The sequence below is a fragment of the Canis lupus genome, chromosome 14 (genome assembly GCF_048164855.1).
Source record: "Canis lupus baileyi chromosome 14, mCanLup2.hap1, whole genome shotgun sequence".
Taxonomy (NCBI): domain Eukaryota; kingdom Metazoa; phylum Chordata; class Mammalia; order Carnivora; family Canidae; genus Canis; species Canis lupus.
The window spans coordinates 48,670,033-48,814,211 of record NC_132851.1 but is presented as its reverse complement, the minus strand read 5'-3'; the positions used below and the strand labels follow the sequence as shown (position 1 = coordinate 48,814,211).

Genomic DNA, 144,179 nt, shown 5'->3' with positions numbered 1-144,179 from the left:
AGTAGTATCCCCTTGTATATATACACCCCATCTGCTTTAACCATTCCTCTGTTGATGGACATCTGGGCTGTTTCCATAGTTTGGCTATTGTGGACATTACTGTTATAAACACTGGGGTGTGGGTGCCCCTTTAAGTCACTACGTCTGTATCTGGGTAAATACCCAGTAGTGCAGTTGCTGGGTCATAGAGTAGCTTTATTTTCAACTTTTTGAGGAATTTCCATACTGTTCTCCAGAGTGGCTGTACCACTCAGAGTTTGCATTTCTACCAACAGTATATGAAGGTTCCCCTTTCTTCACATCCTCACAAACATCTGTTGTTTCCTGACTTGTTGATTTTCACCATTCTGACTGGTGTGAGGTGTATCTCATTATGGTTTTGACTTATATTTCCCTGATGGCAAGTGATAAGGAGCATTTTTTCATGTGCTTGTTGGCCATGTGTATGTCTTCTTTGGTGAAATTTCTGTTCGTGTTTTCTGTCCATTTCTTGACTGGATTATTTGTTCTTTTGATGTTGAATTTGATAAGCTCTTGATTGATTTTGGATACTAGCCCTTTGTCTGATAAGACATTTGCAAATATCTTCTCCTATTCTGTTGGTTAAGATCTAAGACAATATTAAAAAATGACTCTGAATTAATGGGAATTTGGTTGGATAGGATCAAAAAGGGAAGTAACTGATCAGGAGAGCTATGGCATTCAAGTGTTCCGGAGTTCTTCCAGAAACTGCACTGAAGTCTTACTAGGTCTTACTGCTCTACTGTTGCCCTCTCTAATTCTTCTTCTTGTGGGCAATCACATCACATTTAAAATGTCGATCAGACCATGTCACCTCAGTGAGTTCCCACTTGGGGAAAAAGTCCAAACTAAGTAACATGGCATATGAGGTCCTGAACAAAAGGCTGCAAACTGGTGACTCCCAAGCCATAATGAGTTCATAGACGGGCTTAACTTTTTCAGTTCTTTAAAAATCCTTTTGAAGTTAGTGCCCAAATTTTGAAAATTGGGAAATTTTATTAAAAAAATTTTGAGTTTATGTCTTCTCTTGAAACTCTGCAACATAGTTATTATTTTTAATTCCCGTGTTATAGATAAGGAAATGGAGACATGGAACTTGCTTGAGGACATGCCTAGTAAGAGGAAGAATTGATACTTAAACCTGGCTATCTGGTAGCCCCGTCTGTATTCTGAATACCACATCAAAGCATTCCCTTTAGTTGGGATTTGTGCTCTCCAGTTCCCCTCTCTCTCTACCTGTGCCCCGGGGCCCAGGATCCTTGCACACTGCTCTGTCTCCTCTGAAACACTCTGCCCTCAACTATAATGGTGATCGACTCCTTCTCAGCCTTCTAAGCAAGCTCAGAGGATCCTTTTTCATGTTTCTCTATGGCCAACACCTGCACTTCCTTCATAGAAACTTATCACAGTTTCTAAGTTATTCTTATTGGTGACTAATTTACCTGGTCCTCCACTAGATTAGCAACTCTCTTAAGGTTAAACACCATTTGTGTGACTTATTCTGAGCCCCTCAAATAAAGACTCCACAAGTGATTACTGAATGAAGGAAAGAACGAATGAATTAAATGAATAAATGAATGGCCTCACATTTAATTGAACTTACAAGTGAGGAATATCAGTAGATACAGCATTAATAACTGGGATGACATCCCAGTAGGGGTAGATTTTCCCAGAGAGGTGGGGAAAGATTTTTTCTTCTTTTATCCATAAAATCAACTATATTGAACAGGCTTTTAGGTATGAGCCGAAGAGAAGAGAAGAGAAGAGAAGAGAAGAGAAGAGAAGAGAAGAGAAGAGGAGAGGAGAGGAGAGGAGAGGAGAGGAGAGGAGAGGAGAGGAGAGGAGAGGAGAGGAGAGGAGAGGAGAGGAGAGGAGAGAAGATAGCTCTTTATCAGTTTCCCAACCCCATTAAAATGACATCATCTCGAATTGTTATCATGCCCTCTTTTGTGAACTGCCACCTGAGTGCAAACACCTGCTCTCCAAACCACCTCTCCCCCATCAATCATCCAAGCTTCTGGGATGTAATCCATGTACACTGACACTTCCCTGCCCCCTGGAGCACTGGAGCACTAGGAGGGGGTGATGACACATATCCATCATAAAGTGGAATTGTAGGTGATGATCATCATTCCAACTCCTTTGGCTCAGACTACTTTTCTTAACAATTAGTAGTTTAAAATATACACATGGATACTGCAGGCAAATGTATGAAAAGGCTTCTCTAGGGAGAGAGAAAACTCAGTGGTGAAAATCATGAGATACCACCCACAAGGAACATCTGTCCTTTTCAGTGGGTCATGTGTCAATGCAGAAATGTCAAGAAGCATACAACCTCTTCAGTTCCCTTTGGTAAAGTTAGCCTTGCCCATGGTTCTTCTAAAGACATTCTCATGGGGCACCTGGGTGGGTCAGTTGGTTAAGCATCTGCCTTTGGCTCAGGTCATGATCTGGAGGTCCTGGGATCGTGCCCCACGTTGGGTTCCCTGCTCAATGAGGAGTTTGCTACTCCCCCTCCCGTTGCTGGTTTGCTCTCTCTCAAATGAATGAAATCTTAAAAAAAAAAAAAAAAAAGACACTTTCATGTTGAATTATAATGATCTACTCTTATGCTATACCTCCATTAAAAAAAGTGAGCATCTTAAAAGCAAGGAGCTGGTCACAAGCCAGTTTGAGACCCTAGAACCCGGCCAAAAATGTAGATACTCAGTCACTATAGAATGGATAAGTAAATGATGCAGTCTTTGCTTTCCAACAGGCACAATCTAATTGGGGAACTATGGCATCAGAAAGTGAACCAAAAAATCCCAAGACGTGTATTTGGTATGAAAAGTGAGATTTATAATAATTGCTGAAGAAATCCCAGAAGGAGAGATGTTAGTGTGTACTGGAATGGACAGGAAGGTATCAAGAAGAAGATGGCAACGTGCAGAGGGAAAGAAGGGCTCTCCTGGAATAGAGAATGGCATAGCTACAACGCTGGGGCAGGAAAACACAACATGCCTAATGGAGTTAATTGATTAATTAAGGATATGGAGAGGTAGAAATATTAAGGGCCTAAGTTCAGGCAGTGGCACTAAAAATGGATGAAAGTAAAAATATCTTGTATTTCCAAAGCCTGCATCACTGGGGGAATGGGGGATTCGTTCAGAAGGAGGGATGAGTCGTAGCACAGCTGAGTGAACATGTCTGCAACAGTTGGAAATACGATGCTCAGTACAGAGGTAGCTATGAGAGATGTTAGAATAGGTATTTGTACATCCATGTTCACAGCGGCAATATTCACAATCGCCAAAATGTGGAAACAAACCAAATTTCTGTCAGCAGATAAACAGAAGGTAGTCTACACATACAATGTGTATTTGGCCTTCTAAAAGAATGAAATTCTGATCCATGCTCCAATATGGATGAACCTTGAAGACATCATGCAAAGTGAAATAAACCAGGCACAAAGGGACAAATACTGGATGATTCCACTTATATGTGGTGCCTACGCTAGTCAAATCTGTAGAGACTAGAAGTAGAATGGTGGTTTCCAGGAGCCACAAGAGGGGTGTGGTGGAGAATTATTGTTTAATGAATAAAAAGTTTCAGTTTGGGGAGATGAAAAAGTTCTGGAGACGATTGATGGTGGTGGCTGCACAACAATGTGAATGTACTTAGTGCCTCTGAACTACATGCTTAAGAATGGTTAACATGGCAAATTCTATGTCGTGTGGATTTTGCCAAACACAAAGAAAGCAATGCTAAATCTACAAATCTTATAACAGGAGATCATTGATCCTATATAAGATCATTAATCATTGATCTAATAAAAGAAATCATTGACCCCATGGGAGATGCAAAAGCTTTGAGGAAGAGACTGAAGAACAAGAAAAAGACAGAATCTTGGGAAATGCCTGCATTGAGGGGCAGGAGAGGAAGAGGAGTTTAGTCAAATCTTCCAAGACCTGACATCCCTATCATTCAAACTTCTAGCCTTCAAGTTGAAAGAGAAAAATCTGAGTCTTGTTGATTATTCCTGAAATATTCAGGGAGGCATTGAAATGCAAAGCTACTGGGGGGTGGAAAAGGATGGTGTGATTTTAATCTACTTTCCAAGTTGTTACACTGGCAACTCTATGAATGTTTTGAACAAATAATAGTAGCTGCTTGCCAAGAAATGAGTTCTTAATGCTTATTGGCTTCTAGCCAGTTTTTCTTTCAGAGCTTGGAGAGAGAAATAAATACATCATAAAATACATTCATCTCAGTTAGTTGCAGAATTGTGGTTCTGGGCTTGTGGGATGTAGGAAAGGATGTGTATTTGTCTGTATGTGAAGAGGAATATAAGACAAGGAGTGATTTTTAGGTTTTAATTACAAAATATAGCACCCCAGCATGCATAATCGTTTTTATTTAGGGTCACTCTGTCTGGAGAAACAGAAATATTAAAATGATTTGCAGGAAGAGATATTGACTGTCCTTTCTTTGTCATTCCAACCAGGTAAGCAGCTGAAACAAATAGGTCTCTATAAATAGCAAAAAGACTTTGGCATGAAAAGATTAAAAAGAATTCAGTTTGAAATGTGACAAATTTCCCAGGAATATATATACCCATAGTCTTATTCTCTGGCAGATCTCATGCCCACAGAAGTCAGTGGTATGGTTTCTCAGGAAACACAGGACAAAATTGGTATATGGTTATGGGATAAAAAAACTGGTATATTTGAGGTGTTTTAAATTTGCCTATCTCCTTACTTACCTGGAATTACTGCTAATGTACCTGTCTGCATAGTAGAAAATCAACATTTGAATGTAACTGCCCCCTTCCCAAAGCTAATCCTCTGTACCACATGCAACTGAATGGGGAGTTTCTCCTCATTGATGACAAGGCCTTATAATAAATGAGCAACCAAATTTAAACATTTTTAAACCCCCAAGCATTAAAACAATTTCTTTTCATTTCACAAAGTCCTCTTTGCTGAAGAAAGGTTAAATATTTTGGGGTCTTCTCTTTCTTGCCTATTATGAAGAAGTTGGATTACACTGGACACTGAGAAGTGGTGGTCCATGGACTGAATTAAACAAATATGTATTTTTTTTGGGGGGGGGGGCTAAAGTATATTTTTAAAAAATGTTGAATTATTTGCCAACTTGAAATATTGGGAAATTTTACAGAAAGTTCTCAATTTTAGGGTCCTTTTAGGAAATAATGAAAAAGAAGAAGGTCCTTGTCACATTAGGATAGAGTTGACCTGTGGCTCCCCCTGCCTTCCAGATCACAATGGGTGGGTGATTTCATGTGTTTAAATTACCTGCTTGACCCCTGGCACAAGAAACTGATGAGTCTACTGGAAAGCTTAGAGATATCATTGTTTCATGGTGCTTAGGTTTCAAAGCTCTGCTGGAGGGAAGAACCTGATCATGCCCAAGACATATGATAGCAGAAGTGAACTGAACTGAAACTAACTAACATGCAACCCCAAATTCTGAGTCGACTGAAGAGAGCTGCCCCTCAACCTGGCTTGCTGCAAGAGGAAAGGGCATAGCCTTATCTGGGGGTGAATACTACTTATAAATGAACACATACAAATTGTCTAAAGCAAAAACGACAAGCTGGTGAAAAAGTGGGCAAGTATGACTTATAATCCAGAGGAAAAAAAATAAGGAAAGTAGACACAGATAACGCAAATGTTTGAATTAGCAGACAAGAATTTTTAAATAACTATTAAAAATATGCTAAAGAATTAGATAAAAGATGAACAAAATGAACAAAGAGATGGAGAATTCCAGCAGAGAAATGGAAATTCTAATTAGAGGACTCTAAAAAACTATATCTAAAATGAACTGTGCATCAGATGAGATAAGAGCAGACATATATCATAGGAAAAAGAACTAGTGAACTCCAAGACAGGTCAATAGAAATTATCCAAACTGAAGAATGAATTAAACTGTGAGACAGAAAAATAGAGCAAAGAGAGACCAGACACCTATAGGAGAATATTAAGTAATCTAGCAGATAGGTAGCTGGAATCTAGGAATTGGGGAGAGGTAGGGACAAAAAGAAATATTTGAAGAGGTAATGATGAAGAATTTTCCAAAGTTCTTGAAAGAAACCAACCCATATATACAAGAATCGTAGTAAACACTGAGCCAGATAAATAAAAAGAGAACTGTACCTAGAGACATCTTAAAAGCAGCCAGATTAGGGGAAAAGGGACAATGATACTCAGGAGAACAAAAATAAAAATGTTGGTTGACTTACCATCAGAAAAAAAGAGGAAGCCAGAAAACAAGAGAATGTCATCTGAAAAAAAAAGAGCAGTCAAGCTCAAATTCTATACCCTGTGAAAATATCCTTTAAAAAACAAATGCAAAATCAAAACAGAAACAGAAAGAAGCTTTCCCTTAAACACTGCACTATGAAGACATACTAAAAGTTTTTCGAGCTGAAAGATGACTCCAGAAGGAGTCCACAAAGGTCATTGGAAAGAACACAGATGTGAACAAATATAAAATACTCATCTTAAAATTTTTTCTTTGGAAGACTATTGACTGTGGAAAGTAAATATAATGGCAATGTACTATAGTAGGTAAGAAAAAATATATGACAACAACAGCACAAGGTCAGAAGGGTAATAAATGGAACAACTACACTATAGTAAGTTCTTAGATTGCTTATGAAATGGTACAATAAGGATTAGTTAAGAATGCATGTTGCAAACTTAAGACCAGTAACCGCTAAAAATAATGCCAAGAGATGTTACTAGAAAGCCAGTAGGGGAAATAAAATGGAATACTAAGTTATACTTCTATAATCAAGCAAACAAACAATAAAGGCAGGGAAGGAAGAACAAAGAAACAAAGAACAAATGAAATTTTTAAAAATTGACATCCTTTGAATCAACCATATCAGTTGTTAATTTAATGCAAATGACCTAATACTCTAATAGAAATTGTCAGATGAGATTTTAACAAAAACAAGAAAACAAGACTCAACGATATGCTGTATGTAAGAAGCACACTTCAACTTTAAGGACACAGACTGAAAGTAAAAGAGAATGAAAAAATTTACTATGAAAACACTAATAATAAGTCATAATTAAATGTAAAAATGATAGTATATACCAGGTAATGCAGAAATATGAGTAGACATGTATAAAGATGCAGAGGGTCAATTATAGAAACCTTCTTAGAGGTGAGGAGATGAGTCTAGTTTTAAGAGATGAGATATGTGTGTATCGATTGGGTTAATTTTGGTTGGAACAACAGAAAAATCTAAATCAAACCAGTTTAAATGATAAATAGATTTTCTCAGCTCATTTAACTGAAAATGCCCTGGGAACATTTCAGGCTAATTTTGATCAGGGTTCCAATCTCATCTTTCCCAGATTTTCACAACCCTGGTCTCTTCCACATTAGCTTCATTCTCTGATTGATGTCCCTCATAGAAGCAAAGTGATTGCAATAAGAGGTCTTCTCTCCCAATTCTAGTATCAAACCATCTTGCCTCACAGATTGGTGCAATTCTCGCCAATCCCTGAGGCTAGGGATTTTTTTTTCTTTTTTTTTTAAGATTTTATTTATTTACTCATGAGAAATAGAGAGAGAGAGAGAGAGAGAGAGGCAGAGACACAGGCAGAGGGAGAAGCAGGCTCCATGCAGGGAGCCCAATGTGGGACTCAATCCCGGGTCTCCAGGATCAGGCCCTGGGCTGAAGGTGGCACCAAACCACTGAGCCACCTGAGATTTTTTTTCTTAATTGAAGTATAATTGACATGACGTTATATTAGCTTCAGGTGTACAATATAAGGATTTGATATGTGTATATATTGTAAAATGATCACTGCAATGAGTCTAGTTCACACCTATCACCATACACAGTTACCAAATTTATTTTTCTTGTGATGAGAACTTTTAACATCTACTCTCTCAGCAACTTTCAAATATGCAAGAGTATTATCAACTATAGTCATCGTGCTGTACATTACATCCTCAAGTTTGTATTTATCTTATCATTGGAAGTTTGTGCCCTTTGATCTTCTTCACCCATTTTGTTCACCCCCTACCGCTTGCCTCTGGCAATCACCAGTCTTTTTTTTATCTTTGAGTTTGTGGTTTTTTTTAGTGTTTCTGTTTTTGTATGTTTATTTTAGATTCTACATATAAATGAGATCACTTGGTATTTGCCTTTCTCTGCCTGACTTATTTCATTTAGCATAATGACCTCAAAGTCTATCCCTGTTGTCTCAAATGGCTGAGTGTCCTTCTTTTTTTCTGGCTGAATAATATTCCGTGGTCTATACATATACCACATTTTTTCCTCGTTCATCCATCAATGGACCCTTAGGTTTCTTCTGTATCTTGGCTATTGTAAATAATGCTGCAATGAACACAGGGGTGCAGATATCTCTTCTGTTTACTGTTTTCACTTTCTTCAGGTAAATACCCAGGAGTGGAATTGCTGGGTCATAGGGTGGTTCTATTTTTAATTTTTTGAGGATCCTCCAAACTGTTTTCCATGGTGGTTACACCAATATGCATTCCCACTATTAGGGCACAAGTGTTCACTTTTCTCCACATCCTCGCCAACACTTGTTATTTCCTGTCTTTTGGTGATAGCCATTCTAACTGTTGTTAAGTGACATCTCACTATGGTTTTGAATTTCATTTCCCTTATGATTAGTGAGGTTGAGCATCTTTTCTTTTTTTTTTTAAGATTTTTATTTATCTGTTTATTCATTCAAGACACAGAGAGGGAGAGAGAGAGAGAGAGAGAGGCAGAGACACAGGCAGAGGGAGAAGCAGGCTCCATGCAGGAGCCTGATGTGGGACTCGATCCCGGGTCTCCAGGATCAGGCCCTGGGCTGAAGGTGGCGCTAAACTGCTGAGCCACCCAGGCTGCCCTGAGCATCTTTTCAATGTATCTGTTGGTACAATTCATTCTTGTTAATCATCTATGTGTCTTCTTTGAAAAAAATGTCTGACTCAGAACCTCTGTCCATTTATTAATTGGGTTGTTTGGGGTTTTTTAGTATTGAATTGTAGGAGTTCTACATAAATTTGGATTTTAACACTTTATCAGGTATATGATTTGCAATTATTTTCTCCTATTCAGTAGGTTGGCTTTTCATTCTATTAATGATTTCCTTTGCTGTACAGAAGCTTTTTACTTTGATGTAGTCCTACTTGTTTATTTTTGCTTGTGTTGCCTCTGTTTTTGATGTCAAATCCAAAACATCATTGCCCCAGTATCAGGGAACTTATCACCTGTTCTCTTCCAGGAGTTTCAGGTCTTACATTCAAGTCTTTAATCCATTTTGGGATAGGGTTTTTTTTTTTTTATGTTGTTATTGTGTTTTTTAAAAGTATGTATGTATGTGGGATGCCTGGGTGGCTCAGTGGTTGGGCATTTGCCTTTGGCTCAGGGCATGATCCTGGAGTCCCGGGATCGAGTCCCGCATCAGGCTGTCTGCATGGAGCCTGCTTCTCTCTCTGCCTGTGTCTCTCATGAATAAATAAATAAAGTCATTTAAAAAAAAAGCATGTATGTATGTATTTATTTATTTTGGAAAGAAGGTGAGAGTGAGCCAGAGAGAGAGGGAGAGAATCTCAAGCAGACTCTCCACTGACCATGATCTTGATGTGGGGCTCAATCTCCCAACCCTGAGATCATAACCTGAGCCAAAATTAAAAGTGGAATGCTTAATGAACTGAGCCCCTCAGATGCCTGAATCCATTTTGAGTTGGTGGTATAAGATAGTGATCCAGTTACATTCTTTTCCATGTGGCTCTCCAGGTTTCCCAACACCATTTAATTGAAAAGAATGTCCTTTCCCCAGTGTATATTCTTGGCTCCCTTGTCATAAATTCATTGACCACATATGTGTGCATTTATTTCTGGGCTCTTCATCCTGTTCTGTTGGTTGGTTTTTCTGCCAATTATATATATACATATACACAATTATATATATAACTAAGCTATATTGGTTACTGTAGCTTTGTGAAATAATTTAAAATCAAGGAGTGTGGTGCCTCTAGCTTCGTTCTTCTTTCTCAATATGCTTTGGCTATTCAGAATCTTTTGTGATTCCATACAAATTTTAGGCCTGTTTATCCTATTTCAGGAATGCCATTGGTACATAGGAAATTTCAACAGACTGATTGGCTTAGGCCTTGGTTACTATCCATCCTGAGCCAATCACTGGGACAAGAGGAATAAAATGACATTTATAAAGGAGAATTAGTTTTCCCACTCCTGATATTGCTTTGATTGATTCCAGCCTCTCCAGCATCTCTTGGCTCCTGGGAAGATGGGACCAACTCATCTGATTGGAATTTTGTAAAGCCTAGATGAGACTGCTCTATGCAGCTCTGCCCTTTCTTTTGGGAATAGACTTCCTCTCAGACAACAGAAGTTCCCTTCTATTTACTCTATGTAGCAGGACCTGCCTAAGTCCATAGTGATCTGTGACTAAGTGTCCAATCTGTATAATTTGGAGTTGATTATTAGTAAGTCCACTTGGTTGACAGACTTGAGTCATGTGCTGCACTACCCTGACCTCTGTGACAGTAAAAGTGCTCTTTGGGATCTTCATATTTACTCTTTGTTTTATTTTTCCAGTTGTTTAGCACCTAGGCAGGGAAAAAGATTACATTTACTAGAAGTCTCCTTGAAGTCTCCAAAGAAATATTGATTAACTTATGCCAATTGAAGACTTCCCTTAGAGCAAGAGGTAGGGTCCATACTAATCAAAGCCCCTGACTACTCCAAGGAGGAAGAGTAGATTCCCTGAAGAAAAATCTAGGTGCTGTCAGAATGAGAGAAGAGCCGAAACAGATACTGAGAAGGCATTCATGGGATGCTTATTATTATGGTCTGATTTATAATTGCTCTGTTTGCTTACATCAGTTGCTCAGGAAACATGCTCATAGACTTAACATCTTCTATGGTCAGAATGTTTCTGCTCCCTATACCCCTAAATTCATATGTTGAAATCTTAACTCCCAAGATGATGGTGTTAGGAGGTGGGGCCTTTGGGAGATGATTAGCTCATGAGAGCAGAGCTCTCATAAATGGGGTTAGTGCTTATAAAAGAGCCCTCAGAGGATCCCTTGGCCCTTCTGCCAGCTGAGGATACAAGAAGTCTGCAACGCAGAAGGGCCCCTGCCTGAGTATGCTGGTACTCTAATCTTAGACTTCCAACCTCCAGTGTGAGAAAAAAATTCTATTGTCCATAGCTGTTCTCCACACAGCCAGACTGATCCTTCAAACACTTCAGTAGTTCCCCCATTTTATTCAGAGTAAACAGTAGCCTCCAAAGCCCCACACTGCTATGATCTTGCCTTTTCTACCCTTCCCAGCACTTGCTCTCCTGGAGCTGGCCTGGTGTCTTTGCTGCGGTTCAAACATTCCAGGCAAAATCCTGCCTCAGGGGCCTTTGCACAGACTCTACCTTCTACCTGGAATGCTATCCTCTCAGATAACCATCTAATGACTCTTCACTTCCTTTAGTCTAACTCAAATGACAACATCCCAGTGATTTGTTGCCGGACTACCTCAGCCTTGGGAACAGCAGGGAAGGTCTCTATGGCTGAGTTAGTTGTCAGTGGAGAAGTCTACCTGCCATATGGATTTTTTTGAGCTTTCCCAAAGCATCGGAGTCAGACAGGGAGAACGGTGCTGGGCAACAGAGTCATGTAGCGAAAAAGAGCTACAGCAGTAAAGCTGCTCAGTGCTTCCAACTGAAGCCTGGGCCTTTCCTTATTTGCTAGATAGGGCAAAAATCCTCACGCAATCTGGATTTTTAGAAGACCTTAACAAGAGGGTGAAAATATAACTAATATTAGATTTAGAATACACAGAATTGCTTTATAACACACACCTGGGTGTTATAAAGCAATTCATATCCACCCCACTATATTTGAAGGAAAGCTTCTCCCCAATACACTCGTGAGTATAAATAGACAAAAGAAGGAGCAAATTATCATGTTGTACACTTTAAATATACACAATTTTATTTGTCAATTATACCTCAATAAAGCTGAAAAAAATAATTTTTTTAATTTTAAAAGAGCATTCAGAATAGCACACTTGTAATTATGTAAAGTAAATGTAATATTTTCAATTTACTGAAGCCATATCCATGGAGACAGCAATGTTATTATAATCATACATATATCTGTTGATTAACACAATGAAATAGCTCAGCTCCCTCAAAAGCTTTGCTTCACTCTTTATTATGAAAAAAATCACAACTCAAATTAAATCTTCATGTCACTGATAAAAACCTCAACTATTTTGGAAATTTCTTTTTTTTTTTAAGATGCCCTTTTAGCCAAGAAAATGGGCAAAAATCCTATATTCACAAATGGTTTCATATTAACAACCATTTGTTTACACTATAAATAGGTAGCAAGCTGAACATTTTTGACAACTTAATTGCAGCTTGACAGCTACGAAGGCAAGGCAACAGGCTACCGTGCTAGATCAGTAAAACTGACTCACGTACATTGTATGAGCTGTTTGGTCTCGGAGTGATCACAAAAGACAAATCTGCGAAGAGAGGAATTCATAAAAGAGAATAAAGCTTTGCAAAAAGGAACTGTCTTTGGATCTTCAGAAGTGACTAAAATATTTTAATAGAGTTCTTTTAGTGCCTCTTTCTACTTGCCTATGAAATATTGACAGGTCTTCCTGACTGGGAAAAATCAAAACTCATTAAACTCACTGTGTCTTACATGATTGAATAAAGAGAGGTAGAAAGACAGACTCATTATTACGAAAGAGAAACAATAGAAAGTGTGGAAATTGGAGTTCCAAACATCAATCTTAATTTGTGCATTCCTGAGCAATTTTCTAACTTAGGCATCAGCTCCCCAATTCTCTTGTCATGAGCATCCTCTTCTGAAAATTCCCAAGGGCATCCAGACTTACCACTCAATACCTTCCAGTGCATATGTGCCTCAAAGGTTGAACAATTGTCTGTTGTCCTCCTCTGCCATTTCCATATATTTCAGATTCCTCCCCATCCCCCAAGATAACACGTGCTGACTTTGGTTCTGAGACCACAACCAAATGCCACCAAACCGACTTTGGAAAGATTGTACAAGTAGAGAAGTCATCCAAGGGCCCATCTGAAGACAGCCTTCCCTCTTTATGGTTTTTCAGTTAAGGAAATGTTATGATGAGAGAAAAATGTATGAGGGGAGATTGACAACTTGTGTGTCTAAAACAGAAATATTTTTAAAGATCTGACACTATTTAGGGGCACCTGGGTGGATTAGTTGGCTAAGCATCTGACTTGGGCTTGGGTCATGATCTTGGGGTCCTGGGATCCAGCCCCGATTCCAGCCCCAGGTTGAGCCTGCATTGGGCTCCATGGTCAGCAAGGAGTCTGCTTGCCCATCTCTCCCTCCCTCCTTTTGTGCTACCTCTCTCTCTCAAATAAATAAATAATACTAAAAAACAACAAAACAAAACAAAAAACCCTGACACTGTTGAAAGCCAAATAATACAGTAGGACTTCCACGAGGCAGAAGGTAAATCCTGATGTCCCTCCCCTGCACCCTAAGCATGTGATTCTTTGGCTTAACAGCCTTAACTCCTTCAACCACATCTCTGATGACAAAGTCTCAACATCTGTCACCATTCTGGCCATAATCTTGTTTGTTGCATAAAACAGATAATGTATTTTTAAAAATATTTTTATTTATTTATTTATTCATGAGACACAGAGAGAGAGAGAGAGAGAGAGAGGCAGAGACACAGGCAGAAGGAGAAGCAGGCCCCATGCAGGGAGCCCGACGTGGGACTAGATCCCGGGTCTCCAGGATCATGCCCTGGGCTGAAGGCGGCGCTAAACCGCTGAGCCACTGGGGCTGCCCTAAAGCAGATAATGTAAAAATTTTATCTTTTATTTTCAATCCTCCACAGCTGTTGGGATTTGGTTAAACTTGCCTCAAAGTGCGGTATTTGCACAGCATTTTGTAGCCTGCAAAGCACTATGCATAAGTTATCTCATTTAATCTTTACAACCCTCAACTTTACGGATAAAAGAAACAGCTGATCAGAGAGGTTAAACAATTGTCCAAGGATATGCGGCTCCTAGGAAAAAAAGCGAGAGCTAAAACCCAGGTGAAGCTTTATCTTCTAGTTCAGTACTCTTTTCATTCCACCAATTCCACTTAAAAGAGTGGAAAACTTCTGAAGTTCTTGATAAAATTGAAAGGAAGGCTTATTGTTTAAATATACCCTCTGAAATTGTGCAGCTTTATGAGAGGTCTGAAAAAAAATGATTTCTTTTGCCTTGCTTAAAAAGAATACAAAGAAAAAATATTATATTTCTTCATTTAAAGTTCAAGATCTATTAGAGAACAAGATGGCCTGTAAATTTAGAACCTGTTGATTTTACATAGATATGTAAAGTTGCATAGATCACAATTTACATAGATCACTGTATTCTGAATTTCAGAATGATTTATGTTTTGTTTGTACAATTTCTTACAGGTTTGTAAATCTCTCAGTAGACTGAAAGTACATACTCTCTGCCCATCAAATAGGTTTTTTGAGAAATGTTATTGAACTGTTGGACTTCATGAGTTCAAAAGCTTGGAAATTCTTTGGAAACTTTTTCTATGTGTCTGAGTAACAGGTTTTTGCACAAACATATATACATATATATGTATATGATTTATATATACATATATATTTATTTATATAATTAAATTTATATAACTATATAAATTAACTATATAATTACATCTCTTCCTTTTTAATATTGAAACTTCTTGGTTAACTTTCCTTTCTTATGGATTGCTAGAACGTACAGAATTTTCATTAATTAAAATAATTACAATGCGCAGGTTTTTTATTCCTAGCTTTAATGGGGATATTGTGAATGTTTCACAACTCAGGAAGATATTTACCATTAGCATTCAACAAATACCCCTTATCATGTTTAAAATAATTTCTTTCTGGGGGCGCCAAGGTGGCTCAGTCAGTTAAATGTCCAACTCTTGATCTCAGTTCAGGTCTTAATCTCAGGGTCAGGAGTTCAGAATCCATGCTGGGTTCCATGCTGGGCATGGAGCCTACTTAAAATAATAATAATAACAATAAAAACAACAATTTCTCTCGAAGCATTTGGGTGGCTCCAGTTGGTTAAGTGGCTGCCTTTGGCCCAAGTCCTGATCCCAGGGTCCTGGGATTGAGCCCCACATTGAGCCCTGAATCGGGCTCCCTGCTCCCTGGGTCCCTCCCCTCTGCTCATGTGTACTCTGTCTCAAATAAATAAATGAAATCTTTTAAAATAATAATAATTTCTTTCTGTTTCTAGCATACTAAGAATTTTTATCAGAAATGGAAGTTTGGAATGGAATTTTTGCTAAGGCATGGCTACCTTTAAGACCACACCTGATTCTGTGTGCTTTGAGCTTTTGAGGAAAAGATTTACCAACTACAACTTCATAAGGAAAGTCTAGGAAATAAAAGCAGCTGTAAAGAAATTATTTGGTGTTACAAAGCTTTCAACATGAAAGGAAGTGTTTTTTAAAAACACAAACATTGAGGTGCCTGGGTGGCTTAGTCGGTTAAATGTCTGCCTTTGGCTTGGGTCATGATCCCAGGGTTCTGGATGAGGTCCACATCCCACACTGGGCTCCCTGACCAGTGGGGAGTCTGTTTCTCCCTCTCCCTCTGCCTTTATACTAGCTTGTATGCTGTCTCTTTCTCAAATAAGAAAATAAAATCTTCAGGTATCCCTGGGTGGCTCAGCAGTTTGGCACCTGCCTTCAGCCCAGGGCACGATCCTGGAGTCCCAGGATCAAGTCCCACATCGGGCTCCTTGCATGGAGCCTGCTTCTCCCTCTGCCTGTGTCCCTACCTGTCTCTCTCTCTGTGTCTCTGTCTCTCATGAATAAATGAATAAAATCTTTAAAAAAGAAAAGAAAAGAAAAGAAAAGAAGAAAAGAAAAGAAAAGAAAAGAAAAGAAAAGAAAAGAAAAGAAAAGAAAAGAAAAGAAAATCTTCAAAAAATAAAAAACTGCAAACATTTTGTATATATTTGTGTCTTGGATGTTTCTATATATTACTATAGGGGAAATAATAAATTCAAAAATAATTATAAAAATAATTCAGAAACTGATCAAGATTCTTTCTAAATGCACTCTAGTTCTTACTCTATTTGAGAACTAATCCAAGAACAACTTTTCTTTTGGTTGTTCCCAACAAGTAATAAGATTTTTAAAATTTTGTGATTATTTTTATTCTTTCTGATTATGTTCTTAGTTCTGTACAGTTTGGGGAGCAATTTTACATTTATGAATTAGCATTTCTAAAACTCCATCTCAGTAAACTTAATTTCAATATTTGGGTGACTATTTCTCCATATTTTTGAAAATAATGTTTTATGTAAAGCTATGTTTTTAGACTCTTCACTTTTTACATTTACTAATACAGTCCTCATCTCTTCAGAAAGCCTGCCCACATTGGCTCTGGGCATAATAAATCCATGAGTAGTTTTTTGAGGCTTACTCCTAGTTAATTCCATGGATATAGGTTGGCATTATTAGTAAGTAGGCCTGTATAAGTTTATTTCAAACATGACTCAAATCATTCTAACATAGTGATACCAGCTAATGATCACAAACTAATCATGTGGAAAAAATTGCTTCCTAGACTAAAAACTGCCTTATGCCAGGCAGTTATCCCTCAGCAATATAAGCTGCTGGTGATTAGGGTTACATAAAGAGAGGATGGATCCATTACTGTTTTTGGAAGGAGAAGGAGAAACAAACACCAAGACTGCATGTCCTGGTTGTCTTCCCCAGAAGAAATTCCAGTTTGTCCTTCTCATAATATACTCAGAATATAAAACAACACTTCAAATTCAGTCCATTTCTTTCTTCAATCATTATTCTTTCATTAATGAACTTTTTAGTTCCCACAGTCCTTGATATTTCACTGGCATTACTTTTCCTTTTTTAAAAAAACTTTTAGAAGGAGAGAGAGAGGTAGGGTGAGGGGCAAAGGGGGAGAGAGAGAGAGAGAGAATCTTAAGCCAACTCCATGCCCAGAAGGGAGCCTGACAAGGGACTCCATCTCACAACCCTGAGATCATGACCGGAGCCAAAACCAAGAGTTGGATGGCTAAGTGACTGAGCCATCCAGGCACCCCAAGCATTACTTTTTATTATTCCATTTTATATTGTCTTATTTAGCTTATTAATTGTATCTCCTTTTGTTTCTTTTGTTTTGGCTTGGTTTGGTTAGTGCATTTGGGTTTATACTATGCATACTTATTAGCATAGTCTCCCTTCAAGAAATATTATACCACCCGCAATATAAGTATAGTATTATACCACCTATAGCATAAGGACTTCATCTACTGTATAAGAACCTCACAACCGTATTGTTTGTTCAGTGGAAGCTTTCCTTCCAACTTCTCTGCTATTGTTGCATGTACTTTACTTTTATATATGGTTGATCATTAGTTGCAGATTCCATAATTGTGGATTCAACTAGCTACTAACATGTATTTGTAACCCACACAATCAATACTTATGGCATTTTCCCGTACTTTACTTTTATATATGGTTGATCATTAGTTGCAGATTCCATAATTGTGGATTCAACTAGCTACTAACATGTATTTGTAACCCACACAATCAATACTTATGGCATTTTCCCACTCATTTGTAGACATACATAGAGGAAGGAAAAATTAGAGTCATCCAAGGTCCCCTCAAGGGAGAATAAGGCAATACTCAGCCTTATTTGTTTCATCTATTATATTGTAAATAAGTGTCTCATTTGAACTATTAGTGCCACTTTGTCATATTTTGTACTTGGTGGTGATTTTGCTGTTTAACATGGCCCCCAACAAGACTTGTATGCTGAAAACTATAAAGCCACTGAAAGAAATTAAAGACACAAATCAATGGAGAGACATACCATGTTCATGGATTGGAAGACTTAATATTGTTAAGATGTCAATAGTGCCCAAAACAATCTGCATGTTCAATGTAATCCCTATCAAAATCCCAATGGCATTTTTTGCAAAAATAGAAAATCCATCCTAAAATTCATGTGAAATCTCAAGGGATCCCAAATAGCCAAAAAAATATTGAAAAAGAAGAAAGTTGGTAGTCTCATACTTCCTCATTTCAAAACTTAACTACAAAGCTATGGTAATCAAAATAGTGGTACTAGCAGAACGGCAGACATACAGACTAATAGAATAGAACAGATAGCCCAGAGATAAATGTCAAATGATTTTCTTTTTTTTTTTTTAAGTTCTTTTATTTTTTTGAGTACTCTCCACACCCAACTTGGGGCTCAAACCCATAACCCAGAGATCAAGAGTCACATGTTCTACTGACTGAGCCACCAGGAGCTCCTCAAATGATTTTCAACAAGAGTGCCAAGAGCATTCAGTGGGGAAAGGACAATATCTTCAACTGAAAAATGGATATCCACATACCAAAGAATAGAATCACTCACTTTACATCATAAACAAACATTAACTCTAAATGAATTAAAGAGCTAAATATAGGGGCACCTGAGTGGCTTAGTCAGTTAAACATCTGCCTTCAGCTCAGGTCATGATCCCAGGGTTCTGGGACTGAGCCCCACGTCAGGCTCCTTGCTCTACAGGGAGTCTGCTTCTTCCTCTTCCTCTGCCTGCCACTCCCCCTGCTTGTACTTTTTCTGTCAAATAAATAAATAAAATATTTTAAAAATAATTAAAAAGATGTAAATATAAGACTTAAAAATATGTAACTCCTAGAAGAAATCATAGGGAAAATCTTTATGACATTGGATTCAATAACAATTTCTTGGATATGACACAAAAAGCATAAGCAATGAAAGACAAAAATTGACAAATGGGAACAGAATAAATTTAAATTTTTTTGTGCATCAAAGGACAGAACTGACAGAGTAAAAGGCAACCTACAAAATAGGAGAAAATACTTGCAAATCATATATCTCATAAGAGACACAATTCAGAATATATTCAGAATTCCTACAGCTAAACAATGAAAAAGTCAAATAATCCAATTTAAAAATGAGCAAAGGGCTTGAATAGATATTTCTCCCAAGAAGATATACAAACAGCCAACATGCATGTATAAAGATGTTCAACATCCCTAATAATCTGAGAAATGCAAATCAAAATCACGATGAAACATTACTTTGTACCATTAGGATAGCTACTACAAAAAAAAAAACAAACAAATCACAGAAAATAACAATATTGGCAGGAATATGGAAAGTTGGAATCCTTCTGTGCTGTTGGTGGGATTGTAAAAAAAATGGTACAGGCATCATGGAAAACAATATGGTGATTCCTCAAAAAAAAATAAAAAATAGAACTACCATATGACCCAGCAATCCTACTTCTAGATATATATCCAAAAGAAATTAAAGCAGGATCTCAAAGAGACATTTGCACATCCATATGCATAGCAGCACTATTCACAATAGCCAAGAGGTAGAAGCTACCCAAATGTCCATCGATGGATGAATTGATAACAAAATGTGGTATATAAACACAATGGAATACCATGCAACCTTTCACATGTTACAGCATGGATGAATCTTGAAAACATCATGCTAGGGTAAATCAGGCAGTGGTCTAAACAAAAGATTCACAGCAGCTTTACTCTCAGTTTTGAAGGGACGGAAAAACCATTTTATTGATATTATAAAAATCTAACGGAAACAGAAAAGAAGCAAAGAGAAATCTGTGCATAGATGAGGACAATAATAAGCTGTAAAGGAGAATAAGACAAAGTGACATCAAATCAGGTACTCACAATAAGCAATCTCATAAGCTGGGGAAGCCGGGTGGAGACAGCCAGGCTGGAGTCCCGACTGAGAGACCTGGTCAGAGCGTCCTCCCCTCAGGTGACTTGCAACTCACCAATCCCATAAGGGCCATATTTATGGGGCAAATGACAGGGTCTGAAGTTAAACATTTGTTTGCCTACGTGCATTTTGGAGCGAGCTGCATTCCTATGTTATCATATCTTTACATCTTCAAGGAGCCTGGGATAGGTGTGCTTGTCTCCCCTCCCAGATTCCATTCTGGGGGACCAGCCCAGCCTGGAGCCGGAGGGGATGCAAGGCAAGATTTACAGCTCTGGTGTCTAGACTAGATGGACCAATTCTGACCTGCAGGCCAGCTAATGTCAACTGATCATGTTTCTGAGGTCACCTATGCAGCACAAGTCTCACAAACAGCATTCTTTGGCCTGCCTGTGTACATCCAGGTTGAGGTGGTCCATTAATGCAGGACAAATCACAGAAAACCCCATTCATACAACACAGGCAGACACAAAAGAACAAACACTATATTGATTCTACTTATATGAAGTATCTAAAGTAGTCAAATTCATTGATATGGAAAATAGAACAATGGTTATCAGGGGCTGGGAAAGGAAGAAAAAGAGACTTGTTTAATGGGTGTAGAGTTTTGGTTGTGCAAGGTGAAAAGTTCTGGAGCTCTGTTTCACAATGATGCAAACATTCTATATACTGAATTGTACACCAAAAAATGGTCATGATGGTAAATTCTATGATACATATTTTTACCATAATTTTTAAAGAAGCCGCTTTAAATATTTTATTTATTTATTTATTTATTTATTTATTTATTTATTTATTTGGGAGCGAGAAAGTAGGCAGAAGGGCAGAAGGAGAGGGACAAGCAGACTCCCAGTTGAATGTGGAACCCAACTCAGGGCTGGATCTCATGACCCTGAGATCATGACCTAAGCTGAAATTAAGAATCAGATGCTTAACTGACTGAGCTCCTCAGGTACCTCGAAAGTAAAGCTTGAAGAGTCACCAAACTAGGAATTTCTGTATGTTTTAGTTACACATATACTCTAAAGTGACTTCTTTAGGGGTGTCTGGGTGCCTCAGTCAGTTAAGCATCTGCCTTTGGTTCTGGTCGTGATCTCGGTGTCCTAAGATCAAGCCCTGAGTCTGGGCTCCCTGCTTAGGAGAGAGTCTGTTTCCCTCTCCTCCTGGGCTTGTGTTTTCTGTCCCTATCTCTATTTCTGTCTCAGATAAATAAATAAAATCTTTTTAAAAAAAGAGAGAGAAGACACTTTAGAACATATGTGTAACTAAAACATACAGAAATTCCTAGTTTGGGGATCCCTGGGTGGCGCAGCGGTTTGGCGCCTGCCTTTGGCCCAGGGCGCGATCCTGGAGACCGGGGATCGAATCCCACATCGGGCTCCCGGATGGAGCCTGCTTCTCCCTCTGCCTGTGTCTCTGCCTCTCTGTCTCTCTGTGACTATCGTGAATAAATAAATAAAATCTTAAAAAAAAAAAAAAAGAAATTCCTAGTTTGGTGACTCTTCAAGCTGCTGTTCCTTTAAGGAAAAGCCAAGTAGAATGGTAGGGGTTTAGGGGATGAGGTGGGGGATTAATCACTACAGTGACACAGACAATAAAGCATACCATGAAAGGAAAGAAGACAGTATTTGTTTGTTTGGTTGGTTTTGGCTCAATTTGTTTAAGAGATTTATGCAGATAAATCAGATAACTAAAGAATCTGTTTAAAGATCACTTTGGTTTACAGATGTCAATGCAGCGTTAAGAGTGGATATCCTGCCATTATGGATTGAATTGTGTACTCCTCAAATTCGTACGTTGAAGATGTAACTCCTCATATCTTACAATAGTAAATTTTATGTTATGTGTTTTTTCAAAATTATAAAAATTATTTTAAAAATAAATAAATTCAAAATAGACCAAAGACCAAAATATAAGAGCTAAAACCCTTAAAGGAAAATACACGGGAAAAGTTTGATGACTTTGAATTTGTTCTTTTGTTTTTGTTTTTGTTTTTGTTTTTTAAAGATTTTATTTATTTATTCATGAGAGACCCAGAGAGAGAGAGGCAGAGACATAGGCAGAGGGAGAAGCAGGCTCTATGCAGGGACACTGATGCGGGACTCAATCCCAGGACTCCAGGATCATGTCCTGGGCCAAAGGCAGGTGCTAAACTGCTGAGCCACCCAGGGATCCCGATGACTTTGAATTTGGCATTAATTTTTTGCAAATGACACCAAAAGCACAGCAAACAAAAAAAAATTTTTTTGACTTCATCAAAATTAAAACTTTTGTGCATTGAAGGACAATATCAACAAAGTGAAAATGCAACCCAAGGAATGGGAGAAAGTATATGCAAATCAAATATCTGATAAGAGAATGATATCCAAAATATATACAGAACTCTTAAAACTCAACATTAAAGAACATCCGACCTGATTAAAAAATAGGCAAGGATTTGAATAGACATGGCTCCAAAAAAATATGCAAATGATCAACAAGCACATGAAAAGATGCTCAAAAATCAGTAATTATTAGGGAAATGTAATTCAAAACCACAGTGAGGTACAACTTCACATCCATTAGGATGGCTAGTATCAAAAAACAACAAACAACAAACAACTCAAATTGTTTGTAGTATCAAACAACAAAGAAATAAGCATTGGTAAGGATATGGAGAAATTGGAACCCTTGTATATCACTGGGGAGAATACAAAATGGTGTAGCTGCTGTGGAAAAAGTATGGCAATTCCTAAAAAAAAAAAAATTATACATAGAATTACCACATAATCCAGCAATCCCACTTTTCGTTGTATACCAAAAGAAGTAAAAGCAGAGATTCAAACTAGTATTTATACACCCAAGTTCATAGTAGCACTATTCACAATAGCCAAAAAGTAGAAGCAACTCAAATATTTATTGAAGGATGAACGGATAAACAAAAGACAATATATATATGCAATGGAATATTATTTAGCCTTAAAAAGAAAAGACATTCTGACATAAGCTACAATATGGATGAACCTCAAAAACCTTATGTTAAGTGAAAAATGTCACATAATTATATAACATATGTCACAAAGGACATATGCTATATAATTCTTCTCACATGAGGTACCTAGAATGGTCAAACTGATGAGCCAAAAAAAAGTAGAATCATGGCTCCAGGGCTGAGGTGAGGAAGAATGGGGAGGTACTACTGTTTAATGGCTATGGAGTTTCAGTCTAGGAAGATGAAAATGTCCTGGAAGTATATGTATGATAGTGGTGATGGTTGAACAACAATACGAAAGTATTTAATGTCATTGAACTATACAGTTAAAAATAGCAGAAATGGGGGGCGGGGGGCAGCGACTTGGTGGCTCTCAGTTCAGCATCTGACTTCTACTCAGGTCATGATCACAGGGTCCTGGGATCAAGCCCCACATCAGGCTCCCTGCTGAACAGGGAGCCTGCTTTTTTCCATTCCTCTGTCCCTTCCCCTGCTCGTGCTCTCTCTCTCTCTCTCTCTCTCTCTCAAATAAATAAATAAATAATCTATTTTTAAAAATAGTTAAAATTGTAAATAAATTTTATGTCATGCATATTTTTGGCAATAAAAAATGCCAATTACTGCGTGGTGTTCCTAAATGCAAGAAGATTATAAATTCATATGTTGAAATCTCACCTCTCAATGAGATAGTATTCAGAGGTGAAGTCTTTCGGGGAGGAGTTAAGATGGTGGAGGAGCAGGGGACCCTAAATTCATCTGGTTCCTGGAATTCAGCTAAATCATTATCAAATCATTCTGAACACCTGCAAAATCAATCAGAGATCTGACAAGAGAAATGTTGCAATTCTACAAATGGAAAAGTGACCACTTTTGGAAGGTAGGAAGTGCAGAGACTTGAATCAAGGCAGAAATTAAGAATTCTATTACGAAGATGCAGTCACAAATGGAGGCTCTAACAATGAGGATAAACAAGGTAGGAGAGTCAGTGGTGTAAAAGACAAAATGATGGAAAATAAGGAAACCGAAAAGAAGAGAGAAAGATAGCTACTGGATCACAAAGCTAGATTTCTAAGACTCAGCAATCCCATAAAGTGAAATAATATCTGGATAATAGGGGTCCCAGAAAATGAAAGGAGGGGCAGAAGGTGTATTTGAACGAATGATAGCTGAGAATTTTCCTAATCTGGGGAAGGAAACAGGCATTCGAGGCCAGGAGGCACAGAGAGCCTCTTCAAAACCAATAAAAATAAGGATGCCTGGGTGGTTCAGCGGTTGAGTGTCTGTCTTTGGTTCAGGGCATGGTCCTGGAGTCCTAGGATCGAGTCCCACTTCGGGCTCCCTGCATGGAGCCTGCTTCTCCCTCTACTTGTTTCTCTGCCTCTCTCTCTGTGTGTCTCTCATGAATAAATAAATAAAATCTTTTTTAAAACCGGTAAAAATAGATCAACACCTCAACATATAATAGTGAAGCTTGCAAATTTCAGAAATAAAGAGAAAATCCTGAAAGCAACTGGGGATGAGAAGTCCTTAACCTACAATGGTAGAAACATAAGGCTGGCAACAGACCTATCCACAGAGACCTGGTAGGCCAAGAAAGGACTCACATGATATATTCAAGATGCTAAATGGGAAAAATATGCAGCCAAGGATACATTATCCAGCAAGATTGTCATTCAGAATAGGAAAGATAAAGAGTTCCAGGACAAACAAAAACTAAAGGATTTTATGAACACTAAATCAGTCCTGCAAGAAATATTAAAGGATGAAGAGAGAGCACAAAAGTAATAAAGACCTGAAAGGAACAAAGACAATGTACAGAAACAGTACTTTACAGGTAATACAATGGCACTAAATTCATCTTTCCATAATTACTCTGACTGCAAATGGATGAAATGCTCCAATTAAAAAACATAGGGTAGCAGATTGGATTAAAAATAATGCGGGCATCCCAGGCGGCTCAGCGGTTTAGCGCCGCCTTCAGCCCAGGGTATGATCCTGAAGAACCGGGATGGAGTCCCATGTCCGGCTCCCTGCATGGAGCCTGCATCTCCCTCTGCCTGTGTCTCTAGCTCTCTCTCTCTCTCTCTCTCTCTCACGAATAAATAAAAATCTTTTAAAAAATGCACAAGACCCGTTGATATATTGTCTACAAGAGACTCGTTTTATTTTTTAAAAGATTTTATTTATTTATTTGAGAGAGAAAGAGAGCATGAGAGAGTGTGGGATAAGAGCAGAGGGAGAGGGAGAAGCAGGCTTCCTGCTAAGCAGAGAGCCTGATGCAGGGCTCAATCCCAGGACCCCAGGATCATGAGTTGACCTGAAGGCAAATGTACTGACTGAGCCACCCAAGCACCCCAAGAAATCATTTCAGACCCAAGGCACCTCCAGATTGAAAGTGAGGGGATGGAGAACCATTTATCATGCTAATGAACCTTAAAAGAAAGCTGGAGTAGCAATCCTTATATCAGACAAACTTGATTTTAAATCAAAGACTGTAGTAAGAGATGAAGAAGGATACTATATCATAATAAAATGGTCTATCCAACAAGAAGATCTAACAATTGTAAATATTTATGTCCCTAATGAGAGGAGCCAAATATATAAACCAATTAGTAACAAAATTAAAGAAATACAATGATAATAATACAATAATAGTAGGAAACTTTAACACCCCATTCACAGCAATAGACAGATCATCTAAGCAGAAGGTCAATGAGGAAACGAAGGCTTTGAATGACACACTGGAGCAGATGGACTTCACAGATATAGTCAGAACACTCTATCCTAAACCAACAGGATACACATTCTTCTCACATGCACATGGAGTCATTCTCCAGAATAGATCACATACTGAGTCACAAATCAGGTCTCAGCTAGTACAAAAAGATTGAGATTATGTCATGCATATTTTCAGACTACAATGATTTAAAGCTTAAACTCAATCACAAGAAAAAATTTGGAAGGAACATAAAAAAGGAGGTTAAAGAGCATCTTACTAAAGAAGGAATGGGTCAACCGGGAAATTAAAGAAGAATCTTAAAAAATACACAGAAGCAAATGAAAATGAAAACATGACGGTTCAGAACCTTTGGGATACAGCAAAGGCTGTCCTAAGAGGAAAGTATATAGCAATACAAGCCTTTCTCAAGAAAGAAGAAAAGTCTCAAATGCACAACCTAACCTTACACCCTAAGCAGCTGAAAGAAGAACTGCAAATAAAACCTAAATCCAGCAGGAGAAGAAAAATAATAAAGATGAGAGCAGAAATCAATGGTATAGAAACAAACAAAAAAACCCCCACACAAACCAGTAGAACAGATCAAGGATCTGTTGTATGTCTGGGAGCTGGTTCTTTAAAAGAATTAACAAAATTGATAAACCCTGGCCAGACTTACCAAAAAGAAAAGAGAAAGGACCCAAATTAATACAATCATGATGAAAGAAGAGAGATCACAAACAGCCCTGAAGAAATACAAACAATTATAAGAGAATATTATGAGCAATTCTATGCCAACAGATTATGCAATCTGGAAGAAATGGATGTATTCCTAGAGACATATAAGTTACAAAAACTGAAACAGGAAGAAATAGAAAACTTGACCAGACCCATAACCAGTAAAGAAATTGAATCAGTAATCAAAAATCTCCCAACCAACAACAGTCCAGGGCCAGATGGCTTTCCAGTGGAATCCTACCCAACATTTAAAGAATTAATACTTATTATTCTGAAACTGTTTCAAAAAATAGAAATGGGGAGTGGGGGCACCTGAGTGGCTCAGTGGTTGAGCGGCTGCCTTTGGCTCAGGGCATGATCCTGGGGTCTAGAATCAGGTCCTACATTGGGCTCCCTGCAGGGGCCTGCTTCTCCTTCTGCCTGTATCTCTACCTCTCTCTGTGTCCATCATGAATGACTAAATAAAAATTTTTTTAAATGGAAGGAAAACTTCCAAACTTATTATATGAGTCCAACGTTACGTGGATCCCAAAACCAGATAAGAACCCCACCAAAAAGAAGAATTACAGACCAGGGACGCCTGAGTGGCTCAGTAATTGAGCATCTGCCTTTGGCTCAGGGCATGATCCTGGGGTCCTGAGATCGAGTCCTACATCAGGTTCCCTGTGGGGAGCCTGCTTCTCCCTCTACCTATATCTCTGCCTCTTTCTGTGTCTCTCATGGATAAATAAATAAAATCTTAAAAAAAAAAAAAAAGAATTCTAGACCAATACCCCTGATGAACATGGAGATTCTTACCAAGATACTAGCTAATAGGATCCAACAGTACATTAAAAGGATTGTTTATCACAACTAAGTATGATTTATTCCTGGGCTACAAAGGTGGTTCAACATCTGCAAATCAATTCATGTGATACACTACATTAATAAAAGAAAGGACAAGAACCATATGATCCTTTCAATGGATGCGGGAAAAGCATTTGACAGAACACAGTATCCTTTCTTGATAAAAACTCTCCACAGTGTAGGGATAAAAGGAACACACCACAATATCTCTAAAAGCCATATACAAAAAACAGACGGCAAATATCATCCTCAATAGGAAATGCTGGGAACTTTTCCTCTAAGGTCAGGAACACGACAGGGATGTCCATTGTCACTACTGTTGTTTAACATAGTACTAGGAGTCCCAGCCTCAGCAATCAGACAACAAAAAGAAATAAAAGGCATCCAAATTGGCAAAGAAGTCAAACTTTCACTCTTTGCAGACAACATGATACTCTATGTAGAAAACCCAAAAGACTCCACCCAAAAAATCACTAGAACTAATACAGGAATTCAACAAAGTGGCAGGATATAAAGTCAACGCACAAAAGTTAGTAGCATTTTTATACACTAACAATGAGCCAGAAGAAAGAGAAATCAAGAAATTGATCCCATTTACAATTGCATAAAAAACCATAAGATACCTAGTAATAAACCTAACCAAAGAGGGGATAGGATCTGTGCTCTGAAAACAATAGAACACTTATGAAAGAAATTGAGGAATACACAAAGAAATGGAAAAACATTTCATGTTCCTAGGTTGAAAGAACAAATATTGTGAAAATGTCTTTGTTACCTAGAGCAATCTATACATCCAATGTAATCCCTATCAAAATATCATTCAGGGGGTGCCTGGGTGGTTCAGTTGGTTGAGTGTCTGCCTTTGGCTCAGGTCATCATCCCGTCCTGAGATCGAGCCCCATATCAGGCTTTCCACTCAGTAGGAAGCCTGCTTCTCCTTCTCCCTCTACCTGCTTGGGCTCTCTCTGTATGTCAAATAAACACATAAATAAAATCTTTAAATACAATACCATTCAGTATTTCTCATAGAGCTGGAAAAACAATCCTAAAATTTGTATTGAACCAAAAAAGGCCCCGGATAGCCAAAGGAATGTTGAAAAAGAAAACCAAAGCTGGAGGCATCCCAATTCCAGACATCAAGCTCCTCAAACCTATAATCATCAAGACAGTATGGTACTGGCACAAAAACAGACACATAAATTCATGGAACAGAATAGAGAAGCCAGAAATGGATTCTCAATGGTCAACTAAACTTTGACAAAGTGGGAAAGAATATCCAATGGAAAAAAAGACAATGTCTTCAACAAATGGTTTTGGGAAAGTTGAACAGCCACATGCAGAAGAATAAAACTGGACCACTTTTTGACACCATATGCAAAAATAAACTCAGAATGGATGAAAGACCCAAATGTGAGAGAGGAATCCATCACAATCCTAAGGAGAACACAAGCAGCAGATCTGTGGTCTCAGCTACAGCAATTTCTTGCTAGACACATCTTTCAAGGCAAGAGAGACAAAGGCAAAAATGAACTATTGGGACCTTATCAAGATAAAAAGCTTCTGCATGGCAAAGGGAAAAGCTGACAAAACCAAAAGGCAACCTACAGAATGGGAGAAGATACTTGCAAATGACATACCAGATAAAAGGCTAGTATCCAAAATTTATCAAGAACTTATCAAACTCAACACCCAAAAACAAATAATCTAGTTAACAAATGGGCAGAAGACACGAACAAGCATTTCTCCAAAGAATACATGCATGTGGCCAACAGACTCATGAAAAAATGCTCCATATCACTTGACATCAGGGAAATACAAATCAGAACCACAATGAGATACTATCTCACGCTGGTCAGAATGGCTAAAATGAACAACTCAGGAAACAACAGATGTTGATGAGGATGTGGAGAAAGAAGAACCCTCTTGCACTATTAGTGGGAATGCAGACTGGTGCAGCCACTCTGGAAAACAGTGTGGAGTTTCCTCAAGAAGTTAAAAATAGAGCTTCCCTATGATCCAGCAATTGCACTACTAGGTACTTATTCAAAGGACACAAGCATAGTGATTTGAAGGAGCACCTGCACCCTGATGTTTATAGCAGCAATGTCCACAGGAGCCAAACTATGGAGAGAGCCCAGGTATCCATCTACAAATGAATGGAGAAAGAAGGTGTGATGCATATATATATACACAATGGACTATTACTCAGCCATCAAAAGAACAAAATCTTGCCATTTGCAACAAGGTGGCTGGAACTAGAGGATAGTATGCTAAGTGAAATAAATCAGTCAGAGAAAGATGGATACCATATGGTTTCACTCACATGTAGAATTTAAAAAACAAAGCAAGCGAAAAAAAAAACAAGCAGATGAACATAGGGGAAGGGAAGGGAACTTAAGATCAGATGAAAGCAGAGAGGGAGACAACCCATAAGAAATGCTGAACTTAGGAAACAAACTGAGGGTTGCTGGAGGGGAAGTGGGGGAAGTGGGGGTCATTGGGTAAAGGGCATTAAGGAGGGCAGTTGATGGAATGAACACTGGGTGTTATATACAACTGATAAATCACTAAATTCCATCTCTGAAACTAATAAAAAAGAGGTGAAGTCTTTGGGAGGTGACTGGGTTCTGGGGGCTCTGCTCCCATGGGCAATATAATGATACTCCAGAGAGCTCCCTTGTCCCCTCCCACCATTGTGAGGACACCACAAGAACACAGGCATCTATGAACCAAGACGCAGGTTTTTGCCAAACGTAGGACCTGCCCTAGATGCTTGATCTTGGACTTGGCAGCGTCCAGAACTGGAAGAGAGAGAGTCCGCCGTTATGAAGATATCCAGTCTATGGTTTCTGTTACAGCAGCAAAAGGACTAAGACAAATGAGCCACAGGCTGTGAGCTAAATGTTCATAAGCTACGTATCAACGACACATATTACATACACTGTCTTTAAACAGAAACACACTTAAGATGAGGTTATACGTTGACCAGTTGGTGAAAAAGCAGCCAGAGGCTCACAGGAACCTAACCCATACCTCTCCTGTGAGCAATGTTTAATGTTTACAAGTTCACTGTTTGTGACAACTCTATTGAACGTAACTACATGAATACTGAGCATCAACTCTATGGTTTAAACTCTGTCATACATCATTTTGCTTTTTTTTAAGATTTTATTTATTCATGAGAGACACAGAGAGAGAGAGAGTCAGAGACACAGGCAGAGGGAGAAGCAGGCTCCATGCAGAGAGCCTGACGTGGGACTCGATCCCTAGTCTCCAGGATCACACCCTGGGCTGAAGGCGGCGCTAAACCACTGAGCCACCGGGGCTGCCCATCAATTCTCCTTTAAAGACAAAATTTCAAAGCATATTCTATATTTACCTTGCAGATTTACTATTTCCAGTGTTCTTTGCTCATTTGGATAGATGCAGATTTTCCTCTGATATAATTTTCCGTCTTCCTGAAAGACTTCTTTTTTTCTTTTTTAAGATTTTATTTATTTATTCAGGAGTCTGAAAAAAAGAGAGGCAGAGACAGAGACAGAAGGAGGCCCCTCAAAAGGAGTCTGATGCGGGACTCGATCCCAGGACCCCAGGATTATGACCTGAGCCAAAGGCAGACGCTCGACAGCTGAGCCATCCAGGTGTCCCCTGAAAGGCTTTCTTTAACATTTCTTGTAGGGATGGTGTGCTGCTGATGCAGTCTTTCTGCGTTGTATGTCTGAATTCTTTATTCAACATTTGCTTTTGAAAGGTATTTTTGCTGAGTTTAGAATCCTGGTTGACTGTTTTATTCTTTCAGTAGTTTAAAGACAGAAGCCCCTGCTGTCTTTGGCTTGCATCCTTCCTGATAGCACGTCGACTGTCATCCTTATCTTCGTTCCTTTGTATATAATGTCTTCTTTTCTCTAGCTTTTTTGTTTCCTTTTTTTTTAAGATTTTTCTGTAGGGACAACCGGGTGGCTCAGCAGTTAAGCGTCTGCCTTCGGCCCAGCATGTAACCCTGGAGTCCCCAGATCGAGTCCCACATCAGGCTTCCTGCATGGGGCCTGCTTCTCCCTCTGCCTGTGTGTCTGCCTCTGTGTGTGTGTGTCATTCATGAATAAATAAATAAAATCTTTTTAAAAAAGATTTTCTGTTTATCATTATGATTATGATGTGCCTTGGGGTACTTTTCTTCATGTTTCTCCTGCTTAGAGTTTGTTGAACTTCTTGGATCTGTGGATTTATAGTTTTCATCAAATTTGGAAAAGTTTTGGCCATGTTTTTTTTTTTTTTTTTCCTAAGTGTTTTTTCTTCCCCTTCCTCTTTCTCTTTCAATTCCTTCTGGAACCCCAATAACATCTCTAGCCATTTGATAGTGTGCCACAGCTCACTGATGCCCTGGTCTTTTCAGTTTTTTGTCTCACCATATTCTGTTGTGGATAGTCTCGATGGCTATGTTGCTAAGGTCACTAGTCTTTTACTTACAGTGTCTTGTGGTCGTTAATCACATCTGCTGTGGTTTTCACCTCTGGGATTGTATTTGCCAGTTCCATAATTTTGAGCCAGTTCTTTTTTAGTTTTTTAAAGATTTGTCCCAATTGCCTTCATGATATCCTAACTTCACTTTGATGTCTAATTGTCATCTCAAACTTAACATATCCTAAAATTTTTTCCTCCTCTGTTCTTTTTAATGGCAACTTTTTCTCTCTAAATGCATAAGGTTAACACCTTGGTGTCCTCCTTGACCCTTTTCTTTCTCTTCCTCAGATTCAGTCTGTCAGAAAATCCTGGCCACTCTACTAGATCAAACCTTAAGAATTCAGTGCTTCTCTCCTACTCCCATTACCTACACCCTGGTCCCTGCCACCATCATCCCTTACCTGGCTTAATTCAACAGAGTTAACTTCCCTGCTTCTTTCAATACTAAAGCCAAATTCATCCTGATGAGTCACAAGTGATAGCATATCACTCCTCTGCTCAAAATCCCCCCAAAGCTTCCCAGTTAACTAAAAATAAAAGCCCGTATCCTTACTATGACCTAGAGGATCCATCATCACTCTGACTGCCCTTTTGACACCCACAGACACATGCTCTCTCCACCTACTCTACCTTTTCACTGTTTCTCAGCAATTTCAGCCCTGTTGCCACCCAGACCTTTGCACTTGTTGCTACCTCTGTTGGGAATTGTCTTGTTCCAGCCACATGGTCGTTTTCTCCATACTTCTTTCAGGTCTTTATTCCAAAGTTACTTTTTCAGTCAGACTTTCTCTAATTTATATAAGTATCTACATAGCTGCATGTATATACCCTTATTCAATCCTCAACACTCTTATAAGGAAGGTACTGTTAATTATCCTCATTTTACAAATGAGGAAAATGGAAATCAGAGAGGTTAAATGAATCGCCCAAAGTCACACTGCTGGTAAATGGGAGGGCATGCAAACTGATTCCAGAACCTTCTCTCTCTTTCCATATATGTGTGTGTGTATATATATCTCCTATAGATGTATGTGTGTATATATTTATTTATTTATTTATTCATTTATTCTATACCTATAATACCTATAATATATATTTATATATTAACATATCACATATATTTATCACATATGAAATATAGGTGTTTCCCTTTTTTTAAAGATTTTATTTATTCATGAGAGACCCAAAGAGAGAGGCAGAGACACAGGCAGAGGGAGAAGCAGGCTCCTCACAGGGAGCCTGATGCTGGACTTGATCCCAGGACCCCAGGATCATGCCCTGAGCCAAAGGCAGATGCTCAACCACTGGAAATACAGCTGTTTCTAACCTTCATGTTCGAGGCAACTGGTGGAGACTTGGAAGCAGTCTGGGTGCATTGATCCAGCTACTGTTTATTAGGCATCTACTATGTGTTGGGTGTTGTGATCAATGCTAAGGATATAGCTGCTGTCCTCAAGGCCCTCACAGTTGGGAAAAGGGAAGAAGACACCCAGAAGCCCCATGGGCGGAAAGAACTAGGTAGGACCCAGGGCTAGAAATCATAAGGGAAGATTCTGATTCTCTCACAGGAGTTGTGCCCGCAAAAATGAGGAGACAATTGACCTGGCTAGTCCAGAAGGATTGACTCAAGCATTACACAGCTGGTAAGCCACTAGGCAACTGCTTTGAGCTGGGATTTTTAAAGAAATATTTCAACAGAATGACTATCTGCAGAGATGTGTGTAGGGCTGAGGGAACCCACGAGAATGTTGATGCACCTAGGGACCAGTAGAGGCCAGAAAGCATTTCCAACCCTTTTCCATGAAGGTGCAGGGAAGCCTGATGATAGCTGGAGCCTTGGAAAAAGAGGCTCCCGGAGAGGAAATTTCTAGAGAATAGCAGCGCTGTCAGACCAGAAACAGTGCAGCGGACACATCCCCAGAAACAACCAGTACACCTCTGCTTCTCTCTCCTTAGGCTGCTCTGCCTTTCGCAGGGCCACTCACTCACCAAACCCGAATGCAAGCCGCATCCAAGGGGGCTGCAGGAGATGCAGCTCAGGGAGCAAGTAATACAATCCACAAAGGGCGCTGTCTGCGGGCACCCTGCAGGTCAGAGGAGGGGGGGACATGGGTGGAGAAGGGCAAGCAGAAAACCAGCACAGGTGGCTAAGGCGGTAGCCCTTCTCGCTAAAGAAGCGCAATCCTTCTCCCTGGGGGTTGTAAAAATGAGCGATGGGGAGATGAAAGTCGACCCCGGGGGAGGAGGGATTGGAACCGAAGGGAAGACCTGGCCCTGCTCTCGGCGCTGCGCACCACCTGCCGCGAGGTCCCCGCGGAGCCCCGGGGCTCGGGGCCTTCCCTCCTGCGCGCCCTCGGGGACCATCGCGGCCCCGGGGCTCCGCGCAGCCGGGAGGGCCGCGGAGGCCAGGCTGGGGCACGCGTCCTGCCCAGCCCAGGTCTGCGCTGGGGGGGTGGCCGCGACCCTTCAGGAGGCCCCGGCTGCCAGGCGAGCGGAGCCCTCCACGTGGGCCCGGGCGACGGCGTTCAGGTGGCAAGGATCCAAGGCGGAGCCTTCTTCCCCTCCGGGTCCACCCTCCGCCCCTCCCCACCCCCGACCCAGAAAAGGACACGCACACAAAAACTTTTGCCACACTATTAATATATTCGCGTTTCCTCCCACTTTCCCAATGGGCTACCAGCTGCAGAACTCCTGAATAGAAAGCTTAATTGTGCTTTGTCATGCAGAGTACCTCGATTTTCTATAGAAGGTTACAAAGGGCCATTTGAAGTATTTCTTTCTCCCCTAATAGTGAACCATTTGCATAGGGCACCTCTGCGCCTGCCAGACCCAGGTAGCCGCGCCTGAGCTCCGAGGCCCCGGGGTAACAAAACCGTGTGGTTTCCAAGGGGCGCCCTTCTCCGCCTCCAGCCTCGCATCCCGACTTTTCTCTCCGTTTCCTCGGATCGCAGCCAGCCCGGAGCAGCTGATTTAGGGGGTGCGGAGCCCGAGGCCTGCAGGCCAGGGCGGCCCGGCCCCTCTCGCTGACCTCTCCGAGCCCTCGGGCCATCTCGGCCCTTCTGCCCTCAGCTGGCTCCTGGTCCAGGCGGGGCCTCGGGACCCCAAGTGGCGTTTTTTGGCTACCACCAGAGGGGCCAGAGCACCGGCAGTTACCCTGCGAGGCCCACCGCCCACTTGCCTCCTGCCCAAGGCCCGAGGGACATGCCAAGGGAATTGGAAGCCGGTTATGATTTGGCTAGGATGCTGTTCCATCTCTCCTGCTTGATTGGCAGGGCTGCCTTCAAAATATCTTTTCTTGTTGCTTGTTTTGACAGTTCAAATCCAGGTCTATGTGACATATAAAGCTAATAAAATTCTAATTTCATTGTTAATCTTATTTCATTGCAGTATAGGTTTTTACTCTCACACCTGCGTGGCAGGGTGTAATTCCATTAATAAAAAAAATCAACATATTCATTGCATGTCTTTTCCCCGATGATATATTGTGAGCAGTGTGAGTTGAAAAAGAACCATTTATTCCCACCGTGAATGAGCCTGCATGGGGCGGGAGCTTCACCTGCCCCTCAGTCAATTAGGAATGTATCGAAAAGTCTAGCAGAAAACGAGTTAAATTAACCGTTCGCTAATTTCCTTGTGTCCCTCCTACATAATCCCCCCTTTTCAGCTTCCAGAAATTACCACATGTTGCAAGGTTCAAATAGTGCCTAATGAAACAGTGACTAAACGCTTCTCCCTCCAGTGCCACCGTCGGGGGAGCCCTTTCGCCGGCCTTTTAAAGGGTTAGCGCGATCTCCCAGTCCCAGTTCCCGTGTGCATGACTAAAAGAAAGGAAATAAAGAAAGAAGAAAAAGAGAGAAAGAAAGAGAGAGAGAAAGACAGCAAGAAAGAAAGAGAAAAAGGAAAGAAAAATGTTTCTTTGGAAGAAAGAAAGAAAAATCTAAGCTGTCAAAAACTCTTGATCCAACCGGTAAAATTAAGTTGCCTCCCACTCACTTGTCACCACGGACCACGCGGGGAGCGGGGGACGCCCCGGGTGGAGGCCAGAGCCTGGGTATTCTCCTCTCTCATCAGAAGAAGGCTGGGGGCCTGGAGTTGGGAGGGTTGAGCCAGGACCAGGGCAGTTTGGAGGTGGATAGGGACGTCGGCCTGGAGAACAAAGGAAGAGAAAAAGAGAAAGAAAAAGAGAGAGAAGGGAGAGAGAGAGACCCCAAGGCAGAAAGAGAAGGAGCTCAGTAGCCAGGACCGAGAGACAAATCCTACCAACTCTCCACTCCCTGCTCCCAAGTTAAAACCACGTGTCAGGCTCTAGCAAACTCCAGCCCCTCCGGGCAAAGGCGTTTTGAAGTCTTGAAATTCGACCCTAATAATTAATCGTAGTCATTAATTAATTAAGGAGGAAAGGGGGGAGGTGGCTTGCTGCTGCTTGACCCCAAACAATTTAAATTAGGCTTTGTGGAGGTAGACTCCCAAGGCCTGCCCTCCCCCCCCTTCCTATTCTTTCTCTTTCACGCTCTCAAAAATTTCCATTATAATCCTCAGCGGTCTGGGGCCGCCGAGGCGCGGCCCTCTCGAGCCCTTCCCCGCACACCCAGGCCAAGCTGCCCCCAGCCCCTGGAGCCGCGGCCGCCCACGGGCAGGGAACTCCAGCCCAGCGGGAGCAGCTCCACCTGCCTTTCTTCTCTGCACCTGCTGTGGGCTGTTTCCCCCTGAACTTCAGAGATCTAGTAGGACCTAAGAATTAGTGGGGCTGCGGTGCTGACACCGGCTAATACTGCTACGATCTCCGGGTCTCTGCCGGCCTCTCTCTTCCCTTCCCTTCCTTTGCTCCCTCCCTCTCCCTCTCTCCTTTTCCTCCCTCTGGCTGGGGACTTGAGTTCCTTATTTGAAATGGTGCAGCTAATACAAAGTCATCAAAGCACTATGGTTCTTGTCTTAAAGTGACAGCCCTCTTTATGGGGCTGTTTAAAATACGCCCCCTGCTTTTCAATGTCTCTCTATCCATCTTTGTCTGCTCTTCAGAAAAGCGGACAATATAAAGCCCAGCCTGGCGAGCTCCCCACGCTCAGGCCTGGGCAGTGCCAACCTCCGCCTTTAAGCAGATTGAAATTGTCACTGCTTCATTAATCTGAAACTAGTTACTTTCCTAAGCACACAGCACACACTTCCGATCTGTCGGGATTCACTCAGAGGGGAGCCCCTGGGGCCTTCCTGGGTTTGGGATTTGGAAGGCTCAACAAAGGTGGGACCGAGGGTTCAGGAAAACACAGGGCTCAGCTTGAAGAAAGGCAATGCCCAGTGCAGAAGGGCAGGCACGGACATCAACATCGGGGCACACCAAACGCTATTTTCAGAGACAATGGGATGCCCAGAATTTTGGACGGTGTGCTTGGGAACGAGGAGCCCCGCCCCGGGAACGGACCACAATATCCATCGTGGAGTAGCTTTCGGGACCCTGAGGTCTCATGGGCTTTCCACTCCTCAAATCGAAGAAACTTACTTCCAAATAGGAGTCGGGGCTGGCTTCTGGTTTTGTTTTGTTTTTTCCATCTGAGGTCTGGTCGGAACTGTTCCTGAGAGTTCTCTTTCAGTTCCCATTCTGGTCGGCTCCTCCTCCAGGTTCCACTCCATGTCACTCCAAGTGCCAGGGCCTGGGGTGTAGGAAACCTGTATCCCTGTAGAATTTCTTATCTTCTGTGAAAGAGACTGCCTTTTTTTTTTTTCCCTTCACACTTTCACCATTAACAAAAGACAATACAAAAGATCCTTCTACTTTTAATATTTCCAGCTGGCTTAGAATAGCAAGTTTTTGGATTCTATTACATCTAATTTAGGGGAGAGACGTGGGCATTTTTTTTTTTCAGAGCAGCTCAATTTTCAGTAATGTGAGCCTAAAGATTTATAAAATAGATTTATATTAAATTATGTTAATAGAAGCCTAGTAAATGCACCATTTAATTGCATGGAAAAATGTTCCCTTTTAAGAGGTCTGTCACCTTAACAGGTACATTCAAAGATTCCCTGTGAATAATGAAAATAGGAACAATTGCTTTGAGGCACTGAGCCGTATTCATCGTCTAGGACAGCTTTAGGCTGTGTTTGGAGAGGGTGGGAGGAGCTCCTTTTAAAGCACTGATTGCTCCTTTAAACCCAATTTCCTCTAGCAAATAGGTTCTATTGGGAGTGTCACTCTCCTCTCCCTCATACCCTTAAGGCTGGGCTTCAGATCCTACCCAGACCTCTCTCTCCCAGTTCTCTCGCTTTTTCTCCTCTCCACAAACCGGCTCTAAACACCTTTCCACCTCCCTCAAAAGAGATCTCCCAAGGAGTGCCATGAAAAGTGAGTAGAACTTGCAGGAAAGGTAGAGGTGGGAAGCAAAACAAAACAAAACAAAACAAAATCTGATGCAAACAACTCTTCTCTTTCCATATATATGACCAACACAGGTGGAATTCTCTCTCTCTCTCTCTCTCTCTCTCTCTCTCTCTCACACACACACACACACACAGACCATCTTGCTTTCTGTGACCACTTGCAGTTAGAACAATTACCTTTCTGACAATTCTCTGACCAGCCCGAGTAAACCAAGTAAACTGAATTTCCAATCCTGATCCGAACTGGTAGTGTAAGGGTGAGAAAAAGGAGGAGGGAGCCAAAAATCAGTTTTTCTTTCTCTTAAAATACCTTTGGATATCCTTGGGGGAGGGGAGTAAAGGAGATATGGGTAAGGGAGAAAGGAACCACAATAAGATGACTATTTCAGAAAACTTCAGATTAAGGAGGGGATGAGATCTACCACCACCAGCATCTCTATCACCTGGGTCAGTGGATACCCCAAGAATAGGCTGCTGGGTCCCTTCTGACCTGGGCGTGGTTTACAGTCAGGAAGCCTTGCCAAGTGCTACTATCAATGCTAGGCCCTTGGCCTTGGGCTTGCATTGGTCACTGAGTGGGAGGGTGAAGGGGAAAGGTCTCCGTTCCTCCTTTTCTCTCAGAATGACTGGACTGGGTTTAGGGCACGAGAGCAGGAGGTCATCCTTTGAGCTTTGCACTCCCACCCAGAACCTCTTCCTGTTTGAAGCCACCGCAGGACTTGCTCTCAAAAGAGGTAGATTTAACCATATTAATGGCTCCTGCTGTGTCTTTTCTCTTAGTGGAGCAAGATCCTAATTTCTAATTCTCATTTTCATTCTCTCTCTCTCTCTCCATTATGTGTGTATAGGCCCCTAAGAGGCCATATTTTGGGGGAAACAATTATAATGAAAAGGTAGCATCTGGTGCTTCCCAGGTAGAGAAATTGTCAAGGGTGACCCCACACATCTCTTTAATAAAGCTGAGGACATTGCACTTAAAGTGCTTGACTGATATCCAGGTTGTTTCGCAGAGCATGTCCGAATGTTGGCCTAGGAGTTCTTAACCTAAGGTGAAAACTGCAGGACTTTAAAATCTTAAAAAAAAAAAAAAAAAAAAAAAAAAGTCAGAGATTCCCAAAGCCTTGTTAGGATCTGCAAACTTCAGAAACATCAACTGATTACTTTGGGCAGGAGTGAGGGAGAGGGTCTTGGGGAGATGTAACATCTACCCTAGTAGAGCGGGGACCTCATGGTTCACTCCGAACGTGAGAAGGTCCACCGAATGTCCTAGAAGCTCCCTGAAACCCCTGGAGAGGGTTTCTTCCGGGAATGTCCAACGTCTAGATAGGCATCTATGCCTGAAACTTTTTGCCTTTGGTAAGGGACGCATTGTTTGTTCTCTCTTCCCTAAGGAAAATCCCCCGAAGGCAGGGAGGAGAGGGGCTGAGGCCGTGGCAGCAGCCCAAGGCCTGGCGAGAGGGGCGGGCGCCGCGTGTCCCCGCAGGGCGGCCGAGGGGGGTGTGCGGCAGGTGGGGGGCTGGGCGCTCTGGGCGCGGGGCCGGGCAGGTGCAGAGGCTGGGACCAAGGGCTAGGACCCGGGCAGGGCAGGACCGAGCGCGGGGTGACTGGGGGGTGCGGAGCCGGGTGTGGATGGGAGAGCGGCGGACGATCGCTTTGGGCAGGGGCGCGGGGAGCTGCCCCAGGGGCTGTCGTCCCTCCCGTTATTTCCGAGCAGGAATTCTCCGCGGACGCTCCTTCTTTGCGCCTCGGGGCTCCTCTCCTCCCACTCGGATGCTGGCGCGCAGAGAGGCCTGTTTATTGGGAAGGAGGGCGATGGGATCTTCAGGAAAAGCAGCGGGCCTGTGCCTCCTCCCTTCGCGGGGGCAGCGCGACGCGCCCCAGGCTCCGCGTGTGACCGAGAGACCCGGAGGCTGAGCCTCCCAGGCCCGGGCAGGAGCGCGCTGGACGCCTGTGACCGCTGCGCAGCACCAGGCCCAGGTCGTTGCACAAAGCGGCGACAGCTCCCTATTCAGTCCCTCTCGCCTGCCCTGGCCGGTACCCGAATGGGAGCTGATGGTGAAACTCCTTCTCCTTAGTCTCCTGTGTGTGTGTGTGTGTGTGTGTGTGTAAGAGAGATAGACAGACAGACAGGCAGACACAGAGAGACAGGGAGAGAAAAGAAAGAATAGAATAGAATAGAATAGAGAGGAAAAGAAGAACTAATGAACCCTGGGCAGGGAAAAACCATGATCACATCCTCCCCTCTTTCCCTCTTTTCCCAAACGAGCTTCCTGACCTCAGCTTCAGAGCCCCATCTCACCTGGTGAGGTTTCAGTTCCTACATCCCTAAAGTAAACCATACCTAAAGAAATGTGTGTGTGTGTGTGTGTGTGTGTGTGTGTGTCTGTTGTAATGGGCTCCTACCGCTTGAACCTCTAGGGCGACGTCTCTACAGAAAATAATCAGAAATAATACTAATGGGTGTCAGTGGGCTCAGTTTGCAGGGAAAGAGGTCTAGTTTCCATAAATCCAGCGTCACTTCTCTTCCTTAGATGACAGGCCCTGGCTGCCCTGAGCAAGGAGCCAGGTTGCGGCGCTGAGGGCAGAGCCAGAGTAAATCTCCAGGCGCAGGTTTGCAGGAATTAACTCTGCAAGATGATGGGGAGAAAGGGATTAGAAGGGAACAGATTTAGGTTAAAGTTAGGGAGACCAAGAAACACTGCGAGAGTGCAAAGGCTCCGGTGAGCTATTTTAGAAAAGTGAGGATATAAATCTTTGGGCAGAATAATTCCCTATCCCTGCCCTTTTGTTTTCTCAGCACTGATGGGATCAGCTAATTTCTTCGCTAGTGGCTCATGTTTTCAGCCACTTGGAGCATCATTTATGAGTTTCCTTGTGCATGCTTCCCACCTGTTTGATGGATCGTTGCTCCTCCTAAAACTATTCTGACTCTTCAAATTCCTTCACATAATTCAGGTTTTAGTACCGAGAGAGATGTAGGGGAAAGGGGGGCGAGAGGGGGAACTGCCACAGAAAATAAATACTAGGTAAGGGATTTGTACCTTTCCTGCCCAATCAAAAAGTGTCTGTCATTAATTGTCAGTGTCACTTTAAATGGAGGGACTGTGAGCAGCTTAGCTATTTTGAGGATGGGGTGTTTCAACCTAGTGGGCAACATGATGACTGAGGGTGTGCCACAAGCTCCCTCAAGCAAAGCCCCACATTACCAGCTTTTTATTCAACACTTTCCTCTAAATTCTCAGACACCTTCCCCCGCCCCCACCTCTGGCTTTCTCTAGATTTGGGCCAGGGGGAGATGGAGAGAGCCGGTGAGAGCAAACACCACAATTTTAAAACCTTGATTTTGTTTCATTTATTTAAATAAATATAAATATAAATTTTATATAAAACTATTCACATACAAAGGGACTCCAGCAACTTGAATTCCAATCTCTCCCCAGGCAAAATTTTCAGAAAGCGAGACCTACAGGGTTTAATTTTCTAAATTATTTGCAACTCAATACTCCCATTAAAAGAAACAACAGCAACAACAACAACAGAAAATAACCAAGAAACCCCGTATTCTTAGGTTCTGAAAGACAGCAGGGAAGGGGAAAGGACATGTGCTTTCAAAAACCCCCATACAGTGCTAAACTTCAACCAACCTTGTGTTTTTCTCCCCCCTCTCTGTTATAGGACAGGGCTGAGTTGAATCTAGATTATTTACATTAAAAAAAGAAAGAAAGAAAGAAAGAAAAAGACCTATCGCTTGGAGCGGAGTATCAAACAAACAGGTCAAAGAGGAGACTTGAAGGGTCAGGCTGGGCATGGACGCCCCAAGAAGGCTTTCTCCAGATGGGACCACGGCAGGGCGAGGGTTTGGGCCCCGGGCACCCGCTGCGTTGGTGAGTGGGGGGTGCCAGGGGCGTGCGGTGAGAGGGAGGCAGGTGGCCCCCTCATAGGGGGGAAATCTCCTTGTCATCGTTGGCCGAGGCCGGCGACAAGGAGTCCTCATCCTCGGAGCGCGCGTAGTGCGCCTGGCTGCCGACACACTTGCAGCCCGCGTGACTGTTCCTCTGGGTGCCCTTCCCTTCTTTCTTATGCTTCACCCGGCGGTTCTGAAACCAGATTTTCACCTGCTTCTCCGACAGGTTCAGGTAGGTCGCGATTTCGATCCTCCGGAGTCGAGACAGGTACATGTTGGAAGAGAATTCCCGCTCCAGCTCCAGGAGCTGCGTGCTGGTGAACGCCGTCCTCATCCTCTTGCCGTTGGGCACCTGGCTGGCGTCCGAGCCCCCTGCAGACCGGCCAAGACAGGGCAGAGAGAGAGTTCTCGGGTGAGGTGGTCCCACCGCCACGTGCCAGCCCTGGGGAAGGACCCACCCTCGACGCCCAGTCGGACACCTGTATCCATCCCTCACCCTGTCCCATTCCGAGGCTCTCCGTGCCCCTGCGAGGGGCGGCGGGGGGGGGGACAAGATAGAGACGCCCCCCCCGGTGAGTGAAGGCCTTTGATGTGTGAGACGTAAAGTCAGAGGCTTAAAGGCGGGGTGGGGACTTGCGCTGTCCCGTCGTCTCCCTCCAAGCCCGGCGGGGACGCAGGCTGGCTTAGCCAAAAGCATCGTCACGCTCCAGCCAGCCCCGACGACGGATCGCCGCGCTGAAGTTCAAGGAGACCCACCCCGAGCCTCCGCCCGATTAGCCTTGGGGTTCTCAACCCTCCAGGTCGGGGTCCCAGAGCCCCCCCCTCCCCCATAGCCAGCAAGGCTCGGACACCGGGTCCCGCGAGGGCGCGCACTCCAGCTGCTTGGAGAGGTTCGAAAGCCAACTTCCCCCTTAGTGGAACTTCAGGGGACGACTCCACACTTACACATAAAGCCCCTCCTCCCCCCTCCACCCCACCTCCCCCCCCCCCCGCCCCCCGGGCTGCCACTTCCTCCGCTGGAGGCGGAAAGTTTGCTCCTGGGGGCCCAGAAGGCGCGGCGCGCAGGTGCCCGGAGCCCCCGCCCTACCCATGGTGAGGCAGTGGAATCTCCGCGGGTCCCCCACGTTGTAGGTGGTGGCGGCACAGACAGGTGCGTGGTGCTGAGGATGCCCCAAGGCCGCCGCGGCCGCCGCCGCCGCCGCCGCCGCGGCCGCAGCGGCGGCGGCGGAGCCCGGCTGCTGGGGCTGGTGGTGGTGATGGTGGTGCTGCGGCGGGTGGTGGTGATGGTGCGCGTGGCTCACGCGTGGGCAGAACTGCGCGTCCCCGGGACCCGAAGAGAACTGACCCTTGAGCAGCGGCAGGGCCCCGGCGCCCCCCGGCGCCCCGCCACCCCCGGCGCCCGCGCTCCCGGCCCCCGCGCCCCCGCCGCCGCCCGAGCCCGCGGGCCCGCGCGAGGAGTGCAGGTGCGAAGTGACGCAGAGCGGGCAAACGCAGAACGCGCCGCTCTTGCGGGACGGGCAGCCGGGCCCAGACACCGACATCACCAGCGGGGACGGCATGCCCAGCGGGATGAAGAAATCTGGCCCGGGGTGCGGCTCGGGCAGCGAGGGCGCGGGCCGCGACGAGTCCTTGATGATGAGCGAGTCGACATAGAAGGAGCGCGACATGCCGAGGGGGTGGGTGGCTGGGGGGACCCGGCGGCGGCGGCGCCCCCTCCCCTCTGCGGCCGGAGCTCTGCCCGGGGCGCGGCGCGGACGCGGGCGGTCCGGCCCTCGGGGACGCGGAGGTGCTCGGCGTCTGGGCGGCGAACAAAGGGGTCCCTGGAGAGGGCTGGTCCTCACGTCCCCCGCCCGGCGCCCCGGCTCCGGGATTTTATAGCCCCCACCCCGGCACGTGATGCTGCGGAGCACCGCTCGGCTCGGGCTCCGCGGCAGCTCCCCACCCTCGGGATAGGCTGCCCGAGTCACAACAGAAGCGGCGAGGAGGGGCGGGCGCGCGGCAGGGAAGAACTCGAAGGAGGGGGATGGGGGAGACTTTGCAAAGTGTAGGTTTTGTTAATTTCGCAGGGAGGCCGGCCTCCTCCCCCCTCTTTCTCCACGCTTTCTCGGGAAATCGGAGCCGCATCCTCCCTCCGGCCCCTTTCCCTAGCCTGGGCCCCAACCCAACTCTTCCCCACGCCCCCCGGCCAAAAAGCGCACCAGGTGGGGACCTTGAGGTCTTTCGGTGGGGATGCCCGACGCTCCCTCTCCTCCGAGTCAGCCTCTGCTGAGGCGCAGGAGAGTGTGGGGCCTGCGGTTTAGAGCACGATTGTGTGGACAGCGGCCCAGTCCCGCACCCCGGCGTGCACCACGGATGCGCGCGCGCGCACACACACACGCGGTCCCCCAGCATTTGGCCTTAGCCAAAGCCGTTCAGGTGGTCAGTTCGTGGTGGAGCCGGGGTGCACCAGCGAAGCCTCCCAGCTAAGAAGCTGCGGGGGCTTTTCATCCTAATGCTTGAGAAGCTCTAAAATGCCTTTGCACTTGGGGCTTTCCTGGGGCCACTCAGATCAAAGACACTTCCTTGTGCTCCTTTGTAGTGGGCCGGGCACCCTTCGGCGGACAGACCCGTCGAAGAGCCACTCTCCTTTCTCCAAGCCCATGCATTTCCAGGACAACCCTGCACACTCCATCCCAATGATTTTGGAGAGAGGACCCACACCCCCAGCCCTCCTGGAGACCACGCGGGGGAGGGGGGGAGGGGGGGAGCCTACCTTTGCTCTGGGGTCCTGTGCTTTTCTGCCCCTTTATATTTTACAGATCTTGAGCAGCTGGCAGGCTAACCAAGCAACACTCTCCCGCCCCAACCCCGTCGGCACCCCTTTAAAAGCTGAAAGAGGTTGAAGGAATTTGAGCCACTCAAGGAATCCTGCCTCAGGATGGGAGAAGTGGCTTGGTAAAGGAAATCTGTGGGGCACAGGCTCCAGCAGGAGACTTGTGCTTTAGCGGCTCTGTGAGAGAAGGTAGCAGCCAAGATAGGGACCGTTGAACTTTGGGGAAGGTAAGGTGGCAGAGGTGACAGCGTTCTCTTTCTTCCTCCCTGTAGAAAATCTTGTTGGAGCAGGGAGGGTGAGCAACAGCTACAAGTCTGCTCCTTTTCCCAAAACAGCCGACTGCAGGCCTGAGTTCACAATGGTGTTAAGAAACTTGGGGACAGGACTCCCTCCAGTTCTGAGAACCAAGTGGCCAAGTCCTAGAGGAGCACCAGCTTCTCAGCTGGAGCATGGCTATCTCTCTGTCCTCTGTCCATCTCTCCTTGTCCCTTTTTCATCTCTGGGACTGTTTCTTTGGCTTGCTAGAGAAGTGTAATTGGGTTGTAGGGACGCCCCGCTCTGGGGAGCCCAGGATTTATGGATGGCAATTAAAGTTTTATGAATTGCAGCTGAGGCTGGTTATTGAGCTATTTGAATGTGATTAGAATTCAATTAGAAAGCGGTTAGTGGACGGTGGGTCTCCAGAGTGTAAACAGACAGCTATTCCAGAAATGTGCTAATCCAACATCTTGTGACAACAATTAAGGAGTCTCAGGGCTTAACTCAGGGCAGCTCAGCTGTAACTACTTTTGTACCACAAGGTTTGCTGATGCAGCCATCACAGACGCTCAGCCTCAACCCAGCCTGCCTGCCCACCCGCCCTGGCTCGTGTCAGGAGAATGCAGGTAGTCCCCAGGACAACTGCAAGCTCAACCACTAAGAGATGCTTAATAGGTGTTCAAATAGGTGACATGACTTCCCCGTTCCCTTTGCAAGTGTGTGTGTATAGAGATATGTGTACATATCTCTATAATTTATATAATCTATACTTAGGTGTATTTGTTCAGCTTACTTTGCAAGTGCTCAAAGAAGGTATTGGCTTTTCCGTTTCCTTTTTTTTTTTTTTTCCTCTTCTGGGTTGGGTAGAAGGTTATCTGAGGTCTGTTTGGGGCTTACAGTTTGGGTCACTGTGTTCCCAGTGGTTCTGGGTATGCTCACGGGAAGAACTCCCCATGCTAATGTGCTGGAATTTGCGCTTATGTGAGGACCATTTTACTTTAGAGAATCCTAATCATGAAGCTTGAGCAACTAATTTAATTTATGTCTAAGTATGGAAACATCCAATTGGAGTGGGAAGGAATTTTGAGAAAAATGAGAGGCCCATGGGGTTACCTAGGGCTGCAAGAGGGGCAGACTGGAGGCAGAAAGCAGACCACGTCTGGGAAACTTGCCTATGAGAGAAGACTTAGGTAAATTGCTTGAGCCATCACGATGAGCACAGGGTGATGTATGGAAGTGTTAAATCACTATATGGTGCAACTGAAACTAATATAACATTGTATGCTAAGTGGAATTAGAATAGAAATTTTAAAAAATTTAAGAAATAGATCGCTTAAGCCCACCACCAGTGAATATTTGGGGGTCATGTTCCACCGTTGGGAGGCTCTCGGATTCTCCTTATTAGTTCTCTTTGGATCTCTCAGTCTTTCTCTCCTTTGTCTACTCCAGCCCCGTCTTCAGAAGTTGGCCCCACTGTGCCTCCTGTGCCACCCCCCCGCCAAAGGAAGCCTATCCTTCAGGATCCTGAGCAGCTATGTGACCACCGGCCCAGTCAGACCCTTGCCCAGGACAGCAGCTCCTTGAAACCGCTCAAAGCAGAAGGGGACCTGAGCAGCCTGTCAGTGTGCCCCCACGGTGCCCCCGCTGCCACACAATTTTATTTCTCACTGATTCTGTCCGATAAAATTTCATCGTCCATTAAGTAATCCCTGAAATGAGAACTCTTATGAGCCTATAATGAGCTCTAATTGCCACGACTCGGGGAGCCACGTGGAAGGATTTATTTGGTATTAAGCAGTCGGGTACAGAGTACAGGCTGTTACCTAAGCCATTACTTTCATAATTCAAGGAGAAAATTAGTTCTTCTAAAGGGGCAGGGGGATCCTTTGACTTCCTCCCTCTTGCTGGGATGACAGGGGATGGCTTTGTCTTCCTTGAGTGCAAGACAGTGTCACAAATACGAAGGTAGCACAGTTGTCCCCCCTCCACTCCCCCTAACACATACAGTCAGGGTACCCCACCCTAACCCTCAAATGAGAAAGAGAGAGAGAGAAAAAAAAAGGCAGTTTGGAGGGGCCCCCTTCTTGCCCCGGGACTCTCCAACTTGAGCCTGGATGAGCAGCTTCCTCCTAGCTCAACCTTGAGATGTGAATTCTCCGTTGTAGCTTTCAAGAAGTCTTCCAATACTTCCCCCCCATCTGGGATCACACCTGACCTGGACCCCACATTCCCCTCTTGTTTCTCACTCTTTCTGTTTCCTTTCATGGGCAAAGTCAGGGAAAGCAAAGAATGTGGACTTAGCATTGCTTACTCCACAGGCCCTGGAGTTCTGACCTATTGATGTGCTTAGCTGTTTTATTGGCTGTAACTCCCACATTGCCCTTCCCTCTGCACCCGTCCCCCCCTCCCTAACAGCTCCCCCCCTCCCCATCCCTAGTCCTTTTTTCTCTCATTTTTAGCGTTTGCCCACACGGTTCTCCTGCCCCAAACGGAGGCGGCAAGCAGGGCGGGACAGCCCAGGAGTTGGCGGGGCGGCCTCGGATTTATTTGCTCCTCTTACATTGATTTCATATTAGTTTCCAAAGCGATGAATGATCTCAAAGCTGGGTTTTGTTAGCCGAACACAAACAGGAGACAGGACTTACTTGCCCCCAGCTCCCTTTAATGAGGTCATTATCAAAGCGTGAACAAGTCTATGAATGTTTTATTGAAAGCGCATCGTTAACTTGTATCCATCCTTTTCTCCGAGTGGCATTGTGATATTGCTGTCTGTGGCACATCTTACCCGATATAGCCCGAGATTTCCCCATTCTCTGTAACCAGGCAACCCTTTCTGAATACCCAAAAATTGAAAAGAACCGCTTAGTCTTCAAGAAAGTCCTCAATAATAGTGGAAAAGAACAAAGATCCAGGAGACAACAAAATGCCACAGGGGTGACTTTTCATGAGCAATTATCTCTCATTAATCAGAAGAACAGCTGCAATATTAATTTTCTCTCTTTCTTCCTCTCTTTTCACAGTCCCCAACATTTGAATAATCATAAATTTTGATTTTATGAAGGAGTCACATTTTCCGCGGCTGGAGGAAAGCAGCCACCTAGGTGAAGACAAGGAGAAAACGCTCTCATTTTATTTACTTATTTAATGGGGGGGGGGGGGGCTCGCTGGGTAAAGCTGCCAACAAAGCAAAAGGAAAAAAATAAAATAAAAATACAAACAGGAGGGATAAGCTGGAGAATATGGTCCCCCCCCCCTTTCTTCTAGATGGTGGCTTAGAATCGGGACTCTTTTTCCCGCGCCGCCTCCTGACAACCCCCTCCCTCCCTCCTTCCTCCCCAGCCGGCTCACCCCCCGCCCCACCCCAGACCGATTCCCCAGTTCTGCCCCGAGCAGGGCGGAGGGAAACGTTCGCCGGCGTCTGGCGTGGGAGTTTCAGCCGGGTTTCTGCCCGTTTAACTTGCAAACGTGAAGCCAAGCGTTGTCGATCTGACCAAAGGGACACTCTTGGGGCGTAACTCGCTTTGTGGCCATCAAAAAGCCCGCCAGCCTCGGAGGGACCGAGACGTGCATTCAGCAGAAATGGGGCGCTCGCTCTCCTTTCAGGAGCCCGAGGGGCGATTGTTCACAGGATGTGTAGCCGGGGTGGAAAACGAGGGTCCCCGGTTAGGGCTGTCACCTGCAGACCGGCCTGGGGCTGCGGGGGGGTGCGGTGGGGGGGGGGTGGAGTTCAAAGAATCTCATTAAACCGAGGCTGCAATTAGCAAAGAACACACCCTCGGAGGACCCCAGCTCCCCCCCCCCCCCCCCCCCGTTGAAAAGCCAGGAGCCGGGATGAAAGCAAAGCGGGGCACTTAGGAAGGAGTCAGTCCCCGCATTCCTACGCTGGCTGGCGGAGCGGAGAGGGGCGCCCGGCTCTCCCTTTTCCGCTGCCCGAATATTCCTTGGAAAGCAGCGCAGGCGAGCGGCCTCGGGCTCACCCACCATCACCACCAAAAAAAAAAAAAAAAAAAAGGTCTTGCTTCTCCCTCGTGTTTATTCAGAGCGGATGGGCCTTTGAGAAACCTCAATTCGCCTTTTGTGCTCGCGACGACAGGCGCAAGAGTTCAATTCGGCCCTTGGAGAAGGGGGGTGGCAGGGGGCCCCTGGGAAAGGCGTTGAGGAGTCTGGCTCTGAATTTTTGGGGGCAAAACCCAGTCCCCTCTGAACAGTCTGGATGGCCCACAGCCCCTCTGCTCCCCACTTCCCCTTCATGAATGTTCGCCCGCCCCCAAATCCTTGGGCCTAAACAAGGCATCCCTGCCCCCAGCCTTACAGCTCTCCTCTGTCATCAGAGTGAAATTTATTGAGCGCCTACTCGGTGCCCAGCGTGTGCGAGGCCCTGCGGGGAGCGCGCCTGAAAAGGCCGAGACTGTATCCAATAGAATATTGTTTCATTTCAGTAACAATGACCTGAGGTGGCGAACAATTATCCGGATAATTGAAGCAAATGCTCCACCTCCCTCCCTCCCTCTCCAGTTCCCGTGGAGCTGGCCTTTTTTTTTTTTTTTTTTTTTTTTAAACTACCTTTTTTCAAAGTTGGTGGTTTTTGTTTGCTAGGGGAGGGTGTTGCTGGGAGCGTAAGGGGAGGGCTGAATCATTCACACGCATACGAATTCCGCACTTCCCTCGGCCTAAAGTTTGCTGAAAGCCTTGGTCTGAAATAGCCGCTTGGTAATGAAATTCAAGACAGGTTTTTGATTTTTTTTTTTTAAACTGCTGCCAAAAAGAGTGAACCCTGTAGTTTTTAGCGATCCAGCCTTTTTTGGTGTTCAACCTTGGTCATCTACAAAAATCACCTGGACAGCGTTATAAAAGTATGCATGCTTTCGAGATCTTGATTTAATGGGGTGGGGCCCAAGCTTAAAAATTAAACAAAGAGAAACTGCTTCCTCTGCTTCTGATGCAGGTGAGGGTTGAGAAATAACGGACACATCCTACCCCACTAATCCTGGAACCTGAAGAGAAAAACTTAACCTCTCTGAGCCTCATTCAGCAGCTGGTGGTTGGAAAGCCAGCATGGAGCGCCTACTATATGCCGGGCTCCTGGCATACAGGGACTGCCTTGCACAAGACAGGTCCCTTGGGAGTTTCCAGGAAGGTTAAAACGAATCAACAAATCATCTCAGAGGCAGTGAATTGCAAAAGGTCCCATGAATATGAGAGAAACACCCACTTGGCTTTAGAAATGGGTAAAACTGAAGTCTGAAGGGGACTTGCAGGATGAGTGGCAGTTGGCCTGGGAAAGAGAGATGGGGAATGTGTTCTGGGCCACCCAAGGGCTCACACGAAAGCGGGGAAGAGTTACTTTGGTTATTTGCAAGAACTGAAAGGAAGCCAGTGAGATTGTTCGAAGAATCTTAGATTCTGAGTCTGTGAGATAGGAAAATGCCTGCCACCCTCCAGTCCTTGTGAGGAATTGAGGACTGCTTAGCGCCAGGCCTGGTGCCTGGGAAGAGCTCTGGGTGGCTCTGGTTTTTATTATTATCCAGGATCTGCAAGTCCATGTGGCCTTGAGGCTGGGGAATGAAGTGTCAGAGCATTGGGCTTTGCAGCGAGGAACCAGGAAGCTGGAGCAGGGGTCCCATCATCTCTCTGAGATGACACACCTTTTCCGAGCTGAGTTTCCACTCCCGAGGCTCCTTCGCAGCTTGGTGCCCAACCTGGGGTTTCTCTAGCCTTCCCTTTCTGGATGTACCTGTCTCCTCGGCACCCCCATCAACCTAGGTCTTCCAGGGCAATTTCCCCATGCCCCCTCTCCACCTGCCTCAAAGACCTCACTTCCTTACTTGGGACTGTGCCCTAAATTTCAATGCTTCTTTGGCCTGGAGAAACCTTGCAGTTTTGCTGGTCTGTTTTTGGCTTTTTTTTTTTTTTTAGGTTTATTTATTTGTTTAGTAATCTCTAAACCCAACCTGGGGCTCACACTCAGGGCCAGGAGATCAGGAGTCTCGTGTTCCTCCTACTGAGCCAGCCACTCAGCCCTTTGCTGGTCCATTTTGCACCAGAGGAAGCAGGTGCCATTCCAGCATGCCAGTCTTCACAGCCACCATCTCCTGAGCTCCTGAGCACGCATCCTCTGAATGAGGAAACTTGCGTGCATGACCTCATTTGATCTGCCAGATAAAATGTCGTTATTATGGCTGTTTCTTATATGAGACAGGATTTGTCTTAATGAAGTTCAAAGACTTACAAGGTCAGACTGTTAAAGATGGCAGAGCCAGGATTCAGACCCCCTCTGATGCAGGGGCGTGGGGTCTTAGGGACGAGGTAATACTATCTCCTAACGATACCTAGTGTTTACTGAGCACCTATTATGTGCCAGGGTATGAATTAAGCTCTTTAATGTATCTTTAATTTTTCACAAAGACCGTGTGAAGTAGGTACTCTTATTATTTACTCCCTTGCCTTTTGCCCGCTTCCTGGTATGTGGGGTTTTCCTATATTTCAAAGCTCACAAAGGCCAGGTTAATGTGACCCGTGGTATGACGGGGCACAAACTGGCACTGGGATGAAGAAAGGGAATGCGATTGCTTTTAATCCCCCTACACCCTGAACATTTGAAGTGGGTAAAAGCAACAGCTCATGCTTTTACTTCGAAAGCCTTCCACGTAATCAAGACACAGGTCCACGGGTTGGTGGAGCACGTGCCCCTCCCCAGATGCCCGCCAGCTGCAGCTGGACAGCTGGACAGAACCGGGGTCTGTTTGGTTTCCTCGGCACGGGCGTCAAACACCCAGCCTAGGGCAGGCATGTCTTAGCAGATAAATATTTGTTGGGGTCTTCAGTTTGCGGATAAGGAAACAGGCTCAGAGAGACTCCCCAGTGGCAAGAGGGGGCTCACCGAGGCCTTTCTAGCACCAAGACCCCCCCCCCGCCCCCCGTGCAGGTGCAGCCCACAGCATCCTGCGCTGTGTCCCCCGGGCCCCCGGGGCTGGGATGGGGGCCGGGCCCAGGTCAACCCCGAGCCCACCCGTGGGTGCAGCGGAGGGAGGCGCTCCCGAGACGGGGATGCGGGAGCTGGAGCCCCGCGCCCTGCGCCCTCCCTGGCGTCTGTCTCTCTGGCTCGGGGCCTCGGCTCCTCCCGGATCCACCGATCCGTAAAAACCAGGCGCCTCCGCGGGATCCTAATGAGCCTCGAGCCTGAGGACGCCGCGAGCGGCCACGCCCCCCGCACACCTGGCGCCCGCGCTCGGGGCCGCCGCCTGGCCGCCGGCGGTGCGCATGCGCGAGCGCGCGCGCTCGGAGGGGGCCTCCGCGTGGCCGTGTGTGCGCAAGCGCGTGGGAGGCGTGCGTGGGCGTGAGAATGAGGGCGCACGTGACCGCGCGAGCCGGGGGCGTGCGAGGAGGAGGTCGTGGTGGGCCAGTGCGTGAGCAGGCAGGGTGCGAGCACGGGTGGGAGCGTGAGCGCGTGGGTGTCGCGGAGCCCGAAGGGGGCTGTCGGCAGGACTGTGAGGAGGGGGGTGTGGCTGCGCCAGGGCCGAGCAGGAGGCTGCGGGGCGCGCAGTGCGCGTGCGCTCCGGGGGCCCGCGCGGGAGCCTGCGCGCCGGGTGTGGGAGCGGGAAGGTGGCCTCTGAGCGAGAGCGCGCGCGGGGGGGGGGGGGGGCGACCCGGAGCCCGACCTCCGCTCTCAGCGCTCCCGCCCGCCCGGGGCGGCACCCGGGGCACCTCCCAGGGCAGCACCCAGGGCAGCACCCAGGGCAGCACCCAGGGCACCTAGGGCACCCGGGGCAGCACCTGGGCAGCACCCAGGGCAGCACCCAGAGCAGCACCTAGGGTAGCACCCAGGGCAGCACCCAGGGCAGCACCTAGGGCACCCGGGGCAGCACCTGGGGCACCTCCCAGGGCAGCACCCAGGGCAGCACCTAGGGTAGCACCCAGGGCAGCACCCAGGGCACCTAGGGCACCCGGGGCAGCACCCGGGCAGCACCCGGGGCACCCCCCAGGGCAGCACCCGGGCAGCACCCAGGGCAGCACCTAGGGTAGCACCCGGGGCAGCACCCGGGGCACCCCCCGGGGCAGCACCCAGGGCACCTGGGGCACCCCCCCAGGGCAGCACCCGGGGCAGCACTCAGGGCACCTAGGGCACCCGGGGCAGCACCTAGGGCAGCACCCAGGGCACCCGGGGCACCCCCCCAGGCAGCACCCAGGGCACCCGAGGCAGCGACCCGGTCCTCCCTCCGCTGCCCGCCCTGCGAAGGAAGGAGGGGACACGCGTGGCCCCTCACGGTGCAAGTCTGCAAACAAGCGGGGGGAGGGGGCTCTGGGGCCGTCGCCAGGGGCCCCCCTTTTTCATCCATCCCCCAGTTCGCCTCCTTCACCCTCTGGATCGTCTTTCTGGTTGTTTCCCCAACAAGTATTTATGGAGCGCCTACAGTATACCAGGCTCTGCTCTACCCGCTAGGAAAACCGGCAGGGCCGGGCAGCGGGCAGCGGGGGAGCCCCGGGGCTTTGTGTTCGGGTGTGGCCCCTGTGCAGAATGCGAGTGCCCGGGACCGAGAAGTTTGGTCTGGGCCTCAAGCCGACGAGGGCGCGTGGAGAGCTTAGAAGACAGCGTGGCAGCAAGAGACAGGTGCCTCCGGTCTCCACGCAAACCACACCCCTTCCACAGCGCCCTGGGGCTTCAGGGGAGGGGAGGCGGTCCTGGGTGTGACTCCCCCTCCTTGACAGTGGACATGGCAGTGGCACTCTTCTTGATGGGGTGGCGTGGGCGGCCAGTGAGTTGTCATGCCAACCGTGGGTGCCAAGCCTGGCACATGCTTAGCACTCAGTCTGTACAAGCTCCCGTGATGCTGATAGTGGTGTTTTGCTGGCCTGATGGAGTGCGGTGGAGAAGGGGAGATGTGTAGTTTGGTGGGGTTTTAAAAAATTTATCTATCTATCTATCTATCTATCTATCTATCTATCTATCTATCTATCTATCTATTTGAAGGGGGCAGAGGGAGCTAGATCTCCAACCCTGAGATCATGACCTGAGAGGAAATCAAGAGTCCCACACTTGAGCAACTGAGCCACCCAGGCTCCCCAGTGACGGGTGTAGATTACACAGTTTGGGAGATTGCAGACTTGAGGTAATGTGTGTGTGTGTGTGTGTGTGTGTGTGTGTGTGTGTTTTACAGTGCTCTGCGGCGTCGGGTTGTGAATAGTAAATGCGGTGTCTTTCTGCTTCTCCACTAACTTCTTACCCTGCTGGACCAATGTCATTACTAGTGCTGTTGTTAAGGGGAAATGCAAAAGTAGTGGGGGGAACCTACGAGAGCCAAATGTCCTTTCAGGCAGCCTTAGAAGCGCTTCTAGTCCTCCCATGTGCCATGAAAAGTGAAAGGGAATATTTTCGCGGTGACACAAAATGCGTGCTGTAATTTAACCTTGTGAGCTAAACTTCCCGTAAAGTATGACATAGGAAGTGCCCTTCCCGATTAGCCATGCACTTCCCTGAACAAGGTACTGTATAAACAATTACGGGACATGGTAGTTTTGTTTTGTTTTTAATGTCTTACCATCTTGCTAAGATTCTTTTTTTTAGGAGTTCAAACTAGGACCATAAGGTCATTTTGTTTTACACCAAAAAGTGTATCTTTGAAGATTGAATTTCCTTATTGAGGCTTTTTCAAGAAAATAGATATTTTCAAAAATCATGAAAAATACAAGAACTGGTTGCAGCATCTGGGTTCTCAAATTTAGCAACTGAAAATGCGTTTTGCTGTTATCCAGCTGACCCATTCATCTTGTGTGACATTCAGAGAAACTGAGGTCCAAAGAGAAGTAATGTTATAAGTGGTGAGTCCCTCCTTCCAGCAGTCACCAAGTCACCAAAACTGACCATCTCAGTTTTGCTCCTCTGTCCACATTATCCATATATTTGTAGGAAGATATCCTGGCAATTAGGAGGAGAAAAGGGGGAGGATTTCCAGCTCGCTTCCGTACTGGCACAGCCCTGTTGCTGGCAACTCTATTTTCTGGTGTCTCAGACACAAACCCTGGGAATCTTCCTTGAATCTTCTCTATTTCTCTGTACAGTTAACTTGTGGGGAAGCCCTGATAGCTCTACCTTTAAACATATCCAGAAAGTGACCACTTTCAACCTCCCCACCACTATCACACTGGTCCAAGCCGCACTCTGGTCTCCTGCAGAGCCTTCTGACTCGGTCCTTCCTCCCTACCTGCTTCTACAATCTGTTCTCGATTTAGCAGCCAGAGGAAGCCTCTAAAAACAGAAGTCAGATTGGGTCAGAGTAAGAACCACGGACTTTACAAAGGACAGAAAGGCCCTCCACGGTCTTAGCAGTGGCTATCTCTCTGAACTCCTCTCCTCCACTTGGCCTGCTCACTCGCTCTGCTTTCCCTTCTTGCCTGGCCCTCTCCTGCATTGTCCTTCCCCTCAGCTGAGAACTCTTCCCTGCAAGTCCAGTTGCTTACCTTCAGGTCTTCCATCAAATGTCACTTGCTCACTCTTCTGAAACTATCGAAGGCCCTACTTTGCCCTCTGCATTCCCAACCCCCCTTACCATGGTTTAATTTGTTTCCCATAGCATTTACCACTCTCCAACATACTATATAATGCATGGAGTTTATGTGTTTATTGTCTGAATTTCCCAGAGAGACAGACAGACAGAGGGAGGCAGGGGCAGAGGGAGAAGCAGGCTACATTTAGGGAGGTTGATGTGGGACTCGATCCTGGGACTCTGGGATCATGCCCTGAGCCGAAGGCAGACGCTCAACCCCTGAGCCGCCCAGGCGTCCCCTGAATCTCCCCTTTTGAGAAAGAAAACTTCTGGAGGACATTTATATCCGTGGGGTCACTAAGAACAGTGTCTGGCATAATAGTTGCCCAATCAATATTTGATGAGGATTCAAAAGAAGAACATCAGTGTTCTTGGTAGATGTACTACAATTCTATCTTACCTCTACATAGCACTTGGGGGTTGACAAGGACTTAAATATGTTATGTCGTTGGGTGTGCACAGTTGTATAAGCTGGATAGGACTTTTTTTTTTTTTTAATTTAACTTCCAGGGCCACCTGGCTGGCTCAGTGGTTTAGCATCTGCCTTTGGCTCAGATCATGATCCTGGGGTCCTGGGATCGAGTCCCACATTGGGCTCTCTGCAGGGAGCCTGCTTCTCTCTCTGCCTGTGTCTCTGCCTCTCTTTGTGTGTTTCTCGTGAATAAGTAAATAAAATGTTAAGAAAAAAGAGTATTATTTCCACAATGAGGTATTCAGAGATTAAAGATGCATCCAAATCAGATTCAGGACTAGGATCTAAATCAAAGTGTCATATTTGGTAGGTGACAAGTTCTCTATTCTAAGCCTCTTGGCTAAATGAGGAAAACATAGGTTACTGGATTCAATGTGGATCATTCTAAATTCTGGCCCTGGGATGAGGGCTGGGGTCCTTCCTCCACTGTTTGCTTTGGGTTACATACTGGGCAATCCCCAGCTAAACGGATGGTGCTTGGGAGAACATTCCATAATGCCACATCCTCTTGTTTTTATAATTTGCACAGGGTTGAAAATAAGAGATATTGTCTTGTTGTTTGCTCAAGCTCATTTGGAGTCTGGCCTGAATCTCTTGACTTGGCTGGATGCCCTCCCTCATCTGACTGCTCTGGGCAAACCAACACACTGTCTTAGTCAGTGCATTATAGTTCCTGCCTCATGTTTGGGTTCTCTGTCAGTCCATCAGATTTAGCTGATGAGCTCATTGACAACTGATTGAGCAAGACGACGTTCCTTATTCTCTAGGCACATACAGCACCATTGTCTTCCACAGATACTAGTAATAATTGGCATCCTCTTATGAGGACATTAATATCTCGTCATTAATCAATAGCTGCTATCAGAGAGAGAATTTATTACACTGAACTACAAAGATAGTGGAAAAAAGTAATATGATTCAGAAAATAGATGTAAATATAAAATTACCAATTCTGAACAAGGTTTTTTTTTTTTTCTGAACAAGTTTTTAAGATAACATTATTTCTGGGGCATCCAGCTGGCTCGGTTGGAGAAGTATTCCATTCTTGATCTAGAGGTCATAGGTTTAAGCCCCACCCTGGGTGTAGAAATGACTAAAAAATAAATAAACTTAAAAAAGGATAACAGCATTTCCTCAAGGATGTTCATGTGTAGTAAATAAATGACATTATCTCGTTGTTATCTTTCTTTTTTTTTTAAGATTTTATTTATTCATGAGAGACACAGAGAGGCAGAGACACAGGCAGGGGGAGAAGCAGGCTTCTTGCTGGGAGCCCAATGTGGGACTCAGTCCCAGACCCCAGGATCACACCTTGAGCTGAAAGCAGATGCTCAACAGCTGAGCCACCCAGGTGCCCCTCTTTTTAGAAAAAAAAAAAAAAAAAAAAAAGATTATTTACTTGAGGGCGAGAGAGAGACAGAGAGAGAGAGAACGATTGGGGTGAGGAGCAGAGGGAGAAGCAGACTCCCCACTAAGCAGGGAGCCTAATGTGGGATGATCCCAGGATCGCGGGATCATGACCTGAGCTGAAGGCAAACTCTTAACCCACTGAGCCACCCAGGCACCCCTCTTTGTTATCTTTCAAATACCATAAATTATTACTTTTTTATGTAAATGAGGAAAATGTAAACATTTCGAGACAAGAAAAGGAACAGAACAATTTGCTTATTGAAATATTAATTCGAGGAGCACCTGAGTAGCTCAGTGGTTGAACATCTTTCTTCAGCTCAGGTTGTGATCCAGGTGTCCCAGGATTGAGCCCCTCATCGGGCTCCTCACAGGGAGCCTGCTTCTCCCTCTGCCTACATCTCTGCCTCTCTCTGTGTGTCTCTCATGAATAAATAAATAAAATCTTTTAAAAATATATTAATTTGATGTTTGGTTATTCATGGATTAACACATGCCATCTCCACTTGGAATGTAATACATGTTTCAGTTATGTACTATTTTTCTGTTTCAGGTGCACTGAAGCAACAGAGATGTTAATTATAAATGCAGAAGGCATAGTTCAGGAAGGAGCAATGGCACTCACAGTTAACTGCATCATTGCTGTTCCAAAGGGTGCTTTTTTAAACCTTGAGTTGTTGTTGTTTGAGATTGAGCAAGTAAATGGAGTTCCAACAATGTACCTAGGAATGATCATACTACCATTTACATTGGCCAGAGAATGACCTCTACCCAGAGAAGTCTTTGTGTACTTAGTTGCCAACAAAAGACAAAGCATTTTAGATTAATGGCTACTTTTAAAGGTAAGGCCTAGGTCATATGGTTAGATGAACTTCTGGAAATAGAGCTACAGTTGCTATTGAAATTCACCATCATTGATCAAGTATCTGCATGAGATAGGTGCTGGGATGTAAAGATGACTAAAGTCTTACCACGGCTGTCCATGAATTCTTTTTTTAAATATTTTATTTATTTATTCATGAGATACAGAGAGAGGCAGAGACACAGGCAGAAGGAGAAGCAGGCTCCATGCAGGAAGCCCGATGTGGGACTCGATCCCAGGATCACGCCCTGAGCCAAACAACCGCTGAGCCACCCAGGCGTTCCTTCTCCATGAATTCTAATAAGTATATGATAATGGAATGCAGTAATCTATGGAATCATGGAGGAGAGAGTCATTCTTTCTTCCAGCAGGCATCAGGGACTCTGGGATTGGGCCTTGAACTATTTATAGGATACATTCAGATTACAAACAATACAACAACAACAATAGCACAACAGTGAGAGAAGAGACTTCTAGGCCAAGGGTCCATGAGTGAGCACAGGCCTGGAAGATGCATTCTGTGGAGGTGGTGCATGCAGCAGGGAATAAGGGCTGCTTAGCAGCAGAAACAGAGTGTCTGAGTGGTTGGTGAAGGAGTACGAGGTATCTCTGTATTAGATGGCTAGTCTTGGAGGGATGCTAAGGAGAAAACCAAAGAGATTACGTAGAAATCATTATAAAGGATGGATTGGAAGAGAGAAAAAAATTAGAGGCAGTTAAATCTTCGCATCAGTCTCCAGATGATGAGGGTGGTGGGAGAAGAGAGGAGAGGATAAATTCAAGAGTGCCAACAGTCTTTGGTTGCTCCTTTTTTGTTTGTTTTTTAAAGATTTTATTTTATTTATTGATGACAGACACACAGAGAAAGGCAGAGACCTAGGTAGAGGGAGAAGAAGGCTCCATACAGGAAGCCGGACATGGAACTCTAATTCCAGGATCATGCCCTGGGCCAAAGGCAGGCTCTAAAATGCTGAGCCAGCCAGGTGACTCCCTTGGTTGCTCTTTAGGTGGGATGTGGGGACAGAAAGAGAAATGAGTCAGTGGGGAGTTGGATTTCTGGCTCAGGTATCTGTGTTAGTGAGGGCACTGTTAACAAATACAGTGGTTACAGAAGGTGAGCAGTGAGTGTGTTTCATTGTTCCAGATGGGCTTGTAGATAGAGTGGGTGGAAGCGGACCAAGGTGAAGTTTTTGGTGTTAAGCGTACTGTCAGAACAGCGAGTGGGGACATTTTTGATGGGTAATTGCAGTTGGAAATATAGATCTGAACTTTAGAGAAATTGGGGTTGGAAATAAATATGACCTCAGCCTATGGAATTTAGACTATATATATAATATGACCTCAGCCTGTGGAATTTAGACTATATATAATTGTTGGAACATCAAGGTAAGATGAAATTACTGAGGGTTGAGGTGATGGTTAGGATGGTGGGGGTCATTGTCTTGACCTAGTATCTTTCTGAGTAATTGGCACAAAGTAGTTAACATATTTGCTGAATACTGACTCTGTCCTGGAGCCTCACTTCCTTTCTCTGGGGAATTATCTAATCTTTTGGTCAGCCTATCTAGAGGTTATCAGGTACCTACCTCTTGACAGTGAGACTGGAATACAGTTGATTTGGAAACCCTATTGAAGTTGGAAGGTAGCTTGGTATGGATATGGGATTAGAGTTAAAAATAGCCTCCTTTATGGGCACCTGGGTGGCCAGCTGGTTAAGCGTGATGCCTTCAGCTCAGGTCATGATCCCTCTGCCCTCACACGCTTGTTCTCTCTCTCTCTCTCAAAAAAACAACAACAAAAAAAAAACAAAACAAAACAAAAAAAAAAACCCTTTAAACAAATTTTTAAAAATAGCCTCCTTTAGCCAACCAAATGCCTTAGAAAGTTGGCCTGAGCACCCAGTCCCCATCCCATCCCATCTAATAGAAATAGAGTGAAGTAGGGAAATCCCAATGTCATATTCAGGTACCCTGCTTTGTTTTCATTCCAAAATAATTCTTTTCCCATACAGATATTAGATATTTTCTGATAGAGTCAACCTTATCTTCACAGAGCCTGTTGATGACTTAACATGCCAAAGATCCATCAAGTAGGGCAGCCAGATGTTTCTGGCCTGGTTCTGGCTCATTAGCACAGCATTGCTCAGATTCCCAGTCTGAGTCAGAATCCTAAGTGACTGTTCCAGGTCACAAGATGTTTGTGTTTCCCAAATAATTTTTTTTTGGGGGGGGGGGATGGATTTAAAGTGCTTGCAGAATGGTCTGTTGTATCCACCTCTAGAAGGAAGAATGGCTCATCTTTGAGATCCCATGTAGATAGAAAAATGAAGGATAAATGACAAATCAATGCACAGAATCATATAGAGTGTCGCCATTTGTCATTAACTAGAACTTGGTACTGGTCCCGTGAATTGCCCATCAGTTACCGCCTGCCCCAATTGCCCTAACATCCTCTGATGTTCTTGATCAACCTCTCTGCTTCAACCACGCAGGCCTGTTTGTGGTCATAGCCCACAAAGCCCCATATGTGGGGCTTCCAACCCACACCTTTCCCCACTTAAAATGCTTTTATCCTTTTCTTACTTGTCCGGTTTTAATCTTTAAAATGCTCCTCAAAACCATAGCTTCTTCATATGACTTCTTCTTCCTAATGGTAACAACTCAAATTATCCAAAATTCCTCAGTGTTTCCATGTATGGTAACTATAAGTTTTATCTCTACATAGTATATACTGGGGCATAATTTCTTTAGGACTTATGAATACCCTTAATTTTTCCAGAGCAATATCATATAGACGAGCCCTCAGCATCACCTAGAAAGATTATTGAGTTGACTCAACTGTTCCACTAAGTCAATTTGAAGTTTTTTGGATGATGGAGCTAATAATGATGATGATTCCTTCACTGAGTGGTATGGCACTGTACTAAGACCCCTGTACTAAGCATTTTGCCATATTATTACATTTGATTGTCACTGTAAAGAATGAGGAGGAGATCATTCTCATTCTACAGATGAGAAAATTGGGGTTCAAAGAGTTTAAGTAATTTGCTTGAGGTCACGTGACCAGTAAAGAGCATAACCTGGGTTAAAACCCCAGTCTTTGAGACTCTACAGTTCACAGTCTTGCCGTGTTTTTAGTGTCTGTTTTTTAAAGGACAGAAACAGTTTCTGGTATTTTTTTCACCCTTTTCCATTCCTCCTTGTGCAGGGCTGTGTACTGAAAGTCAGAATTAAATTTGAGGTTGCAGGGATACATGGCTCTTAATTCCTTCAGCAGATGAGTGTTTTGGTGAGGATAGATGGTGAAATAAAGGAGAGTAGGATCTACCTCAGCAACTGCTAAGCCAGACCTCGTGGAGAAGTGAAAAAAAAAATCACTCCTCCTCATGCCCATTTCTTCAGAAGGGGCTTACTTAGAGTTTTATGGATCCTCTTTCCCTGTAAGAGAACAAAGCTTTCAGATAAAAGGCCCTTCACAGGAAACCAGTTCTTTCATTAATTCCATAGATATTTATTCTCTTCTTGATGCTTATTCTCTAGGTTTGAAGTCTTCCTCATTTTCAGGACTGTATTTGAACTAAGAAGTGGGTATAAGCCAGTATTCCCCAAATTTGTATATAGTGGACACCTGACACCTGTTAGTTGCTTCTACAGCATTAGTAGTGTATGGTTTCAGCCTTGGAATTCTAGGGAAGCTGACACTGTCTATGGCTCCACAGAGGAACATGTGATCTAGGCTAAGCCAATCAGTATGTTATCAGTGAAGCCAATAAATATCTTCATTTTTGGAAACAGTTTGAATTCAGTTTTGTTAATTGCAACTTAAAGCAGAGGTTAAAAAAATATGAGTACTTAGGGTAAAAAAAAAAACAGAAAAGAAAGGAAAATGAAAAAATACCCTTCTTTTTGTTTTTTTCTAGAAGCATTTTATAGGACTAGGTTTTCCCAGAATAAAATCACATTGGGAAATGCTGATTTTAACAGTTGATGACTATTAACCAATATCCCAGACAGGATAAAATATGCATCGCTTTGACTACGATTTTTTTTTAAAGATCTATTTATTTACTTGAGAGAGAGAAAGAGGTGCAAGCAGGGGGAGGAGCAGAGGGAGAGGAAGACAAGTGAACTCCCTACTGAGGGGGAGCCCAGCAAGGGGCTCTATCCCAGGACCCTGAGATCATGACCTGAACTGAAATCAAGAGTCAAATGCTTAATTGACTGAGCCACCCAGATGCCCCTTCACCACATATTTTTGGGAAATTTTCACTGTTAATCTTAAAAAATGGTGTGTAGTTAGTATTTTTAATACAGTTGTTTAGTCAGTGTTTAAAAGACCTTTTTTTTTTAAAAAAAGATTTTATTTATTTATTCATGAGAGACACAGAGAGAGGGGCAGAGACATGGGCAGAGGGAGAAGCAGGGTCCTCGCAGGGAGCCCCATGCGGGACTCGATCCCAGGACCCCGAGATCACGCCCTGAGCCAAAGGCAGACACTCAACCCTGAGCCACCCAGGCATCCCTAAAAGACCTCTGAGATATTAGTTAAGGAAAGGAAGAGAGGAAAAAAGAGGTCACTATGATTCTAGTCAAAGGAAAGAAATAACATACCTCAGGAGAATGAAAATATAGAAAAGATGGAAGAAATCAAAACATAAGGATAAAAGTTCTCTGGAAAGAAAAGTTTTAACACTAACCGGAAGAGAAAATATACAGTAAAATTTCTAAGATTGTATAATTCATTGTCATATAGGAAAATGCACAAATAATAGCTAATAAATCACAAGAAGATCTCTTAAGTTTGGACAGAAAACTGAAAGGTTCAATACAGATGAATATAGCTCAAACTGTATTAATAAAATTGTTTCTATGTTATTTTAATTATGATCCAGAAACAAATGGGGGATTCAAAAGAATTGTAGGACTGTTCCCTAATGGTATGAGCCTAATCTGGCTCAATTAAATCTGACTGAACTGCTCTGTTCGACATGACCATCAAAATGTTGTTTCAGATCATCTTAGGAATGAGAACAGAAAGTAATCTAAGCCTTTGGCAATGGCATTTATCAGAATGGCAGTTGACGTGTGTGTGATGATAGGGTCCTGTAAGCTCATTTCAATAACCTGAAAAAGCCACTATATTAGTTGGGCACGAATTATAAAATTAGCATGTGAGAAACATTACATTCATGGGTGGATTGGCATCGCTTATAGTCGATCTAAGATTATCATCTACAAAGCTTTTTATTTTGGATTCATTTGCCAAGTTACATCATTCCTAAAGCATCTTAAATCAGGCAGGACAGGGTAAAATAGCATGCTGATGCCACAGGGTATAGTCGGATCCGAATGGCCCTGATTTAGCCAATCATGAATGGTCGGCTGCTCTGGGATACCAACAGGGGTGATCGATCACCTGCTCAGGTGACATGCCTTTAGACATCAGCTCCTCATGGTCCGCGGTCAGGTGGCAGGAGGGGTGCTGTGGGAAGGCAGTTACAAGTATCTAACATATCACAGGCAGAGTGAGATCTCCGAGCCAAAGTGGGATCATTTCGAAGGTGAACAGCAGCCGCAGCAGCCCCGCAAGGATATTGGGTGGAAGTGATCTCCTTGTCGACAGACCTGTCACAGGCTGATCACTATGCTAATCCGTGCAAAATAATCTATTTCTTAGATTGATGCATGTATTGGCCCCTCAGCGAACCTTACAGATGATACGAACTGTCCATTTGAATCTCAGAAAACAATGAAGTCAAGTTGACCGTTCTTTCCACTTTGACCATTGAATTTTTAAGTTGCTCAACATCTGTGTAGGTCTGAATGGATGACTTCTCCTAAACCCTTTCCACTGCCCTGCCGTATGACTTAGCTCAGAAGGGCAAGGAGAGAGAAAAACCAGGAGAGAAATAGTGGCGGTATTTTCTTGTATTTCTGTGTGCCTTTATAAATGCTCAGAACATGATCCAGCATGATGAATTGTTTCTGTGAAGGAGGCACCTAGACAGGAACATTGTCTTCATTCTCTAGATAAGAGAAGTCAAGGAAGATAATTTTGGGTAGGCTGGTTACAAGGCAGCATGAAAATGCATATCTACGGCTCTTTATTCTTGTATTCTATCCACCCTGATTGAAATAACACTGTCATCAATAACAACAACTAACACTTACTGAATACCTACCATTCTTAACATATATTATCTCATTTAATCCTCCCAACAACTCCATGCAATGAGAGCTATAATTAGCTCCACTGCACAGATGAGGATAACAAGTATTGAGTCAACCTAGTTTCCTGTTTCTTAAATATCATCCTGGGAATGTTAAGTGTTTGGAGAGGTAAATGAGCTCTTTTATAACCACTCAGCAGTTCCTCATTATGCTGTGTAAAAACGGTTAGCCTCGTTTTCTCATTAAGTTTGTATTTTTATCCTTCTTATTTATCTACCCTTCCTGGTAGTGGAAACTTACCCACAGAACCAAGAGGAGCCTTTGATTTTTTTGTTGTTGTTGTTCATGAGAGACACAGAGAGAAGGCAGAGGGAGAAGCAGGGAGCCTGATGGGGACTCGATCCTGGGTCTCCAGGATCACACCCTCGGCCAAAGGCAGCCACCTTAACCCCTGAGCCACCCAGGCATCTGAGTCTTTGATCTTCATTGTATCTCAGCCTCTCAAGAGCCACTTGAGCTCAAGTAAGTCATTTAACCTGTTTCCTCTGAAATTTATAGAATGGGAATAATATCCCATTGTTTATTTCATTGGAGTGTTGTGAGGGTGAGAGGAGACATAAATAAAAATGTTTTGTAAGATGTTTAGCACTATGTAAACACTGATATAAATATTGTTTTTACTTGTAGATGGTTTCTTCTCTTTGCCTCCCTTTCCCCCTTATTTTTCTGAATAAAGACTGCATTCTTTTACCTGTTCATATCTGAATGTCTTCCCGTGGTGCAATTAACTACAACAATAAGGATAATAGCAAGATTTCTGAAGAAATTCACTTACAACTATTTCATGCCTCCAGGTGCAAGTTATTCTCATGGCAGGTAGGTACACTTAATTTTCTGAACCTTCAGAATACCTCATAGCTCGTTACATCTTCTAAGGACACATTAGTATCGTTAAATGCATCTTGCACTCAGTTATCAGTTGATCTCCCAAAGCCTAAAATTGTTCACACTTCTTAAGTGCTTAAGGTTGCCAGGAGCAACACAATACCTTGAATATTGAAGCCCTAAAGTTAATTTGAGAGAATTCCACCTTTAACATTTAGTTCTATATGAAAGTAACTCACATTTTAAGAAGATGTTGAAACGTGGTAGCCAATGACCAGAAAAGAAGGAAACTTCAGAAGTGTAAATGTAAAAAGCAGACGTTCAGAAAGAAAATCATATGAGAAAATACTATAAGAAAAAAATTAGAGTATGAGGAAAAACACATGATAGCAAGGCGTGTGCGTATGTGTTGGGGTGGGGTGAGCAGTGAGAGAGAACAGAGGGTGGGCTGTCTCCCACATTCCCACAGGGAGTTGGGTGCTGGCTAACCTCAATCACATAAGAGGTCCAGCCTGACTCTAACTACTAAATCCAACTCTTTACCACGTTCAAAGAAGTGTACAAAAATTAAAAAAACAACAACACAAAGGAGTGTACAAAACTCTTAACATTGGTAAGAAGGCCATTGGCTCCCAGAAGAGTTCCACAAAGGATGTGGAATAGATTATCATCACTCCCATTTAGGAACAAGAATTGGTTGTGCCTCTCAAGCCTTCAAGGTAAAGTACAATATTTCAAAAGCTATGTACTGAATGTCTTTATAAGTATGGCATTATGGCATTGCCACAGAGGCATAAAGCAAAATAACTAAAAAAGATACCAAGGAGATGTTTACACATGGACACACACACACACACACACACACAATCTCCCCCAAACCTTCAAAATTAATAGTTTGATCAATCTGTTCAATCTATTTTTTTTGTCTTCCTACCATTTCTTATGATATCCAGTGTCAAGAAGGAAAAGTAAGTCCCTGTTTCTTCTGACTTGGCTGTAATAATGATCTATTGCTACAAAACTTTGTGGCTTAAAGAAGAATAAATATATGTTGATTATTTCTGGCAGTTTCTGTGGGTTAGGAATTGGTAAGGGCCTAGCTGCGTGTGTGGCACAGCATCTCTCATAATATTTTAGTCAGCATGGTAGGTGGGGCTGCAGTCATCTGAAGGCTTGATTAGGGCTGGACAATCTGCTTTTAGGATGGTTTCATTCACATGAGTGGCAGGGGGCCTCAGTTTCTCTCCATGTGAACCTCCCCATCATGGGATTTGAGTGTCCTCATGACATGGCAGCTGACTTCCCTTCAGCATGAGTGATTTAAGAGAATAATATGGATACCACCATGTCTTTCATAACATGAACTCAGAAGTCACTTACTGTCACGTTCGCCAATCCTATTGGTCATACCAGTCAGCTCTATTCAGCATGGGAGGGGACCACAGAAGGCATGAATACCAGATGGTGAGGCTCAGTGGGGATCATTTTAGAGGTTGGCTCTCACACTCATCAAATCCCTGGTTTTGAACCCTAGGTAATAAAGACTATTCACCAAACAAAGCTAGGAGTCAGGTACAGTCTCTGCAAAGAGTTAGGAACTTGAAACTACCTTCTTGAAGGAAAAATGATTGATATTAATGGGCATGTTTAACTCAAAAAGATTTCAGGTGGGGATATCTGTACTTATTTGAGGCCTGTCACATAGAAGAAAGAGAAAACTTATCTCCCTAGAGATTGGAATGAGAATAAACAGATGAAAATGTATTGAATGACTCTCAGATTCCAGGCAATATTCAAGGGATGGGGCGGGGGGGAAAGGCCAAGACACAGTCTTAGACCTTAAAGCATGCAGTCTTGGGACGCCTGGGTGGCTCAGCGGTTGAGCATCTGCCTTCAGCTCAGGGCATGATCCGGGTCCCGGGATCGAGTCCCACTTTGGGCTCCCTGCATGGGGCCTGTTTCTACCTCTATGTCTCTTCCTTTCTCCCTGTGTCTCTCATGAATAAATAAATAAATCTTAAAAAAAAAAAAGCATGCAGTCTTTAAAAACTGTTAAATAATATTGAATTTTTGCATATACCTAATATACTATAGATCTTTAATATAATTATTGAGATGTTCAATAAGGAAAGAAACACCACATGATTTAGACTGAAGCAAAGTCTTGTCCAGTGTGGACAAGATGACTTCTGGGCTCCATCCTGGTTCTGTGAGCCTATAATTTTAGGGGTAGTCTTCAGACACTTGTGAATTTAAAAGATGGCAGTGAAGAAAACCCAGTACAACTTGTATGACATATTTCCAGCATTGGTTTAAATCAGCTGAGTAGGGATCCCTGGGTGGCGCAGCGGTTTGGCACCTGCCTTTGGCCCAGGGCACGATCCTGGAGACCCAGGATCGAATCCCACATCAGGCTCCCGGTGCATGGAGCCTGTTTCTCCCTCTGCCTATGTCTCTGCCTCTCTCTCTCTCTCTGTGACTATCATAAATAAATAAAAATTAAAAAAAAATAAAATAAATAAATCAGCTGAGTAGCCATAGATACTATTCTAGGGTAATCCAAGAGCATCCATATGGGTTTTACAATTTTTAAAAAAGACTTTATATATGTGAGAGAGAGAGAGCACAAGCAGGGGGAGAGACAGAGGCAGAAGCAGACTCCCTGCTGAGTATGGAGCCCACCTCGCAGGACTTAATCCCAGGACCCTGGATCATTGACCTGAGCTGAAGGCAACTGCTTAACTGACTGAGCCACCCAGGTGCTCTGGATTTTACAATTTTATTATAAAAATATTTAGGGACAGACACAGTAAATATGTATATATAGTGCGAAATAATCAAGGAAAAATGGAAAGAGGATGATTTCATACATATAGCCATCTATTTAATATTTATAAGGCACTAACTATATATGCCAAGCACTGTTGTGGCAATTGGGAAAATGAAAATAATCTGAATATTTCCCTGCTGGTGTTTAAGACTGTAAAGCAAAGTGATACGATCATGGCATGAGGAAATATATTGTTTAGGCTCAAATCCTAGTTCTACCACTTTTTAGTTAGGTGATCTTGAGCCAACTTACCTAATTTCCTTTTGCCTTAGTATATATATATATATATATATATATATATATATATATATATCCCTATTTTACAGTGTACCTACATTAAAAGGATGTTTGTGAGGCTACATGGGTTGATATGTGCAGAATTCCAGGAGAAAAATTTTCCACATTGCTTTGTTGGGTCCATAGGCAGAGTTTTCCTGGTTTCTGTCTTGCAGCTCTTCCTGGTTGGATGCTGTGCTCTTCCCTTAAACCAACCCCATGGCCAAGTCTCCTATCACAGCATGAGTGTTAAAACTCCTGCCCTTGGTTTCTGGGAACTACCTGTGGCCCAATAACTCCCTCCCTTCCCACTTCCACCTCTCAGCCCCATGCTATAGTCTATGAGTCTATCACTCAAGCTGTAGGCTTCATTTTTGCTTCTGGCACTAAAATGTTTCTCCTCTCTTTTGAATTTAGTATTTACTCCATTACTATTTTTTTTAATAGCCTATTTTTTTTGAGCAGCGTTAGACTTCAGGAAAAATTAAGAACTCTCTAGACAGTTCCCTATACTCCTGCACACAATTTTCTCTATTATTCACGTCCTCAGGTATGTTTTCTAAAATTAATAATCCAATATTGATACATTATTATGAACTAAAGTCCATAGTTTATTCAGATTTCCTCAGCTTTTACCCAATTTCCTTTCTCTGTTCCAGAATCCCTTTTAGGATACCACATTACATTTAGTCATCATGTCTCCAATGGCTCCTCCTGGCTGTGACAGTTTCTCAGACTTTCCTTGTTTTTGATGACCTTGATAGCTGTCAGGAGTATCATGCAGGTATTTGGCAGGATGTCTCACCACTGGAATTTGTTGAATGTTTTTCTCATGATTAGAATGGGGGTATGGGTGTTTGGGAGGAAGATCAGAAAGGTTAGGTGTCACTTTCACCATATCATAACAAAGGTACCTACTATCAACATGACTGACAGCTGTTGATGTTGACTTTGGTCGCCTGGCTACAGTAGTGTTTGTCAGGTGCCACCACTGTGGCTAGTCTTCTCTTCTTCCCTACTTCCCACTCTTTGGAAGGAAGTCCTATGAATAGTTCATACTTAAGCAGTGGGGAGTTATGCTCTCCTTTATTACTGTTTTTTTGATGGTTATTTTAAAAGATTTTATTTATTTGAGAGAGAGATAGAGAGCATAGGCATGCTCATGGAGAGGGAGGGGCAAAGAGAGAGAGGGAGAGCAAGAGAGAATCCTGAAGCAAACTCCCCACTGAGCGGGGAACTGACAAGGGGCTTGAAGTGAAGACCCTGAGATCACAACCTGAGCGGAAACCAAGAGTTAGTCGTTCAACCAACTGAGCCACCCAAGGCACCCCTCTTTGATTTAGGATTTCTATGTGTTTGCAGAGTTAAAGGGTTCCAAGTTGGCTCTGTCAAATTGCTGGTTATAAATATTGATGGAGTCTTTCTCCGGGATATAGTAGACACCCAGTCTTTGGTTCCTGTCTCACATCATCTCACATGGATGATTACTAACTCCTTTCTCTTTCCCTTTTTTCCTTTTTTTTCACTTGTCACACCACACTGTCTCAGTTTGCCTCTCACCACCTTGGCTATTTCCTCTCGGTTTCTTTTGTCAGTCCCTCCTCCTTCCCCACTTCTAATTACTGAAATTCCTTCATCCTAGATCCTCTTATCTTCTCACTTTCTCCCTAGGTCATCTCACCTCTTGGCTTTTTTTTTTAAAGATTTTATTTATTTATTAATGAGAGACACACACAGAGAGAGAAAGGCAGAGACACAGGCAGAGGGAGAAGCAGGCTCCATGCAGGGAGCCCGAGGTGGGACTGGATCCAGGGTCTCCGGGATCATGTCCTGGGCTGAAGGCGGCGCTAAACCGCTGAGCCACCTGAGCTGCCCACCTCTTGGCATTAAAGCCATCTCAGTGATATCTTTTTTTTTTTTTTTTAAGATTTATTTATTTTTAGAGAGAGAGAGTATGAGCAGTGGTGGGTGGGGCAGAGGGAGAGAAGAGATTCTCAAGCAGGGTCCCCACCAAGCGCTGAGCCAGGCATGCTTGGCTTGGTCTTGGACTCAAGCCCCATGAGATCATGACCTGAGCTGAAACCAAGTCTGCCATTAACTGACTGAGCCACACAGGTGCCCTGCCATCTCCGTCATTGCTATGGCTACTTTTATCATCTGTGGCTGATGGATCCCAATGTATTTATTTCTTGCCAAGACTTCTGTTTTGAGCCTCTTCCTGCCGTTTTCTCCCTTTTCCACTCTCTGTGTTATCTGTCTATCCATTCATGCATCTATCCATCTACCTTTCAAATATCTTTATCTATGTTCTACTCAGTATCTCCATTGGGCGTCTCACATCTCACAAAGTGAATCCATTATCCTGTCCTACAGACCTCGGAGATCCTTAGGTGTGGCTGATGATTAAGCCACAAGATCATCAAGGGGGACTCAAACAAGATCATCGAGACACTGTCATGTTTGCTTCATCCCTTGGTCCTGCTTTCCTCAGGGTTGGCATCATTCCTAAGCATTTTCTACCATAGCAAGAGCAACACAGCTCCTAGTAGAGCCAAAGAAAAAGAGATTTCCCCCTTCCCCACAGTTCTATTAAAAGTCCTGGTACTGAATCTCATTGGCTTTATCTGAATCATGTATCCATTCAAACCAATCTCTGTGCCCCAAGGTATCCCATGTTCTCTGATTTGCTAGCTTTAGTCCATGAGCTCACTCTTGTAATGAGGGATGTGGCCAGCCTGACCCAGTCACATGTATTGAGAGTGGGGGAGTTATGATTTACCACAAATCATCTTGGCAATGTACTGTTTTCAAAAGAAGTAAGGGATGCATTCTGGGGAGGTTGGACAACTGGTCTCCCATTTGGGAATTTTTAAAATGCACTGGCTTTCTTGGGTGTGCTGCCTGGCTTCACATCCTCAGTGCATCTCCTTTATTTTCAAGATGAACTTCAGACTCCTTACCAAGGCCTTCAGGTTTCTATCAACCTCCTTGATTTCATCTCAGTTTGGCTCTGCCTTCCTTACTATGGTCCAACCCCACTGGCTTTAGTTTGTTCCTGATTTAGGAACTGTTAGGTCCTGTTTTTTTTTTTTTTTTTTCCTGCCTTCGTGTCTTTAAACGTGGTATCGACTGAATGTGTTTCCTTAGAATTCATAGGTTGAAATATTAATCCCCAAAGTGATGGAATTGGGATGTGGGGACTCTGGTAGATAATTAGGTCATGAGGGTGGAGAAATAAATTTCTGTTGTTTAAAAGTCTATAGTATTATGTTATAGCGGCCCAGACTGTTACTACAAACGTGCTGGTCTCACTGCCTGGAGCTTTCTCTTCTTTTCTATTTCCCCATCTTCATACCTCTGCTTGACTCATCAGCTTAAATGTCATTTCTCTAGAGAAGAGTTCCCGATTTCTCAGAGTGACTTAGGACCATTAACTATTCTCATGGTCCCCTGTGCCTCTCCACAGGACTCACTACAATTCTAATAGCTGATCATTTTTGAAGATTGATTTTATTTATTCATGAGAGACACACAGAGAGAGGCAGAGACACAGGCAGAGGGAGAAGCAGGCTCCCTGCAAGGGAGCCCGGTGTGGACTTGATCCAGAACTCCAGGATCATACCCTGAGCCAAAGGCAGACGCTCAACCACTGAGCCAGCCACCAGGCATCCCTCAGTTGATCATTTTTGTAATCATTTTTGTCAGCTCTCCACAATGGACTTTACGCTACATGAAAGCACAGATTGTGTCTGGTTTAATATCTTATTGCTAAACCCTAGTTCCTGACACATAATAAGGCACATGAGAATAACTCAATGCATATTTAATGAATGAGTGAGTGAAGAAGCAAGGGTTTACAGCTATCATAGCCAGCTCGGGCTATCATGACAAAATATCATAGACTGGGTGGCTTGAACAACAGAAGTTTATTTCTCATTGGTGCTAGAGAGTTGAAGTCCAAGATCAAAGGGCTGGCTTATTTGGCTCCTGGTGAGAGATAGCTTCCTGTCATGCAAGTGGCAGTGTTTTTTCTGTATCCTCACACCAAGGGGAGAGTAGTGGGGAGATCAAGCTCTTTGGTCTCATATAAAGACACTAATCCCATTCTGAGAATCTACCCTCATGACCTCATCCAAACCTAATTGCCTCCAAAGGCCCTGCCTCTCAAAACTACCATCACCATGGTCCTTCCACACATAAATTTTTTGGGGGACACAATTCAGTCCGTGGCATTATCTCATTTGATCTTTGATAACTTCACAACATAGATTCCGTCTCAGGATGAAGAAAAGGAGGCTTAGAAAGTTGAATCTACCCAACGCCACTTGGCTAGGTAGTGACAGAACTTGGAAGTTTTCAAATCTAGGAATATCTGCCTTGAAAGCAACTGAAGATCTGTGGCCTCCGGAGGCTCCTGAGGCATTATCCTGTTTGGTTTTGAGCCATTTAGTCTGAAGGTAAATGTGAAAGTGCGTGAAGCAGGAATGTAAAGAGGAGCACATATGGAGAGACGTCTAAACAGTAGAGAGCAGGATAACACCTTGGACACTGAGAGAAAGGGGGGTTTATCCCCAGGAAGAGACTGGGGCAGGAGTTTGACAGGAAGCTGGGCCCTGGAGGGTTGGGGGTGGAGTTTGGGATTATGATGTCAACCATCATCAGGGAAATATTTGACTCATCTTCTCTCATCCTCTCCACCTCGTTCCCAGGTCCCACACCCTTTTGCTGGCTCTGACAGGGTTTTCAGAGCAGGAAAAAGAAGAGCAAAATAGGAAGAACAAAATTAAGACAGCCCCCACCTTATACAGAGGCAGCGGGCGATACAAAGACCTCCCTGTTGAATAGATCTCAGAATAAGAACATTTTCTCCCACACAGAACCAGTGTTAAGATAAAGGGTGACATTCTCACAGTCCTCAGAAGCCTGATTAACTCATGATGTTCTGGAGCTAGGACTAGTAACAATATGCCTCAACTCAGAGAACATTGATTGGGCTCCTTTTCTGAAGCCAGAACTTGGGAAACTGCTGAGAGGGAAGGAGCTGTGGGTGACTTCCTCTGCCCTTGGGAAGCTGTCAGCTGGGTGATGATTTAGATACTTTGGGGGCACCAGCCCCTTATCTTGGCCACCGTTTCCACAGAAAGGTGAATTCTCAGTCACAGCATGCTGGCTGTGGGCCGGGCCTGGAACGTACTGGCCTTCCTTCCTCTCGTTCCCTTTTCTCACCCTCCCATTTGCAGTTACTCCTTCAACAACAGAGTGCAGCCGCTGGCCTCTTGGTTCCTGCCAAGAAGGAAATTCAGGAGCTTGGCCTACCCAGTGTCCTGAAGTTGAAGTCCTGAGTCTGACTAGTAAAGGGCCATTTGGCCATGAGAAAGTCACAAAGCATCTCTGAAATGAAGGAAGAAATTACATCCTTCTGGGTTACCTCGTTGGGTTCTTGGGGAATAGGAAATGATATGCTATGTATGAGCTTTATAAACTGTAAAGACCTATGTAGTGCAAACAACTGTGCTCATCCTCATAGAGCTGATTAGTGGGATGGAGCCTTAGACAGCCCTTATTGCTGCCCTGCATTTTCTATGCACCAGGCCCTCTTCTTCTTCTTTTAGATTTATTTATTTATCTATTTATTTATTCATTCATTTATTCATTCATTCATGAAAGACACAGAGAGGGGCAGAGACACAGGCAGAGGGAGAAGCAGGCTCCTCGCGGGGAACCTGATGCAAGACTCGATCCCAGGACCCTGGGATCACGACCTGAGTCAAAGGCAGACGCTCAACCACTGAGCCACCCAGGTGACCCACCAGACCCTCTTCTAAGCGTTTCATACACATTTATCTGCAGAGCAGACCAGTGGGGGTTGGTACTTTAATCCTCATTTTACACACGAGGAAGAGAGAGGTTAAGTGACCGCTTCAGGGTCACAAAGTAAGTGGCAGAACTGAGATTCAAAGGCAGGCATCCAGGCTTCAGAACCCATTGCTAACCACCAAGCGAAGCTGCCTTCTGGATGCTTCATGAGCACCCTCTGTAAACGCCTCTGGGAGCACTTGACCAAATTATAATTGCGTACCTTGGTGATAAATAAGCTACTAGATAGAGGGACTGTGGCTCATACACACACACACACACACACACACACACACACACACACACAGTGCCTGACACATAGTTAGAGCCCAGTAAACATTTGTTGAATGAATAAATGAATAAATGTTCTCTGGGGAGTTATACAGCAAGTCTGATACAACTACTGTGTTTTCCCATTAGCTTTTCTTGGTTAACTACACTCATTTCCTTCAACCATTTCCAGCAAGAAAATGTTTGGTATTTCTTGCTATCTTTATTGTCAGTCTTTTGCATTTTTCTCAAGGTCAACAATGACCCATCTAAAGGGAGATGTCAGAATGTGAACACTACTTGGAGAACCGGCTGGCCAGCCCTGGATCCAGTGTGACTATCCTGTCCTGTATCCATGGTATATAGTCATTATCTAGGACTCTTTCAGGAGGTCACTCCTGCCCCTGAACTTTTTGTATGTCTGGACAGTTTCTTGACTATGAAACTAAGTACCCAGGTGACCATTAGGCCTTTATTAATGGTCTAGGCAGGTAAGCAGAATCCCTTCTTCCCCTCCTGTCCCCTCCCCTTTGCTCCCTTCTCCACTCTTCCCTTTGCTGGAGGAGCTGAAGGAAGGGGAACGGATTCTCTAAAGTCCTAACCTAAGAAAACAGGCCATGGTTGATGAGGGAGTTGGGGCAGGAAACCTCATCTTTTAATCTAGAATCTAGACCATGTGTCTGTCCATTTTGCTTCACGGCATGACTACAATGAGTTTTCTCTTAAAAAAAAAAAAAAAGGCATCATTGGCTTCACATATTGGACGATATCCAAGGGGATGGGAGGATGCAATGTTTGCATTTGGACATGCTTTGAAAATTCCCGGATTAACGTGGACAAAAGGTATTTGCAAGGGACACAAAGATGCTTGCAGCGTGTCCGTGGACAAAAGATGCTTGCAGCATGTCCGTGGACAGAAAGGTATTTGCAGCGTGTCCGTGGACAAAAGATGCTTGCAGCGTGTCGGCTGGGAAAGTCTAGCCTCCGGTTCCCACCAAGACGGCAGCCGCCGACAGAGAGCGAGGGCCACCGTTCGCTGCAGAGGCAGAGACCCACGCTCTCCGTTCTCTATCGCGGCCAGGGGTCTAATTCCCAGTGGTTTGGACTGGAGGTTACCTGGGTGAGCGAGGGCTCCCCTGGACACTCGGAGCTCGGCTCTCGGGGTCGGGGGTCCCCGCGTCCGGGCCTCGGAGCCCCCCCTTCCCCCCCGTCCCCCCCTTCCCCCGCGGTCCGGGCGGCGGGCAGGCGGCGGCGGCGGCGCGGACGGGGGAAGCGCGGCGCCTCGGGAGCGCGCGGGGCCTCGCGTGCGCGCTCCCGCCGCCGGGCCGCGCGCGCCCGCCCCTCCGCGCCCCCGCGCGCCCGCGCCCCCGCGCCGGCCTCCCCGCCCCCCGCGCGTGCGCGCGCACTCCCGGGAAGTCTCGCGATGCCTTAGCCGGCGGCTCCCGCTGCGGGCGGCTCTGGCTGTTGCTGTGGTTGCCGGCGCGGCGGCGGCGGCGGCGGCGGCGGCGGCGGCGGTCCTGCCGGAGGTGTCGGCCCGCGGGCGGATGTTGACATCGTGTTGTTGTTGCTGCTGACGGTAATGGCGGCGGCGGCGGCGGCCGGGGCGGCAGCTGCCCTGTAGCCGGAGCCCGGCGGCCCAGGGCGGTCCCCGCGGCCTCGGAGCCCGCGGCCGCGACTCCCCGCAGCGCCCGCCGCCTCGCCAGCCGGAGCCCGGGCCCGGGCCCTGGAGTCGGGCCCCTTCGGGCCGGGGCGGGGGGCCCGGGAGGCCCAGGATGGCGGATTTCGACGAGATCTACGAGGAGGAGGAGGACGAGGAGCGGGCCCTGGAGGAGCAGCTGCTCAAGTACTCGCCGGACCCGGTGGTGGTCCGCGGCTCCGGTCACGTCACCGTGTAAGGCCCGGAGGAGGGGAGGGCGAGGTCGGGCAGCGGCGGGGCCGGGCCGCCCCCGGCGTCGGGGCTGCGGGAGGAGCGGGCCGCCAGGAAGCGAGAACTTGCCTTCACCCCGTGTGTTTGGGTCGCCGGCGTGGGGACAGGCGCTGCCCTCCATCCCTCCCCTCCCCCTCCCCCTCCCCCTCCCGCCCCTCCATCCTCCCCTGCAGGCCCCGGCGCTGTGGCGGGTCCCCGGGGGGAAGGTCTCTCCCGCGGGGTCTGCCCTTCAGCTTGCGGCGGAAGCGCAGTATGGACGGGGCGCCTCCCGCTCGTTTCCTCATCCCCTTGCCCCTTGTTGACGGGCGGCCCCGTGGCCAGAGGTGGGCCCTACGGGAAGGGGGGGGAGGCGCCCCCCCGTGACAGCTGGTCGTGAGCGGTTCCCCGTCGCCGTGCCCGTGCCTTGCACACGCACACGCACACGCAGGTCCCCCCAGCCTTGCAGGGTCCATTTCCGCGGAAGTAACGCAGGCTCCTGTAATCGGCTCTGATAAAAATGTGTAGATGAACCAGCATCGGAGACCACGCAGAACGGCATACGTGTAACTACCCGGTTTTTTGTTTTGTTTTGTTTTGTTTTTGTTGTTTTGGAAAGAAATCTACGCGATGGACCCACTGAGCTCAGGTTCCTATTAAAGGGGCTCTCGGGGAATCCAAGCCTCCTCTGGGGGTGAACTCTGGCATCTATAGGGTTTCTTCCTTGGATAAGGGTCGTGTCCCCCCCCTCCCCCGCGTAAGTCCGATTTGCAGCGTTTAAAAGTCCCGAGATCTTTCAAACAAATAAGGAGGGAGAGCTTCGCTTCGCCCCGAAGGGTCATGACTAATAAAAGGAATGCGAAGACTCGGACCAAATCCTGAGCTGTCCGGAAGCAGGAAGTTTGGTAACGTTTCTCCGAGAAGTGCGGAGCTTTGGACAACGTGGAGTGTTTATTATTGTTCGCTTCGGATCTCTTGTTAAGACGCCAGGTCCAAGCTTCCACGCTTGTCAGGTCTTCTCCAGACTGTTACCTGTTTAGTGAAATTAAAAAAAAAAAAAAAGGGACAGGGAGCCTGGGGCCGGCCTGGAGTAGTTTTCATGACCCTACTGGTGTGTAGGGTGAGTGGGATGTGCCCTGAACAGCACTTGGAGGGAAATGGTTAAGACTTGCCATAGGAGGTTGTCAGCAGAACCCTGATCTCTCACTACGTGGTGCGACCAGCCATGTTGTTGTTTGGGTATGCTTATGTAATGCTTTGATTTCTTTAGCACCTGTCCCCTTTACATTCAGGTGACTTATAGGGTGAAGACGCTGCACGGGAAGACAGTAGGATTTATCACCAGAATAACAGTTACTTAGTGTCTTCAGTGTCATCTCCAGCCGAATTAAGAGAGAGCATGGATAGTAAATCTCTAGCATGTATCACAGAACTTTTATAGCCTGCCATGTAATTTTTTTAGTGTGAGTCTTAGGACCTTTTTACCTTGTTTCTTTAAGATTTTATGTATTCATTCATGAGAGACACAGAGAGAGACAGAGGCAGAGGGAGAAGCAGGCTCCGTGCAGGGAGCCGGACGTGGGACTGGATCCCAGGACTCCAGGATCACGCCCTGGGCTGAAGGCTGTGCTAATCTGCTGAGCCACCCGGGCTGCCCCCTTTTTACCTTGTTTTGAACCTAAAGAGCATATGGGTGCCTAAAGAAGGGAATTTTCAGACTCTGGTGCTGTCTCCCTGCCTTGCCCCCTGTATTCTGCTTGTCAAAGGAAAAGCCTGTGAAATTCTGTTATTTAAAAAGGTGCAGCTATAGTTGTAATGTTTCCTTTGCTTAAAGGAAAAGAAAAACTAAGCACTTTGTTGAGTAAATAGGATATGTAATAGATGAAGCACTCAGAACCAAGTAGGTGATGAGTACATTTGGTTGTAGTTGTTTGCCTACTAGAGAGATTAGCAGGATAGGAAAGAATTATTAGTGGTTTTCAGTCTTACTGCCCCTTTAGGATTACCTGGAGAGATGAAAAAAAAAAATAAACAAACGAACAAAAAACGGTGCCTTAACCCCAGGGCAGGCCAACTGAATGCCGGGTATCTGAGTGAGAGTCCCAGGCAAGAATGGATTTTTTTTTTTTTTTTTTTTTTAAAAGCAAGTCCCACTGGTGAGGGGCAGCTCAGGTGGCTCAGTGGTTTGGTGCCGCCTTCAGCCCAGGATGTGATCCTGGAGGAGACCTGGGATCGAGTCCTGCGTCAGGCTCCCTGCATGGAGCCTGCTTCTCCCTCTGCCTGTGTCTCTGCCTCTCTCTGTCTCATGAATAAATAAATAAAATCTTAAAAAAAAAAAAAAAAAAGCAGTTCCACAGGTGATTCTAATGTGTAGCCAGGGTTGAAAACCACTATTCCAGAGTATGAGGAGGAACTCTCTGCCATTAGTAAGCAATATGCCTTTTTATATTGGGAGTTATTTCTGTGATCTGTACAATCACTTTACCTCTCTTCCCCATTACCTTGAATCTGGGCTCTAGGTTCAAATCTACCCCCAGTCACTTGGGTAGATTATATAACCTTTAAGATTATTAAGTATTATATGAGACCATATATGCCAAGGATTCATCACATTATGTGATACTGTGCTCAATAAATAATAACTTTCATTAGTTATCCTCCACAGTCAGTGTTCTGCTTTGAGAAACATAGCGGCAGAGTACTAAGAAATCAGAACTGCCATTTTCAGACCTAATGATGATTGACTTTTGTCCTATTTTTCCATTTCTACACAATTTACATGAGGTTAAATTGCCATGTAAAATATTTTGGTGACAATTAGTAAGAATCTTTATTGAAAACCTTAACCTGTTTTGTGGTGACATAGAGTAATAGTAATACAAAACTTTTTGGTGTGTGTGACTTTGTCATGCATAATACAAAGGAATGCTGTGCCAGTTAGTAGCCCAGTTAGTGCCTATAAAGGTTTTGAAATTGGTGCTTATGGGTTACTATAACTGTTGAGCAGACTCAGTTTTTCTTGCCTCTAAATACAGATGGGAAAAACTAGTAAGGCAGTTATGGTAAAACTGCTGCTGCTCCCAGCCCACCTCTTTTTTTTAAACCAAGGAGCTCTTTAGAGAAGTCTTCCTTTACTGATTTGGAAATAAATCATAGTACAAACTGAATTATCTGTAATTCTGATCAGTCTGAAAAGATATAGATTCATCCATGTGTATTTTTCATAGACTTCACTTTTGAGTAGACGTTTATAGTTGGATATTTTTGCTTTTTTTCCCTCTGTACTTCAATGTATCATGTTATAGTATTACTCTTATTTTGGGAATCACTGTATTCTCATATGACATGATTTGGCAAGTCATTATAGTGATGTGACAAAGTAAGTTACCTTCCATTTTCTACTACACAGGCAAGTTTTTGTTAGTTTGGGGGCATAATCAAATTTTAGGGATATAAGGATGTAATATAATAATTTGTCTAAACAAAGTCTGCTTTAATGTGGTTTTCAATATTTATTTATTATTTATTTATTTATTTATTTATTTGGTAGGCTCCACACCTAACATGAGCCCAGTGCAGGGCTTGAACTTATTATGACCCTGGGATGAACACCTGAGCTGAGATCAAGAGTCGGATGCTTAACCGACTGAGTCACCCAGGCACCCTGCAAATATTTTTATATTGACTGCAAATCAGACTTATACTTTGTACTTCCATCATGATCGGTTTTCTTTTTTGACATTCTTCTGGATGAGTTTAATAATTTTCTTCATTGTTAGATTTGCAAGTAGCAGTATGGAACAATATGGCAGTTCCAACAGAGAGATCTCTTATACAGAAGCATATTTTGAGGAAAAGTGATATTTGAAGGAAGAGGGGAATAAGTTCCTATTATTGCTTAATATTGATGTACATGTAATTTAAAAGACTTGAGTTCACATTTCAATTAAAAGTAGATTTTCTGTGTGTGTGTGTGAGAGAGAGAGAGAGAGAGAAAGAGAGAGAGGAAAGGGGGAGGGAGAGAGTCTTCTCATTCTATTATGTAATGAAGATGAGGGGAAAAGTGATTACTAGGTGGTGTAGGCCAGATTGGTTAGTATTTTAAAATTACGAAGTTTTTTACCTCTCAGTAAATTTGTGCAAAATACAGTGATCGTTGGTGAAGACTTTAACTTTTCATAATGATAGTGCTAAAGGATGTTAATCTAAAAGTTAGAATTTAAATATAGTTTTTAGGCCAGTATTTTCCTAGCTGATCTATCACTATAACTGACATTATTTGCTTCTGTCTCACTTCATGCCCTCCTGTATCACAATCACTTGGGGCTTTCCTAGGCATAATCTTTGACTTCTAACTTAAGCCCTGTCATAGAGCCAAGTTATTTTGCTAAAGTTTGTTTCTAATAATGTTATTCTCTTTTAATTTCACTAAATTATTGTATCTTCGTGTACTCTCTTCTGAGGTATAATCTTCCTACCATCTCCACAAATAATTCCTCATCCTTCAGCACCAGTTTTTACCAATGGCTGTGGAACTCACTCTCTTTGCTTGTCTTCATCTCAGGTATGCTGTGGAAAATCAAAAGATTTAGAAGTGTGACTTGAAATGAAGAAAGTTGGAAACTTCTTTGGGGTACAATAAGATCTTTGCATAGGAGATATCACAAGAACATCTTGACCTTTCAAATGGTAGCGTTAATAAAAGATGGTCTATCTTGAAATGTATCAGTATTTCAACACTGCTACCCGGAGATCTGATCATGATTTGTCCAAATAACAGAATTACTTTGATTAAACAGGTTTTTTTTTTAACTTTATAATTTTCACCTCCTTTCCATTTTTAAAGATTAAACATTTTGTTTTGAGTTTTTGAAGACCTTATTTTGATGTTTTTCCATAAAGCTGTGAAGTTCTTTGAGAACAGGAATTGTGTTTATTGGTCTTTATTTCTCCACTATTTAATATAGTGTGTAGAATGTTATAAGTCCTAAATGCTCTCTAAGTAAATGAGATAATTGCATACATTTTTGGATCTTGTCAGAATTACTAAAGGAGTAATTGTTTTCCTCCCTTCCTGAACCTCCTACTGAAGGCAAACAATATTTTACAGTAGAACTCTTATAAAATCATATTCAAAAGATAAATGGCTTCTCTCTTTTTGTTTTAACAAAATTTGATGATAATTATAGGAAAATTGTAACATTGAGACATTTTTTCCCCCAGAGAAATTTTTCTTACTCCTTATCATTTGAAAGGAAATTAGTTTGATTTAGAATATAGCATTGAACATATCTTTGATAATATAAAGAAAAAAATGCTGAATACTTTAATGGGATCAACTACTAAAACTTCTCAGTGGATAAACTTTCTTGAAGAAATGAGGAATATGGTAGCAAACTGAAGTTTCAAAATTTTACTGTATTTGAATTTGAAATTTAGATGGTGTTTCAGTCCAAACAGTTCAATGTTGGATTTATGCCTCTTAACAGATATAAAATTGACTACTGCTTAAAATTTTATGTGACTAGCTAAGTGGAATACTAAATGGTGAAAAATAAGTTATATGAAATTATTTATGATGGTAATTACTCAAATAGTATTATTCTAAATAATATTACTCTGAATAATAATATTTCTGTAAAGAACAGTATTTTTTACTTTGAGAGCTGCTCTTGAACTCCCAACTTGAGTTTATATTCTAATAGGTTAAAGGCTCAGGTTATTAGACCAACTGTAAACTTGGAAGGAGATTTTTAATTTTTTTTAAAGATTTTATTGATTTATAGACAGAGAGAGAGGCAGAAACACAGGTAGAGGGAGAAGCAGGCTCCATGCAGGAAGCCCCATGTGGGACTTGATCCTAGGACCCTGGGATCATGCCCTGAGCCAAAAGTAGACGCTTAACTGCTGAGCCACCCAGGCATCCCGGATCTTTTAAATCTCCATAGTGTCTGTGTCTAGTTCAGCTTTCTAATCTATAAAACTACTTATGATTTTATTCTCAATAAAATTAGGTTTTCAATATAACACGTAGCAACAGCTATGTTTAGTGTCTTTAGTATCTTCTGTGAAAGATTTTTTTGTGACTTTTCATAATTTGTTTCAGAATCCATTTATAAAATCAGATCTTAAACCAAACTTTCAGTGTTCATGTAGTGTAGCTTAATCCCAATGCAAGATTTCTTAAACTTGCCTGATTATCAAAATCACTAAGAGCGTTTTAAAAGATACACATTTTAGGTTCTCTGCTCTAACATCCCCAATCAAAATCTCAAGAAGAGTCTAGGAATTTTTATTTTTAATAAGAGCTTAGGCGATTCTCTTATCATATTAGACACATTTAGAAGCAATTGATGGTATGTGGCACAACGAGTATGGTCTTTGATGTTCAGCAGGTTAGTTTTAATTCTCAGATAGTTCCCAACTGTAACCTAAATGTAACCATTAACCTTTCTGTGCTTTAGTTTTTTCATTTGCAAAAGGGATAATGTCTACCTCAAAGATTAGGTATGGGAGTCCAATATAATTTACCTAATGTGGTGGACTCACAATAAACATTTAGCAAATTGTTACTTATTACATATTTTGGTATTTATCCCTTCATGCACATTTTGTGGCTCATCTTTATCATTTTCTTGGAAATCCATCGAAAAGGTAATATATGCTTTCCTGCTTTTAAACAAGATCTTGAGCATAAGTCAGAATTATCCAATTGAGTTGAAACATTTAATCAACAGCAGGTATTATCAGGTTGGTATACAGTGATATTCTTAGGGGTCATTCAGGTATTTTGGGGTTTGAAGATCTTCTCTAAAGGGCACTTCCATTTACATTTCACATGTGTGGGCTTTCCTTTCTGTTTACCTTCTTTCTATCTAATAGATGAATTGTAGGTTGGGAATGAGACAACCAACATAATTAGAACTACGAAATAAGAAAAATTGCGGGCAGCCTGGGTGGCTCAGCGGTTTAGCGCTGCCTTCGCCCCAGGGCCTGATCCTAGGGGCCCTGGATCCAGTCCCACGGTGGGCTCCCTGCAGGGAGCCTGCTTCTCCCTCTGCCCCCCCCCCCATGTCTCTCATGAATAAATACAATCTTTAAAAAAAAAAAAAAAGAAAAGTTGGCTAAGAGTACTGGATTTAGATGCTTGAATTTTAATACTTGAGTTTTAAGATATTTGTTTCCTCAAATAATTTTTTATTGAGGTTTTTTGATAAGTAGTTTGACAAGCATTTATTATTTATTTATTTATCTTTTTAAAGATTTTATTTATTTATTCATGAGAGACAGAGAGAGAGAGAGAGGCAGAGACACAGGCAGAGGGAGAAGCAGGCTCCACGCAGGGAGCCCAATGTGGGAATCGATCCTGGAACTCCAGGATCACGCCCTGGGCCAAAGGCAGGAGCTAAACCGCTGAGCCACCCAGGGATCCCGACAAGCATTTATTAAATTTTATGTTAGGTATTATGTGAGACAGTAGGTACATAGTTGTGAATAAAACAAACATAGTTGCTCTGTCCTCACAGAGCTTATAGTTAAGAGACAAATTATGTCTGAGCAAATTGCTGCGAAGGAGCCCTTTAAATAAAGTGCTGTGACTGATAATAATGGGATTAGGGAGAAGCTCTTCTGAATAGTAGCATTTTAGGAACTATGAAAGGTTCTGTGAAGAGCATTCCAGGTATGGAGAAGAGCAAAATAAGTCTGGCTGGCCTGAGGAACTGAAAGGCCACTTGGGTGCAGTGGCCAGAATGTAGTGAGTAAGGGGGATGGTGCCTTGACATGAAGTTGGTGAACTGAATAGGAGCAGGAAAGGATTGTAGAGGGATTAGAGTGAAACAGGAGAGAGTAGTTAGGAGGCTGCTGAATGGCCTGGATGAGACATGATGGTTGTGGTGATGGTCTTTAGATAAAGTTCTGTCTAGAAGTCATCAAAGTTCACAACTCTCAGGTCTGAAAAAACAGCAGGAACTCCTGGTGCCATCTCTTTCCCCATTCCCATCTCATCCTCATTCCCATCTCGTGTTTTGCTGTGTTTTTTGCTTTGGTTTTATAAGGAGTGAGGTCAAAGAACTGTGGTTGCCTTTACTGTTGACTAGAGGCCCTCTCGATGACATACCTGCATTTCCTGTTCTGCTACCATAGGGCAGCTAGTGCAAGGGAACAGCGTGTCCCGGAAGTAGAGAGGGGCTTTCCCACAAGATCATAGATTTTGAAGTGAGCTTTGTAAAGTCTTACCCTTTGGCTACGAGAGGTGTGGTGTTTGACAATGATCTGTTTATTAGATTTGAGGAAAAGACTGTGCTTTTTAAGTCTTTACACTTAAAACTAAATTGAATATACAAGGGCTGAATTTTCTCACAAAGACCTAGACAACTGATTTTTTTTCTCCTTAAGCTCTTCTCCATCTATGTAGGTCTATGTAGGATCTTACCATCTAAGAAAACCTAAGCTTATGTTGGTTAGAGTTGGTTTGACTTTGGGGTAACCAAACTTTGTGTTGTTGTTTTTTTTAATCGTGAGTGTGTATATGTGTGTGTACTTCCTGCAAGAGCTCTTTTTTTTTTTTTTTTTTTTATTCTCTTTGATTTTGTGTTGTAGTTATAATGGAGTCCTTGAAGTTTAGTAAAGGAATTCCTGTGTACCCAGCCTTCTTTTTCTGCCATTTCTAAACTATTCTAAATGTCCTTGAAATTTATATTTTTGGTAGTTTATATTATAATCCAGTTCAACCTATATATTCTTAAATGAACATAATTTATCACTATTGTGTTGCTTGTAAGATTTATATGTGAAGAATATTCTAATGTATGTATAAATTAGATAGTTGAGTTAGATTAGTTGAACTCATATATTGTTAGAGGTTACTACCAAGAAGTTTAATCAGTATATATTTAAATAATTTCCATTGTTTAATAACATATGTAATCGTCTATAAATACTTGAAAATACAATCTTAATAGTTGAAAATTAGTAAAATTCTAATGCTAGAATATTATAGAACTATATAGTGATGAGGTTTATGATAAAACAAATTAATAAATTATTTAAAAAATAAGTCTTTGATTTTACTAGTTTATTAATAAGATTGTATTTTCACAGAGCTGGATGAACCCAACCAAATATTCAGAATTTGGTCACACAGAATTTTTAGACGTGTTCTGAGATTCATATTTATGTCCTAACTCCAGGGGTTCTGTGTCTTCTGGGAAAGCACAGTATACTTTCAGTTCTAGCCCTTCTTCTTTGAGTTTCATTGATATTCAGATATTCAGATGTGTATTGAGGCAACCAGATGAATTTAAAGCATGGTTTTTATGAATTAACATCTCTTAATTTCTTCCGTAGTTATGATGAATTTATCTCCCAAAATAGCTAAAAAGCTGATTCCATTGAGCTCAGAGTTCAACATTATGAAATAAGTGCTGTCTTCACTTGCCATCTGCATAGTTGATGCTTTCAGTTTGAATCTGAAATTTTTGGTTCATGTATTCATAGGTCTTGTCATATCTGTAGGAAGATAAAATTCTATGAGCCGAGATTTGTACAGGTTGAATGTCTCAGGATCCAAAATATCCAAGACTGATTTTCATAATCTTTTCCCCAAATCAATTTCAACTGCAGCCTTTTTATTCTCAATTGGTGGCAGATCTGGCAACCTATTTGCTTAGGCTAAAAACATCTCTGACACATCTGTAAGGTCTCTCTTTCTCTTTCACTTCATCCAGGCTGTCAGGAAATCATCCATTGGCTCTGTCTTCAAAATGTATTCAAAATTTGACCACTTTTTGTTATCTCCACTAACCAGTGTGAGCTGTCACCATCTCACTTCTGCTTACGCTGAATTTTTTTTCTCCCTTCCTCCTTTGCTTCTCAGCCTTTACAGTCTTCTTAGTACTTCTCCCATAGAGATTATTTTATTATTTTATTTTATTTTATTTTATTTTATTATTTTATTTTATTTTATTTTATTTTATTTTATTTTATTTTATTTTATTTTAATTTTATTATTTTTAGAGATTCTTTTAAAATCAGATCCTGTCTCTTTTGTATCAAACCTCCCCAAAGCTCCCCATCTTCAGAGTTTAAGTTCCTTTTGGTGGCCTACAAGACCTATGTGATCTGACCCATTGTTACTTTTCTGACTTTCTGCTATTCTTTCTTAAAAAAAAAAAAAGAACAAAGCAAATTTATTTATTTAGTTTAGAGAGAGTACAAGTGCGTGAGAGAGCACAAGTGGGGGTGGGAGTGGGAAGGAGGGGGTTGGGAGAGACAGAGGGAGAAGGAAAGAAAGAAACTCAGGCTCCACACTGAGCATGGAGCCCCAAGGCGGGGCTGGATCCCAGGACCCTGAGATCATGACCTGAGCAGGAATCAAGTCAGATGCTCAGTCGCCTGAGCCACCCAGACACCCCTCTATATTCTTTGATTTGTTTACCCCACTCTAGTCACACTGGCTTCCTTTCTATTCTCTGAGTGATTCCAGGCACGCTCCTGGCTTAGGACTTTTGCACTGGCTTGTTCCACTTTCTGGAATATTCCCTCCAGATATCCAAATGGCTGGCTCATTCACCTTCAGATCTTTCACAGTTATTTTCTTTTCACAATTGTCTTCTTAATGACCCCACCCCCTCCCATTTAAAATTAAAACTCATTTATTTCTCCCTTACTCTTTTTTTCGTAACAGCTTTCTCAAGGAGTTGAGATGAGACATACTTGATAAAAAGTACAAAGTTTTGACAGCCTTCTCTTGCAAAGAGAAAAACTAAACTTTATGACAAAAATAAAGTTTTAAACTTTCTTCTTGTTTTAATAGCAACTGTCCCACCGGTAAAATGTGAATTCAGGAAGCCTTGCTAATTTTTTTTTTTTCTGAAAAACTTTGGGACACCATTTGATCTTTGGGCCATTGTTGACGCCGAGAGGCCAGTTTGTCTTACTCGAAGCAAATAAAACCAGATGGGAGATTTGCTTTCCCAAGACAGTAGACCTCATGGCTTTCTGAACCAGGATTAGAATTTGGGCATTAGGTCTCTCCTTTGTATTGCTCTACCATCTTTACCACAGTAACTTCTCTGTGCTTTTCAACCTTTGTCTTAACCTGGATTCCTGGCCTGATGCTTGCCCATATTAGCTTGTAGAGTTTTTAACTCATCAGTGTTGCCCAGCTTTCCTAAACCTAGCACCTTCCTGGATACCCCGTTTCCTGTATACCACCTCCTGACCTTGAAAAGGTTGGCAAAAAGTTGGAAAATCTTTCACAGTTAACGTTAGGCAATTCGATCATTGGTATTCTATTTGCTAAGCTGTTTGAAGAGGATGTTTGTGAAGTCATTGATATTTGGGTGTTCTCTAGTTTATCAAGTTGTCCAAAGTGGCTATTAAATGATATTGCCCAGTTTATTAGAAGAATGATAACCATAATAAAAACACACTAGACATTTATGTTGTTTTATAATAATAAAAGCAGGGGGATCCCTGGGTGGCTCAGCGGTTTGGCGCCTGCCTTTGGCCCAGGGTGCCAGCCTGGAGTCCCGGGATCGAGTCCCACATCGGGCTCCCGGCATGGAGCCTGCTTCTCCCTCTGCCTGTGTCTCTGCCTCTCTCTCTCTCTGTGTCTATCATAAATAAATAAATAAATCTTTAAAAAAAAAAAAAAAAAAAAAATAATAATAAAAGCAGTTACAACATACAGTGTTTATGCCATTCACTGTTGGTGCTTTGTTACATTATTTAATGAGTTAGGCACTATTATTGTCCCTGGTGTATGAATAAGGAAACTCAAGCTCAGAAAACATAACGTAACTTACTCAGAGTGACACATCTAGTAAATGGTAGTGTTAAGATTTCATTCCAGGAGGTCTGGCTGGCTCCAGAGTCTGTTTGCTTAATTGCTTCTTTTATTTTATGGAACCAAAGCAACAAGCGTATGCATTTTCTATATTATTCATCAACACAAACATTTATAAATCCTGTATATTTTGGGAGTTTAGGTACAAATGTGAAAAGCTGAAAAACAGATTTTATTTTTCTAGGTCCATATGAGAACGTTAACATTTATTTTGTACTAGTTTTTTTTTTTTTAAATGTAACTTTTTTTATTTTTTTTAAATTTTATTTATTTATGATAGTCACAGAGAGAGAGAGAGAGAGGCAGAGACACAGGCAGAGGGAGAAGCAGGCTCCATGCACCGGGAGCCCGACGTGGGATTCGATCCCGGGTCTCCAGGATCGCGCCCTGGGCCAAAGGCAGGCGCCAAACCGCTGCGCCACCCAGGGATCCCTATTTTGTACTAGTTTTAATTGTATAATTTCTGTTTGATGGAAAATAACTCTTTCTCCCTCCATTTCTCAAATATTTTCTCAGTCTACAAGTTTTCTAGGTCAAGGAGATAAACATTTTTTTTACACTTTCAGAGAATTACTAGAGGCATTGACCTGTAGTAGAAATTGCCCCTGGCTTGGGTTCAAGAAAGTAAGGCTCTAGACTAGATCTTACATATTATGTTATTTACCTCTTAGATATTTTTCCATCTGTGAAATGAAATGTTTGGACTGAATGAAAACTGTGTTCTTTTCCAGCTTTCCAATTCTGAGATTTGTACTGTTGTGAACTAGAAATTATTTTTTTCTCTTTAATTTCTAAATTCTTTACAGTATACTTGTTACATCTCTAAAAATCCTTTAAGAATGTACTCTACAATATACCTTAAAAGTAGAATTATTTTGAAATCTAGGCATGTCAATTGCACATATATTTCTTTACTTTAACTTAAAAACAAACCCCTTTGGGTGCCTGGCTGGCTCAGTTGGTGGAGCATGTGACTCTTAATCTTGGGGTTTGAGTTCAAGTCCCGTGTTGGGTATAGAGATTACTTAAAAATAAAATCTTTAAAAACAAATACTCTTTAATCTATTTTCTCCTTCAGGTTTAATCTTTTTTCTTTTTCTTAAATCCTTTTTCTAATTATAAGGAAAAACAAAGATTATTTAGAAATTGGGAAATAGGGATGTCTCAGTGAAGCAGAAAATAAGCTGCCTATAATTACCAAGAGACCAAGGTCATTTAATATTTTGGTGTCTTTATTTTTCATCCTTACTAAATTTTTCTTTCTAGGAGTCTTTTCTTTTTAATATTTATTTATTAGAGAAAGAGTGCACAAGTGAGAGTGAGCAGGGGTTGAGGGTGGGGAGTTAGGGGAGGAGCAGAGGGAGAGGGACTTAAGCAGATTCCTTGCTGAGTGTGGAGCCCCACAGAGGGCTCAGTCCCACAACCTGGGGATCATGACCTGAGCTGAAATCAAGAGTCAGACACTTAACCGACTGAGCCACCCAGGAGTCCCTGTTTAGTTTAAAATAGCAATATATGTTATAGACATTTTGGAAAACTTGGAAATCTAGAAAATGAAGTATCACTCATAAGCTTCTTGCCTATGATTAACCATGATTAATATTTTGATGGATTAACTTTGTGAATTTTTCTCTGCATATGTGTAAATATTTTTACTAAAAAATTGAAACCATACTTAAAAGGATTTTGTATTCTACATTTTTCATTTAACATATTGGGAACATTTGCCAGTTATATGAGGGTTCTTAAAGTATGAAATACAGGCTCCATAGATTTCTATACATTTCTAGAAGAATTGACCCAGTACTACCTGGGTCAAAAGTTACAAATTTTTTTTTTTTTACTTTTATATACTATCAAATTTTACTCTGAACGTTTCTATTATTTTGTAAGTTTTTTTCTTTTTTTTTAAATTTTTTATTTATTTTTATTTATTTATGATAGTCACACAGAGAGAGAGAGAGGCAGAGACACAGGCAGAGGGAGAAGCAGGCTCCATGCACCGGGAGCCCGACGTGGGATTCGATCCCGGGTCTCCAGGATCGCGCCCTGGGCCAAAGGCAGGCGCCAAACTGCTGCGCCACCCAGGGATCCCAGTTTTTTTTCTTTATAGTTGAGAGCACAGTGTATGTACAGTTTTGTGTTTTCTTTTTAACTTCATGGTATAACACATATTTCCTATGTTATTAGTTTGCAAACTTTATTTTTTTTAAAGACTTATTCGAGAGCGGGATTATTTTTTAGGCTAGATTCCTGAAAGAGAAAGTACTATGACAAAGGTCTAAATATTTGTAATGCCAAATTATTTCTGGAATGGTTGTAATAATTTAAAGTTCCATTGACGGTGCTTGATAAATATTTTTTAGTTTTTTTTTTTTTAAGATTTAAAAAAAGAACATTTATTCATGAAAGACATGAAGACACACACAAAAGAGGCAGCAACATAGGCATGCTCCCCACTAGGAGCCCCCTGTGGAACTTGATCCTGGGACCCTGGGTCCATGCCCTGAGCCCAGGGCAGATGCTCAACTGCTGAGTCATCCAGGTGTCCCATATTTTTTTAGTTTCATTTACATATTAGTCTTTGTAGATAACTGAATTAAGATGCCATCCACCTTGAATTGTATCTTTTGAAATTATTAAATGCTACTTGCAGCTTTTTAGATTAATACAGATTATTAGGTTTAAGGGGAGTTTAGCTTCCTATCCATTACTCTTCTTTCAAGAATATCAAATTGTAATTTTACATGATAAAATTTGGCTTTTTCGATATTGTCCAGGTCTAATTGTACTTTTAGAATAAAGGAAGTTATTTTTTGCCATACTCAAAAACTTTAGACTTGGAGAGCATAATAGATAAAGGTAAGTAATTTATAATAAAAGCAGTAATTTATAATGCAGTCAAGTTAAGCTGAGACATATATCTCATTTTCATTGCTAACAGACCCCACTTCCTGCCAAAATTAAAAAAAAAAAAAACAAAAACCTCCCCCAAACTGAACTAAGATAGTATAAAAACTAAGTAACCTATGTAACATCAAAACCATTTAAGATGGTATTTTGCAATTACATTACTAAACATGACATGTGCCTTTTCTAATCGATTTAGTAAAGTAAGATGATCTTAAAACAGTAATGCTTTCATTGCCCTAGAATGAAATAAACAAACAAAAAGCTCTTTCTTTCTCAATAAAATAAATAAATCTTTTTAAAAATGAAGTTTGCAAACTAATAATATAGGTAATACATAACAGTATAGAAAAAACCTGCCAGAAATCAAAGACATTGCAAAGGAGGTATTTGCTGTAGCCAACTAAGATATTCCCCCACTCTAATTCTCAAGCTCTTTGCTAGGAGAAAGCATGCTCTATTAAGGAGGACTTGCTGAAAAAATTGTTTTCAACTACTCTGTAGACTGGTCTCATCAGTAAAGAAATGTAGATTAAAGTCTGGGTTGTAGTAGTTTGAATAATGAATGGAAGATGAGATAAAGACAGTTAATGTGAGGACTCTTTCAGGACACTATATGAGGAAGGAAAAGAGGTGGATGCCATCATACACTGAGGGAGAAGAGAATAGGATTTCAGATTCTCCACCTGGGTAGACGTAAGCAGGTTTGTAGGCTATGTGTAAGCAGCCAAAAGAGAGGGAACAATACACTGATTGCAGAGGAGACTGGAGGAGATAAAACCAGGAGCAAATGGTTAGCTTTTGGGAAGCTAAGCTTGCCTTCGTTGAGAAAAATAGTAAAGATACTGAGGACATAAGTACGTCTAATTGGGATGAAGACGAGAGTCTAAACTGTCCTGAGAGTAGGAAGGTGTACAGAAAGGAGTTAACATAGCAGGCTCCAGACTTCTGTCCTTAGAAACACTTGTTTGTATTATTGGCTCTTGGCAGGTGTCTGGGAGCTTGGACTTGAGGAGGGTTCCCAGTATTCCCCAAACTGATAGGAATGGCTCACTGAGCCTAAATTGTTTGAACAAACAATGTTATTTATACTTTCCTTCTGAGAATCTGGAATTTTGGTCTCTGTTAGTAGAGGGTGCATGTATACCAGTTCCTGATAAAAGCCTTGGGCACTGAATCTCTAATGAACATTCCTGGTAGACAGTATTGTATACATGTTAAAACTAGTTGCTGGAGGAATTAAGCACATCCTTGTGCCTTCACTGAGAAGATACTCTTGCAAGCTTGCTCTTGGTTTCTTTGGACTTTGCCCTTTGTTCCTTCTCCTTTTGCTGATTTTGCTTTTGTATCTGTCTGCAGTGAGTACAACTATATACTGAGTCATGTGAGCCTCCTAGTAAATCATCAAATGTGAGGGTAGTTTTGTGGAGCTCTAGCACAGAGAGAGTGTGACCTGGAAGGCTGAAAATGATGATTGAGATTTGGAGCAATGTGATAGAAACAGAAATCATGGGCATCAGAAGAAGACAGAACAGTGGTGTGGAAATTTGCAATGAAGAGTTAGTGGAATGTAGACATATTTTCTGTTTTGGAAATTGATCATTCAGCGAATGTTTATTGAGTATTTATCAGGCATTGGGCCAGACTGTTGGGATATAAAGATAATTTAGATACCTACCCACAAACAACTCAGAGTAGGGAATTAGGCTTGTAAACATAATTATAAAGTATGATAAGGACTGCACAAGAGAGAATGTAGTCAAGTATCATGGGAACATGGAAGATGGAGTCTGGAAGGTGGGCTTCCAGAGAATGAGCTATGATTGAGAATTTTTAGGAAAGAGTGTCATTCTAAGAGGATGTTTGGTTATATTGGAGAAGAAAAAAAATTTTTTTTAAAGAAGAGATAAGGAGTTATGCAGGGTAGATATACAGATTAGGGGTACCAAAGTTAAATCTTAAAAGGAATTTAGAAGGGAGGTGATCTATCAGGAAAGGGAGGTTTTTTGTTTTGTTTTGTTTTGTTTTTTTAAGATTTTATTTATTTAGGAGAGAATGAGTGGGGAGGGGCAGATGGGGAGGGAGAAAGAATCTGACGCTGACTCTGCAGTGTGTGTGGAGCCTGACGCTAGACTTGATCTCAGGAATCTGAGATCATGACCTGAGCTGAAATCAAGAGTCAGACGGTTAACTGACTGAGCTACTCAGGTGCCCCAGAAAAAGGAGATTCTGAATTGGATGAAGATGAGAGTGCAAGGTAACAGATTGGCTTACGCTTTGAGTTATAGCTATAGAATGAGGTGACAGTGAAATGGAAGAAGGTGAGATAAGAGTAAAACAAGCCTATTTGAAGATTCCTTTAGAGTTAGGTGTAAAGTTGCTGTTTCTCTCCAAAGCTTTAGTAGATAATATTACATGAACTTTCAGAATTACCTCAAATTACATAAAAGTAAAATTGGCTTTGTACATGCTATCTTTGGTTTAAAAGCTGTATAAGTCGTCTATTCTAGGATCTTGTTATGAAGTATTACAGAGAAGATGCTCAGTGGTTGTGATTTGAATGAATTCTCTTTTCAAGACTTGTAAACTTGTTATGGATAAGAATAAACTAGGTTAAGTTTAATGTACTTTATCTTGTCATATTTACCATTCTTTGAAAAAAGTTTAAATCTTTTATCAATTCTGAAGCCATGAGTGTTTTAACCATAATTGAGAAAGAGGTCTTTTAGGTAATGGGAAATGTAGATATAGCACATGTCTACATGTTTACATTTTCTTTTATATCATCTTATGGACTGACAGTAGATATTGAATGGTAAATGAGACAGCTGTTGGTAGCACTTTGTCAATGTTTACTTTCTTCTTTATTTTGTCTTTCCCTCTTCTACTTCTCTTTCCCCACTTTTCCCTACATTTTTTTTTTCCTTTTGCTTTTTATTGCCTGTGTGTAGCCTGGAGACCCACTAAAAATAACAACCATTGCTCATCTCCACCAGTGACATTCAAAGCTAGGAAAAAAAGATCTATTAAAGTAATAAGCTTTGAACTTAGTTTTTAAGGTATAGGTGGTAGCTCTAATATTTTTAATTGAATCATTTTTTTTCTTGTTTATGTAGTGTTGGTTCGTTAACTTTCAGCCTCTTACTTTTTAAAAATCAAGACTGTCACTTCAAGGAAAACAACTCTTAGCATTTGTTGTCAGTAATGAAACTCTAGCTTTCAGATGAAAATTAGAATTTTGGAAAACTTGTATCTGTCACTGGAACTTGGCAGTTTCCCATATTTTCTAGTGAGCTCAGTGGTCATATTAATGAATGTGATGATTCTAATATTATAATGAAGTGTGCCAACATTTTGAAGATTTGAATAACTCAATTTACTCAGTTTACTAATATTTTCAAGGGACAAATGTATGAAGTTACAAAATCAGGTATTGGTAAAACCATTCAAAACGTAATATATACCAATGGAATTTAGTTTAACATAGCTAAAGTTAAAAAACAAAACAAAACAAAAACATAGCTAAAGTTTAAAAGGTCATTGATGTAGTTTCAGTTATCTCCAGACACTACCATGTGTTGAGTTTTGGTATATTATCAAAGAATGGTATACACAAATTTCCAACTACATATCTGGTGAGGCCTAATTTTCTTTATAAACATCAACCAAAGAGCGTATCACAGCAGATTGAATGCACAAAGAAATGTGAGAATCCAACTGTCTTCCATTGTCAAATGTTAAGGAGATGTGAAAATGTAAAATAGTACTTCTCTCTCCAAAATTTTTTGGTTTGAAAAAGTCATTTCTCATAAAAATGTTATATTTGTTAGCATATACTGGGATCATTTATGAATAAGGTGTTTTTTTGTTTTTTTTTTAAGAATTATTTATTTACTTGTGAGGAATAGAGCTGGAAGGGGAGAAAGAGGGCAGAGGGAGAAGAGAATCTCAAGCCAACTGCCCTGAGCGTGGATCCTGACTGGGGTGGGGGTGGGAGGGGTCAGTCTCATGACCCTGAGATCACTACTAGAACTGAAACCAAGAATTGGTTGCTTAACTGACTGCATCACCTAGGGGCCCCTATGAATAAGTTGTAAAAATGTTTTAGATGTCTTAGTTCTAATGTCTAATCCAAAATATTGGTAAATATAAAGCACATAAACTTAAGTTATTGAGGTCCTCAAAGATTTAAGAGAGGGAAGGTCCTGATGCCAAACCTTTGAAAACCCCTGTAACAGAGAACTATATTCCAAATGCAGATGGAGAAGGGGTGCCTGATTATCATGGCTCATTCTACTAGTAATCATAAGTACTTATTTGGATATTATATGTCTTGGTTAGAGATTTTAAAAGAGAAAGCAAAGCGTGGTTGGGGTTCACTCTTGTGGACTTCAAGGGCTTCAAGTGCAGCATTTTCTTTACATTTATTTCAGGTATTCTTGTTCAGTGGGTGGGAAATGCAAGCAAAGGGGAAGGGAATATTCATTAGCACCAAGTTAATGACTGGTAGAAAAGCTAAGCATTCTATATAGTGATAATCTTGTCACGGGGTAATCTTTCTTGGTATTTTTTTTTAGGGGTGAGATGAAGGAAGAGGAAGGTTTACTATCTGTTCCTCAGATACAACTTAACAAGAAGTATGACTGAAGAGGAACTAAGTCAATGTCCTTGGAACTACAAGTTCTTATCAGAAGAATAACTAGCCTGACTTAAAAGGAGCCCTGACCTGCAGGAACAACAGAGCAATTAATTAGCTTGTTATGTTCCCTGGGTAAAGAATCAACACTCACATGGCCAGCAGTCAGTGTAGCCAATAAGGAAATATTCAGGCTCTAGAAAAAAAGGAAATTAGGGTTTAAACTCATCCTGGACTGCTCCCTCCATTTAATCTGTGTTAAATGTCTTAATGGCTGGGATGAAAGAGGGAGACTTTTCTATTTAGGAAAGGTGGAGAGGGCCTTCTGGGTGGCTTAGTTGGTTCAGTGTCTGACTCTTGGTTTTGGCTCAGGTCATAACCTCACGGTCATGAGATCGAGCCCCATGTTGGACTCTGTGCTGGGTTAAGAGTCTCTCTCTGCCCCTCCCCCACTTTGCAGGTGTGCACTCTCAAAAAAAAAAAAAGCGAAGACTTGGAGGTTTCTGGGTGTTGCTTTTCTAAAATTTTTCAAAGACCACTTGGAAGTAGATGGTTAATTGCAATAATAGACATAATTGAAATGGAAACTCTTGATTGAAAGAGAAAACCTTCAGACCAAGGGAGATTATACTTCAAGAGATGGAAATGTATAATTTATACTTAGTAACATTTGTTGAATGTCCTCGTCTCTGAAAAAATAGATGAAAAGGAGGTACTGAGAGAGCTATCAGTGAGCATTTTACTCTTCCTTGTTTCAGGACTGTGTATTTATAAGGGCTGTTAAGACAGTGAATCTTAAGGGTTCTCATCATAGGAAGAAAAAAATTTGTAATTATGTAAGGAGATGGATGGTAACCAAACTTATTGTGGTAATCATTTCATAATATATACATATATCAAATCATTATCTTGTATACCTTAAATGAATAGTGTTATGTCAAGTATATCTCAATAAAATTGAAAAAATTTTTGGCTTCAGGATCTAACAAAAGTCATCATATTTAGGTATCTCAGTTTTTATTTCCGAGTGCAATCTGCCGTTACCAATATGTCCATGAGTATCTTATCCTTTCCTAATAACCTATACAAAGGAATAGTTAAGTGCCTAATCAATCCTTGTGACTTTTGCAGACATTTAAAAGTTTAAAGTTAATAAAATTCACTACCTCAGTTCCATTTCTGGTATGTATAGTAAGTGTCTAGTACTTCTGAGTTTAAGTAGCCAGGCAGCTATCACATTGTTCTAGGTTTTTTTTTTTTTTTTTTTTTTTTTTTCAAAGCATTTTCTGGCTGTAACAACAGTGTGGATATGCCGTTCTCAGAAAATACTAACTGATCAATTTGCATTCTTAGACATCTTACTGCTTTTTTGAGTGTTAACAAGTGCTCTTGACCTAAAGAATAATCAATAGCAGAGATTGTAGCTTTCTAGTACTTAATTGGAAGAATCTCAGTAATTTTGAGAAAATTGGATAATTGTGTTGTTTTTTCATTACATTAATACTTTGCTTGCTTAGCTTTGTATTCTTAGCTTCTTTGAGGAAAGTTCTGATTCAGCTGCTAAAATTGCTTGTTACATTTCATAAATTGCTGATTACAATGTTTTTGTGTCTCAAACTTCCATTGTTACTTTGTATATCAAGTTGCATCTATTTACTTGACCTTTGATTAAGTTAATTGGCCTTTTCTTTCCTCCACCAATGACAGGTAATAACTTTTTTTTTTTTTTTAAATAGATTTGGACTGAGCAACAAATTTGAATCAGAATTCCCTTCTTCATTAACTGGAAAAGTGAGTGTCATTTACTTAGGTACTCTTTATATACCTCAAAAGTAAAGTCTTTTCCTAACAAATTAGAGAAACAATTATGCTAATGAGACATGTTTATTGACATTAATATTGCAGTATTGTTATTTCTTAAAATTTTTCTTTAGGTAGCTCCTGAAGAATTTAAAGCCAGCATCAACAGAGTTAACAGTTGTCTTAAGAAGAACCTTCCTGTTAATGTACGTTGGCTACTTTGTGGCTGCCTTTGTTGCTGCTGCACATTAGGTTGCAGTATGTGGCCAGTTATTTGCCTCAGTAAAAGAGTAAGTTGAATTAATATATTTTAATTTAAATGTAGAAGTAGACAAGGAAGTCTTGCATTTATCTACTTTTTATTTTTTGTATTGAATGAGTAACACCATGCTGAATACTATACAAAAATAATCTGATCCAGTAGAGGAGTGATTAAATTATGGTATGTCCACATGCTGTTACATTAAATTTAATTATAAATTTAATTTTATTTATAATTTTTATGATAGGGAGTTACCTTAGAATAGACTAGAATACACAGCATTCTCTGTTTATATATACATTAATGGTGGTATAGCATTACCACTTATCTCTGTGACTCTAGGCATGTTTCCTAACCCCTTTAATCTCTAGTTGACTTATCTGTAAAATAGCAATATTCATCTGCCTACTTGAATAGGATTGTTGTAAGTGTAAAATGAAATAGTGTATGTAAAGCTATTAGCTAAATAGCTCAAAGTGTCTAATAGACATTGACTAATAGCATTATTATTAATATGTAAGCTGGTACCCATAGAGGAAATAACATGGTTATGTTTGTTTGTAGTTGGTAAGATTACAGGGAATTCTGGTTTCTTTTTAAGAAATTTTTTCTTTTGTATTTTACAAGTTTTCTGAGATGAGTACATAGTGATTCTGTAGTCAGAAAAAAAAATGATTTGAAGAGTCATAATTTGCTTAAAATGAAAAATTTCTAAGATATGGGTAGGGATATGGCAAATTGTTATAGATGGAGTGCATTACGTTTTTGTTAACATCTTAAAAATTATGGTAACTCTGTATAAAAATGAAATACTGTTAGGTTAAAACTGAATGAGTGATTTTTGTGTGGCTACATTTCATTTTGTCATCAAATAATGATAGGAAATATGGAAAAGCAAATTCTATTTGTTCCTTGATTTCTGTTACAAAATAAGCAGTATATTCCTACTCAAAATTTTTTAACTACTATATTTTATTGATAAGGAGATAATACCTTTATAATAGAATTGATTTTGTAATATTTCCTGTAATATTTGTAGTATTTATTTTTTTCTCCAAGAATGTTTCTTCTTCCCTCCTCCCCCCCATTTCTGACCAGGTCATCTTCAGACTACAGAATTTTAAAAAAATTTTCGGTTATCCCTTGATCCACAATTGAATTTGTGGTTCTTGGCCTTTAGATCCTCTCACTCCCTCCCACTGTTTGGGCTTTTTCATTATTTAAGTGACTACTGTATCCCACTTGGTTGGCAGTTTGCTATTATTTAACCCAAGTAGTCATAAGAATTTTACTTTAGAAATCTGTGTGATCTAGTTCTTTTAAGTTTGAGATCCTTTGTTTTTTTACTTTTTAAAAAAGATTTATTTATTTAGAGATGAGCAGGGGGAGGGGCTGAGAGAGAGGGATAGAGAGAATCTCAAGGAGACTCCCCGCTAAGCTTGGAGCCTCATGTGGGGCTCGATCCCATGACCCTGAGATCATGACCTGAGCCGAAATCAAGAGTCTGATGCTTAACTAAATGAACCACCTAGGTTCCCCTGTTCTTTACTTTTTAAATGAGAGGATAAGGTATTGCAATGTGTGCATAGTATAGGATTTAGAAAACAAAACTCAACTTCCTACTTTTCTCCATGCATTTTTAGCAACATAAGAATATTTTCCAGACGATTCATTTAATTCCTTTTTATTTGAGACATAAGATAGGTTGATTTTTTTTTTAACCATTCTTGTGTAGTTTCATTTAACAATGTAGTATTTAGTCTGAGGTTTCTCTTTGTATGTATATGATTTAATTTTATATGGACTTTACCATTTAGTGAGTACAAACAAATATGATTACTGCTAAAAAAAAAAAAACAATTGTGCATTTCTCTGTCTTGGGTGTAAACTATTATATATCCATGGAGAGAGTGATACTTCATGCATGTATGAAGGTGTTAGAGACCTGAAAAAAGTGGTGCTGTGTATGATGGGAGCAGGATAATTCAGAGCAGGGATAGTTCTCATGGGTCCTTTGGTGTTCTGGGGAAGCCTATGAACCCTCTTTTAGAATAATGCTTTATCTGTATTTTAAGAGATTTAATGTATTTTAAATGTATGAAATGAAATACACAAGATTATAAAGGAAACTAATTATATGAAATAAAGTTATCAAAGTACTAAAACTCCTTAGATATATTATTTATAAATGTTTGTTAATGCATACCAAAATAAGATAGGAGAGAATCTACGGTAATACGATATGATGGGAAAAATCTGATTTCTGAGTTATAGAGTTACAGGTCCTGTTTAGTCTACACAGTTATTTACATACATTCATAAACTAAGAAGACTATATCACATTTCAGTTAGAGATTAGTGAAAATAAAGATGAATTTTTGTTTCATCCACTTTTGTGGATTCCTAGAATTCTATCTAGGTATTCCATGTTAAGAACCCCTGATTAAGATGTACTAGTATAAGTAAAGGCTAAAGTCCTGCCTGATTGTTAGCTTTGAGCCTTCCCTTTGTCTTCATTTGTGACGTGGAATATGGTTAGAATTGTCGTAGATTTGTGAGATAAATCAGGACCAAAGGCATACTTCATAGGCAGCTCAGCATTTTTACCTTTATGACATTATTCAATAATTTGGGCAACTAGATTTTTGCCTTGATTTGGAAATCCATCTCCAACTGAGCCCCTTTTTATGAACTGACCTCGTTCTGGAGACATTGGTTTTTTTGTTTTTTAAAGATTTTATTTATTCATGAGAAACACAGAGAGAAAGGGGGAGAGGGAGAGAGAGGGGGAGAGAGAGAGAGAGGCAGAGACTCAGGAAGAGGGAGAAGGAGGCTTCATGCAGGGAGCCTGACATGGTACTCAGTCCTGGGTCTCCAGGATCACACCTTGGGCTGAAGGCGGTGCTAAACTGCTGAGCCACCCTGGCTGCCCGTGAGACATTGTTTTTAATCATTATTATTATTACTATTCCTTCCAAATTGCCTTTCCTTTTTTAAAAAAATTGCCATAACCTATTTTTTGAAAATTATTTAGTATACAGCAAAATTCACTCTTTTTGGTGTATAGTTTTATGATTTTTGAAAAATGTATAGAGTTGTGTAACTATCACTGCAACCAAGATATAATTCTCTCCAAAAAAACCTTCCTTGTGTTGTCCCTTTGTAGTCATATTCTTTTCAGCTCTTAAACCCTGACAACCACTGATCTGTTTGCCATCCCTACAGTTTTGCCTTTTCTAGCATGTTAATAAATGGAATTAAACAGTATATGTAGCCTTTTGAATCGGACTTTTATCATTTAGCTAGTGCATTTGAGATTCATTTATTTTGTTGCATGAGTCAATAGTTTTTTGTTTTGGGGGGTTGTTTTGCTGAGTAATATTCCATTGTATGGATGTGTCACAATTTGTTTACTCACTAACTGAAGGACATTGGGTGGTTTCCAGTTTTTGGTGATTTTGAATAAAGATGCTTTTAATGTTCACTGGCATGTTTTCTGTGAACATAAGTTTTTACTTTTAGGAGTCAAGTTGCTGGATCCTATAGTAAGCATATAGTTAATTTTATAGGAAACTTCCAAATCATTTTCCAAAGTGGCTATACCATTTTACATTCCAGCCAACAATATATGAGAGTGCCAGTTGTTCAGTATCTTTGCCAAGACTTTAAGAAATTTTAGTCATTCTGATAGATGTGGCATCTTATTCTGGTTTAAATTCACATTACCCTCATAACGAATGGTATCAAGCACCTTTTGATGCACTTATTTGCCATTTGTAAAACCTCTGTTAGTGTTTATTCAAATATTTTGGTCATTTTTAAATAGTTACTTTTTATTGCTGAGTTTTGAGAGTTCTTTATACATGTTCTGAATGTAAGTCTCTTGTCAAGTATGTAACCAAATATATTTTTCCAGTTTGTAGCTTGTCTTTTCATTCTCTTAATGTTTTTGGCAGAGCAGAAGTTTTTGATTTTGATGAAGCCTAATTTCAATTTTTAAAAAATGGATTATGTAAAAAAGTGGATTATGTATTTGGTATTATATATAAGGATTCTTTGCCTAAACCAAGGTTCCAGACTTCTTCTTTTATGATCTGTTCTGCATTTTACTTTCAGATCTATGACCCATTTTAAGCCAATTTTTATATAAAAGACTGATCAGAGTTCATTTTTTTGCATATGGCGGTGACTCGCAGTATTTGTTGAAAAGACTTTTCTCCTCATTAAATTGCCATTGTACATTGACGAAAGTCAGGGTTAGTTTCATGTATACAATATAGTGATTTGCCAATTCTGCATGTGCTCAGTGCTCATCATGTTAAGTGTACTCTTTAATCTCCATCACCTATTTCACCCAACCTCCAAACCACCTATCCTCTGGTAACCACCAATTTGTTGTTGTAGTAAAGAGTCTATTTCTTGGTTTCTCTCTCTCTGTCTTTTTATTTTTGCCTTTGCTCCTTTGTTTTGCCTCTTAAATTCTACATATGAGTGAAATCATGTGATATTTGTCTTTCTCTGATTTATTTTGCTTAGCATTATATACTCTAGCTCCATCCGTGTTGCAAATGGCAAGATTTTGTTCTTTTTTTATGACTAATATTCCATTTTGTGTGTGTGTGTGTGTGTGTGAGAGAGAGAGAGAGAGAGAGAGAGAATACCATATTTTCTTTATCCCTTTATTGATGGACATTTGGGCTACTTCCGTAATTTGGCTATTGTAAATAATGTTGCAGTAAACATAGGGGTACAGTAAACTGTAGTGTTTTGGTATATTTTTTTGGGCAAATACCCAGTAGTGTGATTATTGGATCATACGGCAGTTGTATATGTAACTTTTTTGTGGGACCCAGACTGTTTTCCACAGTGGCTGCACAGGTTTGTATTCCCACCAACAGTGCATGACGGTTTCTTTTTTTCCATATCCTCACCAACACTTGTTAAGTTTTTTATTTTAGCCATTCTGACAGGTGTGAGGGGATATATCATTATAGTTTTGATTTGCATTTCCATGATGATAAGTGATGATGAACATCTTTTCATGGGTCTGTTGGCTATATGTATGTCTTCTTTGGAGAAACATCTGTTCATGTCTTCTGCCTACTTTTTAATTGGATTATTTTTTTGGGTATTGAGTTTTATACACTTTTAAATATATTTTGGATAGTAACTCTTTATTGGATATATCATTTGCAAATATCTTCTCCCATTCAGTATGTTGCCTATTAGTTTTGTTGATTGTTTCCTTCACTGTGCAGAAAGTTTTTGTGTTGCTGTCGTCCTAATAGTTTATTTTTGTTTTTATTTCCCTTGCATCAGAAAATGTATGTAGAAAAATGTTGCTATGGCCAGTGTCAGTGAAATTACTGCTTGTGCTCTCTTCTATGATTTTTATGGTTTTAGGTCTTATAATTTAGGTCTCTAATCCATTTCGAGTTTATATTTTTGTGTATGATGGAAGAAAGTGGTCCAGTTTCATTCTTTTGCATGTAGCTATCCAGTTTTCCCACCATTTATTAAAGAGACTTTTTTCACTGTGTATTATTTTCTTCTTTGCTGAAGATTAATTCACCATGTAATTGTGGGTTTATTTCTCAATATTCTCTTCTGTTACCTTGATCAATGTGTCAGTTTTGAGTCAGTACCATACTACCTTGATCACTATGGCTTTGTAATATAATTTGAAGTCTGGAATTGTGTATGTAGTAAATATTTTTAAAATTTCAATCATTTATTTTTTTCATGCTAGGGTATAGTTTTGCTAAACTCACCTATTCGGTTGATTCATTTGTAGAGTATTGAATGTCTTTATAGATGGTCATATCATCTGCAATGAAGACAATATTACTTTTCTTTGTAATATGGATGCTTTTTGTTGCTTTTCCTTACTGCACTAGTTGACTAGAATCTCCAGAAAAATATTGATTAGAAGTAGTGAAAACAGGTATCCTTGTTTTGCTCCTGACTTAGGAGAAATGAATATACACTTTCTTCATTTCTTATCATCTTAATTATAGGGTTTAAAAAATTTTTTTTAAAGATCTTATTTATTTGAGTGGGAGAGAGAGAGAGAGTGTGTGTGCATGCACAAGCAGAGGGAGGAGCAGAGGGAGAAGATGAAGCAGACTCCCTGATGAGCAGGGAGTCCCATTTGGCTTGATCTCAGGACCCTGAGAGCATGACCTGAGCTGAAGGCAGACATTTAACTGACTCAGCCACCCAGGTACTCCAATTGTAGGATTTTTGTAAATGTTTTTTTTACCAGCTTGAGGAAGTTTTTTTTGACTAGTTTGCAGAAAGTTTTTATCAGGAATACATGTTGGATTTTGTCAAATGCCTTTTCTTCTCCTTTAGAAATGGTTGTATGGGTTTTCTTTTAGATTAGAAATATGTTGAATTACATTGATTGATGTTAAACCAACCTTGCATTCCTGGAGTGAAAGCCACTTGGTTGGTTGTGTCTATTTTTATATTTTTGTCGTGTTTAATAGAATATAACTTTGTTTAGAAATTTTATATCTAGGGGCGCCTGGCTGGCCCAATTGGTAGAGTGTGCAACTCTTGGTTTCAAGGTCGTGAGTTCAAGCCCCACATTGGGTATGGAGCTTACTTGAAATAAATAAATAAATAAAATTTTTAAAAAGAGAATTTTTACATCTATGTTTATGAGGGATATTTTTCTGTAGTCTTTGTTTCTTGTAATACCTGATTTTAGCATCAGGGTAATGATAGCCTCATAAAATGAGTTGGAAAGTATTCTCTCTTCTTCATTTTCCCAAAAGAGTTTGTGCAAAGTATGCATTTGTTTCATCCTTAAATTTTGGAAGTTTTTAGTTGGAAGAGTTTAAACTACAAATTCAATTTTTTAAAATATGGGACTTTTAGCTCATCCATTTTATCTTGGTTGAGCTTTATAGTTTTCTGTTTCTCAAAGAATTTGTCCATTTTATCTTAGTTGTTTATAATTGGCATAATATTTACTAATTACCTTTTTAACATTTTTTAAAAAGATTTTATTTATTTATTCCTGAGAGACAGAGAGAGAGAGAGAGACAGACAGACAGACAGGCAGAGGGAGAAACAGGCTCCATGCAGGGAGCCTGATGTGGGACTTGATCCCAAGTCTCCAGGATCAGGCCCTGGGCTGAAGGTGGCATTAAACTGCAAAGCCACTTGGGCTGCCCCCTTTTTAACATTTGTAAAATCTTTGGAGATCATTACTTTTCTCATTCCTGAAATTGTTAATTTATTCATTGTCTCTCTCTTTTTTTTTTCCTGGCCAGTTAGCTGGAGGCTTATCAATTTTATTAATCTTCTCAGAGACCAGCTTTTGATTTCATTGACTGTTTCTATTGATTTTGTTTTATATTGCATTGGTTTTTAGTTTGACTATTATTATGTCTTCTCACTTTGAGTTCAATTTTTTTCTTCTAGTTTCTTAAGGTAGAAACAAGTCATTAGTCTGAAACTTTTCTGGTTCTTTATTTTTTTATTTATTTTATTTTATTTTTCTGGTTCTTAATATTATAAATTTCCTTCCTGAATACTACTTTAGTTGTATTGTGCAAAGTTTGATATGTTGTGTTTTTAATTTTCATTCAGTTCATTTTACTTCTCTATTCCTCATTTGATTTATTCTGTGACCAATGCATTATTTAGAAGTATTTAATTAGCTTTCAGATATTTGGGGGACTTTATAGAGTAAGTAAGTACTGTGCTGCATATGATGGGGATAGAAAGATGTATATTCATGCTCTACTCAGAGAGCATGTAGTCTGCTTGGACAGTTGGGTGAGTACAGAGGTAGTTTAAGTTTGTAAGTATTTGTCATATTTTTCATAAAGTACCTCTAACAACAAAGACAATAAATATGTATCTTTAGGGCCTAGAAATGTGAAATGTTCACCTGTAATCACAAAATGTATTTGAAGTCTTGTCTTACCTCTCAAATATGCATTTGAACTTTTCATTCTGTTATATAACATATATTTGTTTTAATAGAAAATGCTTAAAATGACTTATTAGGTCAATACTGTTGGGAAAAGAGCATATTTGTCTAATGAAAATGCAGATTTCAGCTGCCATTTCTTTATGCTGCTAGTGTACCATTCTCTGGAAATTATTTATTCATTAATTCAACTAATATTTCTGAAACCACATTATGGGCTTGGTACTGTTTTAGACACTATTTAGATACTATTTAGAGGCTGTGTGGTTTCTCTTGTGGACTTAAAAGATAGACAAAAACCAATGATGTGATTACAAATAGTGATAAGTACTTGGAAGACCATAAAACAAGAAGCTTCAGCCTTTTAGTAGGTTCTTTGTAAGTGCCTGCGGAGCTTCCAAGTGAATAAAATGCTTCAGCTTCATTAAATAGATTTTATGACATTTTCTTTGCAAAAGCTTATTTTTATTTATATATTTGTTTGTACTTTGCTTTTTGATTGTGTCTTAATTGTAGTATTATAGTTTAGAAAATTGATGTCCAAGTGAGTGAAATCTTTATGACTTGTATGTGCTGATTTTTTGGGGAAACAAGTTTTGTAATTTTACTGTATGTTGTGTTACAATATTTTTGTTTTGATTTGTCTTTCATATTGAAGTAACTATTAGTTTTAATCTTCTGAGATTTTGTAAATAAATATATATCCTATCCCAACTTTAGTGACTTTATAGACTTTGTTTATGCTCAGCCATTATCCTTTTTTTTTTAAAAAAAAGATTTTATTTATTTGACAGAGAGCACGCGTGTGCACAAGCAGGGGGAGCAGCAGGCAAAGGGGCAGAGGAGAGGGAAAAACAGCTCTGCCCAACAGAGTCCAGCATGGGACTCTATCCCAGGACCCTGGGATCATGACCTGAGCCGAAGGCAGATGCTTAACTGAGTGGGCCACCCAGGTGCCCCCTTCTTTTTCTTTTAATATAAGAAAAAGAGAGGGTAACTGACTTCTCAGGTACTTTACAGCTCTGAAAATCTATAATCCTTAGAATATTGAGCTGTGTCCGGCTGTAAAAAAATTTGTATTTCTAAGCTTTAAGTTTTCAATGTTGATTTTTATTTCAAATCTAAAGAATTAACATTTAGTAAGAATTTTCATACAAGCTTTTGTGTGTGTGTGTGTGTGTGTGTGTGTCGCTTCTCTGAGTTTGTTTTTCTTTTAAGTAATCTTTACACCCAATGTGGGACCCAAACTCACAATTCCAAGATCAAGAGTTGCACGCTCCACTGACTGAACCAGCCAGGAACCCCAAGTTTTGTTTTATTTTTTAAAGATAATTGCTGTTTAGTTTTTGAAACTTTGATGAAAAGGGTCTGTATCCAATCTAAGTGCATTTCTCTTTAAATTTAGTATGCTTAGATTTACTTTTGGATATCTTTTCTCTAACCTCAGTTTAGTTATCTAGTAATTGTAAGTTACTTTTCTTGGGATGTTGTAGGAGTTGAAAATTCAAATGGGATAGGTCAGAAGTAGAGTTTTTGAGTGAGAATGTGGTCTTGTAAGACTTAAATTCAAGGGAAGGTCAACCTGGGGGTAGCTACAAATATTTGTATATGGGAAGAATTTGAAATATACTTATTCAGTTATACTGACAGTATTGAAAGTTACCCACAACTTTTAGACTTCTAATTTACTCTGTGTTTGGAATTTGAGTGTTTGTAGTTGGTAACTGAATCATAAAATGAAAATGGCCTTGAACATTTGGATGAAGAATTAGATAAACAAAAATGCTTTTAAGATATTGCAGATAATGAAACAAAGCAAAATAAACTTAAAAGCATCTATTTCTTTTTAAAGTTTAGTTATTTATTTTTTTGGTAATTGCTATACCCAATGTGGTGCTTGAACATATGACCCTGAGATCAAGAGTTGTGTGCTTTTCTGACTGAGCCACCCAGGCACCCCCAAACTTAAAAGTTTCTTAAAGAAATTTTGCTAAAGGGAAATCCTGAAAAGCTTCTAGTGAACAAAAGATGATGAATGAAATATGTTTTTATGGCAGCCATTATTATTAATTGAAGGTGTAGAAAATTAATGCTAACCTTTTTTTTTTTTTTGTCTTTTTTAGAATGCTATTTAATTTGCTTTGTTTCTGTAAATATAACAAATATAAGGGCTTTTATGTGGTCAGTAATGCTCTTAGTCTTTGGTATCCTTTTTTGTCCTGACTTTATATGCCCTTATTACAGAGGTTTTTCAGGAAACTGATCTTTGTTGTACAGGAAAGTTTAATGCTGTTTAATATACCGTGATAGATGTAGCAATATAAAATATAATTTACAGAAATTTCTGTCCTATAAACCAGGAGAAACAAGCTTGAATTACACATTTATATATTTAAATGAGAGACATCCTGTTATATTTTTTAAAATCTTTCATATTGTATTAGATATTTGACCTTTACCCCCTTTTAAATGTAATTTAAGATATTAATGTTTGGTTTATAATATAAGTCTTTCCAAATTGCTAAATTCCTGATATTTACATAACTAAAAATATTTTTTAAAAGATTTATTTATTTATTTATGACAGACATAGAGAGAGAGAGAGAGAGAGAGGCAGAGACACAGAAGGAGGGAGAAGCAGGCTCCATGCTGGGAGCCCAACGCGGGACTTGATCCTGGGACCCCAGGATCACGCCCTGGGCCAAAGGCAGGCGCTAAACCTCTGAGCCATCCAGGCATCCCCATAACTGAAAATATTTTGCTAAGATATAAAATTCATGGTGATCTGTAATGGAATAATGGACTCCAAGGAACAAATGATGAGAAATAATTACAGGTATCTCCTGCTTTTTGGAAGTTCACATTATGACATACATTTCAGTTTACAAAAGATCTATATTAGTACCTGTTTTTGCTAATTGAAGAAAATCTAAAGAGGATTTTCGCTTCAGGAAGAAAGGCAAAAAGCAAAAATAGTGTTTAGTGTTTGTTTTGCCCCCAGCTATTATAGAGGCAGTGTGTGTCCTGAGCAGCAAGGGTGGCCTCACCAAGCTCCTTCCCCAGGAGCTACATACTCAACACCTCAGCATCAAGCTGCCAGATTTTGAACTATGTCTGTGAACATCTGTGTTTTGTCTCTTATTTATTTTGGACATTTGTTAGCAAGATACATCATAGGGTATCAGTAAAGCCTAAGAGGTTATTTTTTGGGTCTAGGAAGGCTCAGAAATTTTTCTGTATAAATTATGGTAATTGCTTCTTTATGCTATTTCAGTTTATGAAAGTTTTCACTAAGAATACTCTTGGATAGGGGTGCCTGGCTGGCTCAGTTGGTTGTGTCTGACTCTTGGTTTCAGCTTAGGTCATGATCTCAGGGTCATGAAATCGAGCCCCATGTTGGGCTCTGTGGTAAGCCTGGAGTCTGCTTAAGATTCTCTCCCTCCCTCTGCACCCATCCCCCCCGTTCCGGCTTATATATACACTCTCTCTAAAAAGAAAAAAGAACACTCTTGGATAGCTGGGGAAACTTATATTGTACACTTGCTGTTGTCAGAGCATTTCATATACATCATTCACTCCGGGTTTTTTGGTCTCCTTTTTTATTGAAGTATGATTGACATACAAAAAAAGCTGTACATATTAATGTATGTACATATCAATGTAACTTGATAAATTGGAGCTAAGTATACACCTGTGAAACTACCATAAACAATACCATGAACTGACCATTACCTCTAATAATTTTCCCCTTACCTCCTCCTTTTGTGTGTATGTATGATAAAAACATTTAACTTAAGGGCAGCCAGGGTGGCTCTGCGGTTTAGCGCCTGCCTTCGGCCCAGGATGTGATCCTGGAGACCCAGGATTGAGTCCCGCCTTGGGCTCCCTGCATGGGGCCTGCTTCTCCCTCTGCTTGTGTCTCTGCCCTTCTCTCCCTCTCCCTCTCCCTCTCCCTCTCCCTCTCCCTCTCCCTCTCCCTCCCTCTCTCTCTGTGTCTCTCTCTCTCTGTCTCTCTCTCTTTCATGAAGAAATAAATAAAATCTTTAAAAAAAATTTAACTTAAGATCTATTCCATACATTTTCTTTTTTATCCAGCTTTGATATATAATTGGCATGCTGTATAAATTTCAGGTGTACAGCATGATTTGATATATACATATATTATAAAACTTATACATCCTCTTTAATCTTTACAACAGTCCTGTATGGTAAATATTATAACATCTAATAATTATTGAATGTTTGCTATATGCCAAGATCACTTAATCAGTTTACTTGCACCATGCCATTTAATTTTCCCCAAATTCCAAGAGTAGATGCTCATGCTATTCCTACTTTAAGGATGAGAAAACTGAGGCTTAGAAGTTAAGTAATCTGTTGGAAGCCCCACAATCTTAAGGCTAAGGCACAATTAGAATCCCAGGCGTACAGCTCCAAATCTCATGACTTCCTCCCCCTCACCCATTCTCCAATAAGGATACAAAATCAAGCTTTTAAAAATTACTTATTATAATTTGATTTTATACCTAGAAGCAGGGAGATTTTAGAGGTTTGAAAGGACTTAAAAGATTGTTATTCCACAAGTTAGGATAGTTTATCTGGTTGATTTATAAATGGTAATAATGTTCAAGCATTTTATATTAGCTTTTATAATACTTTAGTTTTTCAGCAAATTTATCTTTCTAATTAATTTTTTTCCTAATATTTAAATAAATTTGTATTTCTTGAAGATACAGAGTCACAGTTAAGGAAGAAGGCTGTAAAACAGATAAAGTGGACACAGGAGAAAAGTACATTTTAATCAGATTTTATACAGAGTTCCAGTTGGACAACTAAGAGTTGATAGAGTCCTTTTGGTTCTATTTTACTTTTATAAAAACAAATAAAAAAATAAAAACAAATAAAAATCAACATATGTGTCTTTAAAAAATTATTTATGATATTCTCACTAACCAGTAGGTATATTTGATTTCTGGTAAAGTATTTTTTTTCTCCCTAAAATTATATCTTTCCTTGAAACATATATTTTACTCTTTGAGAGATTCAGAGTGCCATGTAATGAGTTAATGCAACATAGGCAGGACAGAGACTCTCAAGAGTTGGGTTTTCTTTGTCCAACTGTAGGTGTTGTCTGTAGTTTGTTGCCCCTTCCTCAGTATCTCCCATGTTGTAAAGTGCGGGATAAAGAAACAGATGTAACCCCTTTGAAATGTTACTTCAATAGCTTTGGAAAAGCATGTAAAACATTTGACATAATGAGAAATATACTTATTAGTTATTTCATTTTAAAGAACACTTGAGGCTTGAAACTTAGAAAACTGATTCTTACATAAAGTAAACATACTATGGCCATTAGGGTGAACAGTACTGATTTTTTTTTTTTTTTTTTTTTTTTTTTTAGATTTTATTTCTTACAGAGAGAGCATGCAAGCATGAAGAAGGGGGGCAGAGGGAGAAGCCGACTTTCCACTCAGTAGGGAGCCTGACATGGGGCTCGATCCCAGGACCCTGAGATCATGACCTAAGCTGAGGGCAGACACTTTACCTCCTGAGCCACCCAGATCCCAATAATTTTTTAATTGCAATAAAAACATGTCACTAAATTCTCATCATAAATGAAGATACTCAAAGTATAAATTTTAAGCATTAAACATGCAGAAGTAGCACTAGAACTTTAAAGAAAGATGTATTAGACAACTTAGAAAATGTATTTTTGCCAAGAACTGGCTGACATTTAGTTCTCTTTGAATATTTAGAACCTAATATTGGTGTGGTTTTTAGAAAAATTTGCTTTGCCTATCTTCTTCAGTGTCCAGTCTGCTGTTAACATCCAGTGAGTTCTTAATTTCAGACACTGTGTTTTTTAATTTTAGAATGTCCATTTGATGTTTTTGAGAGTCCAGTTCTCTTCGAAATCATGTTCTTTTCACTCGTACTTGTCCATCTTTTCCTTTTATTTTACTGAACATATTAACCATAGTTAGTTAATCAATTAATTTTTAAAGATTATTCATGAGAGACACAGACTGAGGGAGAGAGAGAGGCAGAGACATAGGCAGAGGGAGAAGCAACAGACTCACTGTGGGGAGCCTGATGTGGGACTCTATTACAGGACCCCAGGATCCTGTAGATCCTTCTCCTTCCAGCAGAATTTTGTCTCCTGAGCCCTGGGAGACTGTGAGTAATTTTCTCTGCCTTTCTGGCTTTGTCTCCGACCTTCTCATGCTGCCCCAAAACTCAATAATATCTCTTGGGGGAGAACTGGCTTTGCATTTTAGGGTACATCTAATTTCCAATCCATTGAGCCAGCATGAACAACCTGAAAAAGTTTTGTTGATTTCCCTTTCCCCGCAGTTGAGTCCCACTGGTTGTTGCCAAGCTTGATCTTCAGCTCACCCCTAGAATCAACAAATAAAGAAAATGACCTGTAATCATGAAATGATTTTGGAAGGGCTCTTTTCTTCCTTGGATTTTATTTCATCTATTCTGTGTTGTTTTCAGAATTCTCTGATGTTTTAAAAATGATGGGTTTTTTTTTTCTTCTTCAGTTTATCTGTATCTGTTGATAGTGGAGTATTGGCTTAACACCAGCTACAACAGCTACTCAGAAGTAAAAGTCTTCAACTACTTTTGCTTGATGTAAATAATTCTGTTCTTTGCATGATTGAAGGAAAAGAATTAGATGGTTGTTTTTATCTTGTTTTTTAACGTTTTTTTATTTGAAATTTTATGAAATTCAGATGCAAGCAGAAATATAGTTGCTGATCCAAAGTTTGGAGATTTGAGCTTGAGTCCTGTCATTCCCCTTAATGGTGATACAACCTTGGGCAAACCATTTAGATTTTGTAAGTCTGTGCACTTAATGTGTAAAATAGAAATATACCTCAAGTCATGTTTAATTGCATGAGGAAAGGTATAAAAAATAAAATACATTTTGGATGACTCTCATTGAGACTAAAGAGTAGAGTGGAATGGGTTTTCCCAGACCTTAGAATCACAAAGTATCAGAGGTGGAAAATATAGTTTTAGAGTAAGTTGGATGGGCAAGGCCAATAGCGTCATTAGTGGGTTAGATACTTTTTGCGTGTCATAGATGTGTTATTTGACAAGTTACAGATTCTTTACAAACTCATAGCTCTGATGTATAGTGGAAAGAGCATTATATCGAAGGCCATACAATCCTGGTTTCACATCCTAGCTCTGTTTCTAGTGCAGCTTTAAGTTTCTTAACCCCTTTAAGCTGTAGTTTTCATATGTAAAATGAAAGTAATATAAGATGCCTTATAGATGCTTTTGAAGATTAAATAACGTAACAAAGGGAAGACACCTAGCATTGGGGTCAGTCTTAAAGTGATGATCAATAGATACTATTCCTTACCCCTTTTTGTTTCTCCAGTTATCCATTATAATCACTTAGCAAGTGATTTTTTCCCCCCTTTACCTGTTGGTCCTAACCAGTGTTTCATTCTTGTGTAAATACATGGTTCTTAAAAATCCCTGATAATAATACTTTTGATTATATTAGCTTAGTGAAATTCATTTATCTTATGAACAATTTTTCTGATCTTCTGATGTCAGTTAAAACTCAATTTTAGTTTTTAAAAATCTTTATTCGAGTATAATGGATCCACAATGAATGCAGTTTTCATTTTTGAGATGTTATTATTTACTGAAATGTTATCAGGGGTTAGTGGATAATTCCCTTAAAATTATGTGCAACATTTTATATATTTATGCATATGTACCTTTTTCATCATTCACCAAGTGGAGTAACCTAAAAAAGTTAAGAACCACTAGTTTTGGTCATAAACTATTGATAAATTTTTATTTAAGCATGACTTATTTAAGATTAGTTATAGTTTTGATACATAAAATATCTGCAGTTGCTTAGTTTATCTCCATCTCAAAATATTACTTTTAACAAATAGTACTAAGAGAGTTGTTGTAATGATACTTCGGTGGATATTTTAGTTTATCTAGATTATTTAAAAATTAATGTTCACATGAAAATTTTTAAAAGGAGCCTTGAAGTACAGGAAGGGAATTTGTTTAAACATCCTTTTGAGGAGTCTGATCAGATCCTAGTTTGTCTTTTTGCTGAATCCAGATTTTTCATGCGTCACAGTACTGAGATATGCCATTTAGTTTTCTGCACATCACCACAATATGACTTTATTAATCCAGAAGAAATGGAGGTGAATCATGTAATTTTCTCGTTAAAATAATTCATTTAAATTTTATATGGTTTCCTTCTAATGACTTCTAACTGAAAACATTTTTGTGTCACTTGTTTTAGCAATTTGAATTTGTACAGATGTCAAAAGAAAGTATAGTTCTTCCTTGAAAATACTTAAAAAAAGATTATGCATATATTCAAAGCATTGTTCTAGTTAAAGCTTATTAATGCATTATAAATTCAGGAGTTTAAAATTAAAACTTGTTTTAAAAAAGAAATTGAGCATTTGAAATTGCTCTTTGACATTGTGATGTTATGAATAAATTTCATTCAAATAAATTCTAAGTTGAAATAGCTGAACTTTTATAGTTATTAGTATTAGTGAGATATTCTATTTATACATCTTGTTAACATATTTTAGCATCTTTATGTTTTAAAGACTGATAAGAATGCCATTTCCTTGGGAAAATTTCAGAGAAATTTTGTTACAGCTTCCACATTTAACATTTTTTCCTTTGGCTTTAAAGTACTTTAAAATTCATGAGATTTCCATTAATTTTATTAGCAACTTCTAGAAAACCACTTTTTGAAAAACCACGTTTCAAACAATTGACTGTGATAAATGAAACATTGGTGATGACTGTACTATTAAGTAATAGTGGTAAAAAGTAGGGGAGTAATACACTCAGGGTTTTCTAAATGATTCCTTACTGCCCTGAATGACTTATTTATATCTAATGGTATGTAATTTGCTAATAGAGAATAGTAATTTATTCCTTAGAAAGTAGTGATATTTAGGAAAAAATGGAAAAAAAATGCTTCATAATAACTCAAATATGAATTTTCAGGAAACTAATTTTCAAGTCCCTAACTTAACTATTTCTAGGTGCTCTATAGGTATTTTCCTCTTGTAAGCTTACTTTGGAGGCCTCTTTGGAAGTTGATAGGAACATGTCATGCCTAATGTAAGTTTTTTATTATTATTTAATTAGCCATTTTGTGAATTACCCAGGCCATTTTACATCTATAAAGTTTTCATGTTTTCACTTATTCCCAATTCTGTCAAAAAATTAAAATGAATCAAAAGCAATAGAAATGGAGCCAAAATTTATATCCTTCTATTATTACTATTGCTTAAACGTCTGTTTGTTAGCTGAGTTTAACTTAGAAATTGAAATGTTTTTGAATCTGTCTTTTTTTTTACTTTAACATTGCCAAATGGCTATATTGGAATTAGTTCACCTGTGAGAAAAATATAGTTATTAGCAAGATGTTGAAATAGAGAAATATGTGAAAAAAAATTAAAAATGAGCTCTGTGATAAGGAAGATAGGTGGGGGTCCACATCAGATTCTTGAGTCTGTCCAGACCAGGTTAATGGCATGAAATTATTCTCTTAAAAACTTGTTTTGCTTGCATGGTGTGAGTTGGTGGTCTTGGTCCTTTTAATTAAGACTCTATGATAAAATTAGATTTCTTGTTCATCATCTTATGCTTTGGGACTGAAGATTCATTGGTAAAGAACCACTAACCTGTCCTCTCACCCCCAGGGTGTGAACACTGAAAAGGATTAAGGCCCACTGTAGGGAAGCTTGCACTGAAGCCTGCACTGCCCTTTCCCCTGTTCTTTTCAGTTAAATAGAAGATTTTTAGTTCCCATGACTATCAATCTGGTGCTTTTCACAAGCACCAAATTCTTTTAAGAAAATTAAGATGACTTATTTTTAGAAATCCACTGGCCTAGAATACTGCAAGATGATTTTCTTGGTGTTTTGTGTTGACAGGCCCTATACATACTAATTTTTTCTGATGCATATTAGTTTGCTTTAATTTATATTGAATTTGGTGATTGATACAGGTTTTTAAAAAACAAGAACAGATTTTTATGTGGTTAGGTTTGCATGTCTAGTAGTAATAGAGTTTGGCAGTGTTGAATCTTATATTTCTTTAGAAATAGCCATCTAACAACTCTGTGGATATAAACTAACTTTTATTTTTAGATGACTGTAATTATAAGGTACTTTTTTCATTCTTGAAGGCTTTTAAATAGCTTTTATAAATGCTAAGATGTCATATATTTTTTCAGCATTTGCTAAATTAATATTGTATGTAAGCTTGAAAATATATTTTGATTTTTTTAGCTAAAATAATTGCAGAGTATTAAACATTCTTGGTAGTTAAAGCTTTTTTTCCATTTAATTTGAGCTTTTGTTGTTACTAACAAATAATTTGTGGCACAGTTTCTTTCTTTCTGTCTTTCTTTCTCTTTTTCTTTTTCTTTCTTTCTTTCTTTCCTTTTTAAAATGACTGCTAGAATCTATATACTTGTCACCTTAGTGTCCTAGAAATGTTCCACTTAGATCAAGGGTTCCTTTCTGGTTTTGTATGTTCTCACCTGCTCCTCACTGTAAATCATTGAGATGTCAAGTGCAATGATTAATTAAGCTGCACGTGCAAGTGCTTTTTTTCACCTGTCAAGCAGGAAAGAAGTCTTATCGCAAGATTAGATGCTGCTAATTCACAGCTTTTTCTCTAGACTGTCAAGTATGTAGAAATATTTTATATTTAGATGCCTATTTAGAATACGGCATATCAGGGTTTGTTTGGTTTTGAGTTCTTAAATATTGTAAGATACAATTATTATACCAAACCCTATCATTAAACTCTTAATTAGAGGCAAAGAGTAAATTCAGAATTCATACATAAATATTTTGGAATTTCAGGTTTATACTTTGTAGTAATTACCTTTTATCCAAAAACTGTTTAGTTGACTTAGGTTATTTAAAGTAACTATTTTCAAGTATCTAAATAGATTTTGTATGTTATATACATCATGAGATCCATCCCTAATGAGATCTGTTCTTATTATAATATAGCATAGGTTTAAATTTGTGATGAAATATGATGGTAATTTTTTCTTTGAGTATATGGATATTTGCTGAATGTAATGTTAAGCTTTTACTTTTTATACATTGATATAAAAGCATGGACTTGGATAGCTTGTTCTCCCCATCCTAGTTCTTTCATTCTCCACCCTCCTTTTTAAACATCAGTAAAAGTAAAACCTCAAATTGTATAGTAATCTTAATCTATTATTAAAAAGTCCTAGAAAGGAAGATTACAAGGTAGATTCAGGTTTTGAATCGGTTTTGCCATTGGTTTAGCAGCGGGTGGGCAGGCAGATGCCTGCTCAGAGTAGAACCTATTGCCATTTTTCACCATTGATAGAGTAGCCTTTCAGAGTCAATGAGCTCTGTCAATGTGAGCTTGTCAAGGCTACAACTTCATAGACCTGAGAGGCGGTTTGAGAGGTCAGCCCTTTTCAGGTTCGCTGTGATGCAAATGAACTTTAATGCTTAAACAACTATTGGAATTTTTATGTCTGCTCCTTGTTCTTTTTTCTTCACAAAGTCATTGACGAGACATTCAGTGCTTTTTAAATTGGAAGTTGCATTGTGCTAAAGACCTAGTACAGATTTACGGAGGGCTGAAAGCAGTTAGATCATGTTCTTTTCATGGTGCGATTAGAATCAAATCGATTTCCCTACAGCCTTCAGCATTCAGATGGCAATTTTAACAAAGCTTGGGGGCTAGACAAGGGACAAAACGACTGAACTGAATGTTAATTACACTCTGCAGCCTTATTTTCTTTTGATTTGGGGCTGACTGGCAACTAAATTAACAAAAAGTGTGACCATAACTGCTGCCCTATTTTCATTTAAAAGGAGAGCTGCCTCTAAAAGGCTATCTTTACAAAGAAACAAGTGAGGTCTGCTGATCATTGTTAACAAGGGCACTTTTTTCCTTTAAAATTCTTGCCAAAAAAAACTTCAAAAAAAGTAATATAATAAATTAGTCATTGGCGTATTATTGCTCAGAGTTAGGTGAATTTCTGATTTTTATGACATAAGCTTGGAAAATGGTAATAGTCGGTAATTCATTGGTAGTTATGAATTATAATTGGCACCTATGTGACTAGTGTATCTTTAGTATGTACTACATGCTAAAAGGTAATATGGTAATTTGGACTACAGTAGATACTTTAAATAATAACCATTTATTATATAACATTAAACTATTCAAAACCGGCTTGATCTTAACACTTTTTCACCTCACTCATCCTTGCTTGACATGCAGATTTTCATATTTGATTATTAGTACTCATTTAGTTATACATGTTAATGGTGGTAGATGCTTTTTTCCTTCCCTTGCAAGGAAGCTGCAGCTGCACCAAGTTGCAGTTGATTCTTGGAGCAACACTGTCCCTTTTGCACCTGCAGCTGTGTCAGTCTCATCCTAACACCTGGCATCATGAATTATCCTCTCCTTTATTCATACTTCCAGGCAAGACACATTTTATGCTGCTTGGTAGATACTGCAAAAATCCAGTGAACTTAAACATAAACTTCTCAGTTGATTCCTTTAACAGGAGTTTGACTTTAGTATCATTTCTGTTGGTTTATATACAGTATTTTGCCTGTTTGAAAATCTTTATCTGTGGAATAATTAATAAGCTAGCTTTTAAATTGGGTATTATTTTTTAAGTATGATGTGAGAATCTGTTTTGATAGCTGATTTATTTATTTATTTATTATTTTTAATTACTTTCTTTTTGAATTTACCCTAAAGTCATTTGTATTTTATGAACTAATATTTAAATAACTTGTTTTAAAACATATATGGAGGAACTTTTATCATTGCTTAAGTATTGCAGAAGTAGTTTTGAAAGAAATGGAGACTAAAATTCATATCACTTGGTAGATGACACTGTTTATTTTTTTGACATTAGCCTTTTAGAAGACTTTAATAGTTTCATATGAGAGGCCAGTAAGTCTGAAACAGTTGAAAAAAAGATACAGTACTAAAGAATAAAACCATATCTTTATTGAAATAGAGTACTGTTTCTCTTCAGGTTACTATTTAGTACTAAAATGTTGAAAGTATTATAGACCACCATGTACTCACTCAGTCACTGTCTTCTACGTCTCTCCTTTTCACACAAAAAACAGCTGCATAACAAAGTTTTTCTAAAACCAGTCAAGAGTAAACTTTTTTCTCATTTGTCTTCCAGACACGAAGATCGATTGAGAAGTTATTAGAATGGGAAAACAATAGGTTATACCACAAGGTGAGTACCACAGGGAGCAGCTTCGTACTGTTGGGGTCTGAATTGCACAGTATGGAAACAGATGCTTTTGTTGAACTAAAAATATGAAAGGTGGACAAATGGGTTAGTCTGTGTGCTGCAATAAAATAGAGCTCATTTTTCTTCTTTTACTCTCCTACTTGTCTAGCTGTGCTTGCACTGGAGACTGAGCAAAAGGAAATGTGAAACGAATAACATGATGGAATATGTAAGTTAAAGGGCTGTTTTGTGAGTTTCTCTATTAAATGATCATTTATTTTGCTTCTGATCTTATTCTTTCCATGATTATTAATCAGCAAAGGTGTCAGGAGCTTAATCTCCTGAGCGCAAGGATTTTCTACGGTTCACAGATGCATGGTTTCATGTGCAAGACTGATTTATAAAGTTATGAATGACTTGAAAACAAGGCTTCACTCTGTTCTGAAAAATAATAAATTAATTGCCAAGATAAAATAGCCTGAACATGTGTTGATGGAGTGTGAAATTTTAGATGCTGTATAAAGAATAACCACAACTTTGGTTACGCAGCAAGTCAGATATGGCTTTTTTATATAATGCTAATCAAGTTTCCAAGTATGGAAGAAAACCTTTCAGCCAAGCCGTTGGAGCTTAAGAAACCTTTAGCCTTTATAGATTTTAACTGCCCATACCTCAGTGGCCTTTAAAGAATCTTTCAAAATGTTATAAGAATATCGTTTTGTAAAGAAGAATTATCCTAAAAGTAAAGCAGGAGATGAGATGTTGCTCATCCTGTATTCTTTAAAAGATATCTAATTGGCACATGTATACAATGAATTTTAGTATTTATTCGGTATGAGATTTAATTTACTGACTCTTTGATTTACTTGAACAATTTTCCTCCTTTTGAGAAGTTCAGAATACTGTAGAAAATCATGAATTTTTATATATTCTCCCTTGAGCTTGGGTGTTTTATTTTAAATATGGAAAGGTTATTATGTTAAAAGAAAAAGATCTGCGGAAGAGTTAATTGTTGAAAATGAAAGTCATAGTCTTTGTGAAGTACCAGGCACACTTCTGGCAGATTTTGTCTATTCTCTGAAACAATATAGCTATCATAGATAGTATATGTATGTGTGTGCATGTGTGTCTGAACAAGAGATTGATTAAAACAGTACTTAAATAGTTGGAAATTATCATAAAATCATTTTTCTCTGTAGCCTTTTCCCTTTCTTTCATTATCATACAGTCAAATCCCATTTCTAGCCTTGAAGATAAAAGACATCTTAAAAATGTCTCTTTTTTCATAGAATAGTTCTATTCAGTGAATCAAAGAATGTAGATCTTATCATTATCTATTATATCAAACATTAATTTATGATGATGAGAAAGATAGTTGATAACTTTTTTTATTTAAAAAAGCATATTCAAATAACTTGTTTTGAGATTGACCTATGAAAATTCTAGTCTTGTGCTTTCATCATAGATGGTAAGAGAGTTTATATTTTGCAGGGAGGGATGATTTAAAGGATTTTGTGAAGAAAATACCTGCTATATTTATAAACCCCAATACTAATCCATTTCTGAATTTACGTTGGAAAGGAAAGCTTGAAAGCTATTTCCAGTGCTCTTATTTCCAGATACAGCTATAAGAACATCATTCATTCATAAAATGCACTCAAATATTCATGTTTATTTTTATGACATTCTTTTATCTTTTATTAAAATAAAATAATTTACTAACCATCCAAAATATTCTGAACTATGTATTTTGTTTGCAAAATAGTTTAACTTGTCATGAATATTTAGATAAACTATTTTCCTAAAACCATTTTATTTAGTATACACCATCATAGAAGATACCCAGAAGAGCTGTCAAAAAGAAAAATATAGGAGTGCCGGCTGGCTCAGTCAGTGGATCATGTGATCTGTTGATCTTCAGGTTGTGGGGTCGAGCTCCATGTTGGGTGTAGAGATTACTTAAAAATACAAATTGTTTTTAAAGGAAAAATATATAAAAATTGCTGCAAAAATGTATTTTTTCTAAATTTTCTCAGAGTATGTATATTTGTGATACATTGCATGCGGGAATAACATAATTTCAAAATCTCCCTATTCGGGCAGCCCGGGTAGCTCAGTGGTTGAGCATCTGCCTTCGGCCCAGGGCATGATCCTGGAGACCCGGGATTGAGTCCCATGTCGGGCTCCCTGCATGGAGCCTGTTTCTCCCTCTGCCCGTGTCTCTGCCTCTCTCTGTCTGTCTCATGAATAAATAAATAAAATCTTTAAAACAAAACAAAACAAAACAAAACAAAAATATCTCCCCATTCAAAAGTTGAGATAGCAAAATAGTAAGAAGAGAGTGCTTTATTTTTCTAATGAATTGGGTCCTTTTTTTACCACATGTTTCTCTTTGACCTTAACTTTTCTTTAACTCACAGAAATATCATTTGTTAGTTAAAGGAAAATAATTCTCCTTGATTATGTTTTGAATACTGGGGACAATCTAGAAAAAATACCAACTTTTCTTTTTTTCAAATACAGTAGAACAGTATGATTTAGAAGAAATAAGACAAGTGGCAGTGTCTGTGTGACTTCTGAAGGAAAAGAGGCTGTAGGATATAGTCTTTAAAAACTAATGATAAAAAAAACTAATGATAATTCAAATACAGTTAAAAGTAGCCTAATTATTTTGCATTATGTAGTAAATACTGTAAAATGTAATCCCTATACCTAAGACCTGAAATTATAAAAACTATCTCTGATGAGGACATGTTTGAAATTATAGAAGTGTTTATTGAATGTTAACTCATAAGTAGTTTAAACATCAAATCAGATAGTTTAATCATCAAATTTTAGAGCTGCATTGAATTTTGTCATCTAGTCCAGTCCCTTTATTTTCTTATATGAGGAAACTGAGAAACAGGGAAATCTCGCTCAAATAAAAAGCTAGACAGGAAGCTAGTGAACATCTTGTCAGCAAATACCAGGTCAGAAGAGTGGCAAAGGGTGGTACCTAAAGCTTAGTACAGGATAACCAAATAACCAAATAGAGAAATATTTTTGAGCTGCGTGTAGGAGAGCCTTCTTTATTGAGGCAGATCAAAAGTCAGGAGAATTGAAGAGTGAAAACAAAAGTTTCTGGCCCATTTGGCTAAATGTAGAAGAGTGTCCAAACCTGGAGGTTATATCAGGACAAGTTTCTGAAAGAAAAATGAGGAATTCACCAAAGTTGGAAGCTGTTCAAATAATGTTTTGTTTAGCATCAATTTCATACAGAGTTGGAACAAGGGAAAGAATTGATTGTCGTTTAAGGTAGCTCAAGTTTGGAATAAAAATTAGCTTTGGTCAACTTGTGTTTTTCTGTGTTACTGTGTTTTGTTTTTACTGGTTTTCCTTCAGTTTCCTAGTAAAAGTTCCTTTGGAGCAAATTTAATTTCTAATTTTGCTGACCTAAGAAGAAAAAAGCTTTTTTTAAAAAATTAAAGAGCTATAGGTCCCTTTATCAAGAGATTACATAACCTGGTAGGGTAAAATGAGAACAAATCTAGAACCTAAAGACCTATAGAATTGAGTGAGATAAAAACGAGGAAGGCAGGAGAAATAAATACTGGGTTGGTTGTAACCACATTGTGCTCTAGTAGAAAGGGTGAGGTAAGGTAGTCATTTGTTCAGGTTGACTCCACAGTACATGGTGTTACACTTACTTGAATCATCAGTTTCCTCATCTGTAAAATGAGAGTGATAATACTTGCCTCATAGAGAAGTTGTTATGGTTAAATAGATCCATAGTGTATGAGATGCTTGGTATATAGTCGGTTCTCAAAAGATGCTAGCTCTGGCTCCCTTCCTCATTCATCCCTGCATACATTCTGCTTCAGGTGCACTATCAAAATGGCTGTAAGTGATGAAATAGAACTGAAATTTTTTTAAGATAAAAATCCATTTACATCTTTTTTTAAAACTTTTTTTTCTTCTTCTACAGGTCATCCTCATAGAATTTTTACCAAAGACACCGATTTTTCGACCAGATTAGCATTTACTTTATTTATAGAGACTTTCCAAGTATGTTGTCTTTCCAATGGTGCCTTGCTTGGTGCTCTCCTGGTGGTGACATAACATTGGTTCTACAGAATCGTGTGGTGTTTTTTTCTGTTTTTGTTTTTTTAAATAACCGCATGTTCTAAGTGTGCATTTTTGTCAAACTTTGCAAGTTATTTCATACAGATGTTTAATACTTAAGTTATTGTGCTCTTTTCTGTTATGTATTCTGATTTTCAAGGATTACTTTTTTGTATTATCGAAAAAATACATTTGAACTTAGCATAAAAAGTGGCCAGCCTTTTTTATTTTTCACCAAGGTACACACAGTCCTTTATTTATTAATTCCATAATATAGAAGAACACTTTTGTAAGGCTCTACTTATCTATTCTAGCAAGCACACTCTTTGTATTATTTTTCTTCCTTTTAAAATTTAAAATAGTTATTTTAAAACAATAAGTTTTCTTTAATAGCTTTTTGAACCTAACACATCCCTTCCCATACAATTCCTAATGCTCTGTTTACAGCAGAAATATCCCTAACATTATGAAAACCTATCAAAAAAAATTTGAAAGTATTTCTGTCTTCAGAGGTAATAAGGCAGGATTAAATTATTTTTATTAGAATAGACAAATAATGAATGGTATGCATGCACCTAATGGTTACTAGAGCTCAGGATCACAAAATACGGTAGCATTACAATCTGTGTATATTTTTGATCAAGATGATAATAATGGCCTTACTTGCGTTATTTTTTATTGTTTATCAAATCTTATATAGAAAAGTATGGAAATACTCCTTTAAAAAATTTCTAAGGAAAATATTTCTCCCAATCTAACATAATTGTAAAATGGCTATGTTTCTGAAAAGTTTTTGAAAGAAAGCAAAAGTTCTAGAACTAAAAGTAAACTGGTGTTTAATATCCCATTGATACTTAGAACAGATTATTACTAAGAAATGGAGGACATATTTAGTACTGTTTTAATCCACTTGTCCAGTTATGTATACTTTTTTGATCGAGAATGTGACATATAAGTTCAGATTAGTTTGTTTCTTTTAACTATACACATACATATTTTTTTTTTCTTTCCTTTTGGTTGTACATATCTCCATGTGTTTTAAAACTTTCTAAATTTCTGAGTGGCCTATGTGTAAATTTCTGTTTTTATAGACCTGGCATTATACAAGTTTTAATGTGTGTCAAAAACTTGTTCCATACAGCTGTGGTATCTAGCAATAATGTGAATAACTTTTGAAATTATATAAACTATGCTTACTAATTTGTATTAAGAATTGGTACCACTATACAATATCTTTTCTCCTTGTATTAAATCTTTTAAATACCAGTTTCATTAATTTATATACCTGTATTTTTTAAAAGTATTTCTCTGTACTTCTCCAAAGTACTGTAATTCTATATAAATTTGAACAGTTGGATTCTAATATCTTATATCCTATATCTTATATTGGACATTAGGAACTATCTTAAAAACTAGGGTGGTTTGGTTTTTTTTTTTTTTTTTTACTTGAGAATTAATTGCTTCCATTGCCCTCCAAAACACTTCGCAACTTGAATTTATGAACCACTTTTCCTACGAAGAGCTCAAAGTACAAATAATTCCAGTACTTCTCGCTTTATTGACCTTGTGTCCAGGGTGTGTCCTACCACTTTCAAGTAGTGGAACTGAAAGGTAATGCTATTCAAAAACTAGTATTCCTATATGGTTTCAGTGTGAAAGATTATTGTCTGGAGAAGGCCAACTGCCTCTGGATTCTGAAAGAGCAGAAAAATATAACTGTAGACTCTGCAACACAGTGTCCTAAATTCTGTAAATTTGTAGGGTACCATATTGATCAGCTTTATAGGAACAACTGTATCTATTTAGGTATAATTTTTTTCTCCTATTATTAGTCTTCTGGAAATTTCAATTTAAAAATCATTCCCCAAAGAATATTGTAGCAGTAAGATAATTTTTGTAGTTGTTAGTATTTAGGTATAGGAATCCTTTTAAAGCTTTTTTGATTTTGAGAGGTATGTCAGTTGCTCTAAGGGCCCCTAGAAATGTACACTCTGACATTTCTAATGTATATGTAGAAAAGAACCAGGAATGCCTAATATGTCGCATTGCCATTAGCCAGCTACGCCTTGAGCCGTTAGATTTCCATGTTTGGTCTTTTCTTTGTGGCCCCTAGTTAAGCCCTCTGGCTTATCTTTTCTTGATTCATGAATCTAAGTTCCCATGTTACTGGAAATTAGAAATGTCAGAGATGCCTATGTTGTATGAACATTAGTCAAAGGAAGTATTTAAAATGATAATTGTTCTTCAGTTCCTGTTTTCTGACTTAAAGTTTGTGAGATATGAAGCGTAAGTAGTTTTAAAACTGGCCAAAGAAAGGTATTATTGGCAGAAAATCTAGTATAGATTTTTACAGAGTACGTATAGAATTATATGTGTAGGATTTACATAGGCTAAGTGAATAACTTAATGAACTTTGTTTATATATTACTGGCGTTTTACAGGTAGTCCATCATTCTTGTGGAGAAACATTTATTTGCAAAGCTTATTTATTTTAACACATGACTATTTTATATCTGGCTTAAAATATGTACTCTAGAATCTAAAGACTATAAGTAAAACTCAAGTGACACATTTAGTTTCTAAGGCAGATACTGGCCCTGCTCACAAGAGGTTCACCTTACTCATATAAAAATGGTCATAGATGCTTTATTAAGACTCTTTAATTAAAGGCTAGGTTCCATTAATTTGAAATATAAACATGTAATTTTGGCTGAAACTCAAAACGTGTTCAAACTTTTAATAGTAAGCAATGATTTTCTTTTCTTACTAGAGAAACTACTTTTATAATTGAACAATTTTAAATCAGGAAGAACTACAACTTTCTCCATGGTTTTCGGTTTTATTTGTAGACAACTTCTGATTGCTTCTTTATATTAGTAGACACAGGCAAACTGTATAAAACTTTGACAACATTCCAAATCAATCTTGGGTTATAAAAGAATGATATTAATAGTAATCTGTACAGCTGGACCCACAGTTGCATGCATTCAAACTACAGTAGTCTTATGTAACATTATGTACGTAGACTGTTTTAACTTTTATGGTATTCTGCTTTGCATTTATAACCTTTAGCTGCATGCCTGATTTTCACTGTAAATATTTGCTTTGGTTTAAGTATTGGTCAGTAGTACTAAATCAGAAGTACAATCTGTTTAAAACTGTCTTTGACTGAATTCCAACATCTAGTCCTGGACCCTCTTGTCTTCTCTATCCTACTGAAGCAGTTTGGGTCCTTTTGCTGCCCTCTTGATGTCCAGTCTTCATCCAGACAGGGACATAGTTCACATTGCCTTTTGTCTTCCTTCCCCAGAGCTCACAGTACAAATGGTAATTCTTTTGCATTCTTAGCTGGGTGTCTAGAAGGCCAATTAAAGTGAGTTAGTCACATTAAGTGATTAATGGGTGACACTCTCAATTCTGTTAAGGTGGTACTTGCATTTTAAAAGTTTCTTAACTTAAATTTCCCACTGATGCAGTGGTACAATTGATATTTTCCTTTTCAACAGACCTTATCAGTCCAGACGTTGCAGGGAGAGGATAATAGGACGGTTGCATGTGGAGCTTCTCAAACCACCATTTCTGAAGAAAGCTGATTTATATCTAGTCTTATGGCAGAAGGAATAGGCTTAAGGCCAATCCTAAACCAAACTACTAATTATCCCATAATAGTTGTGTTAAATATACTTTTAGATATAATTGCCAACTTTCTTATTTTTAGGAACATACCTTTTATATTAAGTTGAAATGTGAACATACCTTTTATATTAAGTTGAAACTTGAGTTATCATCTTGTTCTGTACTTTTACAGAGCCTTTTTAGATAGTAATATAAGAGAAGCCTAAATATTGTTTATGTTTGTTAGTAGTCATAATTCTGTGTACTAGGGAGCAGTATTCCCCTTCCTGCCATCATTGTGAATTGAAACAACAGAGGTTGTTTGTAGCCTTAATAGACAATACTGAAGATAGAAATTTAGAATGCTAATCCTGATTTTGAAGTTATTTCTGATGTTCTGCAAAATTATCAAATTACTTGGCTTCTTTGCATTTATCTTTTTCCACAAAAGGAAGATACTATGACTACCTCATATTTAAAAAAAATTTTTTTTTGCTATTATTTACTAAGGTCTATATAAGAATAGAAGTGAATGAGTAGCTTTTTGACTTATTTACATAGTCAGCAGAAACCTGAGTTACTATCAAATTTTGCATTTAAAATTAGAGAGTACTTCCTATATTTATAGTAATGATTTGCATGTTTAAAAATCACATAGACATTAAATACTTGAGAAATAATCTTCCTAATAAGACCTTTTCAGATATAATTACAGATACCTAAGCAAAATCATGCCCGCTCCTTAAATAGCATTTCCTCTACTTCATAAACATGGTGCTGAATTGGAGAGTTGGCTGCTTTTGCTTTTTTCTCTTTATGAAAGAGAGTATATTGCTTTCTCAGCTCTTTATCTCAGAAATATTTTAATAAATTAACCATACTAGGCATTCTTAATTTTGGCAGATAAGCCAGAATTTTATGTATTTATTTTTAAAGAGCATCAACCAGCCTTTAAGAGAAGACAAGTAATGGATCAATGTTTTGGCTACTGTATTGGACCATAAGACATTCTCAAACTGCAGATTTCCTCTCCTGTTCTCTCTCCTGCTGGTTTGTAATTTAGTATAACTGGTTCCAGTTCTTGACATAAATACTATACGGATTTAAAATGTTCTAGAAGGATTGATTCTACTCCTTCAAGAAACCTTTTGCACTAATAAAAGACCAACTCCTTTCTCTCCTAGTAGCAGCTTATTTAGTTAGGTAATTACAATAATCTCCTTGCATTGCCATGAAGTCTTCACAAATAGGAGTTTGTTTTAACTGAAGTTATCAAAGCTCTTTTAAAGTCTCTTATTTCTTTTTACATTTGTTGGAGCTAATGAATGACATTTTGTCCTCTCAGAGGAGCTAAGTATTATGAAGCTGGCAGTGGAAGCAAGGTAGACATTGGAAAGCAGTATGCTGAAATCTACCGTGTGAGAGAAATAACTACATTGTTATCCTATGCTTTGATTTACAAGGGGCAAAATTATGCAATTGCACACAGCTTTATGCTTCCTTTTATACTTTATGTATGACAATGGAACTTATTTTTTTTAAAGAAAGAAAAAATATTGTTCTAGATAGTCTTCCTCTGCTATCATGTCCTTTGAGAAGATAATGGGAGGTTACTTTGAATAAAGTATTCTTTTATTTATCTTTTATAATGTAAGTGTGACAATTTTTAAAAAACACTAAAGGATTTTTGGAATTTATTCCTATATCCTTAATAAGCATGGAATAATTTTCAAATAAAATAATCAGAAACTTATGATGGGTGAGTAATTAATTATGTAGACCCAAGATAAGGTCCCTATTTGCTTTCAGGTAATTCTGGTTACATTCAGGTAAGTCTAGTAACATTTTAAAAAATGAAAATAACTTTGGTAAAATATACAGTTGAATTTTAAAGGTATATGTTATATTTTTTACATTATTAAGAAATTAACACCATTGTCAAACATCTCATACAAGACTTTTTGTTGTTAGATAAAAATTTGTTGGCCTTCATAATTGTGAAGAAATATGTAGATGGGTAGTTTGGTTTTTGGTTCCATGTTGGTTGCAGTATATTTAGTCTTACAAAATCAAGTCTTAAAAAAAAATGAATCAAAAAGAATCAAATGTTAATTGACAGGGTTTTCCTAGTAAACAAATGGATTTCTAATTTGAAGTAGGGGACTTTTTTTTACTTTTTCTCTGCTTGCTTGCTTTGGCTAGTTGAGTTTTTGTTGTTAAGTGAGTTGGTTGTAATGCATGATTCTGTGCTTGAAACTAAAATGTGGGCTAATTTACAGCATTTGGTCTTTAAAGACTATACTATATTAAATAAGATTTTAAGCCAATTTTAGGTGAAGTTGGAAAAGGGACCCTAGTACTTAAGTAGAGATTAAATTACTTTAAAAGAAATTGGCCAAACTAATGATGTCTGTCAAAATGACCTTATGAATGAATACATACACAAATACTTCCGTAGATATGACCTGTACAAATATCTGCAGATAAAATAATTGACATTATGAATATGAGGCTAGGAACCATGCATAATAAAGAAATTTTGTATTTATGTATTCATAAGTTGCACATAATTAGAAAAAATAGAAAAAACATACAACTTACATATTGTCTTTTTTTCACCAAAGATCTTAAGTTGTCCCTAAATTTTAAAAGCCAATACAGCTTTTAAAATAGGGTTCTTAGTTATCTGAGAACCCTATTTTTAGGTTTAGCACTGGTTTTTAAGCTTTCAGGGGGTGGCAGAAAGAATTCTAATCACTACTGTAAATACACATCATATATTTGGCAGTATTTAGAGTTTATCTGTTGTATTGTTTCAAATAACTACTTGTCGAACACACTTTTACTTTTTCATTTTACTTGATTGACCCAGATTCTAGTGCAAATCTTTAAGAAGTAGTTCCACGTATATGGGGAAAAATACGTGTATGTGCACACACACGTGCGCACATACTTCATTCTAAGCTAAACTGTACCTCAGTTTATGGTTGGCAATAAAGATGCCTTCACCCCCATCACCTGGTTTGCTTTAGTTAAAATACAAAAGGACAATTCTCTTTGAACCATTTAAAAACTAAGGGAAATTTTGTGTTTGTGGACTATTTGTCTCCTCGAATCATCTCAGTGTTGTAGTTTTAAAAGAATTGATTCCTTATTTTCAGGATTCCTGTTCTTTCATTCACTTCTTATTTTCATTCTGACAAAATATGAGAGTTCTCAGAAGTGTATTCAGTTTCCTTTTTCACAAATGGAGACCCAGGCAAAAATGCCATTACCGCTGGCAGGCTTTACTATCTTAGAACCCAGCACAGAAAGCCTAAAAAGATAGCCCAACCTTTTGTACCTACAGTCTTAGATATTGTTAGATAGCCATTCAATTTTCTTTGCATTGTGTGTGAGATGAATATTTCTTGAGACTTTTTTGTTTGCTTTACTAAAGAAATCAAGGAAGAAAAAAAAAACCTCAAAAAACAAAACAAACAAAAAACACCCTGTAACTCATGTGAAGCATGCAGGGTGTTGTAATTTCAGTTTGCAAAGTGGTGTGATACAATGTTGCTGAGCCAAAAGCACACGATAGATTTAATGTAGCCAATTGTGTACTTTTGAAAAAAAGAGTAACTGTTCCCTGTGAGTTAATTTTGGATTTTTTCAAAATCTCTCTTTTAGGCTTTGTGCTGGATTCTTCCAGACAAATGCGTATTCCATGTGGGCCACTGTTCTGCTAAATGCTCTCAGTTCTCCTTTTGCAATCAAGATTATGTTGCTAAGGAGATTTTGCTTTTATTGGTGCCATTGATTTGTGTTAATACGTTTTGAATACCTCTCCGTATTCTTCCGTAGACAAGGCCAAAAGAAAAACTTCCCCGAGTTTCCCAATTTACATTACAAATGGAGCGGTGGTGTAATGAAGCCGATATAAAGTGGGCAGTTGAAAGGGAACTAAAGAAGGGCACTCAAGTGAGAAATGAAGAAATGTGCCGAGTGTAGTCTGTGGGCTGCCTTCGGTCCAGCTGCAGGAACTGGCTCTGGCCAGAGGTAGAGTGAGTGAGCACCTCCCTCTGCAGAGACCACCCACTTTTTGGAGCCCAGGCTGCATACCACAGATTACCTCATTGACCAACACAGGGCCCTTAAAAATGAGAAACTCTTGTCTCGAGTGGCAAAGAGATGGTTCTCTCTCTCACCCCCAGATCTCTTTTTTGAACTCTTCTTCGTGCATGAGTGAGGCTAGACTTTTATACCTTATGACCTTAGTTGTCCTTTAAAGGAAGCCCTCTGGATGAACCAGTTCTTTGGGTTGTGCGGATTAGCATATTCAAATATTGTTGTTGGTATGTCAGTCACTGGATGAGAAGGTTGTTAACTAGATTGTTAAATTGAAGGTTTTGGTTCTGTGCTCCTTGTTTGGTATCCTATTCTAGACTTCAAAGGCTCTCTTCACTTACGTAAAACTCAAACATTCTGAGTGGGAGGAGAAGGCAAGGAGTCCCATCTTGCACCAGTGAAATGATTTGCTTGGGTTGCGGTACCTTGAAGGTGCTAAGGGATACCTTTGTGGCACAGCCCTACTTACGCTTTCAGTGGTGTACATTGTTCAGGCAGTCTCCTATTAATGCCCATGGCTTAGCTTTGTTTTGTTTTTTAACCAGCACAAATACTGCACTGATATAACTTGAAAAATTTTTAGACGTTCTAAATTAGAACTGTCAAAAAGAATGTAGAAACCATGAAGAATATTGCTACACAAGTCTGAGCAAATTTAAAATTGATCACAAAGGAAGTATCTCAAGTGTTAAAAGGACAAGCTTGCATTATTTGGAGACAAGAAATGACTGTTTCTGTCAAAACAATTAATTAATTACATCAGTAAAAACTCTAATAGTTCTTTAATGTTGAATGATCTGGGCAAGAAGCATAAATTTGCAAAGGCATTCTGCTACCAGTGGAAAATATGAAATTTATAAAGAACATTTGAAAAGGAAATCCTTAATTCCTCTGTTTATAGTACCTTTTCATTAGATGGTTTTCCCAGAAGATGCGTGTCAACTGCTGTGCTTCATAGATAAAATCCCAACTTGCAGACTAAATCTGGTAAGAATTTTTGTCTTCTATCTCCAAATCGTGGTATACCCATATTTCTGGGTATGGCTTTTTTTTCCTTCCTGTAATATTTTTAAAGCTTTTAATATGAATTACCTATAGCTTAAAGACTAAAGTTGAAAAGTATAGGGATGAATTTATATCTTCAGCCTGGCATATGTGACTGTATTTGTCAGTGGTTTCTGTATTAATTCTACCATTCTTCCACGCTATAACCTGAAATTGAGAATTTGTAAGAATGAGGAGAATAACTAGGAATTAATTATTAATTAATAGGTGAAAGGTAGTGAGACGTGAGAAACATAGTATTTTTGTATTCTATATTGAGAGCTCAACCTCCCCCCTCCCCACCCCCATGTTGGTATTAATCCATTGAAAGTGACTTTTACATTACTTTAAACTTTAGAATTCCTGTGCTTGGACAACCTGACCTTAAGAGGTAGGCAAACCTGTTTTGTTCATGTAGGCAAAACACAAGCAGTGTAGTTTTACTTTGAGCATCCAACATGTACCAGAAACTTTTGTGAAATTATTTTCCAAATATAGGTAACATTTATCAGAGGAATTCTAAGATTTATAGACTTCTGATAAATCCAACTCTTCTTAGTTAGTCTTCTGTATGTAATATACGACAACCTGCTGGAAGGTTATTTTATAAAAGAATGCAAGTGTAAGAAATCAATCCCTCTGCCTTGATTGACTAGTATTTCTTTTGTTTATTTAGGGCAAAGATGAGGTAGGTTATTTGTAAATGCATGGCAGGCTTGTAAATACTATCAAAACTACCAACAATGAGGCTGAAAAAAAGAGCTTTGAAGAAAGGATGTGTGTAGAAAAACACTAACTTCTCTTCCAGGTCTGTCAGTAGTGGCTCTTGCTCTTACATCCATTGATTAAAAATGTGGTATTTCCGAGCTGAAGAAACACCAAAGGTGTCCTATGGGGAATATGCATTAGAATCAACTGGGGAGTGTGTCTGTTTTTTCAACTATACATGACTATATCCCCACCCCCATTAGAAGTGGGAGGAGAGGAAAGTATTTTGTATTTTGAAATTCCCTCCCCATTCTAACCTTATAATGACCTAGGAAGTATGTCATTTGTCTACGATCCTAGATGGTTAGCAACAGCACCAGGACTAAAACCAGACATAGGAACTCTAGTTTACAAATGTGGGGTCATTCCTGCAATAAGTGCTATAAATAGTCTTCTTTGCAAATTCAGTGATTAAAAAAAATCCTAGGAGTAATCGTTTTGAAATCCAGAAAGCATTATCAAAACTGATTCTGTGTAACTACAAGAGTATCTCCTGAAGCAAATTGTTGGACCAAAAAATTCCCCCAATCTTTAATCTCCAGAAGTGAGGAGATTTTAGCTCTATCTACTGCCCAACCTGAGAACTGTGACTTAGACATTTAATTATTTATTGCTGGTCCGTGTGAAAACATTCAGAATGGCTGGCAGCCTACCAGGCCCTGAGTTAAACATTCTACGGCCTGACTAGACTGCTGGGTAGCCAACTTCACATCAAATTAAACACATTCTCTTCATGATGAATAGCTTGGAACCCAAAAACTTGATTTCGTTACAAAAAAATGCAAGGGGTGTGTTGTTTTGTAAATTAAAATTATTTTATGTTTTACTGCCACCATTCTGATTGTGATTGTCAAGTGTATTTTCTTTGGTGGTGGTGAGATGGAAGAGAAATGGACAATGAGGGACTTTTGGTACTAATAAAATCAAAAAAGGACTCCAACAAGGTTGGACACAATGTAGCCTAGAGATGAACATTCATGAATTTTGTATTGAAAAAATTTACATGTCATTAACATTTTAAATTACAAAGGCAGGTCTACAAATACTGATTTGTATGTGTGTGTTCTCATTGCATTTTCCAAGCAAACAGTGAATAATGTAATGCTAACTTAACTATATCCTGTTTCCTTACCATTAATTTCCCTTTTTATTTTAAAGTGTGAGCTCACTGTAATGTGTAGCAACATTAATTTCAGTGAACCCTACTTTACATTTTCTATAGATCTATGCACATAAACCCCGTGTAATGTTCCCTTAGGTAACAAATGCTTGAGGATAATGAAGTGTAGTCTGAGCATCATTGCTCAGCTATGTAGTAAGCCAATTTTCCATAGACTTGCCACTCTAGTTCTGCATCCACATGGATGGAAATCAACAGTCTTGATAATGAGTGACAATATAGAAATGGAATGTTTGACAGTTAATATTCACTAGAGATTAGAATTATTCAACTTCGGTTTGTCATTCCTGTAAACATATTCTACTTTGGGAAGTTCTGTGAAGTTACAAGGAATTTGAAAGGGTTGTGGAGGAAATAGTGGCTGGCTAGCGTAATGAATTGCAATGTTGGAACTAAGAACTCTGCTCGGGGAGCCGGCTGTCCAGCAGGCTGCCAGTTGAGAATAATTGACAAGCAGGTGCCTGAGAAATGACAGGAAAGGCCCTACTTTTAGTTATCGGCGTCAGTAATGATGACATTATGACTCTAGGCTGTGATTGAAGAAGAAAATCGTGTATCATACGAATTTGAAATGTGTTAACTATTCAGCTGCAGGAAGTTACAACATCTAAAGCTGTTTTTCTTGACTGGAAGCCCTTTAACCAGGATCTCCCATTGCAGAACTTGTTCTTGTATAGTTTGCAAATTCAGCAGCTATTAAAAAAATCAGTTTTAGATATATTTTTGATAAAACTATGAGCCTCAAAAAATCACAGAATTTTTAATACTTTTATGGATGTGCTTTTCCTTTGAACGCTTGGAGCACTCTCAGAAACTTACATAGTTTGGAGTTCTCTCTTTTTTTAAAATTTTTATTGGAGTTCAGTATACAACATATAGTATAACACCCAGTGCTCACATCCCGTCAAGTGCCCTCCTCAGTGCCCGTCACCCAGTTCCCCTGTCCCCCCTCCCCCCTCCCTTTCCACCACCCCTTGTTCGTTTCCTTCACTGATATTTTCACTCATTTTCTCTCCTTTCCTCTTTATTCCCTTTCACTATTTTTTATATTCCCCAAATGAATGAGACCATATAATGTTTGTCCTTCTCGGATTGACTTATTTCACTCAGCATAATACCCTCCAGTTCCATCCACATCGAAGCAAATGGTGGGTATTTGTCGTTTCTAATGGCTGAGGAATACGCCATTGTATACATAGACCACAGCTTCTCTATCCATCATCTGTCGATGGACACCGAGGCTCCTTCCACAGTTTGGCTATTGTGGCCATTGCTGCTAGAAACATCGGGGTGCAGGAGTCCCGGCGTTTCACTGCATCTGTATCTTTGGGGTAAATCCCCAGCAGTGCAATTGCTGGGTCGTAGGGCAGCTCTATTTTTAACTCTTTGAGGAACCTCCACACAGTTTTCCAGAGTGGCTGCACCAGTTCACATTCCCACCAACAGTGCAAGAGGGCTCCCCTTTCTCCACATCTTCTCCAACATTCGTTGTTTCCTGCCTTGTTAATTTGCCCCATTCTCACTGGTGTGAGGTGGGATCTCATTGTGGTTTTGATTTGTATTTCCCTGATGGCAAGGGATGCGGAGCATTTCCTCATGTGCTTGTTGGCCATGTATGTGTCTTCCTCTGTGAGATTTCTGTTCATGTCTTTTGCCCATTTCATGATTGGATTGTTTGTTTCTTTGCTGTTGAGTTTCATAAGTTCTTTATAGATCCTGGATACTAGCCCTTTATCTGATAGGTCATTTGCAAATATCTTCTTCCACTCTGTAGGTTGTCTTTTAGTTTTGTTGGCTGTTTCTTTTGCTGTGCAGAAACTTTCTATCTTGATTAAGTCCCAATAATTCATTTTTGCTTTTGTTTCCCTTGCCTTCATAGATGTATCTTGCAAGAAGTTGCTGTAGCCAAATTCAAAAAGGGTGTTGCCTGTGTTCTCCTCTAGGATTTTGATGGATTTTTGTCTCACATTTAGATCTTTCATCCATTTTGAGTGTATCTTTGTGTCTGGTGTAAGAGAATGGTCTAGTTTCATTCTTCTGCATATGGCTGTCCTATTTTCCCGGCACCATTTATGGAAGAGACTATCCTTTTTCCAGTGGTTAGTCTTTCCTGCTTTGTCGAACATTAGTTGACCATAGAGTTGAGGGGCAATTTCTGAATTCTCTATTCTGTTCCATTTTCTTCAGAGTTGGAACAAATCATCTTAAGATTTGTGTGGAATCAGAAAAGACCCCAAATAGCTAGGAGAATATTAAAAAGGAAAACCAGAGCTGGGGGCATCACAATGCCAGATTTCAGATTGCACTACAAAACTGTGATCATCAAGACAGTGTGGTACTGGAGTTCTCTTCTTGAAGAAGCAGCCATCAGTGAAGATACAGCCTTTTGATGTAAGATTACTGAACTCTGACAGTTGTCTTTCTTAACACTTCTTCCAGCAGTATGGAGCCCCTGTCACTGTGCTTCAAATGTGTTATAATTGAATGCCACATTTTCAGACACAAAGGAGAAAACATGAAGAATCTTGGTCATCTTTGTGGTTCCTCCATTAACTACTCCGATTTACTTATCAAGATTGCATTCGTGGAATGAATTTGTATTAAAATCACAAATGAAATTCATTAAATCATTCAAAATTACCTGGAGGATGTTTTATTTAAACAGGAAGATGAAGTACGGGGCTAGCAATGTTGAAACCTACAGATAACTTAAATAGTATATTAAAATTTGTCCTAAGTATACTTTTGAGTGATGTCTAAAATCAATTGGAGAAATATTGAAATAGTTTAAAACAGAAAGAATAGGGACGCCTGGGGACTCAGCGGTTGAGCACCTGGCCCTGGCTCAGGGCGTGATCCGAGGTATCAGGATCAAGTCCCACATCGGGCTCCCTGCCTGGAGCCTGCTTCTCCCTCTGCCTATGTCTCTGCCTTTCTCTCTGTGTGTCTTTCATGAATAAATAAAATCTTTATTAAAAAAATAATAAAACAATAAAATGAAAAATGATTTTTGTTTCTAAATAATTCAAAGCGCTGACCAGAGATCCTAAACAGTTCTGCCTTGGAATAACATGTAGATTTCAGAATTTGAGTTTTATTTTCACGTTTGTTTTGACAAAATGCTTATTTTGCTTTCTTCAACATGAAAAGGTTTAAACTTTTTGAAACTGCCAGATCTAATTGCTGTAGTTTTGAAAACAAATCCAAGGGAATGTCAAAAATAATTCAAATAAGATAGAATTTACTATCACAGCAAATCCATCTACTCACAAAATTGCCTTTCTAAGATACCTTTTTCTCAAAAACAAAAGCGGGAAGCAAATTTACAAATTTATTATTGTCATTTTAATGCCACTTCAAGCGTGTTTTCTTTGACTCCAATTTAACCGTTGAAAAATAGATTATCGAATCTTTTTTCCTAAAGCAAAGGAGTCCAGCTCAATATGTCAAATCTATTAAATGCTGCCATTAGCATACTCTTCTTCATAGGATTGTCCATTACATTCGAGTAAACGAAATAAGTTGCCTCACGCTATCTACATGACTTTGTCATTTCCAACAACTACAGCTTTAAAGAAAACTTTCATCATTTTTTGTTGTTGTTCAAAGTTCAGAAGGCACAGAAGAAGTTGCCAGTTTTCCTTCCATAAGGTAATATTTGTATTACATTGTGGAGTTTTTTAAATTTTGTTTAAGTTATTAGTATTTATTTTCCTATCAGTTATCAAAGAGATTCAAATCATGTAAGTTGTGGCCGGGAATAGCAGACGAAGACTTCCTTTAAAAAAAAGTGTATCGAGGGATCCCTGGGTGGCGCAGTGGTTTAGCGCCTGCCTTTGGCCCAGGGCGCGATCCTGGAGACCTGGGATCGAATCCCACGTCAGGCTCCCGGTGCATGGAGCCTGCTTCTCCCTCTGCCTGTGTCTCTGCCTCTCTCTCTCTCTCTCTCTCTGTGACTATCATAAATAAAAAAAATAAAAAATAAAAGTGTATCGAGGGCAGCCGCGGTGGCGCAGCGGTTTAGGGCCACCTGCAGCCCAGGGCATGATCCTGGAGACCCTGGATCGAGTCCCACATCGGGCTCCCGGTGCATGGAGCCTGCTTCTCCCTCTGCCTGTGTCTCTGCCTCTCTCTCTCTGTGTGTCTCTATGAATAAATAAATAAAATGTTGTTTTTTTAAAGTGTATTGAAGCACACTTCTAAGAGATGATGCTGCTGTAACCTAAAGATCTGTTGAACTTCTCTTCCTGAGTGAGACAGAAAAATCCAGTTAATAAATTATTTTCCAATCCACAGTAGATCTTAGGAAAATAGTCTGAAAACCATTGCCCCTCACTGTGGCTAATGCAGTTTACTGGTTGATTAATGTAGATTTGCATGCCAGGTTACAGGGCTAGAAATACATTCCAATGAAATCGAACTGTTCTTAATAGAGTCCTACTTTAAATTGGTTTGGTGAAGGAAGGGTTCAAGCAGCATATTAGGCTTAGCCCATTTGCAGACATTGTGCCAAGGGCAAACGATATTGAAGGAAATAACATCGCCCTGCCTCTGATGAGTTGAGGCTGGAGGATTACGCACGTACTGTGACATGATAAAGGTCAAGGGAGCTACCTGGCAAGGCCAGGCCACGACAGGGCAATACCTTTTTGTGTTGGGTGGGAAGTTCAGTGAAAGGTGATGTTGAAGGATCAGTTGAAACTTAATGGAATACGCAGAGACAGATACAAATGCGTGGCATTAAGAACCTGAGGGGTTCTGAGAAATAACGGAACAGTTGCCAGAGGGAGGGGGACGGAGGTGGGAGGATGGGCAAACTGGGTGAAGGGGGGGTGGGAGCTACAGTCTTCCAGTCAAGCAATGAGTAAGGCACAAGGATGAAAGGTACAGCACAGAAAATGAGGCCCAGGGCACCGTAGTAGCACTGTGTGGTGACAGACGGTAGCTACACTTTTGAGCATAGCCCGACAGAGAGAGTTGTGGGGTCACCGCGTTGTACTCCCAGAACTAATACAACACTGTGTGTCAACTGCAAACACACACACTATTCACAACAACGGGTTCTGCATGCCTGGAAAATAGGGGGAGATGGTCTGGTGCATAGTAATTATGTGTTAAATTACTAAGTTACGAGGAAGCATCAAGAGAAGGCCGGAAAAGGAAGAAGGGATAGTGCTGAAATTTTAACTCCACCCTGCAGCTATTGAAGGACTTTTTGGGGAAAATGATTGGATGGACCCGATCAGTCCATCATTGATAAGGCTCATTCTGACCCTGAAATGAGCCGGAATAAACAAGCCCCAAAGTTAATGTCTTAAAGCTAACAAGTCCTGATTCCTTAGTTCAATAACTAATTTTTCTCCCAAGAAGACCAATGAAGGTGCAGAAAAACGGCTGTGCCCTTTAACTGAAAGACCAGCTTTCTAACCATTTTGGGTAATTATCTGGGAATTTATCAAGGCATCTCTGGGGTCCAACGTGGAGTCTAATCCTGGCTGTCACTCTCCAGCTGTGTGACCTTGGGAATGTTACCTCCCGGCTCTGTGCCTGCCTGTGAAATAGATTTATAATGCCACCTGTTTCAAGAAATAGCTGTGAGGATCAAGTAACATCATGCATATGTTCCCCTGGCACCGCCACCCCACCAAAGACCACCAGCACGAGTGGGAGCTGAACAAAATTGGGTTCGCCGCTCGTTGAAACCAGAGCACACACCAGGGGGAATCAGTGAGGGTATTTCAAGCAGATGGCCCCGGAAAGGACTTCCCATAGGATTTGGAAGAGTTCAAGGCCGCGAGAGTTTGTTCTGGATTCAGATTCTCTGAGGAAGTGGGTTTAATTTTATGATTGGGCATCTTAATGGATCTCGCCTAGAAGACGGGACGAAGGAAGCAAAGTCAAGGCTGTAATTGGTAAAGGAGCAGCAGGGCCAAGCAACAGAGGGGAGACGGGAGGTCGTTTGGAATTTGTGGTTTGCGCTGTTGGCTTTGTTCCTGTCCATCCTTAGACAAAATTATGGAGAGTTCTTATCTGTTGGCCTCATTTCATCAGGGTCACAGAGTGACCTTGGCTAAGCGGGGTGGTCTGTGAGGCTCAGTCTGTGTTCCACAGGAGATCACCAAGGCCTCGCTGATTTTTTTTTTTAATATTTTATTTATTCATGAGAGACACACACACACAGAGGCAGAGACACAGGCAGAGGGAGAAGCAGGCTCCATGCAGGGAGCCCCATGTGGGACTGGATCCGGGGACCCCAGGATCTCGCCCTGGGCCAAAGGCGATGCTAAACTGCTGGGCCCCCCAGGCTGCCCGAGGCCTCACTAATTGTAACAAGCCGGCCTCCAGATGCCAGGGGCTGCTTTCCCTTCTTCGTTGCTTAGTGCAATGCTTGGAGTAAAGTTACAGCTTAACTATTTTTTAAGGGATTGTGACATTGGGACGCCCGCGTGGCTCAGTGGCTGAGCGTCCGCCTTCAGCCCAGATCCTGGAGACCCGGGATCGAGTCCAGCATCGGCTCCCCGCATGGAGCCTGCTTCTCCCTCTGCCTGTGTCTCTGCCTCTGTCTCTGTGTCTCTCATGAATAAACAAAATCTTAAAAAAAAAAAAAAAAGGAACTGTAATAGCCCAAGGCTCGCGTGCACTCCGAACCTAGCATAGGGACAACCTGTGGTCTATTTTCGGAGTGAATGCAACGGCGCTTTCCACCTCTGCTGGCCTCTCCTATGTGGATAGATTTTTCTTATGTTTAGATTTTTCACCCCGAGTCACTATTATTCAAACTCAGGATAAATCGGAATGTCAGACTTCTGATCCTGATCCTTTGAACATTTTCGCGCAAGTTTAACTGAAAGGCTCGGAACATCGAATCCAGCATCTCTGCAAGCACAGCGCCCGCCGGCCCAGCGCCGAGGGGTGCAGCTGTCGGTGGGCACCCTGCCGGCAGGTGCCCGGGGCCGTGACTGCACCCCGGGCGCCCCAGAACCCAAGCGGCGCGGGAGGTTGTGGGGTGGGGGGACGTGCTGGGGAAGCGGGGCTGCGAGCAGCCAGCGCGGCCTGGGAGGTTGCATATGGCCACGGGCGACCTCAGCCGCCCTCCCCAGGCCCCAGGGGGACGCCGGGCCTCAGGGTAAGCTGGGGACACTTGCTCCTCTGGAAGTGATGGAGTCCGGCTGCCGATCCGGACACTCGCCCTGCGCTCGGGCCGCAGCCGCTGGGAGCCTGGCGCGCGGCCGCTGCCCCTCGGCGCCCCCCCCCCCGCCCCGCCCCGGGGCCCCGGGCACGCCGTCCCCTCCCCCCACACACAGCTGGCAGCTGGGCGCCGCTGGAGACAAACCCACAGCCAGCGCCGGTGACTCCCCGAGCCGCCCCCGCTTCACACACACCTGTGTCGTCTTGCGGGCCGCAGCCTCCCGCCCAGGTGTGCAGCGCCGGGCCCTCCTCCCGCCCCCTCTAAGCACAGGTGCGCACATCCTCTGGCGCCTCCCAGCTCTGCCCTAAGCAAGCCTGCCCGGGCCGGAGCCCTTTGGGGCGCTTCCCTCCCCCCTGTCCGACAGCGCCTCGAAGCCCCCCGCCCCGCGGACCCTGCCCGGGCCGGCTGCCCCCCACATGCGCCCGGCTGAGCGCCCCGTCCTCTAGAGGGGGCCTGGCCGTGCTCCCCCAGCGACCTCGCCCCCAGGCCTGCGGCCTCCCCGCCCCCCTCCGCGGCTGCTGGGCGGCCGGGCCGGGACTCCGAGGGCTTCACCCCCGACGGGGCCGGGGCAGGGCCCTTGGGTCCCGCGAGCAAACCACTCTGCCCTCGGTGTCCTCCCACGGGTCACGAGTGGCTCCTCCGGTCCCGGGTTCGAGCGCCCCTCTCCCCGACCCCCGCCTCGGTACTCATCTCTGTCCAGAGCATCGCCTTCCCTTTGGTCCAAGCCTCCTGTCACTTCCTCCCAGGAGTGTCGCCCTCAACTGCCTTTCTCTTTTCTTTATTTAAAGATTTTATTTATTTATGCATGAGAGACAGAGAGAGAGAGAGAGGCAGAGACATAGGCAGAGGGAGAAGCAGGCCCCATGCAGGAGCCCAGACGTGGGACTTGATCCCGGGTCCCCGGGGTCACGCCCTGGGCCAAGGCAGGTGCTGAACCTCTGAGCCACCCGGGCCGCCCCTTAACTGGTTTTCCATCCTCCTGTGTAATCTGGTCCTTGCTTCACTTTCACCTTCACCCCTCCACCCCCTTCCCAGCACCCGGTTCTCACCCACTGCAGTCTGGATCCTTGGTCATTTCTGGTTACTCAAAACGACAAAGTTTAGTTCTCCTCTGGGGCCCTTTATTCCCCTCTGCCTTTTCCCAAAACGACTGATTTTTCTTGTCCTTCGGGCCTCAGCCCCACCGCCTCCCTTCATCAGTGAAACCTTTCCCAGCCGCTCAATCTGAGTTAGACCCTCTGCCCCGGGGGGTGTGGGAGGGGGGGGCCTCCTGTATTTTCTTGATTCTACTCTGCACGGTCTGCATTTATCTTATTCACATTTTTGTCCCTTGGTATGTCTTCTATTAGATTATCAGCCCCATGAAGTGGAGGACATTGGCCAATTTAAATCCCAGCCCCCATATTACCAGCACCAAGAACATAGGCTGACACAAGAAATATCTGCTGAATGAATGAATAAATCTTGCAGGCATACTTGTTTTATTTTTTTATTTATTATTATTATTTTTTTTATTTTTAAAAGATTTTATTTATTCATGAGAGACGTAGAGAGAGAGAGAGGCAGAGACAGAGGCAGAGGGAGAAGCAGGTTCCATGCAGGGAGCCCGACGTGGGACTCTATCCTGAGTCTCCAGGATCACACCCTGGGTTGAAGGCAGGCACTCAACCGCTGAGCCACCAGGGCTGCCCTTGTTTTAATATACAACTGGCATTACCCCACAACTTGGACCCTAGGAAATGTGCCTCATTTCTCCCATTGTTCTGTGGGTCTGGGGCATCACTACCTCCTTCCTTGCTTTGAGAAGCTTGGCCACTCCTAACCAGCCACTGTTAAGAAATTATCATCTTCAAACCCCTTCAGAATGAGAAGAAGGGCAAAAGGATCTTTGAAGAGACATCAGTGAGGAAACTCATCAGTAGATTATCAGTGCAGGCCCAAAACAAACAAAAAAACCCAGAGACACTATCGTCAAAATCTCTCACACACTGGAGTATCTATCTGGCTTGACCCTTGATTTAAGTAAAGTAGTGAGCTTCCCTGATGGGGCCCACAAAAGGTAATAGTATCATGTGATGTGAAGAGAGATGAGACAAAGACGGGAGTCTACTTTGAAAATATGTAAATCCTGGACAGGTCATGACTTTAGACCACACACAGTCCATCCTATGAGGAAAAAAACACACACACACACAGGAAAGAAAAACAGCACCAACATCTCTATCCTTTTTGTGTTTGTCCAAAGTACAGTTTAGAGGGTAGTCTGCTCTTTTCTGACCACAGACTAATCTTTCCTGGAATTATAGAAGTTTGTTGTTTTGGGTTTTGTTTGCTTTTTTTGCTTTTTCATTTTTCAAGTGAGTGAAACCATGAAACTTAGTCCTCATTAATCCAAATGTATGCCCTAGTGTGAGAATGCGTGTGTGTGGAGTAAACCTTACTAGGCATTTACAAGTGGAAGGCAGAGTATGGTTACCGGTCTTAGATATTTGCCTCTTTTCTCTTACGTAGGACATATGGGAACTCATCTGTATCCTAAAATAGTCAATCTTAGAAAAAATGGGTAGTGCACGGGCTAAAGTTTTAGCATTCATGAACAGAGGCTTGTCTCAATATGATCTGTTATCACGCTCACTTTTACTGTTCAATTTTACTAGATTTCTGCTTCCTCACCCGTAGAAGGGGGGAGGGGCTCTAGTCATTATTGTTAGGCCATGAAGCAAAGGGTACCAAGGCAGATTAGGAAAACTAAAAATTGGCCATTCGCAATTGGTCTACTCCCTGGATTGTTAACCTGTAGGCAAATGATGTTGAAAAGACTTGGAATTTTACTGTGTGTTACATTCTAAGAGTTTTTGCTAAATAGGTTGGAAGTCGGGGTCATCTCTGAAAAGAAAAAGGAACAGACATTAACAATTAGTCATGAGATTTTAATTACAACAAAACTGTTTTTTTTCTTTAAGTAACAGATCTGTTTTCCTTTTCTCTACTGCCCATTAGTAATGATTAGAATATACCAAAAGGAAACTTAAGATAATCCAGAGT

The 144,179-nt window shown here is 40.7% G+C and overlaps 2 protein-coding genes across 5 annotated transcripts; one reads left to right on the top strand and one right to left on the bottom strand.

Annotated features, from left to right (window-relative positions):
- Nucleotides 1-41,377: 41,377 nt before the first annotated feature.
- Nucleotides 41,378-43,693, bottom strand: GSX2 (GS homeobox 2). Its single transcript, XM_072773900.1, has 2 exons — nt 42,969-43,693; nt 41,378-42,253 (listed from the first exon to the last, which is right to left on the bottom strand). Exons 1-2 carry the CDS (start codon nt 43,546-43,548, stop codon nt 41,913-41,915), a joined length of 921 nt encoding a protein of 306 aa, XP_072630001.1. The 5' UTR covers nt 43,549-43,693; the 3' UTR covers nt 41,378-41,912.
- Nucleotides 43,694-76,036: 32,343 nt separating this feature from the next.
- On the top strand, nt 76,037-136,585 carry CHIC2 (cysteine rich hydrophobic domain 2). Of its 4 annotated transcripts, XM_072775077.1 has the most exons (8): nt 76,137-76,411; nt 97,557-97,611; nt 97,755-97,910; nt 119,077-119,133; nt 119,300-119,359; nt 123,095-131,940; nt 132,356-132,388; nt 136,133-136,585. In XM_072775077.1, the coding sequence occupies exons 1-6, from the start codon at nt 76,293-76,295 to the stop codon at nt 123,143-123,145; spliced, it is 498 nt and encodes a 165-aa protein (XP_072631178.1). In that variant the 5' UTR covers nt 76,137-76,292; the 3' UTR covers nt 123,146-131,940; nt 132,356-132,388; nt 136,133-136,585. The 4 variants fall into 4 exon arrangements, with proteins under 4 accessions (XP_072631179.1, XP_072631178.1, XP_072631177.1 ...); XM_072775076.1 differs by lacking the exon at nt 132,356-132,388; XM_072775079.1 differs by lacking the exons at nt 76,137-76,411; nt 132,356-132,388 and adding an exon at nt 77,105-80,987.
- Nucleotides 136,586-144,179: the final 7,594 nt, after the last annotated feature.

Coding starts and splice junctions, on each gene's coding strand:
- GSX2 (XM_072773900.1), bottom strand. CDS start 43,548: ATGTCGCGCTCCTTCTATGTCGACTCGCTCATCATCAAGGACTCGTCG. Junction 42,254..42,968: donor ATTCCACTGCCTCACCATGG/GTAGGGCGGGGG, acceptor GCCGGTCTGCAG/GGGGCTCGGACGCCAGCCAG.
- CHIC2 (XM_072775076.1), top strand. CDS start 76,293: ATGGCGGATTTCGACGAGATCTACGAGGAGGAGGAGGACGAGGAGCGG. Junction 97,612..97,754: donor CTTCTTCATTAACTGGAAAA/GTGAGTGTCATT, acceptor ATTTTTCTTTAG/GTAGCTCCTGAAGAATTTAA. Junction 119,134..119,299: donor ACAATAGGTTATACCACAAG/GTGAGTACCACA, acceptor CTACTTGTCTAG/CTGTGCTTGCACTGGAGACT.